The following is a 144,179-nucleotide window of genomic DNA, read 5'->3' as shown; positions in this document are numbered from 1 at the left end:
TCCCCCACTTCTCTGCTTTCCGCAGGGATCACTCCCTACGCGACTCCCTTGTCCATTCGTCCGCCCCATCCCTCCCCACCGACCTCCCTCCTGGCATTTATCCTTGTAAGCTGAACAAGTGCTACGCATGCCCTTACACTTCCTCCCTTACCACCATTCAGGGCCCCAGACAGTCCTTCCAGGTGAGGCGACACTTCACCTGTGAGTCGGCTGGGGTGATATACTGCGTCCGGTGTTCCCGATGTGGCCTTCTATATATTGGCGAGACCTGACGCAGGCTAGGGGATCATTTCACTGAACACCTGCGCTCTGTCCGCCATAGGAAGCAGGATCTCCCAGTGGCTACACATTTTAATTCCACATCCCATTCCCATTCTGATATGTCAATCCATGGCCTCCTCTACTGTCGAGTTGCAGCTACACTCAGGTTGGAGGAACAACACCTTATATTCTGATGGCATGAACATTGATTTCTCTAACTTCCGTTAATGCCCCTCCTCACCCCATCCCTAATTTATAATTTTTTTCCCCTCTCTCTCTTTCCCCCTCACAATAACTCATTGCCTGTTCTCCATCTTCCTCTGGTGCTCCCCTCCCCCTTCCTTTCTTCCAAGGCCTTCCGTCCCATGATCCTCCCCCTTCTCCAGACTTGTATCCCTTTTGCCAATCAACTTCCCAGCTCATGGCTTCATCCTTCCCCCTCCTGTCTCCTCCTATCATTTCGGATCTCCCCCTCCCCCTCTCAAACCTCTTACTATCTCTTTCTTCCGTTAGTCCTGACGAAGGGTCTCAACTCGAAACGTCGACTGTAATTCTTCCTATAGATGCTGCCCGGTCTGCTGCGTTCCACCAGCATTTTGTATGTGTTGATGGAAAGAGGTAAGACTGGTCCACAATTTAAAGCCCTAACTTGGGGTAAAGCAAATTTTGACAGCATAGACAGGAACCTGCAAAGGTTGATGCTGTTAACATGTAAAGGTGCACATGTAAAGGAGGCTTTTACAAATGAATTAGCAAGAGTTCAGGGCCAACATATTCCTGTTAAAGTGAAAGGAAGGGCTGGCAAGATTAAGGAATTGGCAATGCCAGGTATTGAGGTTCAGGTCAGGAAATAGCAGCCATTTGCAGCTGGATTCAAGCAAATCCTTAGCAGAGATTAAGGGATATAAAAGTACGCTTAAGAAGGAACTCAGAAGAGTAAAAAGAGGGCATGACATATCCTTCACCAATGAGCTAAAATAAGAATTTTATGAGCAGAAGAGTAACAAGAGAGAGAAAATGTCCCTTTAAGGATCAATATGGTCATCATATGTGGAATGATAGGAGATGCATGAGGTCTTAAATGAATATTTCTCATCTATATTTACTGTGGAGAACGTCATGGAAGCTCTGGAATTTGGGAAAGGGAACAATAGTGTCCTGACACCTGTCAACATCATGAAAGGGGATGTGCTGATGGTATTGAGGCACATAAATATGGATAAGTCCCTGGAGCCTGACCAGGTCTATTATAGGACATTGTGGGATGCAAGAGAAGAAATTGCTGAAGCTCTGGCAGAGATGTTTGTATCTTCTTCAGCCAAGGATCAGCTACTGGTTGACTGAATCTTACACCTTTATTTAAGAAGAGCTGTAAGGATAAACCAGGGAAAAACAGGCTGACAAACCTCCATCAGTGGCGGGAAAGATACTTGCAGGGATTCTGAGAGAGAGGATTTATTTGGAAAGGCAAGAACTGGTTAGGGCTAATCAGCATGGCTTCACGAAGGAGAGAATGGGGATCCCTTAAGGATACATGCAGTTATCATTTGTGGAACCAGAGGAAATGGGATAGTCAGCATAGGTTTGCAAGATATTATATCGTGAAGAGGTAACCAAGGGAATTGAAGAGGGAAGAGCAGGAGGCATTGGCTCTATGATGGTTAACAAGGCTTTTGGCAAGGTCTTGCATAGTAGGCTAATCTGGAAGATTAAATTACATGGGATCCGGGCTGAGCTAGTCAAGTGGATTCAAAAGCTGGGTGGTGGAAGGAGGAAGGAGTTTGTGGTAGAGGATTGTATTTTAGATTGGAGGTCTGCACACAGTGGTGATGGCTCCACAGATATTTTTCATATATATTAACAATATAGATGAGATATACATGTGTTAAGTGAGGTAATCTCATAAAGAAGGCATGTCAGTGTGCCTCAGACCCATGGATTGCCTATCTTGCATTCCTTAAGAACCTTTTGTACTACCATCCACCTCCACATAAAAGTTACCTTTCTGGTCTCTAATTGGCCTAACTCATTCCTTGATGATCTATGATTTCTACATTATGTGGACTTCTATTCTTGAAGATGCGACTCTGGGCTGAATGGTCTCCTTTCGTTTTGTAAGCATTCTGTGATTCATTGATCCTGAGTCCTGACGAAGGGTCTCGACCTGAAACGTCGACTGTACCTCTTCCTAGAGATGCTGCCTGTCCTGCTGCGTTCACCAGCAACTTTGATGTGTGTTGCAAGTATTTCTATGAGTTCTATTTTCACAGATCAGCAGTTGCTGGATTTAAATCCTGGAACATTCTCCCCAGTCGCACAATGGCAATATAAAGAAGATGGGTTACCACCACCTTCTCAAGAACATACTATAGAGTGATGAGCAATAAATGTCGGACTTGCTAGAGAAGCCTTGATCCCATAAATAAATAAAGTTAATGATTACATCAGCCATGCTCTCTGCTGCTGTAACTCACACTAGTTAAATGATTAGCACATTACTCCCCCCCACACAAAGTATAATCATATCTACATGTATTGTATATAGAATTAATGTAACCGGATCAATCTACAAATGCAATAATATCAAATTGCACAAGACAATAACAATAATTATCACATATCCATAAGGAATAGCTATTCAGACCATCAAACAGCTACTGCAATATGAAACATGAATATCAAAAGTCCACACAGAATAAATAGGGATATTATCCAATATATTAACAGAATAACCACAATTAGCAAATACCATACTGAATGATAAAGAATATCATACTGTATAAAACTAACATGGTTACTAAGCGCAGGCGAATTGACTGAATATATTCTTAACTGGGATATTTATTAAGAATGATGCAACCTGAAACTTGTCTTTCGACAGAAAGCAGCATAAACACAGAGGAAGAAAGTGGAAGGGAGATGATAAGTATAAGTAAATGGTAAAAATAGTACATTATTAACTTGCTTTGCTATTAGCCTGGAGACAGACCTGGAGGAAATGGTGCAAAAGCTGAGTTTATAAGAATACAACTGCAGTTAAAGTATCAGGTGGGGAGATAGTAACTGAAAAAAGGTCAAAATGCCTGATCCTGATGAATTGTTCCTATAGACTTTGGAAAGACAGGGAAGGTAGAAGAGGCACTGTTACACAGTTCCAGATGGGATTTCAGTACAACTCAAAAACAGACTACACATCCCAATCAGTGTAGCATGGTGCTTATGCTTCCCACTCACCTTTCTTATTGATGTACTTCTCCGTTTCCCTCTCCCTCAATAGCAAAATGTCTATTTGCTTCAACTAGTCTTTGTGATGATGAATTCCACATGTGTACTGCTCTTTGGATAAATAAACGTCTTCTGAATTCCCTATTGGATTATTTAGTGACTGTCTTATCCTTCTGCCCTCTAGTAATGTTCTTTGCCATAATGGAAACATACTCTATTAATAAACCCTCATCTACTCCTTCAGGGTAGTAAATCTACCAACCTTACTTTGCTGGCCACCAGAACCGGTAATGGGTTGAGTTACAGCAGCCTCCTTAGTTTAGAGGTAATTATTAATGTACAGTAAGCATTGCCAGTAACATCCACAACTCGTAAATGAATAAGTAAAATCTCTATGCATGTTTTCATAATTTTAAAACTCTATTAGACTCTTACCTTTCAATCTTTTTTTCCCCCGAGGCTGTGCCAATCAGAGCTTGTACTTAATGCATGCTTGATAAAATGTTTAAAATTGGGAGTTTATATGTGTTTGTATTTCCAGAATCCCACAATAAATTGATTGAGATCTGCTAATGCATTCCCCATTCCCCGCACTGCCTCACTGACTACCAGCAGTTAACAGACACAGAACAGTGCACACACAAGGACTGTAAAAGTGGAATTCTCAGTTGGCCTTGTAAGCAACCTATAAGCTGGTGATTTTTTGCCTGGCTGAAGGTACCAGTGCCTACACAGATAATATTCTTACTCAACATTGCAGGCAGTTCTCCTATAGCTTCCGTGCAGAGAACCAATGTACTGTTCAGAATAACACTGCACTCACTATAACTAATACCCGTTATGCTGTCTTTCTTTCTGTTAGCTTTTCATGAAATGCAACCTGTCTGGTGTGAACGTAGCTTGTAATTTCTTTAATAATATTGATGCAAAGAGACATTTAAACACAGGCGCAACAATTCCTTCTTCGTGTAACATAAAGTACCTTATATTATTTGTGTTCATAATTTTGCTTTTCGTATCCTGACCTTAACATAAGCTCCATTAGCAAGTATTTATTAAGAAAAGGAACTTACCATTAGATAACATTTTTCACAGTTTCAGGACACCTCAAAGAAATTGATCACCAATTAATTGCATTTGAAGTGTCATTGTTATATTGAGAATAAGCATGTCAGCTATTTGCACAAAGCAAACTGTCATACACTGTAGAATGATCAATGAAACAAATAAGCTGATTTTATTTGTGAAAGCTGAGGGATGAATATCGGCCAGGAAACTTGAAAATTTCCTTGTCCTTCAAAGAACTGCTGTAAATCTCTTAATGTCCAATCGAGGTGTCCCAAAAAGCCCTTGCTTTTACATTTGAATTCTTATGGAGGTTCCTTTTTGTGCGCCATGCTCTGCCAGAGACTCAGCGACCACTTTTTCCAGTGGTTGTCTTGGAGGAAAGATTCTGTGAGTGGTCCCCCACGTCCTTCTCACAGCACAGTTTTTTTTTTTAATGAGGCCGAGTTGCGAGCTCGACAATCAACCCAGAATGGATGGAAAGCGTGCCCGGGAGCAGCCCGAAGGGATTCGAACTTGTGAACCTTCGCTCCGGAGTCCGGCGCTGATGTCACTGCACCACCAGCCGGGTTGCTGGAGGTACACAATACTATAAGACCATAAGACCAGAAGATATAGAAGCAGAATTAGGCCATTTGGCCCATCGAGTCTGCTCTACCATTTCATCATGGCTGTTCCAATTTTCCTCTCAGACCCAATCTCCTGTCTTCTCCCCATATCTCCTCATGCCCTGACCAGTCAAGAATCTATCAATCTCTGCCTTAAATATACAACAGACTGGGCCTCCACAGCTGCCTGTGGCAAAGAATTCCACAGACTCACCACTCTTTGACTAAAGAAATTTCTCCTCATCTCCATTCAAAAAGATCACCCCTCTATTCTGAGGCTGTGTCCTTTGGTCTTAGATTCTCCCGCCATAGAAAACATCCTCTCCACATCCACTCTATCAAGGTCCTTCACCATTTGAGAGGTTTCAATGAGGTCACCCCTCTTTGCCTCCTGCCCATCAGCCACTGCTTTATCCATGCTAGAATCTTTCCATGGGCTTGTAGCTTGTTGAGCAGCATCATGTGTGGCACCTTGTCAAAGGCCTTCAGAAAATCCAAATACACACCTTCAACCAATTCTCCTTTGTCTATCCTGCTTCTTATTTCTTCAAAGAATTCCAACAGATTTGCCAGGCATGATTTTCCCTTGAGGAAACCATGCTGACTACGGCTTATCTTATCAGGTGCCTCCAAGTACCCTGAGATCTCATCCTTAATAATCGACTCCAGCATCTTCCCAACTACTGAGGTCAGGCTAACTGGCCTATAGTTTCCTTTCTTCTGCATCCCTCCCTTCTTGAAGAGTGGAGTGACATTTGCAATTTTCCAGTCTTTCGAAACCATTCCAGAATCTGATGATTCTTGTAAGATTATTACTTATGTCTCCCCGATTTCTTCAGCCACCTCTTTCAGAACTCTGGGTTGTACACCATCTGGTCCAGGTGACTTATCTACCTTCAGACCTTTCAGTTTCCCAAGAACCTTCTCTGTAGTTAGGGTACCTTCACACACTTCATGATCCCTGACACCTAGAACTTCTACCATGCTTCTAGTGTCTTCCACCGTGAAGACTGATGCAAAATACTTGTTCAATTCAACCGCCATTTCATTGTCCCCTCTTACCAGCTCTCCAGCATTGTTTTCAAATGGTCTGATATCCACTCTCACCTCTCTTATGCACTTTATGTGTCTGAAGAAACTTTTTGTGTCCTCTTTAATGTTATTAGCTAGCTTATTTTGTATTCCATCTTTACCTTCTTAATGACTTTTTAGTTGCCTTAGGTTGGTTTTTAAAAGCTACCCAGTCCTCTAACTTCTAACTAATTTTTGCTCTATTATAGGCCCTCTGTTTGGCTTTTATGTTGGCTCTGACCTCTCTTGTTAGCTACGGTTGTCATGTTTCCTTTAGAACACTGGGTATACGTTAGATACGGTAGATGCATACAGGCATTTTCCCCACAGGTTGGTGGAGACTAGAACTGGAGGTCATCGCTTTTGGGTGAAAGGTGAGATAGTTAAGGGGAACCTGAGGAGAAATGTCTTCACTCAGCGGGTGGTGTGAGTGTAGAACGAACTGCCAGCAGAAGTGGTAGGTGTGAGTTCAATTGTAACAGAAGTTTTGGATAGGTACATTTCACAGAATTTCCTTGGAGAACAGTGTGAAATAAGTAGGACGCCCAACCTCCTTTCACAGCCACACATCTGTGGATAGGACATTTAGTTCTTCCTGCTGGAAGGATTCCCACAATCCATATAACGTAGATAGTACCTTCACTGAGAAGATATGAATATTTCCATTATTGTTAGTTCTTTATTATTTTCATATGTACATTGAAAAGCTTTAGTTTCCATGGTGTCTAGACAGATCATTCCATACGTAGTACATCGAGGTCATAAAAAAGGAGAAAATAAAGGTAGAATCAAGTGTTACAGTTACAGAGAAAGTGCGGTGCAATGAGGAAAATAAAGTGTGAAGACCATTATGAATGAGGTAGATCCTGAGGTCAAGAGTTCACATTTATCATTTAAGAGGACTATCTAAGAGTCTTATACCAGCAGGATAGGAGTTTTATTCAGACTTTTGCACCTTCTGCCCTATGGAAGGATGTAGAAGAGAGAATGATGGTAGTGAGAGGGGCCCTTGATTATGTGAACAACTTTACTGTGACAACAGGGAGCACAGACGAGTTCAATAGAGGGTGCCGGAAGTAGAGCAAAAATCTGCTGCTATTCGTCTCCACAAGTACCCATTAGGGTTGGAGTCCTAAACTTTTTAACTCAGAGGAATATTCTATCAGTACATTTATTGCTCAAGTCTTTTGTATGTTTCTAAAAGATAGTTGCTATGAATGTGCGGTGCATCTGGGAGCATTTCCCATTGGGAATGTGCAGCAGACAATTGATCAAAACTGTTTATGAGGTCCAAAGATCTCCCCACACAATTACATGATAAGATCTCCTAGTGGAGACTCCATGCTGGGCACACAAATTAATAAAATCACAGCATCCTGCTTCAAGAAAGTAATTTATTTGCTCGTGCGTCAGTTTGATACCATGCATCCCTATATCTGTTTGCTAGCACAATGTGGTGGTTTCCTTATATTCTTTCCAGAGCAATCCTGAAAACCTTATCTTTCACATCCCTCTCTTTCAGTAACATCTTTCAGTCACTGTTCTCTTCTCATCCCTTTCAACATCTATACTCTTAACAAAACTGTGGAGAAATAGTACTTAAAATCAAGTTGATATGGTTACAAACATGAGTAAGTAAGAACAAAGGAACAAAAGAAGAATTTTCTTTGATAAGAACTTCCCTTATACTCCTTTCTATTTTTAAATATATCAGCTTGAAGTTAGCTTATTTCTTCTCCTCGATCATCTATTATTAATTGATTCCAACTCTTTTCAAATTAGAACCTTTTCTTTCTGATGTCTCAAAGTTCACAAAGGAAACAATTCCGCTTTTAGAATTTATTTGGCTGCATTTAGTGGCATTGCTATAGCAAGCAAAATGGTCATTGTCTTTCACTCACACTGCAGGCTGATTGTATGCAAATAATTTAAATGTAGCTATTCGCCATTCAGTGCATTATTTTCTGAAGATTTTTTTTTCTAGAATTTGCTGATGTTCCTGTACCGTCTGCAATTTCTGTGTTATGTAAATTTGCATGAAATTGTATAGCTTATTTATGCAGAATTAATGCATAAAATCTATTTTGCACATGTTTGTTCACTCTGCTGATCATTTCCTGGTTAATTAGCAGATCGACTTCCTCTTGAGAGCTGTTGACATTTACCCAGCATCAGCCCTGCATCTCATAATGTTGTATTTGGGCAGCACCCAGTTTCTCCACTGATGACACAAATTGAAGCTATTTGGGGCCTATATGAACTTCACTATTGCCTCACTAAATAAAATACATTACATATGTGAAAGAGACTCGACATAGAAGGGTTGTAAGCACTTCTGAAAGGTTTGAAACCACTTGTATGCAGATTGGGCTTAAAGAAGGGCTGAGAGATATTGATCTTTACATCTGGAGAATAGAACACAATTAATTAAAGTTGTGTTACATTTACAAAGAGTAGAGTCATATTTAGATGAAGTCTAGAGTTCCTCATGAAATTGGGCTACATGGTGACCCAGCTAGAAGAACCATGTCCTCATAGTATCAGAGCCCAGGGTTCAACTCTGACCTTGGATAGTCTGGTTTCCTCCAAGAGGACCACAACCTTGTCGTAGGGTTTGGAGGCTTGCCTGCCTCAATGACCCAGACAGCTATGTTGGCTGGAGTCAGTGCTTTATGCTTCGCCTTTTGGTAGGGTCACCCATGGCAAACAGGTCAAAGGGTAGGACACAGACTAAGAATGGTCCACCGATCCTCCAGGTTCGGGGGTTCAGCACAGGGCTAACAACCCTGACTGGTAGAATAAAATTGTTGCAGAAACAGCAATGAAGAACCCTTCTACACGACTGTGACGGTATTCCTGAATTTCCTCCCAGTACCTGCATGACTGCCAGTGGCAGAAACCAAGAGGAAGCTACTGACATGATGAAGGTTGCCCTGAACGCTGCCAGAGATGGACAACCTTCATTGCTGCCCTTGATGCCAGTGGCATAACAGTCAGTAAGTACAAATGTAGGGTTGATCTGAATAGATGCTCGGTGATCAGTACAGACCTTGGGGATTGACAGGTCAGTTACCATACTGTATCCCTTTGTGAATCTAGATTATTGTATTGCGGTAGGTATATCAGTTTGGGAAAAAAAATGGAAGGGCAATATCGATATACAGTATCTTAATTTTAAAAGGTGACATTCAAGGATGGATTATACGAAGCTGACTATGCTCCCTGGAATTCTGAAGTCACTAGAGATTTACTTAATATTTTCAATGTTGAAAATAACTGACACGGAGGAAAAGTATTTGTGTTAGTTTGTAATGAATGAACATGAGTAGGCTTAAACTCAATGCCTAAAATCTCAAAAATAAATCTAGGGCATACATCTGCACTCAAAATGGTGTAAAAATTTGGAACTCTTTTCCCAAATAGTGATTGATGATGGATCAGTTGATATTTATACATATTTTTCAACAGAGTTAAAAATGGATATGTTAAAAAGACAGGAAAATGAAGTTAGATCACAGATCAGCCACCATGCCATTGACTGGTGGAAATGGTCGAGCGACTAAATAGCCACTTCCTATGTTCTCTTGCTTCTGTTTGACTGACATTCATCAAATCAAAGAATTACAAAAGGTGTCCATTTGTAAATGTTAACACCTCTATGCAAACGAAAGAGAGAGAGAGAGAGAGAGAGAGAGAGAGAGAGAGAGAGAGAGAGAGAGAGAGAGAGAGAGAGAGAGAGAGAGAGAGAGAGAGAGAGAGAAAAAAAAAAAAAAAACCAGAAATCTATACATCTCCATAGATGCTGTCTGGCCTGCTGAGTTCCTCCAGCATTTTGTGTGTGTTGCTTGGATTTCCAGCATCTGCAGATCTATACTTCATTTAGCCTGGATTCTGTCATTGGAAAAAAGGTGAAATTTGTTATGAAGGAAAAAGTATAAAGATATTTAGAAAATCTTAATGTAATCAGGCAGTATCAATATGTTTATGAAAGGGAAACAATGTTTGACAAATTTGCTAGAGTTCTTGAGGAGGAAAATATAATGAATTTGGATTTCCAAAAGGTATTTTATTAGGTATCACACAAAAAGTTACTGCACAAAATGAAAGCATTGGGTTTTGAGGCATTGACATAGAGAAAGGATCAGATAAGAGCCAGGAGACACAGAATCTGGACAGGAGAATCAATTTCAGATTAGAAATCAGTAACTAGTGCGATGCCACAGGGATCAGTACTGAAGCCTCAACTATTTACAATCTGTATTAATGAGGTAGATGAAGGAGTCAAGTGCACTGTGGGCAGACTTGTAAATGGCACAAAAACAGGTGAGTTGAGGGGAGGGCATCAAGATGATAAGGGAACATAAGTGTGTTCAGTAGGCAAGTCCAGTATAAGAAAATGAGTGGTTATTCACTTTGAAAGAAACTGTAGGAAAACAGATTATTGTGATGGAGTGAAATTACAAAGCACTGTTATAAAGGGGTCTGCGAGTCCTCATACATGAAGTACAAAGGGATGGCATATACTTGCATTGGAGGCACTGCAGAAAGAGTTTGGTGGCATGAAGGGGTTAATGGTTCAGATCAAAATTTATGTTACAGTTTTATAAAGCTTTATTTAAGGAATAGCTGGAATCCTAAGTGCAGTTTTCATCACCACACGATTAGCAAAGACATAATTGCACTGGAGACGGTAGTAAGGAGATGCATGAAGATGTTGCCTGGGATGGAGCATTTCACTTATGAAGAGAGAATGGATTTTTCCTGGGAACGGATGAGATTGAACAGGGCAGAGAAAGGAATTCATATTAAGATAAACCAAAACTTTATGGGGCATAGCTATTTTCCTATAGGTATTAAAAATTAGAAAACGTTGGCTGGGAGTAGGGGAGAAGAGGTTTTGAGTGGATCTGAGGGAGAATATTTTTACACAGAGGGTGGTTGCAATCTAAAGCACACTGCCTGAGAGGGTGGTGGAGGCCGATACTCACACAACATTTTAGAACTACAGTATTTGAATTGCCAAGGACTGAAAAGCTACAAACTAGATTGTGATAAACAGAGTTAATGTAGATGGGTAATTGATGATTGGAAAAGACATAGTGGACAGAAAGGCCTGTTTCTATGCTTTGGAAGTTAATTCAATACAGATGTGGCCTGGTTTTAAGTACTACTCAATACCCACAAAGTCAAGCAGAAAAAGACACACTCGTGGGTTTTAATCCAGATATCATTATTGAAGGAGCTTGTTTGGCCTGATAAAGATAGGTCTCCTTCACTTTTCTTTATTCATTCAATTTTCAGGATTTAGGTTTCAGTGAAAAGGGCAGCATTTATTGCCCATCCTTATTTTGCCATGAGATTCCATCTCTTTGAACCATTACTGTTGGTCTGGTGAAGGTGTTCACACAATGCTATTGGATAATGAGTTCCAGACAAGGAAGGAGTGACAAACTATGGCAAAGTCAGGATTGTGTGCAATGGTAAATCCTCCCAGTGGTGGTGTTCACGTGCATACACCACCTTCTCAGTGATAGTAGTTGCAAATTTGGGAATTACTCTTGGAGTGGCCTATACAAGACATTGCATTGCTTGTTGTAAATAATGCACATTATGTGCCAGTGGATGAGTTGGTAAATGTTACGACTTGTGGATGAGTTACCAATCAAGCAGGCTACTTTGATCGTGCTGAGTTTGTGGAGCTCCATTCATCCAGGAGAATATGGTAGCATTGCCATTGCTATTACAACTCAGGACATTTCAGCATTCAGAGTTGAATTCCAGCGCCATTCTGTACGTCCTACCCATGGAACGCATGGGTTTTCTCCAGGCCCTTCAGTTTCCTTCCACAGTCCAAAGACGTATCGGGTAGGTTAATTGGTTATTATAAATGGTCCTGTAATTAGGTTAGGGTTAATTGGGTTTGTCAAGATTTGTTGGGGCTGCATGGCTCGAAAGGCCAGAAGGGCTGTATCATTAAATCAATAAATATTCCAACTTCAGTCTTGCAGATAGTGAAAAGGATTTAGTAGTTCTGGAGGTAAATTATTTGCAGCAGGATACTCAGCCTCTGACTTGTCTTTGTGGGTGCAGCTTTTATATGGCTGATCAAGTCCATTTTCTAGCTCCTGGTGATCCTGGGATATGAATTGTGAGACCAATGATAAATGCCATTAATTGTCAAGGATAGGAAGTTAGACTGACCCTTGCTGGACAATGAGTTTTATTCTTGTGCCTCAAAACTTTCTTGCTGCTTCTCAATTATCCTCAGGAGATTCAAATGGAATTGTGCATTGATCAATCATCAATAAACAACTATACTTATGACCTGTTGATAGAGGAACGCCATGGATGAAACCGCTGAAGATGGTGGTGCCCATGATACGATACTGCCCTGAGGAACTTTTGCAGAGATATCAAAGGCAGTCACTTACACCTCATCTTCTTGGTCCATGTTTGAGCTATGCTTGTGACTGGATCTGGAACTGAGTGGTTCTGGAGAAACTCAAACTGAACATTGGTGACCAGGCTTTTGATGAGTAAGTACTGGTTATAGTTCCTTCCTTCACTTTGTTGATGATAAAAGTCATGGGCCAGATTGGATTTCTCCCTTATTTTGTGGATAGGACCAACTTGGGTAACTTATCACCTTATTTGGTAGTCATCAATGTATGGTTTGGTTTTCTATTTTTGTCACACTTACTAAGATACAGTGAAAAACTTGACTTGCATACTGTTTATACATTACACACTGCATTGAGCTTGAACAAGGTAAAATTACTGCAGAATAGAGAGTAAAAGCTGCTGTAAGAGTGTAGTGTAGATACAGTGCAAGATCATAACGAGGTAGACTATGAGGCCAAGAGTCCATCTTATCGTACAAGAGGTCCGTTCAAGAGTCTGATGACAGTGGGATAGAAGCGGTTCTTGAGCCTGATGGAACATGTTTTCAGGCTTTTGTATCTTCTGCCTGATGGAAGAGGGGAAAGGGGAGAATTCTGGGGTGGGTAGGGCCTTCGATTATGTTGGCAGCTTTACTGAGACTGCAAGTAGTACAGAGTCCATAGAAGGGAGGCTGCTTTCTCTGTTGTGCTGAGCTCTGTTCATAACTCTTCAGTTTCTTGTGGTCCTGTGCAGTCCAGTTGCCACAGCAAGCCATTATGCATCCAGATAGTAGGGTGCATTAATAAAAATTGGTAAGAGTCGGCGGGAACATGCTGAATTTCTTTAGCATCCTGAGGAAGTAGAGACATTGGTGAGCTTTCTTGGATGTGTCATTAACATCAGTAGACCAAGTCAGGCTGTTGGTGATATTGACCAACAGACCACAATCTGTAAGGATAGGCAGCAACTTGAAGCCGTTGATGTAGACAGGAGTATGCGTGCTGGGCCTTTCTGAAGTCAATGACTAGCTCTTCTGTTTTGCTGACATTGAGGAAAAGGTTGCTGTCATAACGCCATGTCACTAGGCTCTCCACCTTCTTCCTGTACTCTGATTCGTCGTTATTTGAGATGAGTCCCACTGCAGTGGTATCGTCTGCAAACTTGTAGATGGATTTGGAGCAGCATCTGGCCATGCAGTCCTGAGTGTACAGGCAGTAGAGTAGGGGGCTGAGGATGGAACCTTGTGGAGCACCTGTGTCAACAGTAATCGTGATGGAGGTGTTGCTGTCTGTCCTTACTGACTGTGGTCTGTTGGTCAGAAGTCAAGGATCCAATCGTAGAGGGAGGTATTGACTCTCAGAGTCTGGAGTTTGGTGATGAATTTGCTTGAATTAATGCAGAGATATCTGTTTTTGTTTAAGTGTTTCCAAGGTCATCACACAACCAACCCTGCAATGTTTTGAGGTAAGCTTGCATTTTTCAGATTTCAAAATGCTCTGGTCACCTAGTCACCAACATTAGCTACCTCCTGACCCAGAATTATTATATATTAATGATTCTCCTCAATTAGTGCTGGTATATATCTTGACAACAATGACTTGTTTTGAAAGGAACATTGCATCAGGCTTCACTTGCATGCTGAAGGGCTTCTTGTTAAAACAGACTGATGTTTCCCTGGCTCACTAGAAATAAAATGGCCTTTCCTGGCCACGTATTTCCCATGGTCACCAGGTTAGTTCATGAAGTGAACACTGCAGGGAATCTGGTACGGCCATAAAACTTTTTGCTTTGTAACTATTGATTTATTTTTAAAGAGGGAACGAAGCATGAAAAGTTACCATCAAAGCTTGACTCATCTCCACTCAACTCTAATAGTGTGTGTAAATGTCAAAGGGAATACTGAACTGTGTTAACTCAGCTATAACTTCCAATTGTCACTCGAAGGCCCTAAGGCTCTAAGGCTAAGCAGGAATGGTGCTGGACAAGTGCATTAATGGCCTCATTTGATCGATTGTGACCGCACAAAGATTAAGCAGGGAGTTAGAATCTTTTTCCCATGATAGGGCCATCAATGCCAACAGGCTTAAGGTGAGAGGAAGGAGTTTAAGGGGAAAGCTTTGTATTTACACAGAGAGTAGATGCTATCAAGAATGCACTGGCAGAGCTGATGGTACACCACTACATTTAAGAGACATTTGGACAAGCACTTGAATAGATAAGGCATCAGAGTATACAGACTTTATACAGATAGATTAGTGATTGGTCCAAAAGATCAACATGGAGGAGGTGGGTCCAAGGAACACTTTCTCTGCTGCACAATTTAATGATGATGATGACAGTTACTTCATTGAGGAAGCTGTTCCTCTGGAGACTTCGGAACCTGTTGTTGGGTGTTCATGAGAAATGAAGTAGAACTGGTTTGCTATTGCAAACTGTGTATCAGCAGGCTGATTGATTAATTTGACAGAGTCTGTAGTGCCTGTCTAGATCCTAGGGTATAAAACTGTGGGTTACACAGTTGCTCACTATGTTAGAGCTGTGTAGAGAATGGTTGGAGATCATCTTGCTGAAATATTCAGGTAGAAACTCTTTCATGAAGCACAATTATAAGAGATATAATTTCTCCAATAAATTTGTGACGGTGATCCACTATTGATAAATGAATAACTGAGTTATCAACACCTGTTTAGTATGGTTGTGATTTTAGTGTAGTACATGTCAAAAATTTTACACCTGGAATATGATAACATTGGTATATTGCTGTCACTTGCCCTCTAAACCTTCCTCCTTGACTAAAATCTGAGCAGGAGAATAGATAAAAAATTGACAAACTGCAAATCCTGAAAATCTTAAATAAAAACTGAAAATTCTGAGAGCACAGGTCAGCCAGCATCTGTGGGAAATGAGGTAAAGTTACCATTTTGGATCTGCATTCTGAAGCATGAACTCGACTTCATTTTGCACAGAGTGGCACAGCAGTGTAGTGGTTAGCACAATGCTTTACAGCACCAGCGACACAGGTTCAATTCCCACCATTACCTGTAAGGAGTTTGTACATTCTCACCATGACCACATGGATTTCCTCCAGGTGCTCCAGTTTCCTCCCACAGTCCAAAGACAGACTGGTTAGTAGGTTAATTGGTCATTGTATATTGTCCCGTGACTAGGCTAGGATTAAATCAGGGGATTGTTGGGTGGCGCAGCTCAAAGGACTGGAAAGCCCATTTCCCCACTTATCTCAATAAATAAATAAGTATCATCCATAATACTCAGTTTTTTTTTCCACTTGCACGGCCTGACCTGGTGAGAATTTGCCACAGCATTTCACTTCACAGACTTTATATTCCTTTGTTTGTATTCTCTCTCTAATCATTCTTATTAACATATTAACCAAATAACATCATCTGCACAGCCATACACCATCAGAGGTGTCCCTTTGCACTATTCATCCCACAATCAGAATGTAAAATATATTGCACTATGTTTATCCTTTTGTATATACATTTATGATAAATAAAGTTCATTTTTGAAATTTAAAACAAATCATTCCACAGGAAAGAATACTGGAAAGAGATCAAAGTTGCAAGCATGGTGTCAGAACAATCCAGCTCTTAATGTCACAGTCTTGTTCTCATCCAGGAATCTGCTGTAGAGATGGTTGACAACTTCAAGTTCGTTGTCAACCATATCCCCAGTAACCCCACCTGGTACCTTCACACTGATGAAGTGATCAAGAAAGTACAGCAGTGTATGTATCTTCTTAGGCAGCTGAGAGAATTTGGCTTATCCAAGAAGATTCTCTCAAACAAGTTTCAAGATTCAAGCTCGTTTATTGTCATTCACAAGTGTAATGGAGAAAGAAATGGTTGTTACTCCAGATCCGATGCAGCATAAAATCACAATGAGCATAAAGAGCACAATACAATAAATATAAATACATAGCTTATATATGTAAGGGGTTTCTTCTTTTATGTTGCTGCTAAGGCTAATGAAAACAGCTTCTTCGTTATGTTAGAATACAATGGCTTCTTTGTTATGTTAACTGCTGAGAAAGTGCTTCTCTTTCGAACTTTGTTTGGGTTATATTATTGATAAGAGTAGGAACGAACCAATTGGGATAGATGCTATTCTTTCTTGTGTGTCTGTAAGCTATTGTTTTTCGCGGGCTTTGGGAGCAGGAGGTGGATGGGGGCAGAGAGAGGAGACGCAATGCTGTAAGCTGGGTGGCGGGACGGACCCCCAGCGGGAGACCAAAGCCCAGGATCTTCGGCGAGGAGAGGAGACAAAGACAGACTCATGTGGAGCACTTGGTCAACCACCATGGTTGATCCCAGGTGGTGGGTCGAGGGGCTCGGAGGGGATCGAATGGTGGAAAGAAGACTCCGTTAATTGAGCTTCAATGGTTGTGCACAAAGTGGTTGAATTTTGATAAGTTTGGTGCCTTTAATTTTCCTTTTATATTTTATCTTTATTAATTACATAGTTGCAGTAAGATGTATAAAGTGTAATCATTTAATCGCATATGATGTATTGTCTGTTATTTGGTGGGGTGGGGTACATCACACAGCATCCACACAAACTTGATTACCCAGTTTGGCGGGGCCGAAGGCTGCTCCCCCTAGACGAAAGGGAGTTGAGGCTTACCAGGGGGCTACATATACATAGACTGGTTGTATGTACATAAAATGATGCTAGATGCAGGAGTGTCTGCACACAAGATGATTCTGACAGGAAATGATAAAGTAGTGGCAATGGGGAGTGTGGTGTCGTAAGCTTCTATAGATCCGTTACAGAAAGTTTTCATACAGGTCGCACCTCATTCTGGTATGGCAATTGCTCTGCTCTAGATCAATGGAACCTGAAGAGAGTGGCAAATATTGCTCAGTTTATCACATGCTCATCATTTCCTTCTTCACTGTGCATTGCATCAGGAGGCATCATCAAGGGTGCCTGCCACCTTAGCCATCCTGTTTCTTTCTCCAGACTTCTGGGTGAAAATAAAGGAACTCGATAGCCCAGATGACCAGGCTTAATGACATCTTCTTCCCTATTCCTATCAGACTTCTGAACCAATCACCTCTTCCACTTCCCCTACCTGATGGTGCTGCCATGTTCTCAGGCTCCTAATTCTACATCTCATAGTAATTTCATTATTGTCACTTCAGCACAATTTTTGCACTACAGTTCTTGCACCGTCCTGCTGCTTTGCACTCATCACTGTATTTATTATTACTGTGCATAGTGATTACTTAATGAGCTTCATGCAAGCAAGGAATTTCACTGCACACTGGGGTATATGGCAATAAACTAATCTGCCATCGGCCATTTCCAACGGCCCTCACTCCTCCATCCTTTCTGCAACTTAAAACCAACATGCTTTCTATCTTTACCACCTCTCACAAAAGGTCTTCAGCCTGAAACAAACTCTATTTCTCTTCCACAGTGGATACTGACCTGTTAAATGTTTCCAGTATCTTCAGAATTTGTTTCAGATTTACAGCTCTTACAGGTTTTCTGCTTTGATTTTCAAAGATGCTTTTCTATCTTAAAAAAATGTGATTCTATTAAAAATGCAGCCTCCATTCCTGGTGGTTACTGATTTACAGCAAGATGCACAGCCTCTATAAACAGACTACTGGGTGGTCAGTATGAGAATTTTCTAAATCCTGTTTATCAAATAACCTGGTTTGTGAAAATCAAATTAAAACTTTAAATTGCATTTCAGCTAATTGAATGTAAAACCACACTCAGACTGCCAGGAATGTTCTTGCAGGTATTAACCCTAGAAGGAATCGAAGACGATCAGTCAACACTTAGTTTCCAACTTGGGTTTGATCCAAGATTTCCTAACTGGGTGTGAGGACGACCTTGGAAAATTAGCCTCCACGGACTTTGGACTTGCCAAATGTCATTTAGCTGGTGCCTCCCTGAGGAATTCGAGAGAGAAAGGTTTTGCTACCACCTCTTTAGTCATATATGTTTCTCTGCTTCTTTTAATCATTTCTGATTTTACAAACATGGAAACATTTTGCTATTTGTGTGATTTTTTTTATGAGCTTCTGGTTACAATTTTGAGTTGAAACTCTTTGGAAATGTACTAACTAAAGTTCCTGTTCAAGTCTGTCATCTTCAAGCCAGTCTTCAGACTTGGAATATATTTATCATCTCTGGAAACCAATAATATAAGCTCAGACAACTGCCATACATCTCTCATAATCAAAATTGGGGATATCCTCAGTCTCAGGAAAATTACCTTGGGATTTTTGCAAGCTGTCTGTAATGTTATATGTTTGTTGCACTTCCGGATTAAGTTGGTGATGGTGAAGCACAGTGACAACCTGCTGGCAGCAAACTAAAATAAAACTAAAAATTACTGTATTAATCACACTTTATCTCAGATGCAATCACTGCCTGTAACTTCCCTGTTGGAGTTGAGCTTTTGAACCGCCTGTATGACCTGGCATTTTTGTAGAGTAAACTGAAGTCTTGAAGGTGCAGGATGGTTGAGGCATGGTGTGTATAGGCAGAATCGAGGAGGCAGAGCGGGGAATCAGCCGATGTTGACCATTGGTGGAGCAGACTTGGAGGCAATTCTATGTAAAGCAAATCCTATCAATATTTACCTTAGAACAGAAAATATACAGCACAGGAAAAGGCCCTTCAGCTCACAATTAAGAGGCATAGTGTCCCAAAGAAACAAAGGAAATCCCAGCTATTTTCTCAATTAGTTTTTGTTCTTTAAACGTTGGCTCAAATAAGCAGCTGCCAATATCCCAATTAACCAGAATCCACTACTTAAATTAATTGCAGCAAGTACAAGTAAAAAAAACAATTGTAATGTATGTTATTCTTTTCTTTCAGTCGCAACATTTCCATTCTGATAATAGGCCACACCAATCAGCAAGATCTGTCAGTATATTTGCTATTATAAATGCCAGTGAATTTCAAATAACTTTGGATTTCATTTCTGGATTTGGTGCAAAATCCAGTAGCAGAGTTTTAGAGATTTTCTCATGCAAATCACATGCTCTGAAAGCTCAAACCTGACGATACTGACCAGTAAGTTCCAGACCAATACCTAAACAGGCAGAAACCATTAAATGCTATTGTGTAGGTATATCTTACTGCATTAGTTCATGAAACACAAATATAGAAGGCAAATGGAAAGGCAAAAACTGGATTGGCCCTTTGTTATGGGGGCACTGGAAGAAAGAAATCTTGCTAGGATTGTATGGGGCTTTGGGAAAAAAAAAATCTCATTCTTTAGTACTGATCCCATTTCATTCTCTGGGGTAGTATAATACAGATCCATTAAACTGATTCCAGGAATGAGGTGCTGATCTATGAAGAAAAACTAACGTGATCAATTGCAACATTAAATATTCTAAGAGGCAAGAATTTTAATATTAGTCATGAAATGCTTATCAAGTCTGGTGACCAAGGAAGTTACAAGAGGTCCAGGTACAATCTCCAGAAAGCCATCTCACAGGCAAGGTGGCAATTCCACACTAAATTTGAACCGATGAAGGACGCTCAATAGTTGTGGCTGGACTTGAATGCAGTCATATCTTCTGAAGTAAAATCAAGCAACATTGATGACAACAGGACTTTGCTTCCAGATGAGCTCAATACCTTCTATGCTTGCTTTGACCATCAAAACATGAAGTGTAACTACACTGGTCCAATGAAATAATGGCCACACATCATAGATGTCCTTGAAGATTTTTTTTAATCTCTCTCTTTCTTCAGCAGACACCGTGAAAACTACAAGAAAATAAAAGGCATAAAAGGTTTAAAGCATACATCTCTCAGTCTTTTAAAGTCTCTCAAGCTAGTGTCCGGCGATAAACAGGCCCAAAACACGTTAGTACAACAGAAGTGTGCTGAAGTCAAATGAAATCACTGAAAATGTATCACACTGTCCATGTAAAGGCACATTAACAACATTATACACAATATAAAACAAATAACAACAATTACCATGTGCACCTTTTGGACCACATGCTGAACAAGGTTATTTTAGGGCCATATTTCTTTCTCCACTTCCATGTTGGTTCTGACCCATAATGCCACAGTCCTGCTCTTATTAAACCTGGTCATGTGACCCATTACACTCCACATTAAATAAAACCTTACATAAAAAGCACAAAATTTTTAATCAAACATTATTTTAAAAACATATAAAATAAACATCTCAATGAAACATCTCTCTGAGACAGTTACACTCCCACCAAATTACTATGATTTATGATAACCTTTATGCAAATATTTGAATAAATCTTGTAATTTCCAGAACCAAATAATTGGTATTTGTAACAAACTGTGAGATCAAGACTGATACTTTAAACTCTCCACAAAGGTAGGTGTTTAGAAATTAATTCTGTTGGCACATTTTAGTTGTTTTCTACAAGTACAACTAACTTATGAATAAGACATTCAAGAATGGATGGTTGTTGACCTTCTTTTCCCAGCTTTTTATTTCCTAATTGTATTGTGGCTCTTCGCACCAGTCCATCTTCATCTTCACAAACATCAAGCACTCTTCCAAGTCTCCATTCACTGCGAGGAATCCTTTCCTCTTTTACAATGACAATATCTCCAATCTTCACATTTCGTCTTGAAGAGTGCCAGCGCTGTCTGAGGGTGATGTTTGCAAGCTATTCCTTCTTCCATCTACTCCAGAATTGCTCTGTCAGATATTGCACTCTGCACCACCTTTTCCTGGCATACAGATCTTCTGCCATAAATTTTCCTGGTGGAGGCAGCGGGACAGAGGTTTTCATGGTAAGTAACTGATTTGGAGTAAGTGGCTTTAGGCCTTTGGGATCATTGATGCTGTCAATGGTGAGTGGGCAGCTGTTTATAATTGACATGGCCTCCTAAAAGAAGGTTCTCAAAGAAGCATCATCTAATCTTCCAGCGCTCTGTAAGAGGACTGAGCTTAGGACGCTCCTAGCTGTCCTGATCTGCCGTTCACAAAAACCTCCCATGTGACTGGCATCAGGTACGTTTATGGTGAAGTCACATTGTCTTTCGGCTTGGTAAGCCGTCAATCTGTCTTTGTCCACTTCCTTTAAGGCTTTTATAAGTTCATTTTTCACCCCAACAAAGTTTGTCCCTTGATCCAATCTGATTTGTCTTACAGCTCCACGGATAGCTATAAAACATCATAAAGCATTTATGATGGCATCAGTTGTTAGATCTTCCAACATTTCTATGTGAATTGCCCTCGAGGACAGACAGGTGAATATGAGACCGTACCTCTTGTACTCTTTACAACCTTGCTTAGTGTGAAATGGTCCAAAACAATCCATCCCACAGTATGAGAATGGTGGCGAGGGATCAACACGGTTAGCAGGAAGATCCACCATCTTCTGTGTTTCCGTTGGCCTGCGAGCTTTCCTACACGTAACACATTGTTTGATGTAGTTCGCCGCAACTTTGCTGCCACCAACAACCCAGTAATCATTTGCTCTCAGTTCATTAAGGGTTTGTCCTCTGCCTTGGTGCTGAGTTTTTCCATGGCAGTAATCTAGGATCAGATGTGTGACCACACCATCTCTTGGTAGGATTACAGGATGCTTCAAGTCAAGAGGTAAAGAAGCCTTCTTTAATCGCCCTCCCACCCTGAGAACACCATCTTGCAATACTGGGTCAAGTTGGAACAGTGGATGGCTGTGTGGCAGTTTGTCATGACTCAGTATTCACATTTCCTCTTTGAAGGCATCCCTTTGTGCCAATTTTACAAGCACAAGACTGCTTTTCTTCTGTCTTCGACATTTATGGGTTTGCTATTTTGGCTCTTTTTGCTAGTTGCTGGATCCGGGCAACCACATTCAATGCTGTGTGCCATTTTGAGAACCGTTAAAGTCTCTCCAAGAAATTGTCCTCTTTTACCACTTTTGTTTGTAGTACTTGTGTCATTTTGACTTCAGGATCACCTACCAGAAGCTCTGGAGTTAACATTGATGTGACAATCTCTGTTTCCCACAGAAACTTGAGTTCAGTGAGCCAATTTGTACCCATCAGCTCTGCCACCTTGAGGCCTCTGGACGCGTGATTCGCCGGATTTTGATCAGTGTCGATATAATACCACTGTGCTGGATCAGTTGCTTCTCTGATTCCTTGGACTCGATTTGCAACGAAAACGTGAAACCTTCGGGCTTCATTATTAATGTAGTCTAAGACTACCTGGGAATCTGTCCAAAAATACTCTTGGTCAATTTTGAGCTCCAGCTCCTCCTTTAGCATACTGCTGACTGCTGAGGAGACCACTGCAGCCGTTAACTCCAGCTTTGGTATGGTTACAAATCTCGTGGGTGCAACCCTTGCGTTACCTATGACTAAGGAGCAATGCCCTTTGTCTTCACTCAGTGCTCGGATATATGAGCACTGACTGTACCCATGGCTACTTGCATCCGAAAAGTGATGCAGTTCAATTCTCTGGACCTTCTCTAGGTTTTCAGGAGCAAAGCATCTTGGAATCTGGATTTTTTGCAGATTCTTTAGATCATTCAGCCAGCTCTCCCATCGTGGCTTTAATACTCCAGGCAGTGGTTCGTCCCATCCAATGCCCCTTTGGCACATTTCCTGTAATACTTTCTTTCCTAGAAGGAGGAAGGGAGCTAGGAAGCCAAATGGGTCAAACACAGAGGCTACAGTCGAGAGGTTTCCCCGCCGTGTTGCTGGTTTCTCATCAAGGGCAACTTTAAAGGAGAAGGTGTCACTGATCACACTCCACTTTACTCCCAACACGGTCTGGACTGGGAGTTCATCATAACTGAGATCCACATTCTGAGCTCCACTAGCTCGTTCACCACCCGGAATTGACTCCAAGACTTCTCTGGTGTTGGAGATGAACTTGTGGAGGGGTAATCTCCCTTTTGCGCACACATTTTGCACTTCTCTCACTAGTTTGATGGCTGTGTCCACAGATTCTACACTGATGAGGCCATCATCGACATAGACATTTTTTTCTGATGAAGTTGGCTGCTGCTGGATACTCCTTTTCATTTTGGCCTGCAAGATACTTCATTCCATCGTTTGCGCAGCCAGGAAAGGATGCTTCTCCAAAAAGATGGACCTTCACACGATATTCTTTTGGCTCTAGATTTGTATCGCCATTTTCCCACTACAGGAACCATAAGTAATCTCTGTCCTCTTGGCTTACATGGAACCTGTGGAACATTTTTTCTACATCACAGATGACTGCAACTGGGTGTTTACGGAATCTGCAGAGCACTCCTGTCAGCCCATTTGTGAGATCAGGGCCAGCTAGTAGTGATCATTCAGAGCTGTGCCATCATACTTAGCAGAGTAGTTGAACACAGCCCTATTTTTTCCTGGCTTTCTAGGGTGATAGACTCCTTGGTGAGGAATCTACAACACATTTCCTGCTTCGGTTTGATCTTCAGATCTCTCCACGTCACCATCCTTGAAGATACCTTCCATAAATTTAATATAATCATCCTTGAATTTGGGATTTTTCTCAAGTTTCCCTTTCAAGTGCTTCAGCCGCACCGGAGCCAGCCACTTATTTTCTGGCAGTTGAGGGCATATCTTAAAGGGGAGGGGCATTTCCAGGTGCCCATCTGCATTCTGGTGTATTCTTTCATTCAGTAATTGCATGAATTGTATGTCACCTTGTGATATGCTCTTTTCCCCGGGGTTTGTATCTCTGAAGTCTAATTCAAGGGCTCTAATGACAGTGGCTGGTGATAGAAGTTCCTTGGCAGATACATGATGGCACAGGCCTGTCACTTCTGTTGACTTTGTGATCCGTGGTGAAGTGCCGACAATGCTCCAACCCAGGTCCGTCTTGATGGCATACGGCTCATCGTCACCTCCTGTGATGACTTGTCATGGTGCCAACGCTCTCCCGCAGTCGTAGCCTATCAGGAGTCCGACCTCGCAATCCATCAGCTCTGGTATTTCCTGTGCTATTCTATTCAGATGTTTCCACCTTTTGGCCGTTTCAGGGGTAGGAATGTGGGAACGTTCAAGTGGGATGACATCTCTTGTATAGGCAGGTGGCAAGTTGATGAAACTTTGCAAGGAAAACCCTCTAACCCTAAGCCCACTAACTCTTCCACTCTGAACAATGGAATCTTTTCCCATCATAGTGGTAAGCTTTAATTTGACTGGCTCTAATCCTGCCCCCATCTTCTCACATACCTCTTGGTCTACAAGAGTGTTGCTACTCTGTGTACCCAGTAGGGCATACACTAAGGTCTCTGTTTTAGGGATGATGATTGAAGAAATCCATACAGGCAATATCATGGATGTACCCCCACCATCGCCTCTGTTTATGCACAAGAAAGGGAAGATGTGTTTTCTTTCGCTTGCATAACATGAGAAGATGTGTCTGCTGCAGCAGAAGGACGGCCTTCATGAAGTAGTGTTGGATGGTGCTTCTTACATATGCCACAAGTAGCTTTGCTGTTACAATCCTTTGAATAGTGTCCTCTCCTAAGACAGTCAAAGCACAGGTTATTGTTCAATATGAACCTTTTCTTGTCCTCCGCAGGCTTATTGGCAAGCTTCTGGCACTTGTGGATGGAGCGGTTTTCCCCACAGCACATGCACGTGACTGGGTTTGAAGATGGAAACGAAGTGTTTACCTTCTTGCATCCGTTTGAATCCTTTGAGCTGTTCTCCACGGCACTGTATGTTTCCACCACTGTGCTTGATTTGTCCCACAGTTTCACGTTTGTAATGAACACGTTAGCCTTTGTGCACTTCATGTCTCTGGATGGCTTTTCTTCAGTAGGCTTCAAGGCATGCAAGGATGTTACAGGATTGCATGCGATTTCTGCTTCTTGTGCCACAAAATCAACAAGCTCCCTGAAATCAGGGAATTCCTCCGTTTGTCACAACTGCTTTGTGACACGACAATTCCAGCGAGAAGTCACCTAGTCAGGGAGTTTTTGGAGTATCTTTTGATTCTCTTCACAGTCATTTAACACCTGAAGCCCTTTGATATATGGGCATGACATTGCTACAGGCTGTCAGAAAATCACTGAATTGTCTCAGTTTAACTGACTCCTTTGAGCCAACCTTTGGCCAGTTATTCAGTTTTTTCTCTAAATGTGCGCTGGATTACTAAGGGGTGGCCATACCGAGCATTCAAAGCCTCCCATGCCTGGTTGTAGGCTTCATCAACCTTTCTGTAGAAGCTTCCTTCCAATACGGATCCTGCCTCACCACTGATGTATTTTCGTAGGTAGAACAACCTGTCAGCTGTGTTTGTGCAACACCGTTCTATCAAAGCCTTAAAACTTGTGCTCCACTCTCAGAACCTAAGTGGGTCCCCCGAGAAGACTGAGGCCTCGGGTGTAGGGAGTCTGGTGAGAACCATTATGTCATGTAAGGCTTGTACTAACGATGCTTCATTGTTAGTACTGTTTGTTTGTTCATTGTTATTGTTCTTACATGTTTGTTCCCCTTTAATTTCTTTATAAGCTATTGGAGGACAATTAGCCGGCTCACTGCTTGCTGTTCTACTTTCCTCCAAGGCCTCACCTGAGTCAGCTTCAGAGTAAGTCTTGAGCTTTGCAGCTACTACTTGAATATCTCTCTGATTTTCCAGTCTTTTAAGTTCTTGCCTTTGTACAGCGATAGCCTCCTCCATCTCCATTTCGGCCTGCTTTGCAGCAAACTGTGCAGCAGACTCTGCTCTTTTTACTGTAATGCTTTGCTGTTCTGATAAACAGCTTGAATGGTGGCTGTGAACAGTGGATTTGGAGATTGTAGTCCCAAATATCGACTGGACATACTTTCTGTCGAGCACCATACAAAGTCTTGCATTTTCTGCCTTAGCATCAAATTCGTCTTGCCCCACTTCACTCATACGTACTTTCATTAGCCCCATTAAATCTGCTGTTACCGCTGTGCAGGAATCCATCTTTCTTCTAATCTCAGTAGAAGGTGCCAATTGAGATCGTATATTTTCATACACATCTCTCACTTGTGCCTCCAGCCCTTCAACAGCATCATCATGTCACATAAGTCTCAGTCAGAGCACTCATCCTTAAGTTTGGTACGTGTAGCTCTAACTTGTTCTTTCCAGCTTTCATATAGCTTGATGAATTTACTCTCCCTCTGAGAAGCCTCTTGTTGCTTAAGCTCCAGCATTTTTGGGGTTAACTTTCTTTCCTGTGAATATTTCCTGGATTTGACTTTCCTTGAAGTGGCTTTGAACATGTTTTAGAAAAAACACTGTATCTATCACCAAGTTATTGCTGAATATGCATATAACCTTTTGCAACTATGTAATTGTCAGTGCAGTCCAAGTACTAATATTTGGCAACTGTCTACTCAATAAACCTCCCAAAACTGCTTTTGATTATGCGTTTGAACTCTCCGATCAAAAACACCATTAGAACATTCGTAACAATGCCACTAGTAAAGCAGGAACAACAATTAGGATATAATGATAAATCAATTACTTTTCTCATCAATAAACCAGTATTTTAAGAAGTATTTTTCAAATTCTATGAATGTCCATAAGGTTGCAAAGGTAGCACAGTCAAACCTGACGCTGTCTGCAGAGCTGCACTTTCCTGCCTGAAGACAGCAAGGGAATGAAACAGACACTGCACTCTGAAGCCTGTAGAGGGGATATCTGCAAAGCTGTAGCCTACGCTGGTAAACGTTGCTCTCTCTTGGTGAAATTGCAGTATTCTCAACCCGACGGTGTCAGGAGCCAACACTCCCGTTTTCTCCAGTGAATTGACAAGCCTTTTCTCCAACGACTTCTCCAGCCACACTCTGCCCCAGCGATCGTGCTTCCTCCTTTCTTCTTCCCGGACACGTGGCGCTTCATCGGAAGGATGTGGAAGCATTGGAAAGGGTACAGAGGAGATTTACCAGGATGCTGCCTGGTTTAGAGAGTATGGATTATGATCAGAGATTAAGGGAGCTAGGGCTTTACTCTTTGGTGAGAAGGAGGGTAAGAGGAGACATGATAGAGGTGTACAAGATATTAAGAGGAATAGATACAGTGGATAGCCAGCACCTCTTCCGCAGGGCACCACTGCTCAATACAAGGGGACATGGCTTTAAGGTAAGGGGTGGGAAGTTCAAGGGGGATAATAGAGGAAGGTTTTTTACTCAGAGAGTGTTTGGTGCGTGGAATGCACTGCCTGAGTCAGTGGTGGAGGCAGATACACTCGTGAAGTTTAAGAGACTACTAGACAGGTATATGGAGGAATTTAAGGTGGGGGGTTATATGGGAGGCGGGGTTTGAGGGTCGGCACAACATTGTGGGCCGAAGGGCCTGTACTGTGCTGTACTGTTCTATATTCTATGTTCTATCTTTGAACTCTCGGCCATGTTGGTGCACACGTTTTCACTGTAACTACACTTGGTCCAATGAAATAATGGCCACGCATCATACAGATGTCCTTGAAGATTTATTTTTATCTCTCTATCTTTCTTCAGCAGACACCGTGAAAACTACAAGAAAATAAAAGGCATAAAAGGTTTGAAGCGTACATCTCTCAGTCTTTTAAAGTCTCTCAAGCTAGTGTCCGGCGATAAACAGGCCCAAAACACGTTAGTACAACAGAAGTGTGCTGAAGTCAAATGAAATCACTGAAAATGTATCACACTGTCCATGTAAAGGCACATTAACAACATTATACACAATATAAAACAAATAAAAACAATTATCATGTGCGCCTATTGGACCACATACAGAATAAGATTATTTTCGGGCCATATGTCTTTCTCTGCTTCCATGTTGGTTCTGACCCATAATGCCACTGTCCTGCTCTTATTAAACTCTGGTCATGTGACTGTTACAATCTGGTCATGTGACCCGTTACACTCTACATTAAATAAAACCTTACATAAAAAGCACAAAAATTTTAATCAAACATTATTTTAAAAACATATAAAATAAACATCTCAATGAAACATGTCTCTGAGACAGTTACATGGAGAAACCATCTCGAATTCCCACAGCCCCCAATGATCCAGTGGCTTTAGTCTCTGAGGCCGATACGCGAACAGTCTTCAGGAGGGTGAATCACCAAAAAACACTCGGCTCAGATGGGGTACCTGGACAAGCACTAAAGGCCTGCACTCATCATCTGGCTGGAGTGTTTACTGATATTTTTAACCTTTCGCTTCAGCAGTCTGAGGTACCCACCTGCTTCAAGCAGGCTTCAATTATACCGGTGCCTAAGAAGAACACAGTAATCTGCCTCAATGATTATTGTCCAGTAGCACGTCCATCCACAGTGACGAAGCGTTTTGAGAGGTTGGTGATGAAACATATCAACTCCTGTCTGAGAAATTACCTGGATCCGCTCCAACTTGCCTGCCAAAGCAACTTGTCCACAGCAATTGCCATCTCATTAACTCTTCACTCAAGCTTGGAATATCTGGATAGCAAAGCTGCACACATCAGGATGCTCTTTATCAACTACAGCTCAGCATTCAATACCATCATTCCCTCAAAACTAATCAATAAGCTTCAAGATCTTGGCCTCAATACCTCAGTTTTTCTACAATGTGCCTACCTAAGATTGTCATAAATATCCCGAATCCACCTGCCTCTACTACCACCGCTGTCAGTGCATTCCACGCACCCACTACTCTGTGTGAAAAAACTAACTCTGACATCCCCCCTATGCTTTCTTCCAATTACCTCAAAATTATGCCCTTTCATATTAGCCATTTCTGCCCTTGGATAAGGGTTTTGGTTGTCCGTTCTATCAATACCTCTTATCATCTTATACACCTTCATCAAGTCACTTCTCATCCTTCTTCACTCCAAAGAGAAAAATGTTAACTTGCTTAAACTTTCCACATAAGACATACTCTGCAATCTAGGCAGCATCCTGGTTAACCTTGGTAAATCTTCCCTGCACTTTCTTTAAAGCTTCCACATCCTTCATATAATGAGGCAAGCAGAAATGTATGCAACAAAATACAATTAGGTTGGAGAGTTTAAAACAATTGTGCATTGTCGCACAATAGGGGATTAATTATTCAGGACTGTGATGAAATGACTTAGTCATTGAATATTCTTAAGGCTGAGGTTGATAGGATTTTAGACACTAAATGAATCTGAGAATATGAAGATGGGATGACAATGTAGATTTGAGGCTGAAGAAAAGCTAAGACTCTATTGAATGATGGAGGAGGCTTGGGAGGGTACTACTGGTTCTTCTTTAGATATCCCTATTAGGTTTCTGCCATGGGATTTTTAACTTTTGAATTTGCAATAAATCTCTACAGTAAATTCCATGCTGTGATGATATCAGTCACAAGTTTTGTGTCACTAGTCCAAGGTAGCCATTGCTATAATTAAACATTTAACATAGGGAAAGATTCTGTACATGTCTGTCTGTATAATCCCAGTAGTTTTAACCTTGGTCCAATTGTTGGCAGCAGGAACTGATAAGATAGCAATTTCACTGCCACACACAGCCATTATTCAAACTCAAGGTCAAATCTAATTCTCAACAGCAGATGAGTACACTTGGAATTAATTCCAAGTTTGGTACTGGCATATTCATGCTCATTTTTTTTGTAACAGTTCACAAACTAAAATTAAAATATCTTCCAAAATCTATTTTCTGCCCTGTTAAAAACATACTGTACATCAGTAGAGTACTGGAACAACTAGGTAGTGCAGTGGATGTCTATGGATACATAAAGGTAGCAGGATAGTTTAAAAAAGGTGGCAATGAAAGCTGATGAGATGAATTATTTTGTTAGAATAAAGAAGAGGATAATAATGCTAGAATGGTTTACAAGGCGGACCACAACTAGAACACAGTTCAGGTCAGAGATTGTACTAGAGGGACCAAAGAACAAGTATGAAGATGTTGTAATAATGGGTTAATCTTAGACTGGAGGAAAATTTGGATAGGCATTTTTTTTTGGAACAGAGGTGGCTAAGTGAGAACTTAACTGAGGTGTGTTGAATAAAACTGTAAGAGGCCTAAATAGTATAAACAGAAAGACAAAAGTAGGGGCCATAGATATAGTTCCTCTTTCTTCAGCAACTGTATTTAGGATTCTTTGCTATTATGAATTCTGTCCAACTTTTCCGCCACTGATTGGAAACCATTTGCACCACTATTCCCTCTAAGCTGCACAGGTGTGTGGCCATGCAGTAACTGAAATGTTCCCATGCACATATCCTTTGTTGTCACGCAACAGGAATTGACCAAGTCCGAGATCTTCTAGCATCTATTATCTCTGAATCGGTACTGCCCCTGTTATTTGATTCATTCAACTTGGGTGTAATCACTTGGATAATAGATTTCCTGACAATGAGTTAGGAGAATGGCAAGCTTTTGACCTTGTTGCTATGCAAATGCAACCAGTTTTGAATCTGGACAAGAGAATGTTGTGCGATAGACAAAAAGATACTCAGCTACTATTACGAACCATGACAAAAGCACTGCCTCAAAAAATTCGCAGCAATACTGTGACTTCAAATTTGTTATTCCTGAGAAAGTTAAAACTGGTTCAATTAAGGCATTCAGTGATAAGTTGAACTATGTGCTTAGAAATGAAGATGGAAGAACTGCCAACTCTTGTTGACATCGTTGAAACATTTCAAGTTTCTAGTGCTGACCGCGAACATTGATTCACTCTTATGAATTCAATCAAATGTAAATCCAGAAACAGACCAGAAGTGGAACATTTGGATGATCTAATGAGGATTAAGGCGTATCTTTCATCTGGATATGAAATTAATCTGGACAGAGTTTATAGAAAATAGAGTTGTAATAAAGAGAGATGAGAAAAAGTTTACAGAACATGAAAGATTTTCTTCGCTGCACTGTATTTCATTACACCCTTCAATTAATAAATAAAATCGAAAGTATGTGAGTTTTCAATGTTCATTCTAAATATTCATAGTACACATAATACAAAAAAAATTCATGCCACGCAGTTTTCAGGCCATGTCAAAATTTTCTGCTCAGAGCGACGGTTGGTTTGGGCAACTGCAAAAAAAAATTAGAGGGAACATTGATTTGCACCCACTTTTAGCCCAAGATAAACTTTTTCCTCTGTGTGAATACATCTGCTTCTTTTGAGCTATAAATTGTGTTGCCAGAACATTTGTGACTAGTAATTTATTTGCCCAAAGCCAATAAAAAGAGTTTTATTGTTGAAAATCACATTAACAGACTCAAATAACTGTGAACATACTTTTGGGTGTCTTAGCACCAGTTGGTAAATTTAGTTGTTCATTTATGGGTGCGATTTTCAAAGTCACTGTTGCTATTTTTCCACCATCAAACTTATCGAAATGATATTGACAGACAACTGGAAGTTTATGCAAAGCAACCTGTCAATTGGGAGTTGGTTTCTTCTCTTTTGTGGTGTTCAGGTTTTGAGTATTGAATACTGTATACTTGATTGGAAGTGGAAGTAAACTGTTGCTTTATTGGGAAAGAATGTTTTGGTTACCCGATTGTTTCAAGTGTAGAGCTGGAAGATGATGGAACTGGGTGAATGGAATATGTCCTTAGATCAGTGGTTCCCAACCTTGGGTCCATGGAACCCCTGCTTAATGGTATTCATGCATTGCATAAAAGAAGGTTGGGACCTCCTGCCTGAGAGGAAGCTGGATGGAAAGAAGTCATGCCAGTAGATGATCTGATTAGTTTTGCATAAAAATTAGATTTAATAGAGACAAGCTTGAGATAAGACAGTTAGGAAAGCACAACAAAGCAAAGTTTACAATGTGTGGTTTGGTGCTGAGTGGTGTGTAGGAACACAGGAAACTTGGAAAGCACGTCTGTGCATGAAAAGTTGTGGAACAGGTCAATAAAATGGATAAAAAGAGACTGTTGAACCACAGAAGAAATAAAAAGGAGGTTATGCTTGATCTGCAGAATGTACTAGTGTTTTCACTCATGTATATGCTACTGCTTGTGCATGGAAAAGACTTGGTTACACAAGAGTGGGTTGGGAATGGGTAGGGATATGTAAGGATATAGGTTATCAGGATTAGAAAATCATCTTTTTTGAGCAGTGCATAATGGCTGCTTTAGAACTACTAAGGCTGATTGGAGGCAATTGAGCACCGTAAAATTCCGGTTCTGTGAAAGTGTAAGCAGAAAGGTCCCTTTCTTGATGAAAAAGACAATTAAAACTAATTGGCAGAAAGATTAGAGGAAAAAGGAGGAAATACTTTTTCATCTTAAGTGCAGTAAATGTCTGGATTCACTGCCTGAAAGTGTGGATAAGGCAGAAACCCTCAAAACATTTAAGTATGACCTGGCTGTGCACTTGAAATGTTAAGGCCTGCAGAGTTACAAGTTCGAAAGGATGAGATTAAGAGAGGTAATTTTATTTCAACTGGCACAGAAGTAATGGGCCAAATAGCCTTGTTCTGTACCAAAATTCTCTGTGCCTTTATGATTCTTATATGGGTAACAATAGCTTTCTCACAACTGAAGAAGTCCAATTGTCATCATTAATCAGCCTTGCAAAAATAAATGAATGCTATTCCTCATTTTACACAGTGCCTTCACTTCTCAAGGCTAACAGCCATTGCATTGCAAATTGATCTTGGAGGCTAAGTGCCTTCATGGCAAGCAGCTCTTCCCATTTATGAACTTTGCAGTGCTCATCAAATATTCCACTTAAGAACACTTGCAGTTAAGTATACAAATGGATATTTGGAATCAGAACACAAACAGGAACACTGATTAGGTCAAAAGGGCTTTAAAAATCTTCTCTTGATTCAATAGGCTGCAGCTGCATACGTTCACCATTTCACTTGATCAAAAGAAACCAGTCAGTACCCTCTTGGTTTCATTTGAAATTGAAGTAAAATCTCTAACAATGAAACCTATTTGGTTTATCAGTCTATTCAATCACAGACTTAAATTCATATTTGACATTTAGATCCTAATACTCACACAGAACTTCTGCTTCAAGCAAAATATTCCTCTTTCTCCTTCTGCTATGCTTCAAATGAGACCTTAAAGTTAAAAAATACTCATACAATAAACTTTCTGAAGCTTGGCATCTATCAGTATAATCATTAATTGGAGATGATCCTCACAATTTCAAGTTCACTTCAGATCACTGGCCTCTACATACGAGGGCTGATTCATAAGTTTGTGGCCTAAAGTCGAAGGAGTCAATTTATTTTTTAACTTAGCACATTTATTTTTCAACATAGTCCCCTCCTACATGTACACACTTAATCCAGCGGTCGTGGAGCATACGGATCCCTTCTTTGTAGAAGTGGTCCACAGTAGGGGGAATTGATAAGTTTGTGGACTAAGGTAGATGGAGATGAGTTATACAGCTCTCGTTACATGCACGTGCAGTTCAACTCTTTGAGTGAAAATGCAGAAAGTTTGAAGTTAATAACTCATCTCCTTCTACCTTAGGCCACAGACTTATCAATCACCCCTGCTGTGGACCACTTCTGGAGGTCCAAAACGCCAATTTCTACAAAGAAGGGATCCGAATGCTCCACGACCGCTGGACTAAGTGTGTAAATGTATGAAAAATAAATGTGCTAGGTTTTCTAAAATTGATTCCTTCTACCTTAGGCCACGAACTTATCAATCACCCCTCGTATAAGATTACATGAGTCGTGATGTCACTTTGTACTGCTGTATAGATTCTATGGAAACTACCTCTATTATGAGCCATTAAACTGTTAGCATGTGGTGACCATTATTGCCACCATGCAGTCATTGATCCCACAGTCAGTGGCACACTGATTGCCAGTGTCCTGAATAATGAAAGCTGAGTGACTCAATGCAGCTTAAACACATGGCATCCTAGACTCATGCCACACAATTAGTCTATCTCTCCTCTGAAGTATCGCATGAAGGTTATCTGAAAAATGGACAAGTATCACCTGAGGAGAAGGGTTTTGTACCCTTGTTACAGAAGAAGATGGGGCTCTGACAAAAGTTTATTAATGTCAAAGAAGAATTTAATACGAGAATAAGACACTTTTTTCAAATTACGTAAAGACCTGCTGAGAATGATTCTGCAATAAAGTGTACAGGTCTTTGCATCCCTATCAAATGAAAGATAAATAGAGTGCAGCAAAGGTTGAGCAGATTGACACTTAAGATGGTGAGAGGTTACATGGACTCTTATCAAACCTCTAGAAAGCTGTCAAAGTAAGCAAATTGATTAGAGTCATAGGATTGTACAGCACAGAAATCAGCCTTTTGTCCACTATGTCGATGCCAATCTACATTAATCGCATTTCCCTGAATTAGGTCTGTATCCTTCTATGCCTTGCCTATTCAAGTGCCTCTCTAAAAATCTCTGGAATGCAGTGATTGCATTTGACTCCACCACTGATTCTTCTAGAAAGTTTCAGATTTATCTCTCTTTATAAAAAAAAAACTTGCCCCTCAAATCATCATTTAGACTCCCTCCGCACACATTAAAATGCAACTATTGCTCATGACAACAGCACGATAGGCTTTCTCACCGGCAACCCACCTGGACTTAGAGTTATCAGAATAGTGGTTGTGGCAGTAACTTCAGTTGTGTTTCATTAGTATTGCCAGCATTTGGCACAGGAGAGCAAAGCACTTCTAAGATAGTAGAGACATCATCCTAGTTCAGTAGCTACTCCAGGTAGAATGTGGAGTATTCTACACTCCACATTCATCCATACTCTCTGTCATCTCCTGGAACCAGTCTGATAGGCTGGACACTTTTGCAACAATTTTAGAGTGCTTATCCAAGATAAATAACTCCCTAAAACTGGCTTAACTATCCCCTGTCTGTCATACTCCTAATTGAATGGTGTTCATGTGACTCTGTCTTGTCTTTACCAGAATTTATTTTTTTTTCTAATTTGTGTAACTCTTTCTCTACCTAGTTCTTCAACATATATGGGATAGGATACAACACATTGGTCTTACTCTGAGCTCGGTACAGTATGGGCATTACCACCTGTAATATTTTTTTTATCTTTAAACACTTTTACATAGTTTCACTATTGTATGTCAGAGTATGATCTTAATCAATCCACGCTGAAAACCTCTCTACAATTATCTTCAACTTTCTGAACCAATCTTTGCTCAGCAATATTACTTGATTGATATGGTCAGAGGCAACCATTGCTATTCTATTCCCTGATCATTGTGATTGATGAAATGTTTTGCCTTCAATATTTCAGCTGAATGTTTTAAACTGCATTGCTGGTGTCACAATTGTAGTCTACTTAACTCCAGTTCCCCAGTTCTCTCACTACCTTCAATAATAAGTTGATTTTCTCTGAGTACCTTTATGCTGTTAAAAAAAAATTCCTAATGAAGAAATCACACAGGTGAAATTGTTTTGGTGAACAACCTTGGTTTTTGATACCTGTGTGGCAGTGTGTCAGTGACAAGGATATCTCAATACTATGTACAAGCAGAATATTCTGGTGGCATCACTATTGGAAGGAAATAATTTCTCTGGAAAGGACGTAAATGGGATTTACCAGACTGTTGTCTGGAATGAAACATTTCAGTTATCGGGATAGATTGGACAGGATGGATTTGGAGTGGAGGGAGCTGAAGAGGGACCTGTTAGATGTATACAAAATGATGAAGGCCGTGGATGTGATAGAGAATGAGAAATGATGCCCTTCACCACTCCATGAGAGTACCTTCCATATTCTAACCACCCTCTGGGTGGAAAAGGAAATCTCCAGGAATTGTTCACTACAGTAGTTGAGATGTTTTGTTGTAATTATATCAGGCTCAAGTGAGATTGTAATTTCAATATTTTTAACACGTTAGCATTCCTATCTAACAAATTATATATTTGCCACTTAGGGAGGACAGGGAAGCTCAACATAATCATTCCTGCAACGCTGGTCATGTTGCACGTGGGGATATGATGCAGTCTGGCCCGATATTCTTGTTATTAGAAGAATGAAAGGTGATTTCATCAAAATGTGAAAGAAATTCTACAGGGTCTGACCAGGTAGATGTGGGGATGACAAACAAGAAAAAATATGCAGATGTTGGAAATCCAAGGCAACATACACAAAATGCTAGAGGAACTCAGCAGGCCAGGCAGCATCTATGGAAAAGAGCGACCAGTCGACGTTTTGGGCTGAGATCCGATGTGGGGATGATGATACCACTGCCCCAGTGTTGCCAGTGCCACAAACTAGAGCAATGAACACCAGCACACTTAGTTCATTCTTGTTGCCAATCTATAACATATATGTGGGTTCTCCGTCAAACTGCATTTATTACCAGTAACAGAATGAATGACTCGGGAATATGGAGAGCTGTTATTCCATTGCACTTACACTGCAGTATAAAATAACCATGTTATGATTTTACATATCAACACAGACAAGAACCTCTCTTCAATCTAATAAACAAGAATTTGCCTGCAAAAATTTGGCAAGACCTAAATTCTTTTAATCACATGAGTAAGGCTAACAGAGATCCTACTATTATTCCCAGGAGCATAATTTGAAAATAATTTTAAAAGCATATTTTTCCATCAGGCAATATTGACTGCTAACACACCATGTGTTTTGCTTGCTGCCATTAACAAGTACATCTATTATTTTTCACAACAAGAATTTTTAACAGGTGTTTTGCGCAAAGATGTTGTGTAATATTCTGATAAGAACAGATTTGATGGCTTATCTCATAAAATGATTGCCCAGAGAAATGTCACTGGCTGTTGTAGCAACAAGAATGTGTTGCATTTTCAACATAATGTATTTCTGAAATGAGCATTCTGAGCTCCAGCTTGCAGAATGTACGATGTTCAATCTGCACTTCATTCTGTCTTAGAAGATAAACATTTTGTAAACCTAAACTGTCTTTTTAGCTTTCAGAGTAACACATACAAAATGCTGGAGGATCTCAGCAGATTAGGCAGCACCTATGGAAATGAATGAACTGTCGACATTTCAGACTGAGGCCATTCATCAAGACTCAACCCGAAACATCGACTGTTCATTCATTTCCATAGATGCTGCCTGACCTGCTGAGCTCCTCCAGCATTTTGTGTGTGTTTCTCTGGATTTCCAGCATCTACAGAATCTTTTGTGTTTATCTTTACCTTTCAGATATGTCTTCATGTAAAATTAGAATGAACAGGTGTGCTGATGTTTTCATTTTTTCTGGAACATGCATGCTGGCAAATTACTGAGGCAGAACAGCAGAGGTGTGATTGGGATTCCAGACAAGCCTTTTTCAGTGTCCAAATGCTGATTGATTCTCTGTTCCTTGGCTAAACTTTGCTCAAATTTCTGCCAGTCTAAATCTTCCTTGCTATTTAAATTTGTGGAAAAATAGTTCATAAAGTTTAGAAGTTCAAAGTAAATTTTATTATCAGAGTACATGTTTGTCACCACATACAACCCTGAGATTCATTTTTCTGCAAGCATATTGGACGTACAACCAGTGTGCAAAGGACAATAAACAGTGTAAATACAAAAAGAAAGAAGAAATAATAATAATAATAATGATAATAAACAAATAAGCAATAAATATCGAGAATATCCAGAAATATAGAGGCATAATATGATTAGGAATAGTCAGCGTGGCTTTGTCAAAGGCAGGTCATGCCTTATGAGCCTGATTGAATTTTTTGAGGATATGACTAAACACATTGATTAAGATAGAGCAGTAGATGTAGTGTATAATGATTTCAGCAAGGCATTTGATAAGGTACCACTTGCAAGGCTTATTGAGAAAGTAAGGAGGCATGCGATCCAAGGGGACATTGCTTTGTGGATCCAGAACTGGCTTGCCCACAGACGGCAAAGAGTGGTTATAGATGTGTCATATTCTGCATGGAGGTCCGTGACCAGTGGTGTGCCTGATCTGTTCTGGGACCCTTACTCTTCGTGATTTTTATAAATGATCTGGATGAGGAAGTGGAGGGATGGGTTAGTAAGTTTGCTGATGACACAAAGGTTGGAGGTGTCGTGGATAGTGTAGAGGGCTGTCAGAGGTTGCAGCGGGATATTGATAGGATGCAAAACTGGGCTGAGAAGTGGCAGATGGAGATCAACCCAGCTAAGTGTGAGGTGGTTAATTTTGGTTGGTCAAATATGATGGCAGAATACAGTATTAATGGTAAGACTCTTGGCAGTGTAGAGGATCAGAGGGATCTTGGGGTCCGAGTCCAGAGGACACTCAAAGCTGCTAAGCAGGTTGACTCTGTGGTTAAGAAGGCATACGGTGCATTGGCCTTCATCAATCGTGGGATTGGGTTTAAGAGCCGAGAGGTAATGTTACAGCTATATAGGATCCTGGTCAGACCCCACTTGGAGTACTGTGCTCAATTCCAGTCACCTCACTACAGGAAGGACGTGGAAACCATAGAAAGGGTGCAGAGTAGTTTTACAAGGATGTTGCCTGGATTGGGGAGCATGCCTTATGAGAATAGGTTGAGTGAACACGGCCTTTTCTCCTTGGAGCGACGGACGATGAAAGGTGACTTGATTGAGGTGTGCAAGATAATGAGAGGCATTGATTATGTGGATAGTCAGAGGCTTTTCCCCAAGGCTGAAATGGCTAGCATGAGAGGGCATAGTCTTAAGGTGCTGGGGAGTAGGTACAGAGGAGATGTCAGGGGTAAGTTTTTTACCCAGGGAGTGGTGAGTGCGTGGAATGGGCTGCCGGCAGCAGTGGTGGAGGTGGAAACGATAGGGTCCTTTATGAGCCTTTTGGATGGCTACATGGACCTTAGAAAAATAGAGGGCTATGGGTAAAGTCTAGGTAGTCCTAAGGTAGGGACATGTTCGGCACAGCTTTGTGGGCCGAAGGGCCTGTATTGTGCTGTAGGTTTTCTATGTTTCTATGTTTCTAATATGAGATGAAGAGTCTTCAAAATTAAATACATAGGTTGTGGGAACGGTCTAGAGATGGGGCAAGTGAAGTTGAATGAAGATATCTCCTTTGGTTTAAAAGCCTGATGGTTGAGTGATCCAAGGAAATCCTTTGACCTGGAGACAGCTCGTGCTTCAGTGAGCACTATTACAGATTGCAGTATTCCAATGATTTGTGATAAGTTTTTTTTTCAAATCTTTCTATTATTATTATATTATTCAAAAATAACACGAGTACATCGAAGTGAACAACACTTATAATGGCACAAGGAAAAAAAACATTATTTTAAGGACTGAAAAATTTTGGTGATAATAAAAAAAACCCTACTAAGCAGAAAAAGTGGGGGGGAAAAAAACCCATTAGTTGTACAACCCGGAGCCATGCGTCATACAAAAAGCTTCTAACGATAAGCATCAAACCGCCAGCAAGAAAAAAGAATGCCAAAAATTTACAATTAGATCGTGGAGGAAATCTATCAATTAACTCAAATGATAATAACGAGCAAATGAACCCCATCTTTTCTCAAAATTAAATAAAGGTTCAAAGGTTCGACTTCTAATTTTCTCCAAACTAAGACATAGCATCACTTGAGAGAACCATTGTGACAAAGTGGGAGCTGGTGTATCCTTCCACTTCAACAAAATGGCCCTCCTAGCTATCAATGTAACAAATGCAATAGCATGTTGGTCAGACACGGAGATACCATGGATATTTTGAGGAATTATTCCAAAAAAAGACAGTTAATTTGTTAGGTTGTAAATTAATTAAGTTAAGATCAATTAAATATGGTTTAACACCAGCACTTGGATGCCAGTTATGAGAATATGCATTTATACATCATTGCTTGTTTTCCTTAGAATGTAGGGAGGTAGGCAGGTGACGGATTTTGCGTCATAGAGTTGTTTACCATTAAAACAGCTCCTTCAGCCCACCGTGTCTTTGCCAGCTACCATGTCTGTCTATACTAATCCAATTTGCCTGAACTAATTCCATTCCCTATGCCTTACTCATTTAATTACCTGTCCAGATGCCTGAAATGCTGTTACTGTCCCTGCCTCTACCACCTCCCCTGGAAGCTCATTCAAGAAACCAGCTACTGTTTGCATGAAAAAATTACCATTCAGATTCCTTTTAAACATCCACCCTCTCACCTTGAAACTGTGTCCTCTAGTTTTAGTCACTCCTGCAATGGGAAAAAGGCTCTGGCAATCTACCCCATTTATGCCTCTCATAATTTCATGTACCTCCCAGCCTCCTTTTCTCCAGGGAACAACCAAATGGTGTATTAAATTGTTTCCATGTGCTGTGATTTGGACAATGGTGTCAATGCCATCGCATACTTACAGTGAGATGGACTGCTGCTATTTAGTAAGTAACAATTCAGATAGTCACTTAGCAGGTAAGACAGCAACACTGGATGGAGAAACATATAGCATTTCAGGTCATCTCTTGCTCTCTCTGCAGATCTGCTGAGTGTTTTCAGCATTTTCCATTTTCAATTCAGATTTCCATCGTTTGTCATTTTTAATATATATATATTCAGCCCAATATTTGCCTTTTGGTTAAGAATCTATTTATGTCCATTAATCTTGGGTGGGGTTTAAGAGTGGTTGCTTTAAAGTCAAGATCCAGAGTAATAAGCTAGTAATGTGGAGGTTCAAAACCATGTCAAATCTCTCTGCCTTGACTGCTGAGATCAGCAAATCTGTAAATAGGGTAGCAGGGGTGTAGCAGTGTTAGTGGAATTTAAAGGATTACTCCATTATCAAATGGCTGTGGTGGGATGGCGTTAAAGATTTAAAAGATATTTGGATAAGCACATGGACTGGAGGGATTTAGAGGGATATGGCCAAATGTGGGCAAATAGGACTAAACTCGTGGTTGACGTGGACCAGATAAGCCAAAAGTCCTGTTTTCATGCAGCATTACTCTATGGCTATCTGGATGTATATGCTGCCGCAGCTGGTAGGTTTCTTATTGCTCAGCTTCAAATATCCTTTGCAATGCAAAAGACCATAAAATGCAGGAGCAAAATTAGGCCATTGAATCTGCTCCAAAATTCAATTATGGCTTTCTTTTTAAAATTTCAACCCTATTTCTCTGCCTTCTCCCTGTAATTCTTAACCACCTTACCATTCAAGAACCTATCAATCTTTGCCTTAAATTGACACCCAATGACTTGAATCCCATAACCTTCTGTGGTAACTAATTCCACAGATTAGACCATAGACCACAAGACACAGAGTAAGAGTAGACATTTGGCCCATTGAGTCTGCTCTACCATTTGATTATGGCTGATTTATTTTCTCTCTCATCCCTATTCTCCTGTGTTCTTCCCATTAGCTTTGACGTCCTTACTAATCAAGGACCTATCAACCTCCACTTTAGATACAACCAATGAGTTAGTCTCCACAGCACTGTGCCAATTAATTCCACAGATTCCTCGCCCTTTGTCTAAAGAAACTCCTCCGTACCTCTGTTCTAAAGGAACGTCCTTCTATTTTGAGACTGTGCCCTTATATCCTTGACTATCCCACAATTGGAAACAACCTGTCCATATCCACTTTATCCACACCTCTCAGGGTCTGTTTAGTTATATGAATAAATAGCTTGATTCAAAGGTCCTTCAATGCAATCTGGCATTCTATCAGATTTCCATAATATATTCACATAGTTCACTGCTTTGGGAGGCTCATGGATACAAATATTCATACAAATATTAAGTCATAAGTAGACGACCAGTTGAAACACTATGGCATTGAAGGCTTTATCACAATTATTCATTTATGCTTGAAAAAGTAAGAGTGTGAAGAGCACAAAATGCTAGAGGAACTCAGCAAGTCAGGCAGCATCTATGGAAATTAATAAACATTCAATGTTTCAGGCCAAGGCCGAGATTCTCTTCAGTAGTGCTTGAAGAGAGTTATCATACCACCTCCTGCTACTTGTTTATGAGCTGGTGTGCAAGTGTGATCCTTGCTTTCATTGTGCAGTTTTTTTTCCATTATCACTGCAAAGAGGAGAAACAAATGAACATAGAATATAGAACCAAGAAAAAAATCTGCAAATTCTGGAAATCCAAGAAGAGGAGGGAGGGAACGTTGACTCAGACCATGAGAGGCCTGCATCGGGCATTTTCATGCCTTCCAAGGTGCAGATTGGAAGTCTGTGTGGGGCGCCACTCCTCGCACAGACACCAGAGCAATGTGTGGTTTAGTGCCTTGCTCAAGGACACAAACACGCTGCCACAGATGAGGCTCGAACTAGTGACCTTCAGATCACTAGACGAACGCCCTAACCACTTGGACACGTGCCCAACAAAAACACACAAGATGCAGGAGGAACTCAGCATCTATGGAAAAGAGTACAGCATCCAGGCAGCATCTATGGAAAAGAGTACAGTCGACATTTTGGGCCAAAACAAGTCCTCTTGTTGTCAAATGTAGTCACTGTTATAATGCAGGAAATGTGCCTGCCATTTAGACAGAACAACATTGATTTACAACTAGAAAGATGCAGAATATGAAAAAGACAATAAGGAAGAACTCTTTCCTCTTCTACAATGATGCAGTGGAATTGTTTATGTCTACCTGAGGATATACTCTAGTTTAACATAAACAAATAAGTACACAAGAAAATAGGAGCAGAAGTAGGTCACTGATGTCATTTCAAGCAGTACTGCCCTCCATCAGCACCATAGTGGAGTGTGACCTTAGGCATTGTGCACAGGATGATGGAGTGGAAGATGAGCTCATAAGCTTCTGGTTGGAAGAATCAAATGTTACACTTGGTAGCAAAAGAGTTGAAGATATCTATGTTCTACTTATTTATTTATTTAGAGATACAACATGGCCCAGCAAACCTCGACAACCCCAATTTAACCGTAACCCCATCACAAGACAATAACCAATTAACCTACTTGGTGTGGGAGGAAACTGGAGCACCCAGGGAAGGCCACGCATTCCACTGTATGGACATACAAATTCCTTACAGAGGACACCGGGATTGAACTTCAAACTCCGACGCCCCAAGCTGTAATAGCGTTGCGCTAACCGCGTTGGCGTTACCATGGCGCCAAAGCCAAAGTCTCCTGAGTATGGAGACAAATTGGGAAAAAAAGATACAAGGAAGGAATGTGGTAAAGCAAGGATTCTGAAATACATAGACTTTTGTTATATTTGTAAGGTTCCTTACTTGAATGATACAGCATCATTCAGCCAGTAATATGCACTACAAAATCTCACGAGGGTATTTCTCCACAAATTACTTTCTGAAATGAGCTCCAACACCTTTTGGGGAGTTGCATGTGCATTGAATTTTGTGTTGATAACTGGCCAGCTGCCCAGAGCAAATAACCTATCTCTGTTGTGTGTGTAGATTATGAATTAAAAATTAACATGCTGATTTAAGCAAATTACACTAAACCAAGAATACAGACTCAATGAAATTCAATCAGAAGGTGTTTCCTTTTGAAGGTCAAACCAAAGGTGGATTCTAAATTATGATGATAATATTTCTGAACAAGCAGATTCAGATCTTGCTTCATTTATTTATCATATGTACATTGAAACATGCAGTGAATTGCATCATTTCTACTTACAACCAACACAACCTTCCAATTTGTTAGGGGCAGCCCCCATACATCACCACACATTCTAGTGCCAACATAACACACACACACACACACACACACACACACACACACACACACACACACACACACACACACACACACACACACACACACCTTCCATTCTCCAGTGGACTCATGGGCTCACAGACATTGGGCCTTTGACTTCCCCACTGGACTCGCAGTCCCACAGACCCAGGGCTTTGGCCTCAACTTTGGGACTTCCAATCAACCTTCAGAATTTGATCTTCAGTCTCGACCCCAGAACTTGCTAATGACAATGAGTAAGGACCCCAAATTCCAAGCCTCAAACTCCAGAATCACCGATGACGGGATCCTGAAAACTGGGGGCTTCAAATCTCAGCCTTGTCAACTCCCATACCTAGGAGGGTCACCAGCCCTCATGCTTCCTGCTTGCATGGAATTCTGATCCCATATTAACATGTTGACACTGGGGTGGGGGCATCAGCCCTCATTTTTGCTGCTCTGTTAGCCTGGCATCAGTCCTTTGTCTCATGTTTATATCACTGGCCTTTGAACACAAAATGCAAAGCAGAGGCCTAGACTCTGGCCTAATCTCTAATCCACCACCCCCACATCCCTGCTGTTATCCCTAACCTGACCCCTAACTCCACTCCACTCTCTGTTCCCAAAACCATCCCTATGAACCTTAAGAGTAGCTAAGTCTGAGCCATGACCTCAACAGAGACCACAGCTTGGCACAACCTTGACCAGAAAGAGCAAATAATACTCAACCAAAAAAGGAAATGATTAATTTTGGAAGGTCAAATACAGTATTAATGGCAAGATTCTTGGCTTGTGGAGTAAGTGAGGGATCTTGGAGTCCATGTTCATAGATTCCCAAAGTTGTCATGCACGTTGATAGGATTATTAAGAAGGTGTTGGCCTTTGTTAGTCGAAGGATTGAGGTCAAGAGCTGTAATATTCCAGCTCTATAAAACCCTGGTTAGACTACACTTGGAATATTGTGTTCACTTCTGGTCACCTCATTATGCTGTAGAAAGGATGTGGAAGCTTTAGAGAGTGTGCAGAGGAGATTACCAAGATGCTGTCTGGACTAGAGAGCATGAAATATGAAGATAGGTTGCGCAAACTAGAGCTTTTTTCTTTGGAGCAAAGGAGGATAAGAGGTGACTTGATACAGGTGATAAGAGACATAGATCGAGTGAATAGCCAGAGACTGTTTCCCAGGGTGGAAATGGCAAATACAAAGAGGGCATAATTTTAAGGTGATTGGAGGAAAGTATAGGGGGATGTCAGAGATAAGTTCTTTACACAGAGAGTGATGGGTGTGTTGAATGTCCTGTCGGGGGTGGTGATAGAGGTAGATACATTAGGGACATTTAAGAAACTCTTACATGGATGATAGAAAAATAGAGACTATGTGGCAGGGAAGTGTTAGGTTGTTATTAGAGAAGGTTGAAAAGTCGGAACAACATGAACTAAAAAGGCCTGTACCGTGGTGTAATGTTCCATATTCTATGAAACATGCTTTGCTGCTCATACGAAGGTGAGACTCAGAACGTGTATGGGACCAAGAGTAAAGAGTAAACAGGAACTGACAAGGCCTGTTAGAGAATAAAGTAGCAGTGAACACACTGCAGTTATGGTGAAGTGCCTTAAAGATGGTAGTAGCCAGCTTCGTGGATGTCCAGCTCCAGGGAGCCTGGCGGCAGATCAAATTTCAAGCTATAGCAATCAGGTGCAGTTGGCTGGAAGGCCAGGTGGTAACAATAGATCATGAATGCAGGCATTCTCAGATGAAGTGTAAGTTAAGGAGTCTCTGCTGCTCTGTAAGGTAGCAATTTAGGAATCTAACTACTCTACTGCAGGCCATATTGATGGATAACTGAGATACTTCGACAGTAACTTTGGAAAATATCAAAGAGGGCCAATACTTTTTTTTAATATAATTTTTATTGAGTTTTCGAAATGATTATATAGAATGATAATATCTACCCTCCCCCCTCCCCTTAACCCTTCCCCCCGACATATACCCCTACCTGAAAAAAAAGAAAAAAAAAGAAAGAAGAAAGAAGAACTGCCTGGATATTGGAAAGTTTCCACATGTTCCATGGGAATCAAAATAAATTTAGTATATTTATTTATTACTTTCCTCAAGGGACCAACATCTTTATCATCGGAGTAACTAAATATGCCATCCTATCTTTTGTAAATATGGACACCAAATATTCAAAAATGTATCATATTTATCTCTTAAATTGTAAGTTTTTTTTTGAGTGGAATACAACTAGAAATTTCATTATTCCAACGATCCATACTTAAATACGAATCTGAAAGAGGGCCAATACCTTAGCAAAACTCAAACCCAAGGATCTGACCTGTTTAACCCCAACCATCCCTTGCAACCTGACTAAGTAACCTAACAAGATAAATGATCTATGTAAATGGAAGGGGGCAACTTTAGAAAAACAGCTTCTATGGTTAATTTACTCTACAGTATATCATGGATCACTTCATTCAAGTAGGCAGTAAAACTCATGGAATTCCTTTATAACCTATCACTGCACAGCAAAAAGTGCTGAATGTTTAAACTGCACAGACTACTTGCCTTATAGCTGTGTGCTACAGAGCATCTTGCGGTGAACAACAGGCATTCCTTAGCAACCTTGCAATTACCAATATGCTGGATATCTGACCAATTACAGTGATCCTCTCACTCATAACCATGACAACAATGACAAAACCAGTGATATTTTATTTTCAAAATGCAAAGAAAATCACCTAAGTCTGAGGCTCATTTTTGTTATAATCTGCTGACTGCTTCTCAAATATATTATTCCTATTTATGTATTTATGTTGTTTTAAATGAAAGAATGTTTGGAAACATTAGGCTATGCTATTTATCCCATGGCACCCAACTGAGACGATAAAATATCTCTTTTCAAAATAGATCTTTCTTTGACCTGCATTTGAAACATTGTGCTGAATGAATAGATCTTGCTCTTCACTTCTGCCTGAAGTGCTACAAAGTGAAGTTAGCTGTTAATAGATCTTTTTTTTTAAAACAGTCACACAGTATATCCAAATGTTAGAAATAAATAGATTGCAACACCTACTATTAATCAGTGACACTGTGTTATCACAACGATTCTAACGGCCTGTATTTACCAAACACCACAGATAGCAGTGAGTCTGGCATTTCCTGTGTATTATGGTCCAAAAGTCAAGTACAGTCTGTGTGCAAATTAAAAATCCAGGAATTGTAAGCAAGTTAAAAGCCTGAATGTAAGACATGCAAATCTCTAACTTCTTCATCAACCAATCCCATGATACAGCACACATTCTTGCATAATAATGGTGGTGCATCCAAATTGCAGGTTGAAGAGATTGTTGTGATTGCAGCCTTCAAATAATCTCAGAATTTCCAGATGAAACAGAAAACATTTCCTGATATGGGGGGAGTGGATTTTTAAAATAGACATGCTCTATTTTTCTCTATTCCGTTGAATGTTATTTTTTGTATTAGCATATGTCACATGAACAACTGAGAGCTTCCTCTGTCTTTAAGTTGTTATGGGTCCTAGCTATGCCTGCCTTTTTTGTTGGCTTAGTGGAACAATCCATGTTTCAAGCCTATACTGGTATCTGTCCCCCACTTTTCCTTCGCTACATCGACGACTGCATTGGCGCTGCTTCCTGCATGCATGCTGAGCTCGTTGACTTCATTAACTTTGCCTCCAACTTTCACCCTGCTCTCAAGTTTACCTGGTCCATTTCCGACACCTCCCTCCCCTTTCCTGATCTTTCTGTCTCTATCTCTGGAGACTGCTTATCTACTGATGTCTACTATAAGCCTACAGACTCTCACAGCTATCTCGACTATTCCTCTTCCCACCCTGTCTCTTGCAAAAGTTCCACCCCCTTCTTGCAATTCCTCTGTCTCGGCCGCATCTGCTCTCAGGATGAGGGTTTTCATTCTAGGACGAGGGAGATGTCCTCCTTTTTTAAAGAAAGGGGCTTCCCTTCCTCCACCATCAACTCTGCTCTTAAATGCATCTCTCCCATTTTACGCACATCTGCTCTCACTCCATCCTCCTGCCACCCCACTAGGAATAGGGTTCCCCTGGTCCTCACCTACCACCCCACCAGCCTCCGGGTCCAACATATAATTCTCCGTAACTTCCGCCACCTCCAATGGGATCCCACCACTAAGCAAATCTTTCCCTCCTCTCTCTGCTTTCCGCAGGGATCGCTCCCTACGTGACACCCTTGTCCATTCGTTTCCCCCCCGCATCCCTTCCCACCGAACTCCCTCCTGGCACTTATTCTTGTAAGTGGAACAAGTGCCACACATGCCCTTACATTTCCTCCCTCACCACCACTCAGGGCCCCAAACAGTCCTTCCAGGTGTGGTGACACTTCACCTGTGAGTCGGCTGGGGTGATATACTGCGTCCGGTGCTCCCAATGCTGCCTTCTATATATTGGTGAGACCTGATGCTGACTGGGAGACCATTTCGCTGAACACCTATGCTCTGTCCGCCAGAGAAACCAGGATCTTCCAGTGGCCACACATTTTAATTCCACGTCCCATTCCCATTCTGATATGTCTATCCACGGCCTCCTCTACTGTCAAGATGAAGCCACACTCAGGTTGGAGGAACAACACCTTATATTCCATCTGGGTAGCCTCCAACCTGATGGCATGAACATTGACTTCTCTAACTTCCGTTAATGCCCCACCTCCCCCTCGTACCCCATCCGTTATTTATATACACACATTCTTTCTCTCTCTCTCCTTTTTCTCCCTCTGTCCCTCTCACTATACTCCTTGCCCATCCTCTGGGCTTCCCCTGTCCCCCTTTCTTTCTCCCAAGGCCTCCCGTGCAAATGATCCTCTCCCTTCACCAGCCTCGTATCCCTTTTGCCAATCACCTGTCCAGCTCTTGGCTCCATCCCTCCCCCTCCTGTCTTCTCCTATCATTTTGGATCTCCCCCTCCCCTCCCACTTTCAAATGTCTTACTAACTCTTCCTTCAGTTAGTCCTGACAAAGGATCTTGGCCCGAAACATCGACTGTACCTCTTCCTATAGATGTTGCCTGGCCTGCTGCGTTCACCAGCATTTTTTATGTGTGTTGCTTAAGTTGTTATATCTCATTTGTCAAAGCTCTGATGTGAAGGGCTAAGTTTAATCCTTACTGAATGAACTAACATATTATGAGCAACACACACAGAATGCTGGAAGAACTCAGCAGGTCAGGCAGCATCTATGGAAAAGAGTAAACACTTGACGTTTCAGGCCGACACCCTTCTTCAGGACCCTTCTTGAGTCCTGAATAAGGGTCTTGGCCTGAAGCATCGATTGTTTAATATAGATGCCACCTGACCTGCTGAGTTCCTCCAGCCTTCTGTGTGTGTTGCTTTAGATTTCCAGCATCTGTAGACTTTCTTGTGCTTGTACTAATAAATTATGTTTCAGGACTTTCCTTGTACTTAAACTGTTTGCATTGATTTACACTTATTCTGTATTCATTTTAGCTGTAATGAGCTTAGCAATAAATGTGTGTCTAATGACATTGCTGGAATGAGGTATGTTATGTACTATATTATGTATTATACATGTATTTTGAGTAATGATCAGCAACGAGTTTCTTTTTGTGGGGATGGGTCAGTATTTTGACTTCGCCAGCCAAGTCTTGAATCCAGAGTATGACTCTATCTACTGTAACTCATTTAAAGAAGCACCATAATCATTAGACCAGAAGAAAACAGCTCCAGCCAAATTTAACAGATCTGCAATGTAGAACAATAAAACTTAGCTCTTATCAATTGGCTCAACGTTGCCATGTAATGTTGTAATACCTTGGACAATTGACTCAATATCATATGCTACAGATGACAACTTGAATAAACCTGGCATGATCCAAAAAAATCTTGTTTGACTGAGATTGACGTGGAATCGGAATTTATAATCTAAAGTGAAGGAAATGGTTCATTGTTCATTCAGGATGTACCATCTCAGATCATTTTGCATCAAGTATACAAGAGCAGATGGAGATACATGGTGGACAAGTTGAGCTACCGTTTGAAAGTGGCGTCGACTAAGTTTTTTTGAGAGCCTTAATTTTGACTATAATTTAAACTTAGCCGGTAATTATTTTGTATGATCTTCCTGTTCCGATAAACACTATACAGTATACCAATCATCACCGTCATTATGTGCTGCGTCATATGACATAGGCCATCATGGTCTCATGACCATGATTGTTCTTGGCAAATTTTTCTACAGAAGTGGTTCCATTGCGTTCTTCTGGGCAGTGTCATTACATAATTGGTGACCCCAGCCGTTATTAATACTTTTCAGAGATTGTCTTGCCTGCTGTCAGTGGTCACATAACCAGGACTTGTGATATGCACCAGCTGCTCATACGACCATCCACCACCTGCTCCCATAACTTCACATGACCCTGATCAGAGGGGGGAGGCTAAGCAGGTGCTACATCTTGCCCAAGGGTGAACTGCAGGCTAGCGGAGGGAAGGAGTGCCTCGTGCTTCTTTTGGTAGAGATGTTATCTCCACCCTTCCACCCATATATACCAATAATATTCACACTATACCCTGGTGCACCTCTCTGTCACTGGTAGAAACAATTTATGTACCTCTGAGCCCTTGATTACAAACATCATTCCAGTCAATGTTCATTTACAGCAGTTCAGACTGCAGACAAGTCCTTATATACAGTGTATTTCCTGCACAGGTAGGCTTGCATATGATGGATCCTTCCACTAGCCCTAAAACAGATCATGGCGAACCTCAATCTGATTATATGCAAATAAAAATTTACCAAATTTGCCATTCCTTTTTTTTAGGAAATAAATGAATCTAAATTGATACAGTTTCTCACTTTAGTTGAAACCTTTCTGCATAAAGCAATGCAGCAAGATACCTAGGTTGGAATAATTCCTCATTTATAATAAATTAAATGCAATCTGTAAATCAGGTCTAAATGGCAAATAAAAATATATAGGTCTCATTGGCAGCTGAAAAACTTCCAATAATTTGCTTCACTACATCACCCTCAAGCACTGACAAAACTCCACTTCATTCACTGTTAATTGTAATGAATTCCAGCATTGTGAATAGGCTTCATTTGTTTTCATTATGTAGTCTAAATGCCAAAGCGTTGTATCTATTGGCTTTAAATAGGTTGCTGCTGAGGAAAGTCTAATACTATATCATTGGAGAGCTTTCAATCTTTTCAATGTAGCTTTATGTTTGGGAATAATGCATACAAATTCTGCTGCTCAAGCCCATAAATTTCAGTTAAATGGATTGTTCTGATTCTCCTCTCCTCCCAATTCATACTCCTGCATTTGTACAGTGCATCACTTGACACTGAATTGGTTTTAATGGGCAATTCTCTCTCTTGCCCTTTCGCTTTCCATTTCACTTACCCAGTCACTAGTGCTTCCCACAATGGTTGTGTGCAATCACATACATTAGCATAGAGTAAAGTAACTAACACTTGATTTAATTTTCACCCACTTGGGGAGACACTTATAACTTGTATTAATGACTGATGTAATTCTAGAGGTTGAGGTTATATGGTAACTAGATTTATTGCAGCAAGTTAGAATGATTTCAGCAAAAACACCTTGCATTTGTAAGTTGCTTTAAAAGTAGGAAAATATTCCAGGGTACATAACAGAGACAACAGATGCTGGAATCTGCGGCAACGAAGAATCTGCTAGAGAAATTTAATGGGCTGAGCAGCATCTGTGGAGAGATATGAATTGTCAAGGTTTTGGGTCAATCGTTACTCAGGTAGGTCTTAAAGCACAGTTTCAACCTGAGATATCAACAATTCCTCTGCCCACACAGATGCTGGTTAACATGTCCAGCTAGTATTACAAAAGTATATGTTTGCAATATACAGAGGTTCTGGTATAATGAAAATGTCGCCGTGCACAGTCACAGAATCCTCTTCGGGTCCAACTACGGGTGTAATTGTTCAGCCTTTACATCTTTTTTTAATCGCAGGACACTGCTGGACATTAAGAACGTCGAGTACTGCAGGTATACCTCAGAAGCGAGCTGTTGGATAGTGATGGATCTGCATACCGTTACTGTGTTGTTGCCTGGACTTGTTGCGCGCTATTGTTGTGCGGAGGTGACGCGTGGTCCAACAAACGATGCAAATGATCATTTTGGATGTCATTATTGTGGCTACAAGACGCTGGTGGACATTGGTACTGTAGAATACTGCAAGTCAGGTTCACTGGTTCAATGGGGAGACCGATGTCAGGGGCTTTGGTAGCTTTGGTTGCCCCGCGCATCAGTGTCACCTGTTGCCTGCTGCCGCAGTGTCTCCTGCTGCAGCTGCCAAGGAAAGGAAACACCGAGGCAGTGTGGGAGAGGTCAAGTCCTCTGTGGACTTGTTGGAGTCCATACTGGTTTGAAGGGCTGGCCCCTACTCTCCGAGCTACCCATCAGTGTTCACTGAGTAGAAGACAAGCTGGGCCAGGGCACCATGCCATGCACCATCAATCTATAGGACATGCCACGCATGGACTTGGGCTATATATATTTTTTTACTGTATGCTTTTTTGCTATCGTAACACTGTGTGCTTTATGTGCTATATGCTGTGTGGTGTCTGCAGTTGGAACTGTGTTTTTCATCTTTTCCCCAGAGTAATGCTGTATGAATGTGTGGTTAAATGGTGATTAAGCTTCAGCTTGAACTTGGTAACAACTGGAAGAAAAAAACAGCAAAAGGAACAGTATAATTACACACTGACAATAAGATAACACAGGTGACTCACAGCTCCAGCAACATCGGTTCAATCCTGACATCAATGTGATGTGGACTTTGAGCTTTCTCCCCATGATCACATGGATTTATGATTATGAGGACACACAGTCCCCTTTTATTGTCATTTAGTAATGCATGCATTAAGAAATGATAAAATGTTTTTCCAGAATGATATCACAAAAACATATGACAGACTGACTTAAAAACTAACAAAAACCACATAATTATAACATATAGTTACAACAGTGCAAAGTAATACCGTAATTTGATAAGAACAGACAATGGGCACAGTAAAAGTCTCAAAGTCTCTTGGAAGTCCCATCATCTCATGCAGATGGTAAACCTCCAGCGCCGCAAACTTGCCGGTGCAACATACTGGAAGCATCTGACCACAGTCCAACTCCGAGTCCGTCCAAAAAACTCCGAGCCTCCGAGCCTCCGACCCACCTCTTCGACACCGAGCACCGAGCACCATCTCTGCCGAGCGCTTCGACCCCGGCCCCGGCGACAGGCGATAGGCAAAGCCGAAGATTTGGGGCCTTCGTCTCCGGAGATTCTCAATCGCACAGTAGCAGCAGCAGCGAAGCAGGCATTTCAGAAGTTTCTCCAGATGTTCCTCTGCGCTTCTCACAGCTGTCTCCATCAAATCCGGATTCTGCACAGCCCCCTAGTTAACACATATCAATATAAATTCGGAACGGCCGCGCGCGCTGCGTCGCGCCGCCATCTTCTCCTCCCTCCTTATTTACCTCACATACTCTAGTATCCTCCAGCATCTCAGAGATGTGCTGGATAGTGGATAAATTACCCCAAATGTAGGTAGGTGGTAGGAGAATTCAAGGTGGAGATGATGGGCATGTTGGAGCAAATAAATTATGGTGTCGAAAGAAGGGTAGAGGGATTGGTAGGATTGCTCTCTGAAAATTGGAAAAATCTTCATGAGCTGAATGGTCTCCTTTAACTTCGTGAGAAAACTGAATATGCATTAATGCTAGAAAGAAATGTTTTCCCATTATATTCAAAATTACACATGTTCCTTTCTTTCCATTTCAATTCAGAACATAACCTTTCTCCCATTAGCGTCTTTATAATTCACGCCAGCAGTTCACAGCTGTGCTATACTGCTGAAGAAACTGAGCAATTGATCATTTTATCCCATGATCCACGAACAGGTCTGTTCCGGCAGGCTGATCACCACTTCAAACTGCTTTATACCTCATGCAGCTCGTGAAGGGACCAAGTGAATTAAGCGCAGGAATATGCTATTTTTATTAGAACGTCGAACACTGCAGTACTGGACAGGCCATTCTGCCCACAATTTTGTGCAGATCCTGATGTTAATCTATACTAAATGTCCTTCTGCTGTATACCATCAATATCCCTCTATTTTCTTCATATTCATGTGTCTATCTAAAAACCTCCAAAATGCCACTAAACTACCTGCTTTCACAACTACCCTGGTAACCTACTCCAGGCATCCCTGCTGAACTTGCCCCTCACACTGTCTTTAAACTTCCCCCATCTAATCTTACAAGCATGTCCTTTGATGTTTGGCATTTCTACCCTGGGAAATGATTCTGACTGTCTATCTTATCTTTGCCTTTCAAAATTTAAAAATATCTTTATCAGGTTTCCCTTCATCCTCTGATGCTCTGTAGAAAACAACCCAAGTTTATCCAACCTCTCCTTATAGCTCATAGCCTCTAATCTATGCAGTATCATGGTAAGCATCTTCTGCAGCCTCTCCAAAATCTTTCTTATAGTGAGGCAACCAAAACTGCATGCAATACTCCAGACGTGGTTTGACTAAAGAGTTATGTAACTGAAGCATGATTTCCTCACTCGTATACTCAGGCAAGCTTTCCACACACATTCTTAATACCTAATCCACTTGGTAGCCACGTTCGGCGAACAGTGATCCTGTACTCCAAGATCCCTCCATATCTTACTGCTATTTAGGAAGCTTCCATTAACTATGTACCTTTTCCTTTCATTTGACCCCCAAAAGTGCAGACCCCTCATAGTTCCCTGGATTAACGTCCATCTGCCACTTCTCTGCCCATTTCTGTAACTGTTATATCCCACAGTATTTTTTGATAGTCCATTATATTGTCCACACCTTCACCAATCCCAGTGTCATCTACAGACTTGCTAAACCACCAAACCAATATTTTCATCCAAATCACTGATATACATTACAAACAACAGAGGTCCCAGCATCGATCCTTGTGAAACACCACTAGTCATGGATTTCCAGCCAGAATAACAGCCCTCCACCTCTACCCTCTGTCTTCTGTGGATAAGCCAGTTCTGAGTTCAAACTTGCAATTCACTCTGGACACCATGCATCGTTATTTTCCGAATCAACTTATCAAATTCCTTTGAGTTCAAAAGAGGTTCTGTTGCAACTTTATAAAGCTCTAGCTAGGCCAAATCCAGAGTATTGCATACAGTTCTGTTTGCTCCATTATAGGAAGGATGCTGAGGCTTTGGAGAGGGTGCGGAAGAGGCTCACCAAGATGCTGCCTGGATTAGAGGGCATGTGCTATCATGAGAGCATTGTTTTCTTTGGAGCAGGAGAGGCTGAGGGAAGATCTGATAGATGTTTATAAGATTATGAAAGGCATAGATAGAGTAGACAGGGACAAGGTAGAAATGTACAATACCAGAGAGCGTGCATTGAGGATGAGAGGGGCTATATTCAAAGGAGATGTGAGCGATAAGTTTTTTACTCAGAGAGAGGTGGATATCTGGAATGCACTTCCTGGTAAGGTGGCAGAGACAAATACTTTAGAGGCTTTTAAGCACATGAATGTGAGAGGGATAGAGGGATATGAACATTGCGTAGATAGGAGAGATTTGTTTTTGAGAGTTTTTTTATTTACTTTTTAGCTGGTTCAGCACAGCATTGTGGGCCAAAGGGCCTGTTTTGGTGCTGTACTGTTCTATGTTCAACATTCCATGTTGTTACTGAAGTCCATGCAGATAACACTCATCACCCTCCTTTATAACCTCCTCAAATAACTCAATCAAGTTTGTAAGGCATGACCTGCCCTGTAAAGCCATGCTGACTGACCCTAAGCAAGCCATGCCTCTCTAAATGTGTACAAATCCTATCTCTCAGTCCTGTCTCCTATAGCTTCCCTACCACTGAAGTGAGCCTCACTGGCCTACAGTTAACTGAATTATCTCTATTTCTTATCTTGAATAAAGGCCCAACATTTCCTGCTCTCCAGTCCACTGTAACCTCACCTGTTGCTAGTGAGGACTCAAGGATCAAAATCCTGGTAATCTTACTTGTGTCCTTCAATATTCTAGGAAATATTCCATCAGGCCCTGGGTGCTTATCCACTTTGATGCTTCCCAGAAGATCCAACACTTCTGTCTCCTTGATCTTTAAATGTCCTGGTATAAGTGCATGCCTACTCTGTTTTCACTATCATCCCAATCCTCCTTTTCAGTCAGTACCGATGCAAAATGTTCAATTAGTACTTTGTATCTGGTTCCAAGCAGAAAATCCCTCCTTTATCTTTGAGTGGAACTATCCTCTCCTTAGTTATCCTCTCTTTCTTAATATAAGGATAAAATACCTTGGGATTCTTCTTGGTCCTGCTTGCCAAGAATATTTCATGACATATTTTGGCTGTCGTAATAACCATTGCTATCATTATAGTCAACAAGGACCCAGTATGATTTTAGCTTTTTTTATCTATTGTTTTCTCTTCCTGACAGAGATTTTCTGGGAGTATTGTATTCTGCAGCTACATATGTACTTTAATCTGGGCTGACTTTGTGTTTTGAGACTACCCTAGGCTTTGTTCAAATAGCCATCTTTATTTCCCAGAACTCCCTCTCCCTCTATCCTTCAAGCCTGTTTCATCATGGCTGATCTGACAGTGACCTCAGTTCTGCATTTTCATTCACTCACAGTAACCATTTACCCTTTTTCTTATCAAATAGTTATGAAAGTTAGCCTAAACAACATTCAAACATTCTACCATTAACATTGGTTGAGCAGAGTTCCAGAAATTACCATCTTGCAAAAAAAAACCTTCCTTTTAAATACTGTAGATGACAATGTTTTCTTTCAACAGTAACTCCTAGTTTTTTTTTAAAGCTTCTTTTAAAGGTTTTAAAAGTTTTTTTTAGTTCTAGGTTCTTCATAAAATGAAACTTCCTCTCCACATCCACCTTGTCAAGACCCCTCAGGTATTATACTGTATGATTCAATTAAGTCAATTCTCAGTCTTCCAACAAGCCTAAACTTTTCATGCACACAAGGGATTCTGCAGACGCTGGAAATCCAAGGCAATACACAGAAAATGCTGGAGAAACTCAGCAAGTCAGGCAGAATCTATGGAAATAACTTAACAGTCAATGTTTCAGGCTGAGACCCTTCATCAGGTCCTGAAGAAGGGTCTCGGCCCAAAACATTGACTGGTCCTTACTTTTCTATTCATTTTCCCTTACAATAAGCAATATTCTGTCAACTTTCCTATTTACTTTCTTCTTTCTTTGAAAGAAATAGTATTTCTTCTTTCTTTGATGAGTCTCTTAGCATCAATATCTCCAATGACAACAGTCTGGATTGCAAAGCTGAACAGAATATGCTGTTGTTAAAATTGGTTGTGGTTTGTTTAATGATTTTAATTGTTTGATTGTTCACTTTTCATGATAAATTATTTTAAATGTTTCTGAATTACAAAGGCATTCAGAAGCATTTTTAAGCCCTGGAAGATCTGACAGCTGGCAAAGCTGAAGATGGGGCTTTGCAGCCTATCAACATTGTGGGGGAAGTTGCAATACTCAGGACCCAATTATTCATAACGAAGATCATCATTGAACTATGGGACACTTTGGGTCAACAAGATCATCAATCTACATTTGAACTTGTTAAGTGTGGGAGAATTGTGATTATGAGCAGTGAATGCAAGCAAATGGAGTGTAATAGCACAATCCATGCATTTACCCTATTTCTTACACTGCAAACACTGCCTGACCTGTTGAATATTTCTAGAACCTTTGCATGTTTTTAGCATCCTCTGATTTTATTTTCACATTTTATATAAAGAAATTGCAAACACCATTTTCTTGAATTTCCTTTGCTATCAAGAACTGACAGTAATGTTTAGTGATCCACTAACAAAGAACCTTCTTCCCAGAGAAAGTTATCAGTTCAAATCAAATAGTTTAATTTATAAGGGTTTCTTCAAAATGATGATTGCATTTACCAATTCTATTTTGTCTATGGCATTAATTGACTAATCCATCAAGGCCTCAGCACTGAATCACAAGCATCTTTGCTGAAAAAGATTGGTAAAGTATTCACGTTGCTGAATGGCTGCCCTACATAATCTCCAGAACCAAAACACTACAGAGATGGAAATCAGATATGAAAACAGCGAGCAAGAAAAATCTTCAACAGCATGGATAGGATTATATCATCTTAACTTTTGGCACTCAATGTTACAAATGATAATGCGTTACAGAAGTAGCTACACATAAAAAAGAGATTTGTTTTTTTTAGCTGTAATGCACATTAAGACACCCGATGTTATGAATGACTCTCCATAAATTAAGAGGGTTTCTTTCCAACAAGGTAAAAAATGTGTTTCCATAATTGAACTGCTAGACTTTCCCTTTTTCCCCAGTCAAAGGTCAGAACCTCTGGATTTTCACTCGCTCACTCGTCAACTTGTTTAGGTAGAATTCACAAAAATAACTCACACACATTGAGGTTGTTTGGACTTAGATGTCCTGCTGGCTGAAAATGAACTTAAATTCCACTTTCCAGAACTTGCTGCAATTCACAGCACTTTTTATATTCCCTAAAGGCATAGAACATGTTTCAGCATATACAGCCTCTCAGAACAAACCCATCAGAGCCAATTCCCACCTACTTCTCTGCTACACATTTTCTCTTTCACATTGAGAGAAAACCTTTTGTTTTGCTTTAGTCTGCCTTGTACGTTCATCTATGGCAGGGGCTCCCAATCTTTTTCTTCGCCTTGGACCAATATCATTAAGCAAGAGGTCCATGGACCCCAGGTTGGGAACCCCTGATCTACAGCTATGATGTTGGGAGTTGAGAGCTTCTCTTCTGTTTAAATTGAAAAAAAAGTTTGTTGTAAATGTACTCCTGCAATGCCTACACAGATTCACGACACCTGCAAAATTGCTGTTGCCCATTCCAAACGCAACCATTTCTCCCAACACACATCAAAGTTGCTGGTGAACGCAGCAGGCCAGGCAGCATCTCTAGGAAGAAGTACAGTCAACGTTTCAGGCCGAGACCCTTCGTCAGGACTAAATGAAGGAAGAGTGAGTAAGGGATTTGAAAGTTGGAGGGGGAGGGGGAGATCCAAAATGATAGGAGAAGACAGGAGGGGGAGGGATGGAGCCAAGAGCTGGACAGGTGATAGGCAAAAGGGATATGAGAGGATCATGGGACAGGAGGTCCGGGGAGAAAGACAAAGGAGGGGGGGAGCCAGAGGATGGGCAAGGGGTATAGTCAGAGGGACAGAGGGAGAAAAAGGAGAATGAGAGAAAGAATGTCTGTATAAAAATAAATAACCGATGGGGTACGAGGGGGAGGTGGGGCATTAGCGGAAGTTAGAGAAGTCAATGTTCATGCCATCAGGTTGGAGGCTTCCCAGACGGAATATAAGGTGTTCTCCCAATCTATTTTAGGCCTTTTCCATATCTGTGTTAAATTATGATCAATGTCCATAATATGCTCTCCAACTGCCACTGTTTCTCACTTACCCAGCATCATTTTTCCAAATTAAGCTTACTGCATATTAATTAAAAGATTCTTGATTGCACTCAGCTCCTTCTACTCCTTCTATATCCTTTGCTATGTTAATGTCAACTATTAACACCTTCTGGTTTATATATTTCCAAGAAATTTGTCTTTCACCACTAGGGTCCTGAGACTACATATCCACCAATGAGAGTGCCCCTTAATTTGTCATAAAGGAACAAGTGTTCATCAAAATGCAAATAGTACCTATTCATTAAAGCCTGCAGGTCTAGTAATACAATACATATGTACAGGTCAATCCCTTCTATCTGGAATGCCATTCACTATGATCAAAGTTAATTACCCAGCAAGCTATTGCTCACACAAACAGGTAACCTGCAGGTCAAAACCTTTATGTCATTAACACATGAGAGTTCTTATTGGAATAATATATCCACTTTTCAGCCATCTTTTAAGATGCTGGAAAATACAATGAAATAACCAGCAAGGTTCCAATCTAAAAATGACACTCTCCATGCTTAGCTGAAGGTTTAAAACAAGCCACACAGAGAAGTATTTTATTACTGAAGTGGTTTATCCAGTCACATTGCAGTTTGCAGAACTGGGCTAATTTCAAGGTGGAAAAATGTTCTTGACATTAGAGTGCTCAATAGGCTGCAGAAACACTTCTGATCATCACTTTAAAGGTGTTAAAAGGGAAGTTTTTCTTCTTCTTTTATGATGGGCTAGAAAGCATGGGGCTACACCCTGAATAGAAAGCATTGTGTGTGCAACAAGATGCAAAATCTCAAGGAGGCTAAGTTCCAGGTTATCCTGAAATAAAATAGAAAAAGTTGAAACAGTCCCCAGTTCAGATAGCATTTATAAAAAAAAACATTAGAGTTCCAAGCCTGAGACCCTTTTTCAGAATGTTAATTATTTTTCCCTTTTCACTGAGTGCTTCCTGTATTTTTTGTTTTCATTTCAGATTGCCAACATCTGCAGTTTTTATTTTAACTTTCTTTATTTCAGATCGTCAAGAGCATCAAGGATAAGTTTTGCATTGAGCTCTGGCTGTTTTTTAACAAATTTTTAACACAGTGAGAAATGTTTTAGGCTTGTTATTAGCATCATTATTTAGAAACTAAAACTTGTCAGAGGAGATCATTTTCAAGGAGCTAAATAAAGCCAAGCGGTATCATATTTGAAAGTCACAGATACTCGCTGACCGATTACAATATTAAAGTTTTGAACACTTTCCAGACCATTCATTGCATGAATTAGATCAGCACAGTAACAATACAAGCAGTGCCATAAAAAATTAGTTAATTTATCATACTAATTAGAACAATTAATTCATTTGTTGCTTAAAAATCCAAACGCTCTTCTGTTTTCCAACATTCTTGCTTACAAACAGACTTCCATCAATATTAATTTCCTATTCCTTTTAGAAATACATTAAGAAATTAAACCTGTCTACAGTCAGTTAGTCACTCATAGGGCTGCAAGCTGTGCCAGGTATTTCTGAATCAAGCATTTCTTAATTCAGCCAGCAGGCATATTGTAGTACCAGGGTCCATTCAATTATCACATAATTAATCATGAATAGTAAGTTATACGACCAATCTCAGAGAGGCCAACCCTCATTAATCTTTTTTTCTGATTACTGCAAATCACTTACCACCCCCTCACATTCAAAATCTTTCAGGGCTTTTCTCATCAAAATAGCATAATTTTGGTGGATGTATGGTAAGAGATGGAATGATTTCACAACCCCAGAATCTACATTTACATATATATAAATAACAGCCTCTATTTATCTCATCAAGGTCTATTTCCAGTGGCAGCTAAATTGGTATGCAACAATTAGTTTGATCTCCTTCATTGCTTTACAACAAGATTTATAGCACATGATATTCCATGATCATTAATAACTTCTTACAGAGTTAGAGTTTCTTTCAATAATGAAGCTCGGCATATCCGGAAAATGGACCAGGGTACTATGGAATATTGGACAGATGACAATAGGTCTTGACTAAAGATGTTTTAAGTATCTTAAAAGAGAGCTACACAACCAGAAAACATAAATGAATGAGTTCCAGAGCCCACGTAGGTTAGGTAGTGATTAAATTTAAGGGATTTTAAAGCACCTGAAATGGACAGAGATTCCAAAAGGACATTGGGCTGAAAGTGAATACTAAGGGCTGAGATGATAAAAAGGTTTAAACTGGAAGATGAAAATTCTTAAATCGAGGTATTGTTTGACTGAGAATGAATGTAAGTCAATGATTAAAAGGTTGGTGTTATAACGCGTTGAGTTAAGAGAAGAGTTAGACCCATTTTGAACAATAATACAGACATATAATCAAAAAAAGGTTTGAGAGTCTAGTAATATTAAATATGGTTTATGGGTTTTTTGAAATCGTTTGCTGTCTTAGTATTGGATCTTTGTCCATTCCAGAGGATAGTGATCACATGATATTCCCTCAGTCCTCAATTTGTAATCTCAAGGACAGATATACATATTGAACCATTAACCTTCTAATCTAGAACTGAAAGTGCAAATAACTAAACTAACTTGATGGATGACAGCATGTATAGATAATCAGATATCTAACTTCTTCTTACGTCAGCATTAGATTTCTTGATGTAACCGTGGACTAGAACATTCTGCCAGCAAAGAAGTCCCCATGTCTTGTAGGTGACCTATGTGGCAAGAATGAACTTTCCCCTCCGGTTCTGCCACCTTTGACTTGCTGCCCGAGATGTCTCAGCACTAAATAAGTAAGCTAGCTCTCTGTAACTAGAGACATCCGGTAAAGGCAGAGAGGTGGCAATGCCTGTGAAGTCCTGTCCTCAGAATACCCTATCTGTCTCTGAAAGCACTTAATTGCTTTGTAACTAAGATAGTTATTTTTTTTTAAATAACTTAGTCATCCATGTTGAATTGACTTTATTACTTACATCCTTCATATACATAAGGAGTAAAAATCTTTACGTTATGTCTCCATCTAAATGTGCAATGTGCAATTTATAGTAATTTGTAATAAATATTATGTACAACAGGGTAGTCAATATAACATAGAAATACAGTTGTGTCAGCATGAATTAAGCAGTCTGATGGCCTGGTGGAAGAAGCTGTCCCGGAGCCTGTTGGTCCTGGCTTTATGCTGCTGTACCGTTTCCCAGATGGTAGCAGCTGGAACAGTTTGTGGTTGGGGGTGACTCAGGTCCCCAGTGATTCTTCAGGCCCTTTTTTACACACCGGTCTTTGTAAATGTCCTGAATAGTGGGAAGTTCACATCTACAGATGTGCTGGGTTGTCCGCACCACTCTCTGCAGAGTCCTGCAATTAAGGGAGGTACAGTTCCCGTACCAGGCAGTAATGCAGCCAGTCAGGATGCTCTCATTTGTGCCCCTATAGAAAGTTCTTAGGATTTGGGGCCCATACCAAACTTCCTCAACCGTCTGAGGTGAAAGAGGTGCTGTTGTGCCTTTTTCACCACCCAGCCGGTATGTACAAACCACGTGAGATCCTTGGTAATGTTTATGCTGAGGAAGTTAAAGCTGTTCACTCTCTCAACCCCAGATCCATTAATGTCAATAGGGGCTAACCTGTCTCCATTTCTCCTGATGTCCACAACCAGCTCCTTTGTTTTTTGTGACATTGAGAGAGAGATTGTTTTCTTGACACCACTGTGTCAGGGTGATGACTGCTCTGTAGGATGCCTCATTATTATTTGAGATTAGGCAAATCAATGCAGTGTCTTTGGCAAATTTAATTAGCAGATTGGAGCTGTGGGTGGCGACACAGTCATGGGTATACAGAGAGTAAAGGAGGGGGCTTAGTACACAGCCCTGAGGGAACCTGTGCTACTCAAATAAAGTTAAATAGGCTTTAGAAACAAAAATTGGTCAGATGTTTTAAAAATGTGAAAAAAACTACTACTCTATGATTAAAGGAGAGTAAAATTAATAAAGCATTAACTAACGTTACTTCTTTTCATAGGATCCTTTCATTTGCCAGTTCATCATTGTACATCAGATTGTATATCAGTCCATCAGATTCAAAATGTATCAAAACACCTCCTTCAAGAGTTACTGCATTGCCACTGGACTCTTTGGTGAATCTAACTATGACAAGTATAATGTCCTGGTTAAGAATGTTACCGCATTGCTGTGAGGTAGTTTATATTAGCAGTTTTCTGTAAAAGCAGTGTGTCCTGCTGGTAGAATGTTTGTCTTTGGCTAAAGATAAGAAGCTCTGATGTTCAATTTAGGAATATAGTGTCAGCCCATTCGGACGGTGGGATCTGTAGAAAGTTCTAGAGACACCGAGCCGGAGAGAGTTTTGTGATGGACGGTAGTCAGTCTGGGATCTTTTGGTGGGAGCTGTGAAGTGGGACAGAAGAGAAGATGCCACAGAATGCCATTAGAACAAGAGTCTCCATTGAAAGAAGCGCTTTGTGCAGGTGAATGGCTCCAAGGAGGAAGAAAAATACTCCTGAGAGAGAGAGCCATTTTGCTCAAGATGGTCTTTGAGGGGGGTTTAAAAATGTGGCAGATGTTTTCACTTAGCCTGTGGGTCCAGCACGTGAGTAAGAGATACGATAGGGTCCTTTAAGAGACTTTTGAAAAGGTACATGGAGCTTAGAAAAATAGAGGGCTATGGGTAATCCTAGTAATTTCTAAGGTAGGGATATGTTTGGCACAACTTTTTGGGCCAAAGGGCATGTATTGTGCTGTAGGTTTTCTATGTTTCTTTGTTACCCAGATTTGGAAGAGACAAGCTCCAATGGTTATGTGCACATTGGACTGGTTTAACTGTAGTGAGCCCTTTATTTTCTTTTTATTTTCTTTTTTCTAATTACTGATAAAGGTGAAATTAATAATTATAATTTTATGTGGTGTACGATCTGTTATTTCTTGCCGACCGATAACTGTGTATGGGCAGTATTTACACAGCATTTGCTCAAATTGATGTTTCTTTAGTTGGAACGTCATGATGTTCCTGTTTGGTTGAACCCCAAATCATACCGACCCTAGACATATGTTGTTTATGAAAGGTGACCTTCTCACCACTGAGTCACATGGCTGTTAGCAGAGTCTGGTGAGAGGTTTACATGTGAATAGCTGGTTGTACTGATATCTTGCTTTGAAAATCCTTCAGACTTCTGTGTTTGGTTGCACATCTGTATTAGCCCAAGCCTTTCTGAGGCATTAATCATTAGTAGCTCCCCATAGTCTTTGCAATATGAGCAACTGATTATATAGGCCATGCTCTTTTACCACATCTTTCTAAAGCAGGGGTTTCCAACCTGTCATATGCCATGGAGCCTTACCATTAACTGAGAGATCTGTGGACTCCAGGTTGGGAACCCCTGTTCTACAGAGTATTTGCTATTTTAATGCTGTTATGATCACATTCATCACAAAAGTGTTCCTTTTGAGGTAGTTGCAGAAATAAAACTGAAAATCTAGAAGCTTCTTTCTTTGACAATGTGTCAGAAAAATATTTTCATGATTTATCAGCAGGATATAAACTAAAGGACACTCAAGCTTGTTCTTAATACCCTATCACAAACAAGAGAAAATCTGCAGATGCTGGAAAACCAAGCAACATACACACAAAATACTGTAGGAACTCAGCAGTTCAGACAGCATCTATGGAAAAGAATGCCCTCTACCACATTCTTAACTTCAGGCTTCTATAAACTCAGGAACAAAGAACAAAGAGCAAAAAGTCAGTAATATGTGCATACAAATAGTAAAATCCTGAAATCAAGCCTTCCCTGAATAATTTTCCTCATGCTTGCCCGTAGTTGTTTCTTTTCTCCATCCAGACATTAGGTTAGGGAGGCAGAGCAAAGTTAGCTCATGAGCTTTATAAGGAACTTCAGGTCCAAGTGAACTATTTGTGACACACATGAAACTACAGAAGGAACTTGGAGCAATGAGCAAACTTCTGGAGGAACTCCATGGTTCAAACAACATCTATGGGGAGAAAGGAATCGTTCTGATGTCCTGATGTTGGGTGTTGACATGAACTATTGACGATTCCTTTTCCCCTTCCATATCCTGCTCAACCCACTGAATTCCTACAGCGAATTGATTGTTGATGTGTGATCTCACTGATGCTCTGGCAACAGATAGTATTACATATTTTGATGGGGCCTGGCATATGGCTAGTTACCATTGACAAACCTAGAAAAAGGATTCCATATGCAATATCCCTTGTAACTTTCCACCATAATTTATTTGTGATCAATCTAAATTATTTCCTTTATTAACGCTGATCTTTCACATATGCAATGGATCCTTCTGCTACTAATCACAAGTTTTGATGCTCAGATCACTGTACTTAGTCGATCAACAGGATAGGATTATTTATCGATCTCCTTGATAACTTTTTGCCAGAATACATTATACTTTCATTCGTGTGAAGTTCTCATGCTCCATAAATGGGTCATGAGTTAGATGTCTTGCTGAGTTACAAACAAGAGAAAATTGGCAGATGCCGGAAATGCAAGCAACACACAAAACGCTGGAGGAACTCAACAATCACAAAAAGTCTCATTCCCTGCAATTTGTCCATTTCCTTCTCAACCTTTCCTGCCCAACTGTTGTAATTGTACCCTCCTCTACCACTTTCTATGGTAGCTTATTCATATATAGTGCTGTGCAAAAGTCTTAGGCACACATATATATTTAAGGTGCCAAAGACTTTTTGCACAGTACTGTATTTGTCGATGTGGAGCGGAGATCGAGTTTGTAAATCTGGCGGGAGCAAAGTATGTTGGGAATGGTGAAGATAGAGGGTCACAGGAGAGGTATGGGACAGGTGACAGAGAATAAGAGCCAGGGGTGGGGGAGGGGGGGTAGCACAGGTGCAGACACTCCCAGACCTGAGACACCAGGCAAGGTCATCTGATTCCAAAAAATTGGTTTATTAATCATTACAGAATACCTCTCTGGTGCTTCCTGCTTCCTTCCTTCTCCCCTTCCCCCTTTTCCCAACCATGATTCTCCTCTGCCTGCCCCCTTCCTACTCTCAGTCCACAATAGAGATCCATGTTAGAATCAGGTTTATCATCACTCATATATATCATGAAATTTGTTTGTGTGTGTGTGGCAGCAGTACAGTGCAATAGATAAAATTACTACACTACTCTGAAAAGTTTTAGGCACTTGAGCTATATGTATGTACCTAAGATTTTTGCACAGTACTGTACACATTACCTCTGTGTGATAAACTGTTCACTCAGGCCCCTTTAAATCTTTCCCCTCAACACTAAACCTATATCCTCTTATTTTAGGCTCCCCTACTGAGAAAGGACTGTGACCATTCACCTTAAAAATCAATTGCAATTTTTACATTTTCAGTTTACCTGGTTTTGGGGGTGAGCAATCCATAATTTCACTTGCATTTGTATGAGACAGTGCTTTCTCATACCAACTCTGAATGACAAGACTAAATTTGTTACAACTTCATCCAATGCTGCTTCAACCTCTCCCCTCCTCCACCAGGCACCTTTGCATCTTCCATGAGGAAGAAACATTCTCCATAACTACTGATCAAATCCTTTGATCCTCTGAAATTCATTGTCTCTTGGCTATGAGTGAAAAATGTTCTTTTTTTTCACCTCCATCATTATTTTTAAATTTTATGACTAATGAGCAAGAGTATTCAAAGAAAACGAGAAATTGAAATAATTTATTTTATTATGCTATTGGGATTTTGCGCCTGACTAATTTGCCTGGTATCCAGAAGATTAAGCTTTATTTCCTGGAGTCCTCAAGGCTAGACCCAGAGATCTGACAAACCCAAATTATTGATGCACAGGGAGTTTCTACTTTATACTTCTTTGGAAATGAATCTTTATTCCATTCTAAGGATCTAATTGTCTCAGGGGCCAAAATACCCTAAATAAAATCACAGCTTAATGAAGATTAGCAGCTTTACAATGAGTGCAGCTTCCTGGAAAGTGAGATACATCAGAAACTTCAGAACCATGCTGCTGTCCATTGGAGAATATATTAAGTCATCTTTTTATTGTGAAACACTCTTCAGTAACAAACTGTGTGAATAATGCATACATTATTACAGGTACAAATGGAAAAGGATTATCAAAGAGGTTTATATTTTCTGTGAACATTTTACCCTAAGTACATTTTATTCCAGTGACTGAGGTCAAACAATGCACTACATTCTATTCACTTAAAGTTTCATCCCAGACCTATGTACAAGAAGTAATATTTGAGTGCATTTTTTTATATTTTAAGTTGATTTTATTTTGAGTTAATCAAATCATTCCTGAAGTGGAGAATTGGGCAGCAAATTGAACTAAAATGTCAGTGTTCTCTTCTGGTACATCACATTGAAATTTTGGTCCAGAATGATGATATAGGTTTTAATTATAGAACAGAAACAGGCTCCTCAGCCCACTATGTCTGCACTAATGATTAGGTAAGCATCTATATGGATGCTAATTAGTCCGTAGCCTTCTATACCTAAATATTTTAAATTGTGTGAGATGTTCTATTTTATGGCTATAATAGTCATGACATGAACTTAACGGGCTCAACTCAGCTCATTGGGAGCTGCTTTTTTCATCCTTGTGTTCAAATTCCTCGTGCAATAAATGTCAACAGACGGCTTGCCTTCCTAAGGACAAAATCAGAATGACGACTGCACTTTTGGCTCTGAAGTACCTTTTTTCCAAGCATTGAATATTTTAATATAGAACTTCATTCCAAAATTTGAGAACAAAAATATATTTTCCAAACCAAGTATCAGGAGTAACGTGATGATATTGTTCATTGTGTTATCATTCCCATAGTGTATATATTTCTTAGCTTGTACAAGCAAGAAAAAAAAGTATCAAAGATTTCCATGTTTTCTAGTTATACTTTTGTGAGAATATATTGTGATTGGTGCATGGACTTCCACAGCATTGTTTACAGAGTTTACACATATAAAGTTATGATTATCTATGACGTACACTGATTGAATAGTGAAATTTCTCCTTTATTATAAATTGTACTGGAATCATTATTTGGGCTTTATTCGTTCTTAGTGGCCTTATTTTTGGCCTTTGTGCTCAAATATCTTTCACCAATTTCAAACATAAAATACTGAGTAACCAGGTAACCGAGAGATATTTCTCTGGCATCAATTTCTTGACGCAGAGAATCGTTCAAGATGGTGAATTCTGAGGTTTTACAGCACTTCAAGGGAAGAAATTTTTCCTCAGTCTAGCATTTGTTAATAGTGACACATTTCGGATTCATGCTTCTCTCAAATGAATTTGCCACTTCTACCCTGTCTGGAATTCAACCCTTTAGTCTAGTTGATCAGATTTAGTCAGTATCCACTATGGTATAAAATCATTCCCTCTCTGAATAGTCCAGAGCCCAGTTTGATGTTAATGGCACTTCCAGTGAAGGATTACATTGTTTTCCCATCCTGGGAATCCTTTGCATTGTAAAATGCAGAACGCACCCCCACCCCCACCCCACAAAGACTGCAGAACCACTGGTTGCTTCCTCTATACCATTTGTAAGAACAAAAGCAGAATGCTGCAGGCAGAAGCAAAAAACATTTATAATATATAATACGGAATATCAGTTTCTTTTAAAATCCCATTTCGATATAACACTTCAGGGAACATCTATCCTCCAGTTGCACATCATTAAAATTCCTGTAAACAATGAGAAATTGATTTTTATGAAACCAGTGAGTCATAATATAGTTTTCAGCATACTAAAAATTGTCTTACTGGTAGTTTACATATGTAAAATACTTGCTATTCAATTTTTGCAACAACAAATAATAGTGTGTGAAATTGTTCTTTGTGTCTAACATTCATGATAATAGGAATACATTGAGTTTTCTTGCTCTCCTCTCTAAAGTTGACTCAAAATAAATCCATTGTTCACAACAATCCAGATAGGAAGCCCCATTTGTCTCCGTACATTGTTACTGTCATTCCTGTGGAGACTGTAATCTCATTCTGATGTCTGTTGTCATTCTCTCTGCCAGACATCATTTGGAATTCATCCACAGAGAGTTGAAAGCAGCGATCTTCATCATTCCACAGAGGGATGAAATGTTCAGGCCTGCCCCATTTCACAACTGGATTAGAGTAAGAGCTTCAGTGCCTGAAACACTGAAATAACCCCAGGAACACTCTCAATCTAAACACAGCTCTTGAGTTATAATCATGCTTTTTAAGAGGGAGCTCAGTACAAGGATGACTCCCACCACTCTCACCAATTTTCTTCTTATTCTTCTGAGGTAGTCACTTGGGGTTGAGGATGATATGCTTCCATTTTCAAAGTGACTGACAAGGTGATTGTCGGGGCAGAAGATGGCTGACGTGGAGGACTGGAAGGTAACTTGTGTATTGCTTCTGTTGTGACTGTGAACGTAGTCACCAGAGAGGCACTGAAGCTGGTAATATAAAAGTCTTTATTCAGCACAACAAGCAAGCACCATCCTAGAGACACTCTTTGTAGAGGCTCACAAACCCAAAGGTACATCCCACTTTTATACCCTTAAGATCAAAGGGTAGCTGATACAATACAATTTTAATAGTTACAATGACATTGTTTACTTCAATACGGTTTCTTTGATACACATAGTGGAAGGATACCTGTGAAGGTTCCAACACCTTTGAGAGAAATTAATTAACATGAATATTCTTAAACCTTTTGATGACAGAGAGCCAGACACCTAAAACTAATGTTCTCAGGGCTGTCTCTGAGTATATAAATATGAAAGGTACACAAAAATTATTGATTGCCTATGCCTGTGACCACGTTTGATATGCTGAGTGAAAACATCCATCTGGTCTGCCAGCTTGCACTCAAGTTACAATGGTACAAATAATTTAGCCATGTTGCCTGGTTTGATACAAGCCAGTTAACACAAACCCTTTGTCTTAACATTTGGTTCTTGCATATGCAGTCTCTTCAGTCTGTGAAGCAGCCTTTGCTTTTAACTTCAATTTAGTACTCACAATCACCAAAAAACTGAAGGCTAATTGCAAGCTTCTTGAACACATTTACATTTAAAATAAGAAATGAAGCTGGGTTCTTGTTTGAATTAATATCTGCTGTATTCACATAACTCCAGAATGCTCTAGAACAGCTTCCATTGCATATGCAGGGAGATTCGTGGCTTCAAGGTTCTCGGTACAATTTTATAATGTTCTTCCTCCACTTTGAATCATCATGGGTCAGACCCTCCTGCAGTGAGGGAAGGAAAAGGGTATTTCTTCAAAGGCACTTTGAAGTCATGTGTGGCATGTGGCCAAGTGGTTAGGGCGTTGGGCTCACGATCTGAAGGTTGTGGGTCCGAGTCTCGGCCAAGGCAGCGTGTTGTGTCTTTGAGCAAGGCACTTAACCACACACTGCTCCAGTCCACCCAGCTGAAAATGCTGGGGGTTAACCTCATGATAGACTGGCGTCCTAAACAGGGGGGAGTCTCGTACTCTCAGTTGCTTCACGCCACAGAAACCGGCATAAGCACCAGCCCGATGGGCCACAAGGCTCGGGACAGACTTTGACTTTGAAGTCATTTCATCGCATTTCCTCTATAAGAAAACAATCTCTTTAATTTATCTATTTCTGTTTAAGGGTGTGGTTTTAATGTTGTCTATAAATAGGATCTGTCTGCAATTTCTCAACAAACTCAGTGAACTGAATCAAAAGAGCTGTAATGACGAGTCTTATTCTTTAGCTAAGTTGCTTTTCAGCATGAAATATTGTCTTGCCTTTGAATCCATTTTGTGGCTTGTCTCCATGATATATTTAGTATATCCTCTGCAAAAAAAACTATGCTGCTGGTGATGGGTGCTATCTGCTAAGGACAATGAAATGTTGATAGACTTTGTTATATTCACAGTTCCTGGCCATTCTTTTTCCAGAAGTATATGATCACAAAGCTGTCAAAATATCTTTTCAAAGAGACTATGTAATCAGATCTTTCCTCAGAATTAAATGGTAAGTCATTAAACCTGCCACCATGACAAGTGCAGATGGAATCTCACACATTTTCAAAGTGATTCACTTGAATTCATATATAAGTATCAAACTAGAATGTGAGATTGCATTAACACTGAGTGAATGATGGAACAGGCTGATAAAAACTGGCCAGGGCACTGTGCTTAGATCTTGGCAAGTTGACAATTTTTCTTCCTGATAAATGGGGAGTGATAATAGAGAAGAGAATAAGTATAGAGGTGGTAAGCAATGATCAACGTGCAATCTTCGGTATATGACCTCACTGTAAATCTTTTGAAAAAAATTTAAAATGCTCCTTGTTAAGGTCAACATAGATTGAACAGGAATTCATGAGCCGTAGTAAGAACTTGCAACATCAAGTTACCAAATACAATCTTGACCAGATTGCAAATGGTGCATGTCTTGAAAAATGAATTGTACAACATCTGATTCTGAAATCCTAAGATAAATAACACTATAAGTACAGCATGGGAACTTTGTATTATGATAAATGTTTTAAAGAAGTGCTGTTCTTTTTGATAATCTTTACATGTCAATTAAAACTCAGCTACTGATTGGTTACATTCAGTGTCAGTATCCATGGGTGAGCCAGTGGGTGACAGGGGTGTAGCCCTAATCTTTAGTTGAACTATCTTTGAGTGTATTTTTTATCAGCCTAGTTGACCAGTCTGTAAAACTGATATTGAAGTAGCAACTGTGAAATTATGTTGACACTGTATGAAAACAACCTTTTTGGTCTGGACCAACTGACGTAAAATTCAACAGAACATAAAAGTTGCTGGTGAACGCAGCAGGCCAGGCAGCGTCTATAGGAAGAGGTACAGTCGACGTTTCGGGCCAAGACCCTTCGTCAGGACTAACTTAAAGAAGAGCTAGTAAGAGATTTGAAAGTGGGAGGGGGAGGGGAATATCCAAAATGACAGGAGAAGACAGGAGGGGGAGGGATGGAGTTAAGAGCTGGAAAGTTGATTGGCAAAAGTGATATGAGAGGATCATGGGACGGGAGGTCTAGGGAGAAAGAAAGGGGGAGGGGGGAAGCCCAGAGGATGGGCAAGGAGTATGGTGAGAGGGACAGAGGGAGAAAAAGGAGAGAGAGAGGGAAAAAAACATGAATAATAATAAATAAATAAATAACAGATGGGGTACGAAGGGGAGGTGGGGCATTAACGGAAGTTAGAGAAGTCAATGTTCATGCCATCAGGTTGGAGGCTACCCAGATCAAGTATAAGGTGTTGTTCCTCCAACCTGAGTGTGGCTTCATCTTGACAGTAGAGGAGGCCATGGATAGACATATCAGAATGGGAATGGGATGTGGAATTAAAATGTGTGGCCACTGGGAGATCCTGCTTTCTCTGGCGGACACAGCATAGGTGTTCAGTGAAACGGTCCCCGGTCTGCGTCGGGTCTCGCCAATATATAGAAGGCCACATCGGGAGCACTGGACGCAGTATATCACCCCAGCCAACTCACAGGTGAAGTGTCGCCTCACCTGGAAGGACTGTCTGGGGCCCTGAATGGTAGTGAGGGAGGAAGTGTAAGGGCATGTGTAGCACTTGTTCTACTTACAAGGATAAGTGCCGGGTTCCACCTCCAACTGGATCCAATCACTAAGCACATCTTTCCCTCCCCCCCCGCCCGCTTTCTGCAGGGATTTCTCCCTACGTGACTCCCTTGTCCATTCGTCCCCCCCCCATCCCTCCCCACTGATCTCCCTCCTGGCACTTATCCTTGTAAGCGGAACAAGTGCTTACACACGCCCTTACACTTCCTCCCTCACCACCATTCAGGGCCCCAGACTGTCCTGGCCTGCTGCATTCACCAGCATTTTTTATGTGTGTTACTTGAAATTTCAGCATCTGCAGATTTCCTTATGTTTGCGGTTTTAAAATTCAACAGAACCTGTGCCATTATTTTCAGGTAGCACTGAACCAACGTTGCACCTTCGCACTGTGAAGCTCCCAGTGATCCTAAGGTATCAGGGAGGGAAGATGGGTGATAGATGGAGGATGGTTACTCCACTGAAACTTGAGGAAGATGGTAAGAGGAAGGGACGGTTGTGGGACAGCAGTCAGGATCAAGGCAGGAGAACTTCCTGTGATCAGGAATAGGAATAGGGCAATAGTATGTGATCAGGACTGGGGAATCAGGAATGGGAGAAGTTGCATGTTTAGGATTGGGGATGGGGGAAGATCAGTGATCAGAATCACAGTCAGAAGAATGAGCCACTGGATCATTGAAGAGTGGTGAAGATAGAGAGAAGCTCAGATGCGGTGATGTGGGGTATGGGTGTTGGTGTAATGGCTGAGAGGGTGGAGAAAATTGAATCGGTTTATTATTGTCACATGTACTGAGATAGAGTGATCAATTCATTACATGGTGCATTGAGGTAGAACAAGGAAAAACAATATCAAAGCAGAATGAAGTGTAGCAGCTACAGAGAAAGTGCATTGCAAGTGAACGATAAGATGCAAGACCATAATGAGATTGATTGTGAGGTCAAGATGTGAATGATGCTAAATTCAGTACATGTGAAGGGAAGGCAGTACCAGAAGATAAGGGGCTGAAAAACTAAAGGTAAGTATGGAACTTAACTTACTTACTCCATGAAAGTGCAATTTATCCCATGAATGACCAATAATATGCATTCACAATGCAACGTGAACTCAATTCCTTGGCAACATTTGGAGCAGCATATGGGGAATGGTAAATTCTGAAGGGGCATTCTGTGAATCTTGCTCAGACACCTGTTCAATTCATTCCAAGATGGCTGCAGGATTCCTGAAGTGACACTCATTGTCCCTGCAAATGGTTATACTGAATTTCACCCCAAGTGTAATCATGCAGTCCTGATATAAATAGTACTGCACAACTGAATATCTGGAATGTCTTAAGGCTTAAGTTTAGACCAAAATTTATCTGCAACAAATATCCATTGAAATCCAGTGGTTAAAATAAGATATGATTCTGGTGCAATAGAAGTTATTTCCCCAAATATTCCTTCTTCATATGATTGGAATTTGGAGTATTATGTGCAGCTTGTGTTTGCATTGGAGAGGGTCCAGAGGAGGTTTATGAGAGTGATCACAGGAAAGAAAAGATTAACGTTTGAGGAACATTTAATGGCTCTGGGCTTGTACCCATTTGAGTTTGGAAGGATGAGTGTGACTCTCATTGAAACCTACTGAATTTAGAAAAACCTAGAAAGACTGAATGTGGAGAGGATGTTTCCAGTAGTGGTGGAGTCTAGGACCAAAGGACACAACCTCAGAATAGAAACATGTCCCTTTAGAACAGAGATAAGGAGGACTTTTTTAATAGCAAGAGGGTGGTGAATCTGTAGAATTGACAGATTCTGGGGAGCCCAAGTCACGGGATACATTTAAAGCAGGAATTGATAGGTTCATGATTAGTAAGGGTGTCAAAGTTTATGAGGAGAAGGCAGGAGACTGGGGTTGAGAGTGAAGTAAATCAGCCATGATGAAATGGGGAGTGGACTCGATGGGCTGACTGGCCTAATTCTTATGGTTTTATAATCTTATGGAATTGAAATAGGAATTGGTTTATTATTGTCACATGTACTGCAATACATACTGTAAAAAGCTAGTCTTGCATGTTGTTCATACAGATCCAATTAGTATGCAGTGCACTGAAATAAAACAAGGTAAAACAAGGGCAACACAGAATAAAGTGTAACAGCTACAGAGAAAGTGTAGTGCAGGTAAACAATTAAGATAAAGGGTCATAACAAGTTAGACTGTATGGTCAAAAGACCAATTTATCGTTCTACGAAACTATTTAAAAACTTTATAGCAGCAGGAGGAGACTTTTATATCTTCTGCCTGGTGGAAGAGGGGAGAAGAGAGAATGTCCAGTGGGTGGGGGAGGTATTTTTTTATGCTGGTTGCTTTACTGATGCAGTGAGTCCAGTGAGAGGAGGCTGGTTTCCATGATGTACTGAGCTGTGTCCATAATTATCTGCAGTTTCTTGAAGTCACAAGGATTGGGAAGTAATTCAGTGTGAGGTGTGATGTAATGGTATAGTCTTGTAGGAGCAGGTTTTGGAGGTGATGTTCACTGAAGGATGTGAATGGACAGCATTCTCAACTCCTGTTGACCACTACAGCAACACCAACCACATTACCTTTGTGCCAGCAAGTCTGAGGGCCAGGAATACAATATCACTCCTTCCTAGCATCAGGGGGTATTTCTTGTTCCTGGTTCTTACAGTTCCCACCAATACCTTCAGGGAGGGGTCTAGATAATAAACTACACACGTTATTCAATTTACCTGTTTGTCATGTCTAATTCAATGCTGAAGTCCAGATTTTACTTTGTAGGTTACATTACTGCCGACGATTGGATAAAACAAACCGGGGGAAATCACTAATGAGATGACTGAGGAGGCTTCTTTGAAGCATTGTGGTTCTGGACAGCAATGATGATGAGTCCTCTTTGGAGTTGTTTTATTTTCAGAGAAAGCCCAATCACAGGGCTAATGCATATCATGTATTCTGCATTACGGAGTGAAACTTGTCAGAAAGGCATCCTGTTTATCACTGTGACTCATACTTCACAAAAGCAGGACACAATCCTGCTGAATGCTTCCTGAATACTCCAGAATGAATAGTAGTGCCAATAGTGCCCCAAGTCCACTCTTATTTTTTAAAGCTAAATAGATTGCATAGATAGATACCTTATTGATCCCAAAGGAAATTACAGTGTCACAGTAGCATTACAAGTGCACAGATATACAAATATTAGAAGAGAAGTAAGAAAGAATAAAAAATAAGTTACCTCAAACAATCTAACAGGAGGGGGTTCATCACTTTCCCAGCTACAGGTTGACTCATGATAGAGCGTAATGGTCGAGGGTAAGAAACATATAGCGTTCTTTGGAGCAGCGCAGTTGTCTTAGTCTATTATTTAAAGTGCTCCTCTGTTCAGCCAAGGTGGCATACATTGTCCAGAATTGCCAGGATCTTCTGTAGAGTCCTTTGTTCTACCACAGCCTCCAGTGTGTCTAGTTTGACTCCTACAACAGAGCCAGCATTTCTAATCAGTTTATTGAGCCTGTTGGCATCAGCCTTGTTGATGCCATTGCCCCAGCACATCACCGCATAGAAGATTGTACTGGCGACAACAGACTGGTAGAACATGTGAAGGAGAGGCCTGCATACTCCAAAGGACCATAAAAATTCAGTCTACTCACCCTCCTTTTAAAGAAAATCTGGCATCCCCAGAAGCAGTTAAGTAAATCTTCATTGTACTCCCTCTTATGACATTCATGTCCTCTTATCAGGTAAGGAGAACAAAGCTGTACACAGCAACACAGAAGTGATTCACAAGGGCCCTAAATAATTACATTTGGGCTTGGGTAGAGAAGACTGAAACCGCTGCCACCCTTTCCACTTCCTATCTCACTCACCCATACTCCCACCTGACTCCAGCTAATACCTGGCTCCATACCCACTGTGAGCCACCACATACCTGCCTCATGTACTCAGACACCAACCCCAACTGTGCTCAGTTACCAAACGAAAACGTCCTCAGGTCTTTAAATTCCTCAGTATTATCCTTTCAGAGGATCTGGCCTGGGCCTAGCACGTAAGTGCCATTACAAAGAAAGCACGACAGCACCTCTACTTTCTTAGAAGTTTGAGAAGATTCGCCATCTCAAATTCGACAAACTTCTATAGATGTGCAGTGGAGAGTATACTGACTGCTTGCATCACAGCCTAGTATGAAAAAGCCCAGTCCATTACAGGTAAGGCCCTCCCCACCGTTCAGCACATCTACAAGGGGCTCTGAAACAGGAAAGCAGCATCCAACATCAAGGACCCCCTCCATCCAGGCCCTGCTCTCTTCTCACTGCTGCCATCAGAAAGGAGATACTGGAGTCTTAGATCCAACACCACCAGGTTCAGGAAGTTATTACCCCTCAACATCAGGCTTTTGAACCAAAGTGGATAATTTCACTCACCCCAACATTGAACTGATACCAGAATCTATGGACTCACTTTCAGGGACTCTACAACTCATGCTCTCAATATTTATTATTTATTTATTATTACCTTTTAGTTTGTTTTCTTTTTTGCATTTTTACAATTTATTGTATTTTGTTGTGTGCAATCTTACATTGATTCCAACGTGTTTCTTTGTATTTATTGTGAATGCCCACAAGAAAATCAATCTCAGGATAGTATATGGTGACATATATATTTACTTTGATCTTTGAATTTTGAATACGATTAAATTTAATTTTCTGTCGATTTCAATTATTCTATCTGTAACAGCTGCAACACAACCTACGTCCTTCATCCTTGCTCTACGCACTGGAAGAATATCTCTAGGGTGAAGCCACTATAAATACATCTCATTATAGGTCAAAGCTTATGGAATACATGGCAGCAGTGATCCCTGCCCTCCTACTAGTTTGAGATCTGACTTATTTACTGCAGACACCTCAAGGCACTGAAAGGTACAACCAACATCATCTCAGCAAAACTCTTCAAATCTATTGGAAAAGTAGATGAATCAACATTAGTGCTCTTTCCCAGAACAACATCCAAGGCTTTGGTGGCCTAATTATTCTCAATCAGTTTCATATGGCCTGTCAGGTCCTGTTCAGATTCCTGAAACAGGCATTCATTTCCAGATGTTGTCACAGACAGAGATTATGATGTGGACAAAGGGAAAAAAAAATCAAGCATGTGCTCAAAGCCTTCTTAAAAAGATATGATATTTTCCTTGACTCCTGGGAATCCCTGGCCCTTGAGCATTCAAAGTGGAAAGGGAGCATTGACGATGGTTGTAGAAGGAGTGCACCAGCTCGCTATCTCCACCACCTCTCCCATCTGTAGAAATGGGAGAGGTGGTGTCCAAGTTGCTTCCCAAATTATCCTTATCAGTCAGCTCAGGGACCATGATGCTGAAATGAACACAAGTCGTCCTCGATTCCCAGGAACCTCCCAAGAAAAAGAAAATGTAATTTTAGGAAATCATCCATACACTTGTACTCAAATCCTCTCATAATTAAAGCTAAACTTGCACTGAAAGACTTATGAAAGTATTCTCCAAGCTAAATACTGCAAATGTTGGAAACCTGAAATAAAAATCATAAACAGTTGCAAATACATGGCAAGTCAAGCCACATTTTTGGAGTGAGGACTGGGGAAAGATAGAAAAAGGAAGTTTAAGGCAAAGATGGTAAGGGAAGAAAGCAGATATAAATATTACTTTTTCCTCACAATTTCATAGCGTTTTTACTTTGCTTTTATTGCAAAGTTTAAGGATAAAAACACATGAAAATGCCATTATATTGAAAATGATTTGAAATATTCCGGCTAAGTGTTTAACATCACACATCAAAGTTGCTGGTGAACGCAGCAAGCCAGGCAGCATCTCTAGGAAGAGGTGCAGTCGACGTTTCAGGCCAAGACCCTTCGTCAGGACTAACTGAAGGAAGAGTGAGTAAGGGATTTGAAAGTTGGAGAGGGAGGAGGAGATCCAAAATGATAGGAGAAGACAGGAGGGGGAGGGATGGAGCCAAGAGCTGGACAGGTGATTGGCAAAAGGGGATACGAGAGGATCATGGGACAGGAGGTCCGGGAAGAAAGGCAAGGGGGGGGGGGAACCAGAGGATGGGCAAGAGGTATATTCAGAGGGACAGAGGGAGAAAAAGGAGAGTGAGAGGAAAGAATGTGTGTATAAAAACGAGTAACAGATGGGGTACGAGAGGGAGGTGGGGCCTAGCGGAAGTTAGAGAAGTCGATGTTCATGCCATCAGGTTGGAGGCTACCCAGACGGAATATAAGGTGTTGTTCCTCCAACCTGAGTGTGGCTTCATCTTTACAGTAGAGGAGGCAGTGGATAGACATGTCAGAATGGGAATGGGATGTGGAATTAAAATGTGTGGCCACTGGGAGATCCTGCTTTCTCTGGCGGACAGAGCGTAGATGTTCAGCAAAGCGGTCTCCCAGTCTGCGTCGGGTCTCGCCAATATATAAAAGGCCACATCGGAAGCACTGGACGCAGTATATCACCCCAGTCGACCCACAGGTGAAGTGTTGCCTCACCTGGAAGGACTGTTTGGGGCCCTGAATGGTGGTAAGGGAGGAAGTGTAAGGGCATGTGACTGAGGTGATATACTGCGTCCGGTGCTCTCGATGTGGCCTTTTATATATTGGCGAGACCCGACGCAGACTGGGAGACCGCTTTGCTGAACATCTACGCTCTGTCCGCCAGAGAAAGCAGGATCTCCCAGTGGCCACACATTTTAATTCCACATCCCATTCCTATTCTGACATGTCTATCCACGGCCTCCTCTACTGTAAAGATGAACCCACACTCAGGTTGGAGGAACAACACCTTATATTCCGTCTGGGTAGCCTCCAACCTGATGGCATGAACATCGACTTCTCTAACTTCCGCTAGGCCCCACCTCCCCCTCGTACCCCATCTGTTACTTATTTTTATGCACACATTCTTTCTCTCACTCTCCTTTTTCTCCCTCTGTCCCTCTGAATATACCACTTGCCCATCCTCTGGGTTCCCCCCCCACCTTGTCTTTCTTCCTGGACCTCCTGTCCCATGATCCTCTCATATCCCTTTTGCCTATCACCTGTCCAGCTCTTGGCTCCATCCCTCCCCCTCCTGTCTTCTCCTATCATTTTGGATCTCCCCCTCCCCCTCCAACTTTCAAATCCCTTACTCACTCTTCCTTCAGTTAGTCCTGACGAAGGGTCTCGGCCTGAAACGTCGACTGCACCTCTTCCTAGAGATGCTGCCTGGCCTGCTGCGTTCACCAGCAACTTTGATGTGTGTTGCTTGAATTTCCAGCATCTGCAGAATTCCTGTTGTAAGTGTTTAACATGCCCAGATTAGTATTTTTCTTTCATCAGATGGGTTGTTCACAACCCCTCTCATGTTCCAAAGCCCAGAATCTGGCAGGTTGGAACCAATTGCCTGTGGCCCGATACCCTGACATTTGGTCAGTATGCTCTGTGTTGGAAACGTGGGTTATGACTAAAGAAAAAATGGCTGGATTGCTTAGCACTTTAGTGCAAGGGTGTGTATTGGATGCATCAAAAATCAAACTTACAAAAATTCGTGAAAATTAGTGAAAATAGTGGGAAAAAAAGCCAAAATTTATAAGAAAACACAACAATAGCTCTATGCTTATTCTTGGCCAGTGTGAACTCCTGGCAGGATCCTATCTCTCTCTCATACTCAGGGCTGTGAACTCCTTTTGTTAAGCACTAGGACAAGTCATTTTTAATAACCAATGAAGTTAACTTAAGACTACACATGAATTGAATATGATGCATCCCACAAGGTAGTTACAATTATATTACGAAATAAACAGAATCAGAATCAGAATCAGGTTTATTATCACTGGCATGAGACGTGGAATTTGGTAACTTAGCAGCAGCAGTTCAATGCAATACATAATCTAGCAAAGAGAGAAAAATAATAATAATAATAATAAATAAACAAGTAAATCAATTACATATATTGAATAGATTTTAAAAAACGTGCAAAAACAGAAATACTGTATATTTTTTAAAAAGTGAGTTAGTGTCCAAAGATTCAATGTCCATTTAGGAATCGGATGGCAGAGGGGGAAAAGCTGTTCCTGAATGTGTGCCTTCAGGCTCCTGTACCCCCTACCTGATGGTAACAGTGAGAAAAGGGCATGCCCTGGGTACTGGAGGTCCTTAATAATGGACGCTGCCTTTCTGAGACACCGCTCCCTAAAGATGTCCTGGGTACTTTGTAGGCTAGATTTACAAACTTCTGCAGCTTCTTTCGGTCCTGTGCGGTAGCCTCTCCATACCAGATAGTGATGCAGCCTGTCAGAATGCTCTCCACGGTACAACTATAGAAGTTTTTGAGTGTATTTGTTGACATGCCAAATCTCTTCAAACTCCTAATAAAGTATAGCCGCTGTCTTGCATTATTTATAACTACATCGACATGTTGGGACCAGGTTAGATCCTCTGAGATCTTGACGCCCAAGAACTTGAAGCTGCTCACTCTCTCCACTTCTGATCCCTCTATTAGGATTGGTCTGTGTTCCTTCGTCTTACCCTTCCTGAAGTCCACAATCAGCTCTTTTGTCTTACTGACGTTGAGTGCCAGATTGGTGCTACAGCACCACTCCACTAGTTGGCATATCTCACTCCTGTACGCCCTCTCGTCACCACCTGAGATTCTACCAACAATGGATGTATCATCAGCAAATTTATAGATGGTATTTGTGCTATGCCTAGTGATACAGTCATGTGTATGCAGAGAGTAGAGAGCAGAACAGACGTATCTATATTAAGTACAGTATACAAACAACATACACATTTACATATCCCCATACTAAAGAAATGGAATATTCTGCTGTGTATGGTGGGAAAGGCACCATAAAGCCAAACTGAGTGCATTAGCTCAGCTTAGGACCCAGCGGATGCCACAGAACTGCCGGAAGATGACAGCATGAAACAACAGAACTCTCGGCACAATCGCACACTTACAGTTCATTACGAATAAAGAGTGAAATTAAACTAAACTTTGGTGTCAGACCCTGAATGTATGAAGCAATGTGGCAGAAAAACAATGGGCTAATTATGAGAATATACTGGGGAAGACAATGAACTGTGTACAGTCACTGCAACGATGGCAGAATGACAAGGCAATGTTTGTGTGTGAGTGAACATGCATGTGGAAGGAGTTCATTTACCACTTACCAAGTGCTTTCCATCACACTCTCATACCCACATCATTAGGTTCCTGGGAGTTCAGCACTGAACCTGAAAAATAAGTTAAATATGAAGCCCTCAGTTTCAATGTTGAAATGGACTCAATAGACCTCAAAATGGTAGGTTGAATTCCTCTGGAACAAATAGGTGAAACTCAACAATCAAAAAAAAAACATAAATTATCTGGAATCTTTCAAGCCAACCTTTTTATTTAAATTTCATTTTTATCAAAAAATCATACAGCATAGAAGCAGGCTATTCAGGTCAACTCACCCATGCTGATCAGTGGACACCCTTGCGTGTTCTATCACCCAGCACATGGCCCATTGCTCATGATGCCAATGTGATTCAAGTGCTCGGATGCTGTCAGAGTTCTACCTTAACCATTTTCTGGAGTGACTGAAGTTAGCATTTCAGAACTTAACACTCTCTGAGTAACAAACGCTTTCTTCACATCCCCTCCAAATTTCTTCCCCCCTTATTCTAAATCTTTGTCCCTGCGTTTTATTTACCTCTGATATGGAGAAGAACCCCTGCTATTCATTTTTGTCTTGATTATCTTGAATCAGTGATTCTTGGTTCTTGACCTCCCAGCCAATGAAAACGTAATTCTGGCATCCACTCTATCAGTCTCCGCTATATTTCAGACATTAGGTAGTGTGTTCATTCCATTTAATACCAAGTTAAAATTCTTAATTACCTTTGCTGCATGTCTGCATAATTTTTTCATTCTAACATTTCACCACTTCACAATCCAGAGATCTGTATGAAATTTCAACTATGATTTTACTTATTTTATATCTCTACACAAAGCTACACAAAATGTTGTCACAGGAAAGCAGCATCCATCATCAGGGACCTCCACCACCCAGAATATGCTCTCTTCTTGCTGCTGCCACCAGGAAGAAGATATAGGAGCCTTAGGACTCACACCACCAGATTCAGGAACAGTTGTTACCCCTCAACCATCGTACCCTTGAACCAAAGGGAATAACTTCACTTAACTTTGCTTGCCCGACACCGAATTGTTCCCACAACATATGGATTCACTTTCAAGGACTCTTCATCTCATGTTCTCAATATTTATTGCAAATTGATTTATTATTATTATTTCTTCCTTTTTATATTTGCACAGTTTGTTGTCTTTTGCACACTGGTTGAACACCCAGGTTAGTGCAGTCTCTCATTGATTCTAGTATGGTTGTTATTCTATTATGGATTTACTGCAAATACCCACAGAAAAAATGAATCACAGGGTTGCACATGGTGACATATATGTACTTTGATAATAAGTTTACTTTGAACTTTGAGCTTATGTCTACTAATAGATTCTGCATTGCCTGCAGAATCATTATTATCTTATATTTTAACTGGGGTCATGAAGTTGCTGAGGAATCAATGTCCAAGGAAGTTGTTACAGATGAAGACTGCAACATTTATATGATTTGAAAGTTGCATATCTTTCATTCTCGAAGGTTATAATATAAAAGGTCATCCAGCATTTGAGATTAGCCTGTTTCTTCAGCGTTTTTGTAGGATTCCATTTTATTGTTATTGACCACAAAATAACTTTTAATGTCCGTGTATTATGAAAGAACAACAGCCATGTTGGCAGTGTGAGTGAATAATAATAACAAAATCAAACAAGTATCAGAAGATTTCAAACATTCACTATTGTCTGGAGGCAGAACCATGAAGAGCATTTGAAATCTTCTGATTAAGTAAATGTAGTCACTGAGTATTCCAGACAAGGGTTGATAAATTTTATGATGTAGTAGGTTCCAGTTAATTGGGCCATTGGTTAATCAGGACAGCTGCTTATTTAGGATAACTCTTAAAGAACAAAAACTAATCAAGAAAATTGCCGGGATTTTCTTTGTTTATTTGGGAAACTATGCTGCTTAGTTGGGGCAGGAATCTTTTGCCAAGCAGGCTGTAGCTAGTGTCAGTCGCGCGTACTTGCATGACTGTTAAGTTCTATACTGTGCTTAGAGTGAACAGTTTTTAAATAGTGTCAGTTGTGTGTGTTTCAAAAAGCAGCAATTTTTGTCATCGATAGTTGGTGAGTAACAAACAGTAAGGCAATTCAGAACTGTTTTGTTCACTGCGGTTTTAAGCATTCAGGCTTGGAGATGCCAGAAGTGGCCGGAGTGAAAGTGAAATGACTTCTCTACTTCATCTGGTTAGGAACTATGAAGAATTTGAAGGTAATGACAATCATCTTGAGTATCATATTTATTGTATTCAGGTAGGTGTTCTAGCAGACTCTCCACTCTCGATGCTGTGGAACTGCTGAGCGACGCTACCACATAGTAAAATTTGGTATTGTCCTCAGTGATTTATCACTGAACAAATTGGGCTTTGGCTAACCCTAACCTTAATGCTCCAAAAATTCCATCAGTTTCAAGGCAACTGCATTGGCTGACATATTCAGTAACTCTGGAATCGTCCTACATCAAGATCACCAATGTAGGTTTTTGCAAAATAAATGGCGTGAGGTGTTTTATGCTTAAGAAAAAGTGTAACAACTCACTTATTGTAATCCAAGCACTGAACACAAAGTGCAGTAAAAATACTTCACATAACTACAACATCACGTCAGACTAGCCTCTTAAGGTAAACCCCAACCTGATGTGGATGGTTGTGAATTATGTACATTTCCACCAATTACGTTACCCGACAAAAGCAACATTTAAGAGGCATTTGTCAGGCACATGAACAGGCAGAGATATTAAATAAAAGTCATGTTTAATAAGCTTCAATATTTTCAAATTACTTAACTGTTTAATATTTAGTTAATATGGAAATCCAATGACGTGTTTCTATATTTTGTTGCAGAACTTATAACTACAATCCAACTAATACTGTATGTTGTCAATAACTGGTACACTATCAGACTAATCCAGATTTACGCAGGATGACATTTTCTTTCAGAAAGTTACTCGCCCAATTGAGAGACACCAGTTCAAGGAATGGAAGAATTTATCCTTTAATATTCTCAAGCTGTTTTGTGTTAATCAGGAGTTGAGCCAGAGAAAGAGTATGCCTGGACTCCATACATTTCAATACAATACCTGACTCTAATCTCAGAGAAGTATTTACCTTCACAAGTGGTACATTTCCAATTTCCATGTGATCAATTCTATAATTTTATTTAAATATGCCAACGTAAGCTGAATTATCATGTTCTGCTGTACATTGTGACTTATCTAATTTAATAAATACTAATTAAGGGAAAAGATCTCAGTTCATGCAGAAAGATCATAAAAGACAATGGTTTCAGCAAATAAATCCTCACTTCATCTGTTTTAAATTAACAGGAATTGAAATGTGAGAGGATATAGAAAAGATACTTCCATTATTAAAATTAGAGCCAGATCATTAAGGAACTAATTGATGAAGCAGCTTTTCACACAAAAGTTAATGGGAATGGAATCATCAAGTTCATGTCGACCATCAAGCACCAACTTACATTAAAACTATTCTAATTCCATTTTTAACCCACCAACTCGCACATCTTTGAGTTAGTATTGGGGGGAAATCCAAGCAGTTACAAGGAGAATATGCGAGCTCCACACAAATAGTAAAGATTGAAGCATTGCAACTGGATCTGGAGGGCAACAACCATGGTGCTCCACAAGATATGGAGTTGTCTATTTCCTACACCAGTTGTTGCTCGGTTAACTTCATGGGTCAAAGTCAAAAATTGACAAATATTTATCAACTAGTCTTGGCAAAGTGGGGCCAAGGCAGGTAAGTGCACAGATCAACCAAAAGACAGTCATAGTGACATGCATCTGAAGTCAGATACAGATTGTATTGACTATGCACTGTATCCTTCCATCCACCAAAAGAAAACCTAGGGAGTGTCAGGAAGAAAATGCCAGTGTTTCCTCTTCAAGGTGGATGACAAATTTAGGTCAAATCAATCAGCAACAGAGCACAAACTTATTGCAATTCCTTTGCTCTTTCCAAGTGAATCAAAGTCAGCATAAAAGCCAAAGAGAGGGAATATAAACAAAATGCTGGAGGAACTCAGCAGGCCAGGCAGCATCTATAGAAAAGAGTATAGTCGACGTTTCATAGATGCTGCCTGCCTGGCCTGCTGAGTTCCTCCAGCATTTTGTGTGTGTTGCTTGGATTTCCAGCATCTGCAGATTTTCTCTTGTTTGTGATATAATATAGCAAAAATTGGTGGGAAGTTAGAGGATTGGGAAGCTTTTAAAAAACCAATAGAAGGCAACTAAAACAGCCATAAGGAGAGAAAAGATAAAATATGAAGGTAATATAGTTAACAATATAAAAGAGGATACCAAAAATTTTTTTCAGACATATAAAAAGTAAAAGAAAGTAAGAGTGGATATTGGACCACTGGGAAATTATGATGGTTGGGTAGTAGTGGGGGAACAATGAATTTAATAAGTATTTTCTGTCAGTTAAAACTGTGGAAGACACTAGCACTATCCAGAGTGTAAGGCGGCAGAGAATGGGTGGTGGAGCAGAGATTTGTCTCTACCAAAGGACGTGTAAGTCACTTCTTCCCTCCACTACCCTGCAGGTCACCCTTGGGCAATGTATAGAACCTGCTTTGCCGCGCCTCCCCCCCCCCACCCCCGATCAGGGTTACATGAAGTTTTGGGAGCAGGTGGTGGATGGTTGTATGAGCAGCTTGTGCATATCACAAGTCCTAGTTGTGAGACCAGGCAGACAATCTCTGAAGAGTATTAATCATGGCTGGGGTCACCCATCTTGTAAAGACAGTGCCCAGAAGAAGGCAATAGAAAACAACTTCTGTAGAAAAATTTGACAAGAACTATATTGATCATGGAAAAACCATGATCGCCTACATCATATGACATGGCACATGATGACAATGATGAAAGGGGCAGAAGTGACTGTAGTCACTCTTACTAAGGAGAAGGTGCTTAGGAAGCTGGAAGGTCTGATGGTCAATAAGTCACCTGGGCCAGTTTACTACACCCCAGGGTTCTGAAAGCGGTGGCTGAAGAGATTGTGGAGACATTAGTAGTGATTTTTCAAGAATCACTACATTCTGGAATGGTTTTGGAGGACTGGAAAATTTCAAAAGTCACTACACTCTTTAAGAAGGAAGGAAAACAGAAGAAAGAAAATTATAGGCCAGTTAACCTAACTTCGGTGGTTGGGAAAGTCAAAGGAACACACCAATATCCTTTTAGCAAGTCAATTTTTGTGAGGTACTTAGCCTTTCCCACTTTATCAATACAGTCATCCACTCTCAGGATAGGATAAGCATCTGTCTTGGTTATTGCATTAATTTTCTTGTAGTCAGTACAGAATCTCATGCTACCGTCTAGTTTAGGCACAAGAATGCAGGGCGACGCACAGTCTGAGGTAGATGGCCTAATGATACCAGTTGCTAACATGTAGCCAATTTCTTTTTCAACCCCTTTGCTTTTCCCGAAGTTCATTCTGTAAGGATGCTGTTTAATGGGCTGGGCTGAAGTTGCAATGACGTCATGCACTGTAGTTGTGCATCGTCTTGGAATGTCAGGAAATAAGTCTTCATGCTTGCTAATTAGTTCTTGCAATTGTTTTCTCTGTGCAGGCTCTAGATGACAGACTTTATCAGTAAGGTCTTTCAAATCAGTGGAATTCTCAAGTCTTGTTGATACAATATTCAGTTTGTTAAAATGATCTTGCACCTCATTATCAAATTCCACAACCCCATTTGTTTTCACAACAGTACTTGTTGGTACCGTCTCAGAGTGATAATAAGGCTTCAGTATGCTTACGTGCACTAATTGGGTCACCTTCCTTCTGTTGGGAGTTTCGATAACATAATTCAAAGAATCAATTTTCTTAATTATGTGGTATGGTCCATGAAATTGTGCTTGGAGGGGGTCGGTCACAAGGGGGAACAGCACCAGCACTTCATCTCCAACCTCGAACACCTGCTCCCTCATTCTCTTATCAAACCAATTTTTCATTTTAATTTGGGAGTTTTGCAAATTCTTCTTGGCAAGGTCACAAGCTTTGTTAAGTCTTCTGCGGAATTTCAAAACATAATCTAACATGCTGACACACACTTTTGGGTTAGACCATTGCTCTCTGAGCAAGGTCAAAGGTCCTTTGGGCCTATGACCGAAAATTAGCTCAAATGAGCTAAACCCCAGGGACTCTTGAGTGGTGTCTCTCACGGCAAAAAGTAATAAATGTACCCCTTCATCCCAGTCCGCGTCATTCTCATAGCAGTAGGTTTTAATCATGGTCTTTAAAGTGGAATGAAACTATTTGCTGGAATGTTCATGAAGTAAAGTTCCTACCCAGGTCAAATTGAATTTCTTTAGGTAGACCTACCAGTGCAAAAAACTTGCTGAGTGCCTTTACCACAGTCTTGGCCTGGATGTTTCTGAGAGGCACGGCTTCAGGGAACCTAGACACAGCACACATAATTGTTAACAAGTACTGATGACCAGCTGCAGTCTTTGGCAGTGGGCCTACACAATCCGCTGTGACCCTGGAAAATAGTTCACCAAAAGCAGGTATCAGCCTAAGTGGTGCTTTTGGGATGGCCTGATTAGGTTTTCCCACCACCTGGCACGTATGACACCCTCTGCAGTAATTGACAATATCTTTCCTCACGTTAGGCCAATAAAATTCCCTCATAATCCTGTGCACTGTCTTCTTTACTCCAAAATGTCCACCTAAAGGCATCTTGTGGGCCAGGTTTAAAATTTCAGCCCTGTAAACCTTTGGAACCACTACCTGATGCACAATAGCCCAATCCTCACTTGCAGGCACAGTGGCTGGTCTCCACTTCCTCATTAACACCCCATCTTTAAGGTAATATCCCACCGACTCATTCTGAATTTCATCCTCAGAGAGAGCTGTTTCTTTTAAAGCCACAATTTCAGGATCTTTATTTTGTTCCTCTATAAATTCCTTCCTCGATAAGGACAAGTCTTTCTCATCCTCCTTACTCTCCTCAGCCTTAAAGGCATCTGTTAGTCTTGCGAGACCATGGATCTGTGCCTGGAAAGTCTTCACTCTCCAGGGCACAGGCCTGGACAAGGTTGTATGGAAGACCAGCAGTTGCCCATGCTACAAGTCTCCCCTCTCCCCGACACCAATGTTGTCCAAGGGAAGGGCATTAGGACCCATACAGCTTGGCACCAGTGTCGTCGCAGAGCAATGTGTGATTAAGTGCCTTGCTCAAGGACACAACACGTTCCCTCGGCTGGGGTTTGAACTCACGACCTTCAGGTAGCTAGTCCAATGCCTTAACCACTTGGCCACATCCTCAGCCTTACTATCCTCTAAATCCTGTTGAAATAGGGATGGTAGGAAAGTCTCGGATAAATCAACATTAGCATCAGCAGCCTTTTTCGACATGCTTCTGGTTACTGCACAGGCAGGATACACATCAGCATCTATGGGCGGGTCCTCAATAGCAGCAGACTTACTCGTTAACTGAACTGCTGAATAAACATCCCCACCTGCAAGGTCATTACCGAGTAAGACGTCAACGTTGTCTATCGGTAATTCAGATCGTACCCCTATTGTGACTGGTTTGGATACCAAGTCATATTTCAAAATTATCTTATGCAAGGCACGGCCTCAGTCCACTTACCAATACCTTTGATAATATTCATTTCACCAGTCTCCATCTCAGCACCAAATTCCAAAACACTCTTTAACATCAGTGACTGAAAAGCTCCAGTGTCTCTCCAGATTCTCACTGGAACTGGGGTTGACCCCTCCTTCACAGACACAAACCCATTTGAAGTAAATCTCTCAAGTCCCTCTTGAACTCGGTCAGACCCCTCCTTCTTCAGCGACGTTTTAACCGTCTGAACGCAGGCATTTGGGGTTTTCTCTTTCTCTTTTCCTTTTTCCCTTTTCATAGCAAAACAACTGGACGCCACGTGACCAGGTTTTCCACAAAAGTAACACTTGAAACTGGGAAATTTTCCCCCTGGTTGCTTTCCTTCCTCCTTACTTTTGTCACTAGTCCCTGGCTTACTTTCTCATTTAGCCGGTGGATTATCTCTACTACCCTTTTGGTAACTTCATTTCAGAAAACAACAAACCTTGTGAGTTAAGCCATACTCGTCTGCTAACCTAGCAGACTCTGACAGTGCTGTTGCCTCTTTCTCATCTAAGTACGCCCTTATACCATCAGGGACGCAACCTTTAAACTGTTCAATCAATATCAACTCTTCCAGGTTGTCAATATTGTCACTTGCCCCTTTCGAGGTACACCAGCGATCAAAGTACATCTGCATCTCACGGGCAAACTCTAAATACATGCGGTCCCAAGGCTTCTTCAAATTTTGGAACCGTTGCCTGTATGCCTCCGGGACCAACTCTCAAGTCCCTCTTGGACTTGGTCAGACCCCTCCTTCTTCAGTGGTGTTTTAACCATCTGAACGCAGGCATTTGGGGTTTTCTCTTTCTCTTTTCCTTTTTCCCTTTTCATAGCAAAACAATTAAGTACAGCACCTTTAAGTACAGCATCTTTCACTACATCATAATCAGTTGCGTCTGCAACAGACAACGCTGAATACGCTCGTTGGGCCTTCCCCTTAATCACACTGTGTAACAGAACAGCCCACTGATCTCTCGGCCAGTTCCGATTTATGGCCACTTTTTCAAGATATAGGAAATACCTATCGACTTCAGTTTCCTCAAATGGAGGTACCAACTTAATTTCTTGGCTAATATTAAACGGTACAACCAGCTCCCTACTACGGCTTGGCACTGCAACTCCTTGCCACACCATCTCCCTCTCAGACTGTCTCTGTCTTTCCGTCTCTTTTCTCTGTTTTTCTGCCTCTTCTCTCTGTTTGTCTGCCTCTCTAGCCTCATGGATCATCTGCTTTTCTGCTTCATCAGCCTCAAGCTGTTTTAATTGCAATTGCAACTGAACCTCAGCCTCAGTAAGTACCTTACCTTCAGCGAATAACTCTAACGCCTCCTCATCAAACTTTCCCTTAGCTACATAATGCTGGGCTATTAGCGTCTGCATCTGAGCTTTCCTCATTTTAGTGGTCACCTTTAGTCTTAACTTTTGAGCAATTGCCAACAGCACATTTCTCGTAGCATCATCCAACGCCTCAGGGTTGGTTCTGCCACAAACTTATTAACCTCAAACTCCATTTCTGTTGATATTCCACACAACCAAATCCAAAGGGATTTTCCCCAATCAATTCAAACAAGCCCCCCACACATTTTTTAGAATGGCTCCCACCAATTTGTTCATTTCCCGGACACAGACCCCAATTTTGTCACGTACCCTGTGACGGGTTAAAGATCCAGCAGAAATGGAAAACACTTTGGAGTCCAGTATTGCTATTAACTAATGGTATTAATTAGTAACTATGCAATACAGTAATATAAATGCAGATATATCAAACAGGTTAGCAATGATTACATATATATAAGTGTGGAAATATATGAAAACCAAGCTTCTTCAAGTCTAGGGGTAAATAGATAGTCTTACGAGGATGAGTAAAGTCCAGTTCAGTTCGTGGTATTGAGTTGAGTAGTAATGGAGAGAGAGAGAGAGAGATTTGAGTCTTCAAGGTGAGCTGATGCCATCAATCTTCCCGTTGTCCTCCAAAATCCTTCAGAAGTTACCGACTGTGACCACAACAAAGGGGATGGTTCTTCTGTGGTGGAATTATCGACCCAGGCGAGGGTCGGACACACGAATAACTCCTCACCAGTCATACCCTTTTCACACTGCGAGAGCCACTGATTGATCCGCCTGATCGATCCTCCAAAACCCATCTTTTCTTTGGGCACAACAAAGCTCATTCAGTGTCCAAAACCATGTGTCTGTAGGTCTAACAGCTAACAGCTCACAGCTCACCGTGCTGAACACCAGCTGTCCAACAAGCAGCTCCTCCCTTCTCTCTCTGTAAGAACTTGGAAGCTGCCAGTGTCCTTGCAAAGTGTAAGCATGCTGCAGAGAAACCATAACACCATCTCCAAGCAGTCTTTGCATCTCTCTTTCTTAATAACAAGTTGACTGGTGTTGAACAACTCTCTCTCTCTCTTTTCAAAAGCACGATACATAAGTGTAATTCAGGACCCCGTCACAGTAGTGAATCTGTGGAATTCTTTGCCATGGATGGCTGTGGAGACCAAGTGATTGGGTATATTTAAAGTAGACATTTATAGGTTCTTGATTAGTCAGGGCACCAAAGGTTACGGGGAGAAAACAGGAGAATGGGTTTGAGAGAGATAATCAATCAGCCATGATGGAATGGAAGAGCAGACTCGATGGGCCTAATAGCCTAATTCTGCTCCTATGTCTTATGGTCTCATGGAATCTCCCAATGATGGCCAACCAGACTTCAGCTGCATTTTCCTGATATAGAACAATGGTGAACTGAATCAATGCTACTTGGTTTTATTTCTTTCCAGGCTGATTGAAACAAATGACAGTGTTGCTGTTAGCCTTTATTTTAAGGAGTTATTGTGCAGTCAGAGTAGTTTTCAGCTTACACTGAACTACAGATATTAGAAGCAGCTCAGAAGATTGTGTTAGAAAGATATCATATAGTGTATTATTGCCATCCAGAATGGCCTGTTGCAGTTCTCCTGATATTTCAGCAGTGCAGGATTGCTGATTGGTCTCTTGTAGGAGAGATTTCTAGAGTTGGGAGTTTCAGACTTAGACTATGAAAATCAATTTCTATAATTAAAATGTAGCATGCATCTGAAGATAAGCTGGAGTTAGTCCTTTTAAAGCCTTACATTTTCAAATTGGTCTTCCACAAAATAATGATCTTAGAAATTCAACTCAGTTCATAATGCTAAATGCATTGTTTGGTATCATGGAATCCTCATTTGAACTCAGACACAATGGGAAGTAAGATGCAATGCCAACAGCAATAATGGATGAATATCTAAGCAACAATACAGTCACTCACTTGCACAGATAGCACACATAGTCATGCAGATGAACATAGAATACACACACACACACACACACCATACAGGTGTGTGTATCTCAAAGACAGACAGACAGACAGACAGACAGACAGACACACACACACACACACACACACTTGTACACAGAAAATATGGATTCACAAAGCATAAAGAAGGAAAGATAACAGCACAGGAATAGCCCCTTTGGCCACAAAGTCTGCCTCAAACATAATGCTGAATTAAACTAAGTCATTTCAGCTTGCACATGAGTACATGACCCATATCCCTCAATTCCATAAGACCATACGATATAGGAGCAGAAGTGTGCCATTCAGCCCATCGAGTCTGCTCCGCCATTCAATTATGGGCTGATCCATTTCTTCCAGTCATTCACACTCCTCTGCCTTCTCCCCATACCCTTTGATGCCCTGGCTAATCAAAAACCTATCTGTCTCTGCCTTTAATGCACCCAATGACTCGGCCTCCACAGCCGCTCATGGCAACAAATTCCACAAATTTACCACCCTCTGACTAAAGTAATTTCTCCGCATCTCTGTCCTAAATGGACGTCCTTCAATCCTGAAGTCATGCCCTCTTGTCCCAGACTCCTCTACCATGGGAAATAACTTGGCCATGTCTAATCTGTTCAGGCCTTTTAACATTTGGAATATTTCTATGAGATCCTCCCTCATTCCCCTGAACTCCAGGGAATAGAGCCTAAGAGCTGCCAGACGTTCCTCATACAGTAATCTTTTCATTCCTGGAATCATTCTCGTGAATCTTCTCTGAACCCTCTCCAATGTCAATATATCCTTTCTAAAATCTAAAATCCAAAATTCTAAAATCCTTTCTAAAAAAAAAGAGTTCACTGCCAAGAAGGCCCACCAGCGCCTTTACTTCCTGAGGAAACTAAAGAAATTTGGCCTGTCCCATAAAACCCTCACTAATTTTTATAGATGCACCGTAGAAAGTATTCATCTAGGGTGCATCACAACCTGGTATGGAAGTTGTCCTGTCCAAGACCGGAAGAAGCTGCAGAAGATCGTGAACACGGCGCAGCACATCACACAGACCAATCTTCCGTCCATGGACTCACTTTACACCGCACGCTGTCGGAGCAGTGCTGCCAGGATAATGAAGGACACTACCCACCCAGCCAACAGACCTTTTGTCCCTCTTCCCTCCGGGAGAAAGTTCAGGAGCTTGGAGACTCGTACAGCCAGATTTGGGAACAGCTTCTTTCCAAATGTGATAAGTCTGCTGAACGGATCCTGACCCGGATCTGGGCCGTACCCTCCAAATATCCAGACTTGCCTCTCAGTTTTTTTTCACTACCTTACTTTCCATTTTTCTATTTTCTATTTATGATTTAAATTTTTAATATTTACTAATTTTAACTATTTCTACTATCTTTAATATTTAATATTTGTAATCCAGGGAGTGTGAAGCACAGAATCAAATATCGCTGTGATGATTATACGTTCTAGTACCAATTGTTTGGTGACAATAAAGTATAAAGTATAAATAAGGGGCCCAAAACTACACACAATAATCCAAATGTGGTCTCACGAGTGCCTTATAGAGCCTCAACATCACATCCTTGCTCTTATATTATACCTCTAGAGATGAATGCCAACATTGCATTCACTTTCTTCCAATCACCACTGAGTTAACTTGAAGGTTAACCTTTAGGGTATCCTGCACAAGGACTCCCAAGTCCCTTTGCATCTCTGCATTTTGAAATCTCTCCCCACCTAAATAATAGTCTGTCTGTTTATTTCTTCCACCAAAGTGCATGACCATACACTTTCCAACATTGAATTTTATTTGCCACTTCTTTGCCCATTCCCCTAAACTATCTATGTCTCTCTGCAGGCTTTCTGTTTCCTCAACACTATCCACTCCTCCACCTATCTTTGAATCATTGGCAAATTTAGCCACAAATCCATTAATCCCATAGTCCAAATCATTGACATACGTCGTAAAAAGCAGCGGTCCCAACACCAACCTCTGTGGAACTCCACTGGTAACCGGCATCCAACCAGATTAGGATCCCTCTCTTCCTACTCTCTGCTTTCTGTCAATCAGCCAATGCTCCACCCATGCTAGTAACTTCCTTGCAATTCCATGGGCTCTTATCTTGCTAAGCAGCCTTATGTGTAGCACCTTGTCAAAGTCCTCCTGAAAATCCAAGTACAGCACGTCTACTACATCTCCTTTGTCTACTCTGCTTGTAAATTCCTCAAAAAATTTCAGTAGGCTGGTCAGGCAGGATTTTCCTTTCAGGAAACCATGCTGGCTTTGGCCTATCTTGTCATGTACCTCCAGGTTTTCTGTAATCTCATCCCTAGCAATCGATTCCAACAACTTCCCAACCACCGATGTCACACTAACAGGTCTATAGTTTCCTTTCTGCTGCCTCCCACCCTTCTTAAATAGCGGAGTAACATTTGCAATTTCCAGACATCCAGTACAATGCCAGAATCTATCGATTCTTGAAAGATCATTAATGCCTCTACAATCTCTCCAGCTACTTCCTTCAGAACCCGAGGGTGCATTCCATCAGGTATAGGAGATTTATCCACCCTCAGACCATTAAGCTTCCTGAGCATCTTCTCAGTCGTAATTTTCACTGCACATACTTCACTTCCCTGACACTTTTGAATGTCTGGTATACTACAGATGTCTTCCACTGTGAAGACTGATGCAAAATACGCATTCAGTTCCTCTGCCATCTCTGTGTCTCTCATTACTATATCTCCAGCATCATTTTTTATTGGTCCTATATCTACCCACAACTCTCTTTTACCCTTTATATACTTAGAAAAGCTTTTAGTATCTTCTTTGATATTAGTCACCAACTTCCTTTCATAATTCATCTTTTCCTTCCTAATGACCTTCTTAGTTTCCTTCTGCAAGTTCTTAAAAGCTTCCCAATCCTCTATCTTCCCACTAGCTTTGGCTTCCTTGTATGCTCTCTCTTTTTCGTTTACTTTGGCTCTGACTTCACTTGTCAGCCATGGTAGTATCGTGCTTCCATTCAAAAATTTCTTCTTATATATCTGTCTTGCACTTCCCTCATTTTTCACAGGAACTCCAGCCATTGCTGCTCTGCTGTCCTTCCCGCTAGTGTCCCTTTTCAGTCAACCCTGGCCAGTTCCCGGCTCACGCCATTGTAATTTCCTTTATTCCACTGAAATACCGACACATTGGAATTTAGTTTCTCCTTCTCAAATTTCAAAGTGAACTCGATCATATTGAGATCACTGCTCCCTAAGGGCTCCATAACCTTAAGCTCTCTTATCACCTCTGGATCACTGCACAACACCCTATCCAGCACAACTGATCCCCTAGTGGACTCAACAACAAGCTGTTCTAAAAAGCCATCCCTTAGACATTCTACAAATTCTCTCTCTTGAGGTCCAGTACTGTCCTGGTTTTCCCAATCCACTTTCATGTTAAACACCCCAATGATTATCATGACGTTGCCCTTCTGACACGCCTTTTCCATCTCCTGCTGTAATTTGTAATCCACATCCCAGCTGTTGTTTGGAGGCCTGTGTACAACTGCCATTTGGGTCCTTTTAACCTTGCCATTTCTTAACTCAACCCATAGAGACTCTACACCTTCTGAACCTATGTCATCCCTTTCTAATGATTTAATATTATATCTTATACACAGGGCCACACCACCCCTTCTGCCTACTAACCTATCTTTCTAATACACCATATATCCTCGGACATTCAATTCCCAAACGCAGCCATCCTTTAGCCAAGTTTCAGAGATGGCCACAACGTCATAATTGCCAATCCGTAGCTGAATTTCAAGATCGTCCATTTTATTTCTTGTGCTGCGTGCATTCAGTGCACATACAACACTTTCAGTCCCCATTCCCTGCAGATACATGTAGCTACCCAACAGCTTCCTAACATCATTATCATTTCTGCTTCCACCACTACCCCAGGCAGCATGTTCCAAACACCTACCAGCTTCTGTATAAACATTACGTTCTGCACATCTCCTTTAAACTTGCTCCTCTCACCTTAAGTTCATGCCCTGACCACTTGAAATTTCTACTCAGGGACAAAAATTATGACTGTCTATCCTATGTACGCCTCTCATAATTTTATAAAGGTCTGTCAGGCTCCCCATCAGATTCGGACATTCCAGAGAAAGCAGCCCAAGTATATCCACTCTCTCCTTCTAAATCGTACCCACGAAGCAAGGCAGCATCCTGGTAAATCTCTTCTGCACTTTTCCAATACCTTCGCATCTTTCCTGTAATTGTAACTGGGGTTATACTCCATTTAGTTGCATCGTGACTTTCATACTCTTATACTGAATGACCTGACAAAAGAATGCAAGCATATTATACACCTTCTTTACTGCCCGATCTATTTTTGTGGCCAGTGTCACTGCACCAAGATTCCTCCATACATCAGTGACGTGAAGGGTTCTGTCATCAATTGTATTCATTTCTCTTGCATTGGACTTCCCAAAGTGAAACACTTCATACTTGCTCAATTAAACTCAATCTGCAATGTATCCTCCCATATCTAAATCCTTTTACAACCCTCTACACTGTCCACAACTCCAACAATCTTTGTGTTATCTTCAAACTTACTAACTCACCCATCTACATTTTCATCCACATAATACGAATACATAATCAAAAAGAAAACAGATATACTGAGACACACACGCGCGCACACACACACACACACACACACGCACGCACACACACTATAATTAATGTGTTCAGGGCTGTCATTCCTCGAAGCTAATGTTTACCAGTATTTGTTACTGACCAATCTAGCCACACAGACATGAAATATCAAGCCCTGCACAATATCTGGCATGGTGATGTAGATTGTATGTGTGTTTTGGCATATGTGTCTTTCTTTGTTTCTGTATAGGCATGTGAACTTATGTACATTTGTGTGTGTGGGTGTCCATTTGAGAATATGCCTATATATCAGCACATGTACGTGTGTCTATGTGTTTATCATTGCACTTGTGCCTCAGTGCTTTCAACGGCTGATAATGGCACATATCAGAAACTCCATTCTTGTCACACTGGACACTCACCAATATGCCTCCTGACAGAACCACTCTATAGCAGATGCCATAGCATCTGTCATTCACCTGGCCCTGACACACCTTGAAAGCAAGGACACTTATGTCTGAATGCTGCGTCTGGTTTTCAGTTCGGCATTCAACACTGCTGTCCCACAGACCTTGGTGAGAAAACTCCTACTCCTTGGTCTAAATATACCACTGTGCAACTGGGTGTTGGACTTCCAGATAGTCAGGATGCACAACCACTCCTCTGTCCCCATCATCCTTAACACAGGTGCCGGGAGGGCTGTGTGCTGAGCTTATTGCTGTACACTCTGCTCACACATGACGGCACAACCAAATACCCAAGTAGTCACCTTGTCAAGTTTGCTGATGGCACAACAGTGGTGGGGCTCATCAACAACAACGATGAGATGGCCTACAGAGAGGAAATGGAAGAGCTCCAGGCCTGGTGCCAAGCAAATATACTCTTCCTTATTGTCAGTAAGACAAAGGAGATCGTTATCAACCCCGGGGGTACTCGTACCACTCAAACTGCTCTTTACATCAGTACCACAGGATGGAAACTGCAAGCAGTTTCAAACTCCTGGCAATTCACATCACACAAAACCTCTCTTGGTCCCAGAGCACATCCTACACAGTGAAGAAGGCTTACCAATGCCTCTGCATTCTGAGGAGGGTGAAGAGAGCTGGACTAAGTGCACCTGTACTAATATCATTCTACAGATGTGCATTAGAGAGCATCCTAACAAACTGCATCACTGCTTGGTACAGAAACTGCACTGCGGTAGACAGGAAGACTCTACAATAGATAGTCCATACTGCCGCTTTTTGTCATGGATAGAGCGAAGGTTCTCAGTGAAGCAGTCTCCCAATCTACGTTGCTTCTCACCGATATACAGGAAGCCACACTGGGAGCACCAGATACAATAGATAACCCCAACAGATGACACCCATTTCAATAAGTGGGATCTCCTGGTGGCCACCCATTTCAATTCTACTTTCCATCCCATTCCTACATGTCAGTCCATGGCCTCCTCTACTGCCACAATGAGGCCACAATCAGGTTGGAGGAGCAACACCTTATATACCATCCAGGTAGCCTCCAACCTGATGGCATGAACATCATTTTCTTGAACTTCTGGCAATTGCCCCCCACCCTCTCCTTCACCATTCCTCCTTTCCCATTTCTCTCTCACACCTTCTCATTTTACCTGCCCATCACTTCCCTTTCTTCCATAGTCTTCTGTCCTCTCTTATCAGATTCCCCCTTCTCCAGCCCTTTATCTCTTTCACAAAACAAGCTTCTCAGCTCTTTATTTCACCCCCTCCCCCTCTCCCAGTTTTACCTATCACCTGCAACCATGTACTTGTTCCTTCCCTCCTGCCACCTTCTTTCACTGCTTCTACTTTCTCCCTTTCCTTTCCATTCCTGATGAAGGGTCTCGGCCCGAAACGCTGACTGTTTACTCTTTTCCATAGATGCTGACTGACCTGCTGAGTTCCTCCAGCATTTTGTGTGTGTTGCTTGGATTTCCATCATTGTACACTTTTTCGTGATTATGTATGTAAGCTATCCTATGTATTTATATGTATTGTGTTTTTTTCTATAATTATTGTGTTGTTATCTTTTGTGTTTTTTTATCTGCAAAAGTACAAAATCAAGTAAACGGAGTTACAATTATTTTGTACTCTCTACACTTGTGTACAGGAAATGACATTAAGCAATCTTTTGTCTTAAATCTTGAACAAGTCTCTGTGAGGATGATAACTGGGTGAGCCGGGCTGGCCACAGACAACCTTGACATGTTCTTAAATCCTTTAATGGATTTTCCCTCTATTTCAAGGTAGGCAAGTAGGTTTAACTCCAAATATGATTTTTAAAACACTCAGTTTTTCATTTACCCTTTTGCTGCTTTGCAGGAAAATAGCCAAGAGGACACTTAGCATCTACGTGAGTGATGGCTGGTTAAATTAATATTAATGCATTTCCCTCATTAAATGTTGTTTCATGGCATCGCAAGAAAAAAATAGCCTGGCTGCTGACTGTAGGTGGTTCCTAAGTGACTGAAAGATTTTTTCAGTCAATGCCAGAGATGCTCCTTTGCCCTTTCTTAATCTCAATGCACAGATTTAACATGGAGATGAAACCCCACTGTTTCCCCTCCTGTCCCCTCCTAATCTTCAAGTAAAATTAAGCAGCAGACTCCCATTTTTTAAATTGATTTTTGGTGTGTAACCTTTTGAGTAGCAATTTAAAATTCTAGTCAGGTAAATTAGATTCAAGGGAAGAAGTGAGGAAAATGTTTCAATCCTTGTTTTTTTTTGTAAAAGCAAACCCAGTATGCTTTGTCTCAGATTGATATAATTATTTGGGTATAAGGAAATGAATTGTTTCTGTTTCATGGCTGCATTGAAAACCTCTTCAAATTTCTCAGACAATTTCGCTTCAGTGTCTTGCAAAAATATACATGTTTATTTTCAAAGGCCTGCCCTCTCCCACAGGAGATAGCACTAGCTCTGTGAAACTCTTCCTCAAGTCGACACAATTCAACTCTGTATGGTGAAATGGGGTGGAAATTAACAAGCAATTATCGGAGGTGGGGCAAGATTTCAAAACAGTAATTTTATCTTTGAAATACAAGTTACATTTGTCTTCACATAAATGTTATGTAAGCTTCAACTTCACAGCAGGTTGGACAGCACCATGATGAACCAAATCACTCATAATTAGAGAAACTCTGTTGAATCTAGAGGAAGAAAATTATTTCGGCTCCATGAATGTCTATATATTGCTCTCAGAAATAATATCCATTATCTCTTATAGTTCCATTCAGTGATTTGTAAAATTTGAACATTCAAATGCACTCTAAAAGCATTACTGTTAATACTGATTGTTAAATGACTTTGCTCAACTCTGTGTGTGTATTTGTGTGTGTGTGTGTGTGTGTGTGTGTGCGCAGTGTTTCCATGTATCTTCATGTCTGTGTGTTTGTTGTGTAATTCTGTATCTCAGTGTGTCTGTATGAACTTGTGTAAGTGAGTGTGCATGTGTGCTTATGTGTCTGTGTACATATGTGTGAAAACTGATCTGAATTTTTAATATTTTGTTCACATTCTACAATATACAATACCATGGTTGCAAAGATAACAGTGTACTCTGTTGATGGTTTTAATCTTGCTCCAAAGCAGAAGAGTTCCATGTTCCATTCTGTATCATTATATGTCCAGCAAAAAAACATTTAAGATGACAATGTTGCTGCCCTAATGTTTGACCACAGAGGGAAGGTCCTCAAACTCAGTCATGACACTGTGGATTTAGTCAACAGCACCAAAAATGCCTGCAGCAAGATAACTGAGAATGAAACTGCCTCTTCTGTCACCTCTCACAATTGAATCATCATGGATCAATAATGTACATTACAAACCTCACAAGCCTGACTCAAGAGGCAGCCCGTCTCAGTTTTATTTGTCACAACATTGTTGCAATATTGAACCAACAAAGTATTATCAGAAATATTACCACAAAAAAAGGTTTTCTCTTTATCAAAAACATTGTGACCGCTTCTTCATTCATATCACGCTTCGGGTCAAGGACAAGGCATGAAGCAAAGAATCACTCAGTGCCTATTCTCAGGTCAAGCAGAATGATATTTATTTTTATCCATCTTTTATCTTCAGGAATGAAAGGGGCCCAATCACTGAGTGAGTGTGGACCGCAGACCCTCGCTGACTGTAAAAAAGCATGGCACTCTTAAACACACTTGAGATAAGGTATAGGTTCTTCACCCTTTGTACAGACAATCAGTTATCAGCTCTAAATTAATCAGAAACAGATAAACATATGATTGGGCATTTTTAACATTATTAACCTACATGACCAACTCCCCTGAAGCCCTCATTATTTGGCCTCACAATTAAGTGAAAGGTAGTCTGTTCCTTCAGCCAAGTAATTACATGAAACTAGCCATATTAAGTTGTGGGCTTTCTATGTTGGCACCAGAAGCATGGCAACACTTGTGGGCTGCCCAGTGCAATCCTCGCTGATTTGATATGACACAAATAACACATTCCACTGTATGTTTTGATATCTTGATGTACACATGCCAAATAAAGTTAACCTTTAGGATCTTTAATCTCTACAAAAACAAGAAAAAGTCTGCAGGTAATGGAAATCCAGGCAACACACACAAAATGCTGGAGGAACTCAGCAATCTTGCCGAAGGGTTGCGGCCCGAAACATCGACAATACTCTTTTCCATAGATGCTGCCTGGCCTGATGAGATCCTCCAGCATTTTGTATGTTATCTTTAATCTCTATCTCTCTTTCTATCCATTAACATAGGAGCTGTTGAGTCCTGTATCTCCTGGTACTGTCAAGATTGTCTCTAGCAAAGATCATTCCAATGAGTTACAGTACTTGGCTGCCTGCTACCTTTCCCCTGCTGTTTTATGTACCTTACCTCATGCCTGAAGTTTTTGGTGAGCTAGGTATTATGAAACCTGATACAAAAGAAGTACATTATCATAGAAACATAGAAACATAGAAAATAGGTGCAGGAGTAGGCCATTCGGCCCTTTGAGCCTGCACCGCCATTTATTATGATCATTGCTGATCATCCAACTCAGAACCCCGCCCCAGCCTTCCCTCCATACCCCCTGCTCCCCGTAGCCACAAGGGCCATATCTAACTCCCTCTTAAATATAGCCAATGAACTGGCCTCAACTGTTTCCTGTGGCAGAGAATTCCACAGATTCACCACTCTCTGTGTGAAGAAGTTTTTCCTAATTTCGGTCCTAAAAGGCTTCCCCTTTATCCTCAAACTGTGACCCCTTGTTCTGGACTTCCCCAACATCGGGAACAATCTTCCTGCATCTAGCCTGTCCAATCCCCTTAGGATTTTATACGTTTCAATCAGATCCCCCCTCAATCTTCTAAATTCCAACGAGTACAAGCCCAGTTCATCCAGTCTTTCTTCATATGAAAGTCCTGCCATCCCAGGAATCAATCTGGTGAACCTTCTTTGTACTCCCTCTATGGCAAGGATATCTTTCCTCAGATTAGGGGACCAAAACTGCACACAATACTCCAGGCGTGGTCTCACCAAGGCCTTGTACAACTGCAGTAGTACCTCCCTGCTCCTGTACCCGAATCCTCTCGCTATAAATGCCAGCATACCATTCGTCTTTTTCACCGCCTGCTGTACCTGCATGCCCACTTTCAATGACTGGTGTATAATGACACCCAGGTCTCGTTGCACCTCCCCTTTTCCTAATCGGCCACCATTCAGATAATAATCTGTTTTCCTATTTTTGCCACCAAAGTGGATAACTTCACATTTATCCACATTAAATTGCATCTGCCATGAATTTGCCCACTCACCCAACCTATTCAAGTCACTCTGCGTCCTCTTAGCATCCTCCTCACAGCTAACACTGCCACCCAGCTTCGTGTCATCCACAAACTTGGAGATGCTGCATTTAATTCCCTCATCCAAGTCATTAATATATATTGTAAACAACTGGGGTCCCAGCACTGAGCCTTGCAGTACCCCACTAGTCACCGCCTGCCATTCTGAAAAGGTCCAGTTTATTCCCACTCTTTGCTTCCTGTCTGCTAACCAATTCTCCATCCACATCAATACCTTACCCCCAATACCGTGTGCTTTAAGTTTGCACACTAATCTCCTGTGTGGGACCTTGTCAAAAGCCTTTTGAAAATCCAAATATACCACATCCACTGGTTCTCCCCTATCCACTCTACTAGTTACATCCTCAAAAAATTCTATGAGATTCGTCAGACATGATTTTCCTTTCACAAATCCATGCTGACTTTGTCCGATGATTTTACCGCTTTCCAAATGTGCTGTTATCACATCTTTGATAACTGACTCCAGCAGTTTCCCCACCACCGACGTTAGGCTAACCGGTCTATAATTCCCTGGTTTCTCTCTCCCTCCTTTTTTAAAAAGTGGGGTTACATTAGCCACTCTCCAATCCTCAGGAACTAGTCCAGAATCTAACGAGTTTTGAAAAATTATCATTAATGCATCCACTATTTCTTGGGCTACTTCCTTAAGCACTCTAGGATGCAGACCATCTGGCCCTGGGGATTTATCTGCCTTCAATCCCTTCAATTTACCTAACACCACTTCCCTACTAACATGTATTTATCCTAAAGAAGCTTTCACTTCCACCCTGTCAATTAGCCTCTTCATCTCACAGTTCAGGTTTTCTTCAATTGCTTTAGTCCTGGCTGTTGTCCTCTTATCTGGTGCTGCATTCCTGTGTAGAGATGGAATTTCTTACACCAATCAACCTGGTGCCAGCAGACATTACTCAAGGGAGTTATGAATATATGCACATATTTCCTTATTCTGTACCAGTAAATATGTTACCTGTAGTCAATGCAGAAAGCTTAACTGGTAAGTACAAAGTCCACCATCCCTTCATGATTACGTCGATACAGTGAGTATACTCAGTTGTCTCCTCAATTGATGCCTTGTGCTGTTGGCCGTCTTGCCTCTTTAGGATGTCAACTGATGTAGCAGAAAAAAAATATAAGAAATATAGTTGAATAACACACAGTCTTTATCAATGCTGAAATCAGTCAAAGGAAACAGGTGCTTAATTAATCTATATGCTCTTTGGATTGAAGTCACTATTCTAGCTTAAATCTCACAGCTTGGACCTGGATACCACAGCAAGATGAACTGGCTAGGTTCACTTTAGTGGCTGCATCTTCTCCAAGTTTCAAACTCAGAGTCCTCCTTCCACGATGGTGTTTCTGCGTTGTCACTACTCATGTGCTTGATGCTCCTTCATTTATACAAGGTTTTGAACATGAGTGGCGTAGTCGCTTTGTACATAGCATGTATTTATCTTCTGACAAACTTATAGACCTGTCAACACTAATTTTTTACAGTGGACATAAAAAAGCCATGCACATTTTTGTATTTTTTAAATGAACGAAGTTTATTTTTTTAAATTTAGAAAAGTTCCTTCTCTTGATTATCCAGTCTGTTCACTTCCCTCATGTGTCAATTAAGCCAATCAAAAACGAGAGACGGTTACTTCCAAAATTGGAATGATTTGCCCTGTTGGTTTCTCACCACTCTTCTCATCTCAGGATGGCTTACAGGGTCATTATCTCTTAGAGCTTCACAGAATCATATGATATGGAAAGAGGCCCTTCAGCCCATCAAATCTGTGCCCACAAATAAAGGTCACTTTACCCTAATACTACATTTATTCACTTTATTCTCCCCTCACTCCCAGTAGCTCTTCTATTTCTACCACTCAATTACACCAGCATAATTTACAGTGGCCAGTCAACAAAGCATCCTGCACCATTTTGGTATGTGACAGGACACCAGAACATCACTGAAGTTGTGAGGTAACAGCTCCACTAGCTGTGCCACTGTGCGGCCGAAAAATATACTATTTATCTTTGTCTCAAGCTCAAGGCACCCCATGATGTTTCCCTCTATACTTGGTTACCCAAATCCCCCAACACCAGGCTCCAGGCTCTGAGATCATTTATCCAAGGGTCGGGCCGGCAGGACGCATTTATTCCATTTATTTTTAACCCTTCCTTAAATTAATCACTGCACCCATACTGTGCTGTACTGTTCTATCTTCTGTTTAGGAAGGAAGCGTCAGGTTGATCATGGAGCAGGTTTATATTTTGGCACTATGTTGTTGACCAAAGGACCAATAATGTGGTGTACTATTCTATCTTCTGTGGAGGGTTATGGGCTGGGTAGGAAGAAAGGGTTAGGTTGATCATGGAGTAAATTTATATAATTCAGCACAACATAATGGGCCGAAGGGCCCATATACTGTTCCATGTTCTATGATGAAAGTCGCCTTTGTGACCACAATAATTTATTATCCCTTGTGGCCTGATCGTTTGGTTATCTAGTTCACTCAACTCTCAATGTCCGTCAACTTCTTTACCCATCATGGAGACACAAGAGAATGCAATCTGGAGCAACAAATAATCTGCTGGAGGAACAGTAGATCATGAAGCATCTGTGTATAGAAAGGAATGGTTGACATTTTTACCTGAAATATTGACAATTCCACCACACATGCGGCTCAATTTGTTGAGTTCCCCCAGCAGATTATTGCTCTTTTCCCATCATGTGCTGCAGAAGTTAAACCACTGTGCTACTATGTTACTATGCTAATTGCCTCTATAGTTCAACCTCCATTTTTCTCATTTAACTCCTGAGACCAGTGGTATCTGAATTTTGAAATATTTCATCTTACAAGATTTTAGGGAAATAGCCTAAATTTGTATTAACCAGTGGATAATGTATGCTGAGAATGCACCAGCCTCACACAGAAAATAATCACAAAGCAAGATCATAATTTAAACCAACTTAATTTGGCACAATCTTAACTGAAGAAGAAGATGAGTCAAATGTAGTTCCCCCTTACAGTGCAGTGAGCTATGACCTAATGTAGTCTCTTTTATGCACTAAATGGAATTAATTTTGCTACTTAGTAAATATCAGTTGGCAAACTAAAATCATTGCACACTGGATTTCTGATTTGCATTAATGACATTAAAGTGTTCTTGGCAGTCGTACAAGTTACCTCCTTACAATTTGTGAGTTCTACACAGGGAGGAAAGGAAGGTAATATTCACAATGTGAAAGCACAACCTGCAGAAGTGGAAATTATAAGTAGCCCCTGTTCGAACATTTTGGAGCTTGCTTACCTTGTTTTGTACGCCCAAAATGATCTACCTTGAAAGTGCTACAGGTAGTTCATGCATAAAATGTGAAGTGCGGCAAGAAGTTAAATTCAACTTTACATAGTTGAGTTTGTGCGTTCGGAGGATGCCATTGGATACATCATTTTGTGTGATCATCTGAAACCACCTGCAATGCAGTCTGGAGAAAGCCAACTCAGTTAAGGTGTCTAACAGACTGAGACCAGCTTTAATATTGACAACTGTTGCCTATAAATGTATGTAGGGACAGAGAGAGAAAGGGAGAATATTTCAACTCCAATGAGCAGGATAGATCTCAGCAATCTTCTGAAATGATATATGTGCTGTGTGTACAGCTCTCCTATTAGTCCTGAATATAAAGGTTACAGCCAAAGCTCATGCAAAGACTGGCCTTCCATGAGCAGTAATGAGCATATTTTATTTTCTTGACTGACAAGCAATCTAAATATATACCTAGCTGGTTTGACTCAAGTTCCCAATTGGGAATTTAAAATAATTGGTCAATGACCTTACAATTTGTAAAAAAAAAAGGCTCTAAGGAACGTTTGAAACCTGAAGGATTGACAGAGAAAAGAGCAGTGTTTGATATAACAATTGATGTTTGTAAAGTGGTGAACAGTTAGTGGAATTGCACAAAGCTTGATGGATGTGTAGACTAGCCATGGAGATAAGAAAGACTGTGTTAGCAGGACAAAGGTTCCTAGATATATATTGTATAGAAAAATAGATCACAGGATGTGTATGGGGAATAAAAGTATTTCTTGAACATTGGTGTGATCAAATAGGAGGGAATTCCATCAGGTCTTTACACTGCAACTGAATCCATATAAACGATTGGATGTGTTCAGTCCAAAGATGTTTCTTATACTTTAGGAGATGGTACTATTCTCAATCAGCCTTCATGTCCTGTATCAGCAAATCCAGAGAGGTGTATTGTGAAAAGGAACATTACCTGCTCAGCATTCCTTCATTCATCTCATTGAAAGCAATGAGGGCATGCAGCCTCAGGGATGTAGTAGTGATTAAATGGGAAGATCACTTCGAAAGCTTTGATTGTGAGAGTCTTTATGATGTCTTGTAATGTGAAGAGTATGGTCTGAAAGCAAGTCCATTCATTCAGTCAAACAAATCAAACCTCGTATTACTTTCACTAACTGCAAGGGATAGAAGGGAGGTGGATATAAAGTGTTTGTTGCAGACAGGCAACGAGCACAATCCACCATCCTAGCAGCAGTTTTAAAGGGAGGCAGGCTATAGCAGGGTGGCTATTTTGAAGTAGCCTAAATCCACCAGTTTACTAAGGAGACCATAATGTCAATCAGAAGCAGATCTGGGAGATCAGGGAGCAGTCCGGTTTCCCTGACAACCAGGTCTGCAGGAAGTGTGTCCAGCTGCAACTCCACTCGAGCCACGTGGATCAGCTGGAAGGATAGCTGGACTCATTGAGCAGCACAAAGGAGGGAAACTGTCAGGGAGATGGTCAAGTGAAAGCTTATTGTTATTTGCACACACGTGTGATTGCACAGTTGCAATAATGAATTGACTTACACAGAGGCAAGAAAGTAGTGCAGGAATCTCCTGCCTGTGGCGAATGCCCTCTCAAATAAGTGTATCAGTTTCAATGCCATTGGGATAGCTTCTCTGGGGAATCTGTTCCTCTCTCTCACTCCCCAGTACAGTGTGTGGATAGCCTCTGAGGAAAATGTCAGTTGCACCATGACTGGCTCTGTTATGAAACAGAGTAGGGCAAAGTCCGGGACAGTAATAGTGATAGGGAGCTCTTTAGTCTGGGGCACAGAAGAGCATTTCTAAGATGATGTGTTGTCTCCATGGTGCCAGGATCAAGGATATTCTTAAGCAGGCACAGGACATTTTGAAATGGGAGGGTGAGCAGCCAGAGGTCATGGCCAATATTGGTACCAGTGACAAAGGCAAAAAAAGAGAATGTAAGGAGTTAGGTTGTCAGTTATAAAGCATGACCTCTAGAGTAGTTATCTCAGGATTATGCTCTATGCCACAAGCTAGCAAGACAAGAAGTAGGAAGATAATATAGCTCTAGGCGTGGCTAAAGAGATGGTCTGGTGGGAGAGCTTTATATTAATGGATCATTGCGGTCTCTTCCAAGACATTTGGAACCTGTAAAAGAGAGATGTGATGCATCTGAACCAGAGGACAGCTAATATCCTGGTGGGGAATTGTGCTGGTGCTACCTGGAAGGCTTTTAACTAGTCTGGCAGGCAAGTGGGATCAAAGCAGTTGACGAGAAGATAGTTCAAATGTTCATTTATTATCAAGGCATACAAGTCTGAAATTCTTCTTCTCCGGATAGCCGTGAAAACAAGAAAGAAAAAGAATGGAAGCACAGTCATCAACCCCCAAATCCTCCCTTCCCCCATACAAAAAAACATACTAAAATGGAACAGGCACATCAGTCCCCAAATTCTTACCCCTGCACACAAAAAAAATTAGAAAGGTCAGGAGAAAAATGCAGAATACAAAAAAACCATAAAACTGGGGAAAAGAAAATCTATAGTTCAAGTTCACATGCAAAGTGCAGAAAACCTGGACAATATTCTCCGAGCACACCGGCAGGCTCGCCCCATCAGGTGGCAGAGCAATTCCCAGCTATCAAAAGATGGGAAAGTTGAGGTTAATATAAATGTTAAAGTGGGCAAATTCAGTAGACAGGTCAGAAAGGGATATGGAGTGAAAAAGGAATGATAGATTAAACTGCATTTATTTTAATGCAAGAAGCCTGACAGATAGGGGCATAGAATGGTACATGGGACATGGATATTATGGCTGAGTGAGGGGCAGGACTGGCAGCCCAATGTTTGGGGGTACAGATGTTACAGGAATGATAGAGGTGGGAGTAAGAGAGAAGGGTGAATTGTGTTTTTGATGAGGGAGAACACTATGATTTTGGGGATTATCAATGAAACCGAATAGGTGGAATTTGGAAATAAGAATGGAACAATCACTTGGATAGAATTGTTTTATAGACCCCCAAATAGTCCACAGAAATTAAAGGACTGGGTATATAGGGAGGTCACAGAGAGGTAGAAGAGTAAAATGGCTGTAATAGTAGATGATTTTAACTTCCCTCATATTGCCTGTGACAGTTATATGACAAAGAACTTGGATGAGGCTGACTCTGTGAAGCAAAGTTTTTTTCAAATAATATGCAACTGACCCTACTAGAGGAGGAATGTGACATTGGATCCTGAGAAATGAGGCAGTGAAGTGACTGAGGAGTAAGTGGGGGGGGGGGGGAACTTTTGGGACCAGTAACTAATATTCTATTCGTTTTAAAATACTTACGGAAAAAGATAGAACTGGTCTATCTGGATTGAACTGACATAGAGGTTGAGGGTGTCATGGATAGTCTGGAGGGTTGTCAGAGGTTACAACAGGACATCGATAGGATGCAGAAGTGGGCTGAGAAGTGGCAGACGGACTTCACTCCAGATAAGTGTGAAGTGGTTCATTTTGGTAGGTCCAATCTAAAGACAGAATATAATATAAATAGTAAGACTCTTGGCAGATCTTGGGGTCCATGTTGATAGGACACTCAAAGCTGCTGTGCAGGTTAACAGTGTTGTTAAGAAGGCATACTATGTGTTGGCATTCATCAACCGTGGGACTGAGTTCAAGAGCTGTGAGGTAATGTTACAGCTATATAAGACCTTAGTCAGACCCCACTTGGAGTACTGTGTTCAGTTCTGGTCACCTCACTTCAGGAAGGATGTGGATACTATAGAGAGAGTGCAGAGGAGGTTTACAAGGATGTTACCTAGATTGCAGGGTGTACCTTATGAGAATAGGTTGCGTGTACTTGGCCTTTTTTCCTTGGACTGACAGAGTATAAGAGGTGGCCTGATCGAGGTGTATAAGATGATGAGAGGCATTGATTGTGTGGATAGCCAGAGGCTTTTTCCCAGGGTTGAAATGGCTGACACAAGAGGGTGTTGTTTTAAGGTGCGTGGAAATAGGTACTGAGGGGACATCAGTAGTAAGTTTTTTTATACTGAGAGTGGCGGGTGTGTGGAATGCACTGCCAGCGGCGGTAGTGTAAGCAGATACAATAGGGTCTTTTAAGAGTACACAGAGCTTAGAAAAATAGAGGGCTATACGCTATGGAAATTCTTGGCAGTCTCTAGAATAAGTTATATGGTCAGCACAACATTGTGGGCCGAAGGGCCTGTAATGTGCTGTAAATTTCTATGTTCTATGTTCTATGGTCAATACATTAAAGTCCTAGATTGGAACTAGGCTAATTTTTAAGGCATTAAATAGGAATTTGCAAGTACACCTAAGAAGTAAATCAGGAGAGCAAAAAGAGGACGTGAGCTAGCTCTGTTAGATAAGGAAAAAGACAATCCTAAGATTGTATGATAACAGCAAAAGTAAAGAATAGTAAAGAACAGGTTCCCATGAGAATCATTGTGGACGTTTATGTGTGGAGCCATAGGAGAAGCAAGGCTTCTATCCCTGCGTGACAGAAATGCTATACTGGCCCATTCACCTCCTACCTTACTTCCATTCAGGGCCCCAAGCATTCCTTCCAGGTGAGGCAACACTTCGCCTGCGAATCTGTTGGGGTCATCTATTGAATCCACTGTTCCCTATGCTGCCTCCTCTACATTGGTGAGACCCGACGTAAATCAGGGGACTGCTTTGTCGAGCATCTCTGTTCCATCTGCAAAAAGTTGGATTTTCCAGTGGCCAAACCATATTGATTCCTATCCCATTCCAATATGTCAGACCATGGCCTCCTCTTGCGTGATGAGGCCACTCTCTAGGTGGAGGAGCAACACCTCATATTCCATTCAGGTAGCCTCCAACTTGATGGCATGGAACATTGATTTCTCCTTCCAGTCCCTTTTTTTTCATTCTCCTCTCCTTCTTCTTCTCTTCCCCACTCTGGCCTCTTCATTTTCCTCCTCACCTACCTATCACTTCTCACTGGTGCCCCTGCTTCTTCACTTTCTCCCATGATCCAGTCTCCTCTCCTATCAGATCCCTTCTTCTCCAACCCTTTATCTTTCCCAACCTCCTGGCTTCACCTATCACTTTCTGATAAGTCCTCCTTCCCCTACCCCCACCACCTTTTTATTCTGATATCGTCTCCTTTCCTTTCCAGTCCTGATGAAGGGTCTCGGCCCGAAACATCGACCGTTTATTCACTTCCATTGATGCTGCTCGACCTGCTGGGTTCCCCCAGTATTTTGTGTGTGTTGCTGAGCTATTAAATTTACATTTCATAAGACCATAAACCATTGGAGCAGAAGGCGGCCATTCAGCCCACCAAGTCAGCTCTACCATTTCATCATGGCTGATCCATTTTCCCTCTCAACCCCAATCTCCTGCCTTCTTTTCTGTATTCTAAATGGACGTCCCTTTATTCTGAGGCTGTGACCTCTGGTCCTAGACTCCCCCAATATGTGAAACATCCTCTCCACATCCACTCTATCTAGGCCTTTCAACATTCGATAGTTTGCACTGAGATCCCCATCATTCTTTTAAAATCAAGCGAGTACAGATCCAGAGCCATCAAATGCTCCTCATGCAATAATTCTTTCATTTCTAGGATCATTCTCATGAACCTCTTCTGAAGCTCTCCAATGTGAAGACATCCTTTCTTAGATAAGGAGCCCAAACTGCTTATAATTCTCCAAGCGCAGTCTGACTAATGCCTCAGCATTACATCATTGCTTTTACTATATATTCTAATCCTCACAAAATGAATGCTAACATTGCATTTATCTTTCTCAACATGGACTCCAGCGGCAAGTTAGCCTTAAGGAAATCCTGCACAATGACACCCAAGTCCCACTGCACCTATGATTTTTGAGCTTTCTCCACGGTTAGAAAATAGTCTACACTTTTATTCCTTCTATCAAAGCGCATTACCATAAACAATTTACCATGTCATTTCTTGGCCCATTTTCCTAATCTGTCTAAGTCCATCTAAAGCCTCCCTGCTTCCTCAAGGCTACCTGCCCCTCCACCTATCTTCCTACTGCCCGCAAACTTGGCCACAAAACCATCAATTCTGTCATCCAAATCATCGAGGTATATCACCGACCCCTGTGGAACACGATTAGTCACTGGAGGCCAACCAGTAAAAGCTTCCTTTATTCTTACTCTTTGCCTCCTGCTAATCAGCCAATCTTCTATCCATGCTAGTATCTTTCGTGTAATATCATGGGCTCTTATCTCGTTGAGCAGCCTCATGTGCAGCACTTTCTGAAAGGCCTTCTGAAAATCCTAGTACACAACATCCACCAAGTCTCCTTTATCTATCCTGCTTATTAATTCTTCAAAGAATTTCAACAGATTTGTCAGACAAGATTTTCCCTGAAGGAAACCATGCTGACCTTGGCCTATTTTATCATGTACCTCCAACTACGCAGAGACCTCATCCATAACAATCAATTCTGACCACCTCAGTTTTCCCAACCACTGATGTCAGGCTAACTGGCCTATAATTTCCTTTCTTCTGCTCCCCTCCCTTCTTGTGGAGTGGACCAACATTTGCAATTTTCCAGTCCTCCAGAAACATGCCAGGATCTAGTAATTCTTGGAAGATCATTACTAATGCCTTCACAATCTTTTCAACTACCTCTTTCTGAGCCCTAGGGTGCAGTCCATCTGGTCCAGGTGACTTATCTACCTTCAAATCTTTCTTCTTCCTAAGCACCCTTTCCCTGGTAATAGCAACTGCACTTACTTTAGCCCCTCGACATCCACGAACTTCCAGCATACTGCTTGTGTCTTCCACAGTGAAAACTGATGCAAAATACCTATTACATCTGCCTGCATTTCTTTGTCCCCCATTACTATCTCTCCAGTGTCATTTCCAGTGGTCCGATATCCACTTTCACCTCTCTTTTGCCTTTCATATATCTGAAAAAATCTTTGGTGTCGTATCTAATATTATTGGCTAGCTTACCTGCATATTTCATCTTTTTGCTCCTTATGACATTTTAGTTGCCTTCTGTTAGTTTTTTAAGAATTCCCAATCCTTTAACTTCCCACTAATTTTTACTCTATTATATGCCCTCTCTTTTGCTTTTATGTTAGCTTTGACTTGCCTTGTCAGCCACAGTTGCATCAACCTGCCTTTAGTATACTACTACTTCTTTGGGATGGACATATCCTGCACCTTTCGAATTGCTCCCATAAACTCCAACCATTGCTGTTATGCCATCTTCCCTGCTAATGCCAACTTCCAATAATCTTTGGCCAGCTCCTCTCTCATGCTTTTATAATTCTCTTTACTCCATTGTAATACTGATGGATTTGATTTTATCTTCTCCTTCTCAAATTGCTGGGTGAATTCTATCATATTATGATCACTGTCTCCTAAGGCAGGGGTCTCCAACCTTTTTTGCGCTGTGGACCGGTTTAATATTAACAATATTCTTGCGGACCAGCCGACCCGGGGGGGGGGGGGCGGCGGGGAGGGTTGCCAACGGACAAGTGTGGCAGTCAAGTAAGACTACAATGACCATGAAGCCTTGCGCGGGCACCAGTACGCATGTGTGTACTTGCCGATATTATTCTCTGCAAAGCGTTTTTGGCGATTCTGTTCGGGGTGGGTGGGGGGGTGTTCATCACGACCGGAATATTGGTAATAAGGGGCTAATACACTCAACTTCGCTTCTAAAAGGGTTTATCTAACGAATTTAGTATTAAACACACAGCGTATATTTTCCTCGCATGAATATAGTGATAAGTCAATCATCAGGGGAGGAGGGGGAGCTTGAAGTATGTGTTGAAAGAACTTCCAGTAGAAGTGGTAGAGGCAGGTTCGATATTATGTAAAGAAAAAATGGATAGGTATATGGACAGGAAAGGAATGGAGGGGTATGGGCTGAGTGCAGGTCGGTGGGACTAGGTGAGAGTAGCGTTCGGCACGGACTAGAAGGGCCGAGATCGCCTATTTCCGTGCTGTAATTGTTATATGGTTATATAAGTCACTTATCAGTCAATAGCATCATAACATTTTAAGTAACGTTTGGATATTAAACACACAGCACATATTTTCCCCGTATGAACATATAAAATCATTGCAACACACCAATATCGCTGAATCAGTGGGAGCCCTGGGCTTGTTTCCCTGCAACAAGACGGTCCCATCGAGGGGTGATGGGAGACAGCGATACTCGAAGGGGGTTCTTTATATCCAGTCTATTTAGTTTTCATCGCATTCATTGCAGAGATATGTTGGAAATGGAAGCAACGTTTTCAGTTCTTTCGTGGCTATCTCAGGATATTCAGCCTTGACTTTGATCCAGAATGCCTGCAGAGATGTTATGTCAAACATACTTTTCAGCCCGCCATCATTTGCAAGCTCGAGGAGTTGATCTCCTTCCCGCTCTGACATAGACGACGCGTGCGTAATGACCTCGTGTGCGTTCAAGCTCAACAGTGGGCATAACAGGGAATGAGGAAAGGTGCAGCTGACTCATATCGCCAAATCATTTCGTTTCCTCGCAGCCTGGTAGCAAATACTCTGCGGCCCGGTGGTTGGGGACCGCTGTCCTAAGGGTTCATTTACCTCAAGCTCCCTAATCAAATCCGGATCATTATACAACGTCCAATCCAGAATAGCTTTTTCCCAAGTGGGCTCAACTACAAGCTGCTCTAAAAAGATATTTTGTAGCCATTCCACAAATTCTCCCTCTTGGAATACAGCAACAAACAGATTTTCCCAATCTACATGAATATTGAAATCCCCCATGAATATCATAACATTGCCCTTTTTACATGCTATTTTTTAATCTCCCATTGCAATTTATAGCCAACATCATGGGTACTGTCTGGAGGCCTGCATATAAGTCCCATTAGGGTCTTTTTACCCTTTTAGTTTCTTCACTCTACCCACAAAGATTCTACATCTTCTGACCCTATGTCACCTCATTCTAAGGATTTGATTTCATGTTTTTTACCAAAAGAGCCATGTCACCCCATCAGCCAACCTGCCTTTTCTTTCGGTACAGTGTGTATTTTGGATGTTAAGCTCCCAATTATAATGTTCTTTCAGACACAACTCAGTGATGCCCACAAGGTCATATCTTCCGATCTCTAACTGTGCTACAAGATCATCTACCTTTTTCAGTATACTGCCTTCAGTCCCGTATTAATCACCCTTTTCGGTTTTGCCCCATGTTACACTGCAGCTCAACCCACTGACTGCAATTTTTCCCTATCATCTGTCTGTCCTTCCTCACAGTCTCACTACACATTGTACCTATTTGTATATCAACTGCCCCATCCTCAGCCCTATCACTTCAGTCCCCATCCCCTGCCAAATTAGTTTAATTTCTCCCCAACAGCTCTAGCAAACCTGCCTGAAAGGGTATTGATCACACTTGGGGTCAGATGTAAATGATCTAGAAATGAGCTCCAGGATCCAGAAATCTGAAGAAACACCCCCTACACCAGATCTTCAGCCACATATTTCTATTCTTGTCCTCACTGGTGCAGGGCATAGGCAGAAAACTAGAGATTACTACTCTGGAGGTTCTGCTTTTCAGCTTTCTATTTAAGTCCCTAAATTCTCTCTTCAGGACTTCCTCACCTTTCCTACCTATATCATTGGTGCCATTATTAACCTAGATTTCTGGCTGTGCACCCACCCTCTTTAGAATGTCATGGACTCAATCTGAGACGTCCCTGACTCTGGCACCTGGGAGGCAACATACCATCTGGCTGTCTCTTTCACATCCACAGAATCACGTGTCTACACCTTGAACTGTGGACTCCCCCAATCACTACTGCACTCATCTTCTCCCCGCTTCCCTTCTGAGCACCAACACTCAACTCAGACACCAAACACGTGCTTCCCCTGATAGGTCATCCCCCTCTACAGTCTCCAAAATGATATACTTATTATTGAGGGGGACGGCCATTAGGGGGACTGCACTGGCTTCCCATTTGCTTTCCCTCTCCTGACAGTCACCCAGGTATCTGCCTTCTGCAATCTAGTGGTGATTACCTCCCTGTAGCTCCTATCTACCACTTCCTCACTTTCCTGTCTGAGCTGAAGATCATCAAGCTGCTGCTCCAGTTCTTCAACACATCCTCTGAGGAGCTACAGCTCGGTGCACCTGGTGCAGATGTGGTTATCCGGGAGACTGGAGGTTTCCCGGAATTCCCACATCTCCCACTGCCACTGGAGCCATTCTCACACACTAACTATGCACTAACAGACAAAGAATAAAGAAGAAACTTACCATGCCCAAACCCGTTGAGCCAAAGCCTTCCCACTCTAACACTGGTCCACTCACACAATGGCTACTCCACTTGCCCCTACCTTATTTTTACTTGTGCTTGCTAATGAATCATGATTCGATTGGGCCGCTGGAAAAAGCTAAAGGCCCATGTGTACTCCTTTTTAAATTGCTCACCCCGACCTATTGATTCAACTGGGCCACTGGAAAAAAATTCTCATTTGTACTTACAATGAAGTATGTCATGGAAGCTAAGGAATTAAGGGAAATGAAGCATGCTGTCTTGGAACATACAGTATCTGCATTACAAAAGAGGAGGTGTTGGTATTCTTAAAGAATATCAAGGTTAATAAATCCCCATGGTCTGACTAAGTGTATCCAAGGATGAACCAGGGAAATACATCCTGGAGAATCTAACATGAGCAGTAGGAATGTTACAGGATGGAACGCTGACAGGTAGGATCTACCCACATTTGGAAAGACTGATTAGGAATATTCAACATGGCTTGGTTTATGAGGGAAATCATATTCCACACATTTGACCTGCTTTTTTTTTTTGAAGAGGTGACAAAGAGCATTCATGAGGCCAGGGCAGTGAACCCAGATTTTCGCAAGGTCCTGTGTGGTAGGCTAGTCCAGAAGATTAGATCACATAGGATCCAGTTTGAACTAGCCAGATGTACACAAAATTTGATGGTAGAAGGAGTCATAGGCTTGTAACAAAGGCTTATTTCTTAGATTGGAGCCCTGTGGTTAGTGTTATGCCACAGGGATTGGTAATGGGTCCATTGTTGTTTGTCATCTTCATTAATGAACTTGGATGAGAATGTAGTTGGCACGGTTAGTAAGTTTTTTGGTGACACCTTAATTGGTGGTATAATGGATAGTGAAGAGGGTTATCTGATATTACAACAGGCTCTAGGTCAACTGGGGAAGTGGATCGAAGAATGACAGATGAAATTTAATTTGGACGAGCATGAAGCGTTTCATCTTGGGATGTTAAACCAGGGCTGAATTTGCATAGAAAATGGGAGGGACCTGGAGAGCGATTCAGAATAGAGAATAGTCCTAGGTGTATAGTTTCCAGAGAATGGAGATGTAGGTAGGCAGTGAATGAGGCATTTAGCAGGTTTTTTACTCATCAGTCAGGGCACTGAATACAGGAATTGGGACATCATATTACAAGTTATGGTGAAACCATGGTTGGAATACTGTGTGCAGTACTGTTCATCCAGCTAATGTCATTATGTCATTAAGCCGGAAAGAGCGCAGAACAACTTCACAAGGACGCTGCCAGAACTGAATGCCTAGAGTTCTAAAGGAGAGGCTAGATAGGTTGAGAGCTTTTTATTTCTGAGGAGCAGAGGAGGCTGAGAGGTGACCTTATAAAGGAATAAAAAATCATCCGGGGCATAAATAAGATGGATGGTCACAGTCTTTTTTTCTGAGGGTAGGGAAGTCTATAACTAGAGACCATATGTTTAAGTTGAGAAGGGAAAAATTCAAAAGGACCAACTTTTTCCCACAGAGGTGGAAGGGAATATGGAATGAGCTGCAAGAGGAAGCTGTAGAGATGGACACAATTACAATGTTCAAAATACATCTTGACAGGTACATGAATAGGAAAAGATTAAGCGGATATGGGTCAAACATAACGGAACACAAATGGAACAAGACCAAGTAAGCAACTTAGTCAGAACCAATAAGTTGGGTTGACTAGCCTGTTTCCATCCTGTATAACCATGACTCTATGCTTCTTTAAAGTAGGAGTCTAACAAGGCAACTGACTTCCTTAATCCTTTTACCATGAATATCTTATTCTGAAAGCCTGAAGTGTTTTCTTAGATTAGCATGATTGGCAGGCTTCAAGATATGTTTGCTTCTAGATATTTCCCAAAGTGTACAGACCATTGGCAATGTATCTTCTGCCAGCTTCTGCCATCCCTGTAAAACTGAGAACTTAATTAAGCTCTATTTTATGTTTGCACTATTTATTTAACTATGAAATTACATACAGTATATATATCTACTGTAATTTACAGTTTTTATTATTATGGCATAATAATAAAATAATAGTGCCGCATAACAACAAATTTATTAAACCTGGTTCTGATGCTGAAGCATATAAAATAGAATCGTCATTGTCCTGACTCCTTCCAACATTCTCCTCTGCAGTACTCTGTTCTTCAGTTGTATTTTTCAGCCCTGTTTTGCTCAATGGTGTCTGCAGTATGTAGCTGCCTTACAATTGCAGAGCACCAATTACTATCAGCATGATTAATTCAGTTACATCATTGAATGACTATGTGGGTTTTTAAGCACAAGGATCATTAATTTCCTCCTGTGACATCTTTAAATGACTGCGTAGGTTTTTAAACACAAATGTTGATTTTTTTTTCCTGCAATGAATGGTCAGCAGTGAGTTCCTTCCAGGTTATATCTTCAGCAATATATATGAAAACCTACCCCATATGTTTTGATGCACCCATGGGAAATTATAAAACAATACATGAATAAACCAACTCAATATCACTGAGTTGCACTGACTTAATCTATTTACAGCATACAGCTGTAATTTCAAGGTTTAATTGTCAATAATAGGCAGTTTAATATAGACTTAAGACCAAAAGGATAGCAAGGAACAAATCTGGTCCTCTGGAAGATCAGAGTGGTAATCTATGTGTGGAGTCAAAAGAGATAGGGGAGATCTTCAATGGATTTTTTGCATCTGTATTTACTCAGGAGGCAGATACAGGATCTACAAGTGTGAGGCAATATAGCAGCACAGACATAGACCCCATACAGCTTATGGGGGGGGGGGGGGTGTTTGCTGTCTTGAGGCAAATTAGGGTGGATAATTAGGGCCAGACAAAGTGTTCCCTTGGACCTGTGGGAAGCTTGTGCAGAAATTATAGGGGCCCTAGCAGGGATATTTAAAACATACTTAGCCATATGTGAGATGATGTTGTTTAAGAAAGGCTCTAAGAATAAGCTGAAATATTATAGTCCAGGTAGCCTGACATCAGTAATGGGAAAATTATTGGAAAGTATTCTAAGAGACTGGATATAGAAGTATTTGGATAGATAGGGACTGACTAGGGATAGTCAATGTCGTTTTGTGCATGGTAGGTCATACCTAACCAATCTTATAGAGCTTTTTGAGTTACCAGGAAAGTTGATGAAGGCAAGGCAGTAGGTGTTGTCTATGTGGAATTTAGCAAGGTCTTTGACAAAGTCCCCCACAGAAGGTTGGTCCAGAAAGCTCAGTCGCTGGGCGTTCAAGATGAGGTCATAAATTGGAATAGACATTGGCTTCACAGGAGAAGCCAGAGAGGGGTTGTAGATGGTTGACTTTCTGACTGAAAGCCTGTGACTGGCAGCATGCTGCAGGGATCGGTGTTGGGTCCATTGTTGTTTGTCATCTATATCAACAGTCTGGATAATAATATGGTAAACTGGATCAGCAAATTTGTGCATAGCATCAAGATTAGAGGTGTAGTTGACAGTGACAAAGACTATCTAAGCTTGCAGTGGGATCTGGACCGGCTGGAAAAATGGGCTGAAAAATGGCAGTTGGAATTTAATGCAGACAAGTATGAGGTGTTGCACTTTGGGAAGATCACCCAGGGTTGGTCTTATACAATGAACGGTAGGGCACTGAGGAGCGCAGCAGAACAGAAGCATCTTGGAATACAGATCCATAGTTCCTTGAAAACCGTGTCATGGGAAAATAGGGGCATAAAGAAAGCTTTTGACACATTGGCCTTCATTAACCAATGTATTGAGTACAGGAGTTGGGATGTCATGTTGAAATTGTATACGACATTGGTGAGGCCTAATTTAGAGTATCAGCCACTTACCTACAGGAAAGATGTAAACAATATTGAAAGAGTGCAGAAAAAATTTATGAGGATGTTGCCAGGATTGAGCACCTGAGTTATAGGGAGAGGTTGAATAGGTTCAGACTTTATTCCCTCGAACGCAGAAGATTGAAGGGAGATTTGATAGAGGTGTACAAAATTATGAGGGAAATAGATAGTTTAAATGCAAGCAGGCTTTTTCCACTGAGGTTGGATGAGAGTACAACTAGAGGTCATGGGTTAAGAGTGAAAGGTGAAATGTTTAAGGGGAACATGAGGGGAAACTTCTTCACTCAGAGGGCGGTGAGACTGTGGAATGAGCTGCCTGTGCAAGTGGTAGATGTGGGGTTGATTTCAACACTTAAGCGAAATTTGAATAGGAGGAGTATGGAGGGCTATGGTCCGGGTGCAGTCAGTGGGACTAGGCAGGTTGATGATTGGGCACAGACCAGATGGGCTGAGGGGCCTGCTTTTGTGCTGTAGTGTTCTATGATTTTATGACTTGGCCAAAACCTAGAAAACATCCCATCAGAACACTTAAAAATATTAACTTGGGCAGTAATTTTGAACAGTTCCCCTGAGCAATAAATTCCAAATCATTTTGTTTCATTTGGTTATTTATTAGGCAAAAATAGTACCTTCTTTAATTTTCAAGTTTTTTTTAATAAAAAGGGCAACATGCAGATTTCCCTATGCAATTTAGAAATTAATTTTCCGTTACCGACAATGCTTCAGTAGGCAGTAGTTAGAGCTCCCGGTGCAGATCTAATTTAAGTAGTGTGTTATGAGCTGTTTTCTTGTCCTACTATGGGAAGTGTCCAAGTCCTCAGGAAAGCAGCCCAAAGTTGAGTAGAATGTCAAAGAAAAAATATTTTAAGAAATTGGGAAGATTTTATTTGTAGAAAAAGAGGAAATAAAATTGTAAACATATTAAGTGAAATAGGTGCCATTCAATTAGCATTAATTTCATATCCCTTGGTTAGTAATAAAAAAAATCATAGCAAGAGATATAAAATTCAGTAAATTATCCATTGAGTTTGAGTACAGAGAGGAAATTAAGAACCTGTTGGCATGGTGCGAAGACAATAACCTATCCCTCAACGTCAGCAAGACGAAGGAATTGGTTGTTGACTTCAGAAGGAGTAGCGGACCGCACGGCCCAATTTACATCGGTGGTGCGCAAGTGGAACAGGTCAAAAGCTTTAAGTTCCTTGGGGTCAATATCACAAATGACCTGACTTGGACCAACCAAGCAGAGTCCACTGCCAAGAAGGCCCACCAGCGCCTTTACTTCCTGAGAAAACTAAAGAAATTTGGCCTGTCCCATAAAACCCTCACTAATTTTTATAGATGCACCGTAGAAAGCATTCATCTAGGGTGCATCACAACCTGGTATGGAAGTTGTCCTGTCCAAGACCGGAAGAAGCTGCAGAAGATCGTGAACACGGCACAGCACATCACACAAACCAATCTTCCATCCTTGGACTCACTTTACACCGCACGCTGTCGGAGCAGTGCTGCCAGGATAATCAAGGACACGACCCACCCAGCCAACACACTTTTTGTTCCTCTTCCCTCGGGAGAAGGCTCAGGAGCTTGAAGACTCATACGGCCAGATTTGGGAACAGCTTCTTTCCAACTGTGATAAGACTGCTGAACGGATCCTAACCCGGATCTGGGCCGTACCCTCCAAATATCCGGACCTGCCACTCGGTTTTTTTCCACTACCTCACTTTCAATTTTCTACTTTCTATTTATGATTTATAATTTAAATTTTTTATATTTAATATCGATTTGTACTCCAGGGAGCAGGAAGCGCAGAATCAAATATCACTGTGATGATTGTACGTTCTAGTATCAATTGTTTGGTGACAATGCAGTATAAAAGTATATACACAATTAGACCATCCAGCCTCCCTCTTGCGAACTCTGAGCTTTGCAGAATGCTGGCATAAAACTGGAAAAAAGGTCTATTGAAATCAACTTCAGCAGTGATAAAACATGGGAATTTTATTTTTAATCAGCTGACATAACCAGAAAAAAATGAAATATTAACACCTTAGGAGGACGTTGAAAAAGCTATCAAACAATTGAAACAAATAAGAAATGCTAGTCGTAATTGAAAACATGTATGACACAATATATAAATTACCCCTTAAGACTATTGAAGACTTTCAACAATGTTAAGAAAGATGAGATGTACCTTCACAAACCTGAGCATTCAATATTCATCAAATTAAGTCTTTGTAACATTTACACAATAGCATCCTCAAAGACTGTACCCTGTTATTTCTATTTACAAAGGAAATTTGAATTATGTTAAGTAACATATTGGAGCAATTGAATGTTTAGATGCCTAGATTTCCAAAACAATATATTTCTCTATTCTAAGGCCAATAATTTAATAGTTTGATAAGATGTATATTTTAGGATGAGAATCATTGTTATATAGTAATGTTGTAAATCAATAAAGGATACATTACGTTTTAGCTCACACAACATTAAAAGGAGACAAAGATCACCTTGGTACAATTGCAAACACTTGTGTTGGGTATCACACATTGTAAATTAGCTCCCAAAATGAAGTGCAAATGGTAGATTTTAGTTTCAATTAAGGAATTTACTGGATAGATGTATACATTTATTCATGGTTGGGTACTCCCGTTACTAAAACAATTCCCAATTTAATAACTGAATAAATCTGAATAATCCTGGCATGCATGTTTCTGACAGATTAAAGAGATCAAAACCAGTTTCTAACAAAATAATTCCCCAAATAACAGGTAATAAGCCTCGTGCTTATTTTCCCTCAGGCTAAGTTATCACTAGGCAGATGAAAGGTATCAACCCAAGGCATGAATTGTCTATTTCCTCCTTAGATGTTGCCTGACCCATGGAGTTTCTCCAGATTTTCTCTATTGCTCCAGATTCCAGCATCTGTGGTCTCTGTGTCTCCAATAAATGTCTGTTGTTTGGTTGAACACAAATTATCGTCCTGTTTGGGTGAGAGTTTCTCAGGACAATTACTTCTTTTAGATGTCTTACTCTTGATATGGATTGACATGGCATTGTATTTATTGGGCACCATTGGTTCATAAAATGTACAGTCTTCTATCGGCTATTGACAATACACCCACTGTCCAATAAAAAAATGAGAAAGGAATAACTGTATGTTCTGGTATTCATTTGGTTGTGGTAGTGGTCTTCTCCCAGAGCTTGAACTGTTTTGTGCATTGGCAACAGTTGCACATAATTGGCTGGAGAAGCATCAAGCCAAATGTTGTTCTTGTCCTATTTTTTTCTTGACCAGGAATGAGGATGAACCAGTGTGCAATATCGGCAGGAAAGAGTGACCAACTGCACTTACATTAGTAGGGCTGGACAGGCATAAGTAAGAGCTAGAGAATACTTCACAATACCAGGCATTGATCAAAAGTGTAGTTCACTATTGTACTCTGAGAGAAACTGGTTCTATGAAGGTTTGCAGTAGAGACAGAGACAGAGAGGGATGTGTTTGACTTCCTGTGGTTTTGATTATTGATGGTACTGCAACGTTCACAATACTGTCGTAATGTAGAGGCTCAGTGTCAGAGTTTTATTCCAGAGATCAGTTACAAGTAGTAACATGCAGGAATTGCTGTTTACATATAGAATTTCAGATCAATAGGGAATTAATTTGGCTCAACATCAGAAGAGTAGCTGCTAAGTTGCCATTCATTATTGGTTACTATTGAATTGATAACTATATTCATTGCCTACTTGTATAAGGTGGGGAAAAGGTAGAGGGCAAGTAGATGTGGAGACAAAGTGAAATTCTTACTGCGAAAGAAAATCTGGGTTATTCATGTCTTTGTCCATTTGAAAATGATGGTGGAATAATTGGGATATTTAGCAAAATCTAGCATTTCATAATATCTCAGAAACAAGGCAGTAGGTGTCTGGGTCCAAGTTTTGGAGCGTTAACATCCCATTGACCAAGGCCAGAAACACTACAATCAAAATATTTATGATGTGCACAAAGTTGGGAACAAAATATTACAGGTTATTGTCTGCATTTTCTCCCTACACTAAATTTTCACTTGGCTTTTCAATAGGTTCAACAGGTACATTTAATTTCAGAGAAAGTGTAGATAATATACATCCTGAAATTCTTTTTCTTTGCAAACATCCACAAAAACGGAGGAGTGCCCCAAAGTCTGAATGACAGTTAAACATTAGAACCCCAAAGCCCCTCCCCACAGCTCCCTCCCACACACACAAGCAACTGCAAGGCAACGACACCCCCACCCCCACCAGCAAAAAAACATCAGTGCCCTCCACCAAGCACTCAAGCATGCAGCAAAGCATCAATAAAGACACAAACCTGCAGTCCCCCAAAGACTACTTGTTCACCTGGTAATTTGACATACCACAGGCTCTCTCCCTCCCTAATAAGGGAAAAGGAGATGTCCCTGTTTCACAGCGAGAGGGGAGACATAACAAAGACTACCATTCAGGGCCCCAGACAGTTCTTCCAAGTGAGGCGACACTTCACCTGTGAGTCGGCTGGGGTGATATACTGTGTTCGGTGCTCCCAGTGTGGCTTTCTATATATTGGTGAGACCCGACACAGATTGGGAGACAGCTTCGCTGAACACCTATGCTCTGTCCGCCAGAGGAAGCAGGATCTCCCAGTGGCCACACATTTTATTTCCACATCCCATTCCCATTCTGATATGTCAATCCATGGCCTCCTCTACTGTCGAGATGAAGCCACACTCAGGTTGGAGGAACAACAACTTATATTCCATCTGGGTAGCCTCCAACCTGATGGCATGGACATTGATTTCTCTAACTTCCGTTAATGCCCCTCCTCCCTTTCTTAACCCTTCCCTATTTATTTATTTATTTATTTATTTATTTTCTCTCTCTCTCTCTCTCTCTCTCTCTCTCTCTATCTCTCACCCCCTCCCCCTCCCCCTCCCTCTCCCTCTCCCTCTCACAATAACTCCTTGCCTGTTCTCTATCTTCCTCTGGTGCTCCCCTTCCCCTTTCTTTCTTCCAAGGCCTTCCGTCCCATGATACTCTCCCTTCTCCAGCCTTGTATCCCTTTTGCCAATCACTTGTCCAGCTCTTGGCTCCATCCCTCCCCCTCCTGTCTTCTCCTATCATTTTGGGTCTCCCCCTCCCCCTCTCAAATCTCTTACTATCTCTTCTTTCAGTTAGTCCTGATGAAGGGTCTTGGCCCGAAACGTCGACTGTACTTCTTCCTATAGATGCTGCCTGGCCTGCTGCGTTCCACCAGCATTTTGTGTGTGTCGCTTGAATTTCCAGCACCTGCAGATTTTCTCTTGTTTGCAATAACAAACAGCTCATTGATTTTCGATGTTAGAAGTCTGTCGTATCACTTTTTCTGAGCTCTGCACCCAGAGAGTTGGCCCCAGAAAGGCACAGCCCTCTGGACAGCTCATCCGCTGCTCCTGATGTTTCATATTCTCCTGCAACGCTTCAGCAAGGCATTTGATAAGGTACCCCATACAAGGCTTATCGAGAAAGTAAGGAGGCATGGGAGCGAAGGGGACATTGCTTTGTGGATCCAGAACTGGCTTGCCCACAGAAGGCAAAGACTGGATGTAGACGGGTTATATTCTGCATGGAGGTCAGTGATCAGTGGTGTGCCTCAGGGATCTGTTCTGGGACCCTTGCTCTTCGTGATTTTTATAAACGACCTGGATGAGGAAGTGGAGGGATGGGTCAGTAAATTTGCTGATGACACAAATGTTGGAAGTGTTGTGGATAGTATGGAGGGCTGTCAGAGGTTACAGTGGGACATTGATAGGATGCAAAACTGGGCTGAGAAATGGCAGACGGAGTTCAACCCAGATAAGTGTGAAGTGGTTCATTTTGGTTGGTCAAATATGATGGCAGAATATAGTATTAATGGTAAGGCTCTTGGCAGCGTGAAGGATCGGAGGGATCTTGGGGTCCGAGTCCACAGGACACTCAAAGCTGCTGCACAGGTTGACTCTGTGGTTAAGAAGGCATACGGTGTATTGACCTTCATCGATCATGGAATTGAATTTAGGAGCCGAGAGGTAAAGTTGCAGCTATATAGGACCCTGGTCAGACCCCACTTGGAGTACTGTGTTCAGTTCTGGTCGCCTCACTACAGGAAGGATGCGGAAACCATAGAAAGGATGCAGGGGATATTTACAAGGATGTTGCCTGGATTGGGGAGCATGCCTTATGAAAACAGGTTGAGTGAACTCGGCCTTTTCTCCTTGGAGCGATGGAGGATGAGAGGTGACCTGATAGAGGTGTATAAGATGATGAGAGGCATTTATTGTGTGGATAGTCAGAGGCTTTTTCCCAAGCCTGAAATGGTTGCCACAAGAGGGCACAGGTTTAAGGTGCTTGGGAGTAGGTACAGAGGAGATATCAGGGGTAAGTTTTTTATGCAGAGAGTGGTGAGTGCGTGGAATGGGTTGCCGGCAACAATGGTGGAGGTGTATACAATAGGGTCTTTTAAGAGACTTTTAGATAGGTACATGGAGCTTCGAAAAATAGAGGGCTATAGGTAACCCTAGTAATTTCTAAGGTAGAGACATGTTCGGCACAACTTTGTGGGCTGAAGGGCCTGTATTGTGCTGTAGGTTTTCTATGTTTCAGTCAGGGGCATTGGCCAAGAATCAGCACGTCTCTAGAGCCAGGAAATTCCAGCATTCTGAAGGTGCGCTAGTCTTCCAGGCCGCACCCTTGGAATATCAAAAGGCAGATGGACTTGAGGCCCTGAGAGCGGGTCCCATTCCTGCAAAGAACCAAATTCAGAGTGTAATTCCAGGTCAGGACCTTCCAAAGGACCATGAAAAGGGAAAAAAAGAGACATCAAAGATAGAAATAAAGCTGTTTCCAAAGATGCAAGCAAAGGAGTTGCCGTTAAATGCAATCATAACTTCGCTCCAGGGCTACTGTATGCTCCAGATTACTCACTTAGCCCAAGGCATTCTACCCATTCTCACTCTGTGCTTCTAGTCAGCAGTGAAAGATGAACAATATTATCCTGTACTGAAAGATGTACATAAAATTGAGTAGCTCTTTATTCAAACTGTCAGATCAGCAGAAAAGTTCATTGGCACTGCGGAACTTGTGTCGAACAAAGTAGCAGGCAGGAAATAATCATTGCAGACGCTATCTATCCAGCAGACTTCTTTTTCCAGCTCCCTTCTGGAAAGGCCTATTAAAACAAACAAAAAAAATTGTTATCTTGAAAGTTTCTTCTACCAGGCAGTTCATCTGATCAACCATTCTAGTTACCACCCCTTCCCCACTCCTCTATCTATTATGCTAGTCATTGCACTGTAAACACTCTAAACTTCTTTCTGCTGTTTACATTGTGAATACAATGTATTTATGTATGTATGCACATATAGGTACCTGAACCTCAAACTGTATTTTATGTAATTCTTTATAATTGTTGAATGTTGTTGTGTTTTGTTGCATGTTGCACCAACACACCACAGCAAATTCCTAATATGTGTAAATATATAGTATATGGCAAATAAAGTTGATCCTTAATCTGCTGAAAGAACTTTAAAAGATAAATCCCCTGGTTATTTATCATGCTGTACTCTTAACAGTGCCTCTTGTTTTTTTTTCACAAATGGAAATCCAGCTACTTTATTTTACCTCACAAACTGAGGAGACTTCTTGTTGGAATGAAGCGCAGCACATGCAAATTTTAAACGTCTAATAAATCCTGTGGAATTAGTACAAATATTCCTAAAACTATCATGCAGCAACATCAGAATACATTGGTAAATCATTAATGGTACATGGTGTAAATGAATAGACTTTACATCATTTGTGTAAACTTAAGCTATTGAAAGAATAGGTCACACATGCATCTACTAAATACTTGGAGATAATTGCTGCATTGAGCCACTAATGACCACTGTGCCGACAAACACCACTCTTGTGTAATGCTGCTGCTGCTTTAATTGAATGTCTGTATTGATTTAGCACAGTTACTAGGTTCATAAAAAGGGTGGCCTGAGCTGTGGATGTCGCTCAGTTTCAGGCTTAAACAACATGGCCCATTAAGGTAACAAATTACTTTGGAGCCATTCATCGTGTTGCAAATGGAGCTCATCAACTGCAGTTCTTTCATCACAAGCAGTCGTTGAAAGAAGTACCAGCACGTCTGGATGGACGCCCTTGGAGAGATCAGCAAGTTACTCTTCAGTTGACAGCACTGGTTCAGAATTGTAAGGAACATAGTACATATAACAGGTTTGGGCCCTTCAACCCTCAATGTTGTTCCCAACTAATTAAACTAATGACACCTATTCCTGCTGCCTGAATGTGGTCTATATCCCTCTGTTCTCTGCACATTTATGTGTCTATCCAAGAGCCTTTTGAATGCCTCTATCTCACCTGCCTCTACTACACCATTGGCAGTGTATTCTAGTTACCCAAAACCCTGTGTAAAGAACTTACTCCACATATCTCCTTTGAAAATACCCTCTCTCAACTGAAATTCGTGCCCTCCAGTATTAGACATTCATTGGAAAAAAATACCTGCAGTCTTCTCTTTCTATGCCTCTCATAATGTTATCACCTTTTTTCAGATCTCCCCTCAGCTTCTGCTGCTCCTGAGCAAACAACCCTAGTCTGTCCAACGTCTCCTTGCAGCACCTGCCCTCTAATCCAGGTAAACCTCTTCTAAACCCTCCCCATTGAACATCCTTCCCATCATGATGCAACCAGAAATGAATACAACAAGTTACCAAAGAAGCAAGAAGCCAAAAGAGAAAAAAAGGAAACATACAAATACTTAAAGCACATACTCATGTGCACAGATTTATGCACGAGGGTGCATGCAAACACAGTCACTTGTACACGTACATGGAGGAGATGCATGTATACAAATACGCAATCATGGACATTAAAATAGTAAAAATCATATCCTATTGACCCAGAGAAAGATATGCACATAACCATGTAAAACTGCATGCTCACATTTACACACATACCTAATCATGTACTTATTCACACTAATGTCTAGTCATCTACTGTTTATTTGCATTAGGCTCTCCCTCAAGATCAAAGATGACTTGCTTCCGGCCAAGTTTCAAGGGTTCTGAGATGCCTGATGGGGCAGATGGATTGATAGATAGTTTGAGATGTGGGATACTCTTCCTGATTATTATGAATATATAAATGCTTGAACTTACATGCAGAGATTCAAAATCATGCACAATGGGATACTTAGATGGAAAATGGTAAATGACTGGCAATCAATGGGATATACTTCCATCAGCCTGAAGGGGAGGAGAGAAGTGCAAAATATAAGAAATGTCATTAACAGAGAATCCCACCATAAATGATTCTTGTGTTAGCACTTGCTCTAAAATATAATGGCGCTTAAGTGCCTGTACAAGTGGATGCAATTAATACAAATCACCAATATTGCAGCACAAATCTTTGGATTATTGCTTCTCTGGAAGCTATAAAGTAATTTCTTGCAGTGTTGCAATCTTACAGGTATTATATGTTTCAGGTTGTAGTGATTTGATGTGGGCGTGAATTAAAACCTCAAAATTTTCAATTCCAAAACTAGGACATTCCCGACCACAGGACGTACAAAAGTTAATAACGTAAAACAACATGAAGAGACTGGTTGCCAATAAAGAACTGTTTAACAAACTTATACAGATGTAATACTGCAGCAAACGATGTGCTAGCTTTGTTTAATCACTGAGGAATATCCAGTTCATTATCTCAGTCATTACCATGCTTCATTTTTCATCTGAGACTATATATCCTCTGTGATACATTAAAGGCACAATAAATCAAGTGGAAAAGTTGTTCATCTATGGAGAAGTTAAAGATGGGATTAGATCAACATAGAGGTTTTATAATGTTGCCAAGAAAATGCAGCAAAATTGAGGATAGGGAAAATTGCAGAAAAGTACAACCGATTTTTTAACAATAGTTGGGGAAGATGAATATGAGAGCAATCCAATATGAAGCATAAAGACTTCAGAAGCTTTCAAAGGCCTGTTGAAAGGGAAAGGTTTGCACAAGTGTATTGTAAAAGACTATTCTTTCTGCTTGTCAAAAATCTCACCACCACTGTGGCCTTGAATGTAACAAGGAGCTTTGACTACTACACACAAGAGATCCTAAAAATGCAGAAGCTCCAGAGCAACACACACAAAATGCTGGAGGAATTTCCACAACATCAATGGAAATGAATAATCAGTCAACATTTTGGGCAGGGACCCTTCATCAGGACTGGAAAGGACAGGGGAAATGCCAGAATAAGAAGGTGGTGGAAGGGGCCAAAGAGCAAATTAGAAAGTGACAGGTAAAGCCAGGTGGGTGGGGGAGGGGGGTATGATGTAACAAACTGGGAGGTGATAAGCGGAAAAGGCAAAGGGCTGGAAAAGAAAGAATCTGATAGAAGAGAAGAGAAGAGTGGATCATGGCAGAAAAGGAAGGAGGAGGGGCACCAGAGGGATGTGATAGGCAGATGAGTACAAGAGATAAGACGCCAGAGTGTAGGAGTGAAGGAGAGGAAAGGGGAGGGGAAATATTACTGGAAGTTGGAGAAATTGATGTTCGTGCCATCAGGTTTGAGGCCACCTAGATGGAATATGGGGTGTTGCTCCTCCAACCTGAGAGAGGCCTCTTCATTACCTCCTCTTCTGCCATAGACCGTTGCTTTGATTGCTGCTATGGGAATACAACCATGAGAATGCAATCCTGAAGAACATGAAAGATAGATTAACACGGGGTGAGACTCATGAAGCATGGTGACACGTGATGATTAGTTCTAAGTTGGTGGTTTGAGCTGGTGCTAGGTACTTGTCCATTAACTACAGCCTTTCATATCAGTGAAAAGGGTATAAAAGTAGAGTGGTTGGGGAGCTTGTGAGTAATTCTTGAAGGCCTCACTAGTTGTGAACAGCAGCACGAATCAAGTGGGAAGTGTGCTGCAGTGAGAATGGCCCACATACACCTAGTTAAGTGTTTTAATGCTTGCTATTCTCTCCTAATATATGATGCTTTAAACAATTGAAGAAGCATATCTGGCTCCTCACAGTGGCTGTCCCAGATGTAGTGACCATTGTAGAAGACATAGGGGTAGGGAGAGGAAGCATTGGTGTGCTGCAGTGAATCTGACCAACACTTTCTTTTCCATTCCAATGAGCTCCAAGTCCTAAGACAAACTTGCTTTTATATGGGAAGGCAGACAGTGTTCTTTGTTGTTTGTTGTTTGCAGTGTATCTTTTGCTGTCTTCAACAGGGATACAGGCACAGGCCAGCCTTGTGCCATGGCATTATAGCTCGTTTACTTGTAAAAGGTTGTGTATAATTTAATGTATGTTTTTCTTGTATTTGCTGCTTGTATGATGTTCGTGGAGGTACATGAAGTCTTTCCATTTATCTGTGCACCTATGTGCTAGTGCATATGACAATAAACTAAACTTTGACCTCGCAATTATTAACTCCTAACTTTGATGTTTTCTTCTGAGCACTTGACCACCTTTTGTTCTACAAATCAAAGGCTTTATATTCACACTTTCTTTGCCTCTTGTAAAATGGCAGCAAATTAGTTGCAATTTCTGTAGTCACTTATACACACTCTAGTTGATGCTGCTCCGAATCACTCAGTTCATTTGCTCTACTTATCTGTTACACAACATGCACATGACACCATACACTTCCTCTAAACATTAATTGAGTTTGACTGTTTCTTCTTTTTCACCCATGTCCAATGAACAGCATTTAAATCTTATCTTTAATTGTCTCTGTTGTTATGTTCTTACATTTCCATATCAACATAAACTTGTTTACAAAATGAAAGTTTTCCTATTTAAATATTGTGACATTAAATGGCCATATAGGCAGCCCTCACTCTTATAAGGTTTCTTTTTAACAAAAGCATGACCCAAGAAGTACAACATTCTGTCCACCTTCATATCCAAAATGCTTAGGAGAACGATGGCTCCTAACAGCGATTCCTTTGCTTGCATCTTTGGAAGCAGCTCTATATCTATCTTTGATATCTCTCTTTTTCCCTTTCAGGGTTCTGTTGAAGACCCTGACCTGGAGTTACACGCTGACTTTAGCTCTTTGCGGGAATGAGATCTGCTCTCAGGGTCTCATGGGGACACGGCCTAGAAGACTACCGCACCTTCGGGGTTCCGGGATTTCGTGGCTCCAGAGGCGGGCGGACTCGAGGTGAGTGCCGTTGCAGGAAAATGGTGTGTCGTGGGAGATGGAAGATTGGAAGCAGCAAGCTGGCTGCTGGCTGTGTGCCCAGAGATCCGAGTTCTTTGGGCACAGAGCTCGGAAGAAGAGACGCAATAGACTTTTAACATCGTAAATCAGCAAGTTGTTTATTATGTCTCCCCTCTTGCTGTGAAACGGGGACACCTCTCTTTCCCTTTTCAGGGAGAGGGAGAGCCTGTGGTATGTCGAATTACCAGGCGAATGAGTCGTCTTTGGAGTACTGCAAGTCTGTGCCTTTATTGATGCTTTGCTGCACACTTGAGTGCTCGGTGGGGGGTGCCAATGCTTTTTTGCTGGTGGGGGGGATTGTTGCTTTGCTGCTGATTACGCGTGGGAGGAGGGAGCTGGGGGGGTTGGGGTTCTAACATTTAATGGTTATTCATTCTTTGGGGCACTCCTCTGTTTTCATGGATGTTTGTGAAGGAAAAGAATTTCAGGATGTATATTGTATACATTTCTCTGACATTATATGTATTTTGAACCTTTGTAATGTAAATAATAAATGAAGCAGGTCAAGCAGCATCTGTGGAGAAAGAAGTAGTTCATGTTTCTGATTGATAAACTTTCATCAGACCTAGGTAAAGCTGGAAAGCAAACATGCTTCAAGTTGCAATAGGAGGGATGAAGAGAGCAAAAGGAATATCTGTGATAGTGTGAAGATCAAGAAAGGCTGGACACAGCCAAGAGACAGCAAATAGTAATGAATAGGAATAAGTAGTGGTGAAGATATCAGTCAGAGGTGGTGAAAATAGGAGACGACTGAGATCAGAGGAAAAGAAAACAAAATCAAACAATGACACAACTGTGAGATATAGAACTCCAATGTGACTCCGATCAAATGATTGATAATGAAGCAGGCAAAATCTCACAGGTGAGACCAGTGACCAATCAGATAATCTACCTTGAGCAATATTTGTGAATTGGTCCTGGTTATTTTCAAAATGATCCCAAAGCTGCCTCGAGTATCGAAACAAATCAGAAAGATACCACTTTATCCTCTGAATATTCAGAATATGTTTGATTTTCTTTCAAAGCAGTTTACTTTCAGCCGCAAAACAACAAATTTTGCATCTGTAAGACCAGTGATAATAAAACTGATTCTGATTCTAATTTGCGCAATACTTCTGAGGACCTGGAACAGACATGTCCCAACACAATATTGATTAATACTGTAAGCTAATAAATTGCTTGAAGTTTACAATCTTTGAAGAATAATGAGTTCAATACCCCAATCATTAACAATCTTCACTTTCCATCCATGGCATATCTCTCTCTCTCTCTCAAATTGTATGATTATTGTTTGCTTCAAGAAGAATTGCTAACAAAGGAACACAATGCTTTTCCAAATTAACTGAAGAAAATACTCTCAAAAACAGCAGCTTTCCTATTCTCTTATCAGAGGTTTTATGAGAAAAATTGCAAAAAAAAAATCAATGGAAGTATTCAACAAGTGAATTACATTAACAGACATAGTTACCCTAGTAAGATTCTGCTGCCCTAGTGAGCCACCATGATTACCAATAATCACTCAATATTGTTCATAATTATATGGTAAAATGGCCCCAGTATGAAAATCTGTTCTATATACAGCCCTGATGCTTCATGTTGAGGTTCTGCATGTCTTCTCTGAAGCAGTGAATGGAGAAGATCCAGAATAAACTTGGATCACTGGCTAAAGTACATCTCGTGACTGGAAATACAGTCAACAGCTCTGCTATTCAGAAATATTTTGGAAAGACAAGAGACTGCAGATACTGGAATATGGTGCAGCAAAATATTTGAAGCAACTGTAATAGATATGCACTCTCTGGGCCAGGTGGACCTCCTTTTGCCAAGCTCAGCTTTCTAAACACAGCAGCTGACACTTCTAGGGATCAAACAGTTGCTTTTGAATAAGATAAACTGTTAACTAATATTCTTTGCTGAGCTTATTGTCATAAGCAGGAGCCAGTCTTCAGTTTCTAATATAAATGGCAAGCAGTAATCAGTTTGAAGTTAAAAGTAGAGCTTTGCAAACAAATGCACTGTCTATCAAATACAGGATGTTGAGTCACAGCACCTCGGCTGACTTCAAGAGTTGCAGTATAAGACAATGGAATATTTAGTTGGGCTTGTTCCAAGCCAGACAAGCTGGCCAAGTTATTTAGTTCAAGGAAGTTTTCAGACCAGATGGATAATATCACTTAGCATATCAAATGGTTGATCTTTTAATAATTGGGAAGTTTGTATGCTCAAAGACTCAGCCTCATAGCATGAATAGTAAGAGTCTGGAAACTGTGTGCCAAGAAGCTTTTAGATTGTTTGTGTAAAAAAGGTATCTGACAAAAATATCATTTATGTGTGAAGTCACCAGAGTGGCAGAAAAATGGGATAAATGTAGACAGCAGTTCAGGTTTCTTAGGAATGTTAAAGAACATCAAGAAGAATATGGCAGAAAGACTGGGTGACTGGAATCCATATTCTCTGCCTTCAACTTTTGTGAAGGACAACTCAGTCATCTGCATCATTAGTGTGTCTTTTCAGCTTATAGCAATTATACTTTTGGAAATCAATTTTTTCAAGAATTGTTATGATATGGGAGGAAACCAGAGCAGCTGAGGGAAAGCCAATGCTGTACCAGTGTGTACCCAGACAGCGTTCAAGTTAGAGAGAAATATTTAAATAGACTCAAGTAATGCAAGAGGTTTGACTGCCGACAGATCACAGTGGAAGAAAGTGGTCGCCGAGCCTCTGGCAAAGTACGGCACATGATGATGATGAAAGTATTTAAAAGCAAGTGAAACTAATCAATGCTGACCATAAATTCTTTGCAGCAACTACCCACCTCCATCAATTAAACCCAACTAAAAGTAAATCTGGGTGCTTATAAACAAAATCTAGGCTAACAGACTGCAAAAACCCTCTGCACTATGGATTTAAATTGACATCCAGCGCCCTCCAAAGTGGGCAACAAAAAACTCATGCTACTATACTAAATAAGAGCTCAGGAGTTCTGAGTACCATAGCCAATTTTGTTAATCCTCTAAACTATAAACATATTATCAGAGCATTGTCAACTGGCTTGCAATAACTCATTATGTATCAATTGGCTGCTTTGTTTCCTGACTTCCGAGGAGTGAATCAAAAGCATTTTCAGAAGCTTTGAGACTGTAAAATTTGCTGTAGAAATGCAAATATCAACAATTTTGGAGATTTCAGGCAAGTGCGTGCGATTTTAAAGACACTATTTAGCCAAAATTCCAATGGCAGTGGGATATTGTGAAAATTGCAGATAAAATTCATTGACAACTGTTAGATCAGTAATTTTCCTGAAAGAAAATTCTGCAAAAGGAAAATGTGAATTAATACGGAATTTATAGGTTTCATTTTAAATAAAGCTGATGGAATACAAATAAGTCAACAAATAAATCAAAATCTGGATTAATATTGGATATTGATAAAATCTGAGTAAAATCAGAGGTGATGAATTGGATGCACTTTATCATTTATATTATTGTGGTAAAATTGAATCATGTATTAGATTGGTGGTACATGATACATGGGAAGGCTTAAAGAAATTTGTCTGTTCTTGTTGGAACTGATAGGATGAATAGATACAAGTCTAAGACATGAGGTCAAACTGCATGGAAATAGGCCTCACTGACCATCAAGCTCCCATTTATACCAATCCTACACCAATTCCATTTTCTTCTCTCCACATTCCCATCAATCGCATTTCTCCCAACTCTCTTCAGATTCTGCTGTTACTCAGTTACACCAGAGAGGCATATTACAGTGGACAATTAACTTGCCAATCTACATGTCTTTGAGGCATGGGAGGAAACCAGAGCACCTGGAGGAAAGTGACATGATCTCACAGAATTAAGTGCAAGCTCCACACAGAGTGCCAAGCAGGTCATTATTTGAATGTGAGTCTCTGAAACTGTGAGGCAGCAGCTTCCATTAAACCACTACAAGGGGATATAGGTGCAAGTTGATGAGATGAGGTCAAGAGCCCTTTCCACCATGGTAAGTGGGAAGCCATATTTCAAGAAGCAGGTTGACATTTCAGTGACGTGTATATGGAATGTCTCATAATCAGAGCAAATGGTACTGGCAGATCATTGTCACATGTGTAGGGTAATGTAAATGATGGAAATGTACATAATTCACAGCCGCCAACATTGAGTTGGGGTTCACTTCTAGAGGTTGGTCTGACGTGATGACGTAATTACAGTAAGTAGGGGTACAATAAATAAGTTGTTACTTAAACATAAAATGCCTCCGCCATATTTATTTGCAAAAACCTACACATTTACTGAGATAGAGTGAAAAGCCTTTCTTTTGTGTTCCTTCCTGAAAGATCTTACCTTACATAATTACATCAGGGTAGTAAAAATAAAACAGAATGCAGAATCTAGTCTTGCAGTTACAGAGAACATACAGTGCAGACAGAAATATAAAGGGTCTTGATGAGGAAAATTGTAAGGTCAAGAGCTCATCTTCGAGTGTATAGGAGGTCCACTCAAGGGGCTGATAACAGTGGGATAGAAACCATCTCGAGTCTGGTGGTGTGAACAGAACTGGAGAAACTGACAGTCCTTTATGGGAGCAGAGTGGAAAGAAGTTTAACGAAAGTAGTTATGTGACTCTGTGGGTTAGTCATGTGATCAGTGGTTGCTGCTGGCTAGCACTGAGATGAAGATAGAGAGAATCAGAAAGGGAAAAGAAGAGTCATGTAAGGGGAGAGAACGGTGGAAATTGTCAATATAAGTAGTGAACTATTTAGGTTTCATCATCAAGTCAGTTGTCAATGCACTGAAAAGATTTGGGGGTGGGGGTTTTGGGGATGGACCTGGTTCAAAAGGAAAAAACCAGAAAAATTCATGGGCCTCGGCCCATACATGTGCCCACAGATATACCTTTAATCTGGAGAATACAAGTGGACTTGGAAAAGTTGCTTGTTGTTAAAACTAGTTCAGTCATTCAATGACTGTGTTGACAGAGGGGAACTGGTTGAGCCTCAAATCCAGCAAAAGCAGAAAGGCCCCAGAAACCACTTTCTTCCCCACTGTAGTGAAGCTGAACACATTGGGAACAAAGAAATGGAAACTGAAATTGGTGGAGGGCATCTGACATGCTTTAGGTGTAATAGAGAATAGATTGAACCAGGGAGGAAGGATGGAGTGAAATAAATCAGAAGTGGCTGTGAATTTGATGTTATCGCCACCCGCTAGGCTTGCAATTACAAAGGCAAGCTACTGAAATATTGCTACTGACCACAAAGCATCAATACAAGTCACTGCCTTCGGAAAGGAGAAAAAGTACAAAGAATAAACTAGATCACAAGAAGGTGAAAAAAAGCATCAAACATTTTTCCCCAAATTACGAAGATGGGGAAATCAACTATAATTGAAGAAAAATAGGATGCTTGCTGTGATTTTGAAATACAGGATAATTGAGTATTGTCACTCAATTTCCCATTGATTATTTGTCAAGTGTTTCCTGATAAATGCCATCTAATACACATCGACTCAGGCTGATCATGAGCAAGTAACTCAGCTAGAAGTCCATCAGTGCTGGTGGCTTTACCCCTAGGTATGACTATAATCGTTGCCCAATCACACCACATTCAGTCTTTCAATAATGCATCCCCTTCCTTTATTTCAAACAAGAGAGAAATGCTCCAGCAAAAAACATTCAATTCATTCCCCATCAAGAAACATTCATACATGAAGTTTTGAACTGAACAACTTAATTTCAGTTGGATATCTAGAGCTAATGTAACCTTACAATATTTTTTACTCTTTCAAGCAGTACAGAAACTCAATCTTTGCATATTGCTATTAACATTATAACAGGCCTGTGTACTAGCAATAAACTTCTACTAGTCTGAATCCAACTCACTTATTGATATTTACATATGAATTCTGCAATTGTTAGATTAGATCAGAATAGTCAGTCATCTCTGCACTCTAAACTTAGTCATAGTCATTGTCATACTTTATTGATCCCAGGGGAAATTGGTTTTCGTTACAGTTGCACCATGAATAATAAATAGTAATAGAACCATAAATAGTTAAATAGTAATATGTAAATTATGCCAGTAAATAATGAAATAAGTCCAGGACCAGTCTATTGGCTCCGGGTGTCTGACCCTCCAAGGGAGGAGTTGTAAAGTTTGATGGCCACAGGCAGGAATGACTTCCTATGATGCTCTGTGCTGCATCTCGGTGGAATGAGTCTCTGGCTGAATGCACTCCTGTGCCCAGCCAGTACATTATGTAGTGGAAGGGAGACATTGACCAAGATGGCATGCAACTTAGACAGCATCCTCTTTTCAGACACCACTGTGAGAGAGTCCAGTTCCATCCCCACAACATCACTGGCCTTACGAGTGAGTTTGTTGATTCTGTTGGTGTCTGCTACCCTCAGCCTGCTGCCCCAGCACACAACAGCAAACATGATCACGCTGGCCACCACAGACTCATAGAACATCCTCAGCATCGTCCGGCAGATGTTAAAGGACCTCAGTCTCCTCAGGAAATAGAGACGGCTCTGACCCTTCTTGTAGATAGCCTCAGTGTCTCAAACTTCTCAATCTTTCTCCATTTTCTGATATGCAATCCTTAGACTATATTAAAAACACATTACTTATCAACTCATATTTAAGCCAACACATGTGATTTGCCCCTAACAGACATTGATGAATATGCAAGGATTTGATGAGGGAGCTTTTTTCTCCCTCACACAACTTTGAGCATTGGGTTCTTTCCTCACTGTTTCAGAGTTAGAATTTGTCTCAGATTCTTTCCTATACTTGGCTCTATTTTACATATTAATGAAATCAGGAAATCATTCACCAAATGGCAGCCCAAAGCGTCCAGGTGGCAAAATTAAGCTGACAACCAATTATCAAAAACTGTTGCTACTGACGCTCTGTGTCTCAGCACCACAGGAAGACATTACCCTCCATGGATGTGACATCTCCTACCCGCCCTGCTACACAACACTGCCCAGTTTCCCTCACAACAGTCAAGATCTGTGATGTGATCATGATTGACCTCCCTTTCTAAGGAACTACCTCTACTACCTCTCAAGGAAGATGGATGTTGGTGATGAAATTCTCCAGTCCTCCAGTGTACCAGCACAGCACAGACTTTAGCTGGTTGGGATATGAGATAATGAGACCAGGATCTTCAATACAGGCACTGCATTCATGGCCTATTGAGCAACGGAGATCACCATGGTTTCAAGACGTGAACAAACTATAGCAGGCAGTTCAAGCTAATAAATAGGTACCACAAAGCTACCTCTATGAATTCCTGAAAATGAATTGCCTGCATAAGTGAACTAATGTCAATATCCTGCTCCAGATCAACACTCCCTAATTCAAGATTTAAGTTTATTTACCACATGAATATCGAAACATACAGTAAAATGCGTTGTCTGCAGCTCTAATGTGAGCACACTCAAACTGTTCCAGTCGGTAGGCTACGAGTCTGACTCTGTAGTCCAAGAAAAGGCACTCCATCCCAAAGTCCATCATGGAAAAAAAGATTACAAGGCTTAATGGAAAAAAAACATAATCCAATCTTTTGCATCAATTTATAGGAATCCATGACTTAAGACTATTCTAACAGAGTAAGAGACTGAGTACCTTGAATATCTATAATGGAAGCACATAGAGGCTATTCTAATACAGAGGAAGAAGCACACACATCTCAAATACACAAATACCTGCTGTGTAAAATTTCTTCCATTATTTGTGACACGACTTCTTGATTGCTATTTAAGATTTTTCAGCCATCTCAGTGGAAACCAGTCATCCTCAGTCATAAGGAAGTGCCGAAGAAGGAGGTCCCGTACAGTGTTTAATAAAGCGTTGAAGGAAATCTGCCTGTGATAGTCCAAAAGTAAATAGCTCTCTCAGCTACACCCCCATGCAGGCTTTCTCTGAAAGCTTAGACTTGTTTCAATTCTAACATTATTCACTGTGGGTAAAAAATCACCAGCCCGAAACATTATTTTAATGTTAGAATTATAATTAGAATTTATTTAAATCTTACATCCATCCCACAATGTAAGGGAGTAAAAATCTTTGCGTTATGACTCCATTTCAATGTACAGATATGTGAATTTAGAAGTCTAATGGTTTGTAGAAAGAAGCCGTCCCATAGCCTGTTGGTTCTGGCCTTTATGCTGTGGTAGTGTTTGCCAGATGGAAGCAGCTGAAACAGTGTATGGTTAGGGTGACTGGTGTCCCCAATGATCTTTCTGCCCCTGCTGCTGTAAATGCCCTCAATGGAGGGTAAGTTCACACCCACAGAGGCGCTGGGCTGTCCGTACCACTCTCTGCAGTGCCCAGCGATCAAGTTTGGTGCAGTTCCCATACCAGGTGGTGATACAGCCAGTCAGGATGCTCTCAGTGGTGCCCCTGTGGAAGGGCTTGAGGATTTAGGGGCCCATGCTGAACTTCTTCAGTCGCCTGAGGTGGAAGAGACGTTGTTGTGCTTTTTTGCCACACAGCCGGTGTGTACAGTCTAAGCAAGATCATCGGTGATGTGTATATTGAGGAACTTGAAACTACTCATCCTCTCAGTTGCAGACCCATTGATGTTGATCGGGACAAGTCTGTCTCCATTCCTCCTGTAATCCACAATCACCCCTTTTTGTTTTTTGGACATTGTGGGAGAGGTTGTTATCTTGGCACCACTGTGTCGGGATGTCAACCTCTCCTCTGTAGGCTATCTCATTACCACTAGAAATAAGGCTGATCAGAGTCATGTCATCTGTGAATTTGATCAGCAGATTGGAGTTGTGTGTGGCAGTACAGTCATGGGTGTAAAGGGAGAACAGAAGGGGACTCAGAGAGGGGGCACCTGTGTTGAGGGTCAGAGCCGTAGAGGTGAGGGGTCCCATACTTACCATCTGTTGGCAATCAAATAGGTTGTTTAGGATCCAGCTGCATAAGGTGGGGTGCAGGCCGAGGTCTCTGAGCTTCCTGTCAAGTCTGGTGGGAATTATGGTGTTGAATGCTGAACTGTAGCCCAGGAACAGCATTCCAATGTATGCATCCCTCTTCTCCAGGAGAGTGAGGACAGTGTGTAGTGCTGTGGCTATGGCGTCATCGGTAGACCGGTTTCACCAGTAGGCAAATTGTAGGGGTTCCAGTGTGGGCGGTAGCATGCTGCAGATGTTGTCTTTAACCAGCCTCTCAAAGCATTTGCTTATCATTGAGGTGAGCGCGAGAGGATGCCAATCATTCAGGCATGCTACCTTGCTGTTCTTAGGTACAGGGACAATGATGGATCACTTGAAACAGGAGGACACTACACACCAGGAGCAGGAGAGATTAAAAATGTCTATAAACACACCAGCCAGCTTCTCAGCACACACTTTGGGAACGCACACTGGGATGCTGTCCGGCCCCACTGCCTTGTGGCTGTTGACACGTTGGAATGTTCTGTGTACCTCAACCTCGGAGGTGGCCAAGGTGCAGATCTCGTTGGCGGCTCTCCTCGGGGGTTCAGTCCTATCAACCTCGAATCGAGCGTAAAAAAAAAATGAGCTCTTCCAGGGGCAAGGTGGCAATGTTGGCTCTAACGCTGAATTTCCTCTTGAAGTCCGAGATGGTGTGCAGTCCTTGCCAGATGCTGCATGTTTCATTGTCGCACAGTTTCAAAGTTTACAGTGTTCAAGAACAGCTACTTCTCTTCAACCTTTTAGTTCTTGATCCAACTAACACAACCCTAATCATTACAGTTTAGGAACACTATGAATGCTGCACTACAATGGACTTTGTTCTGTTTGAATTCTGTTTACTCTTGTAAAAGTTGTGTTGATTTTTTCCCCCTTGCAAATGCTGTTTCCATGCTGCTATCTGCCTGTGATGCTCTTACAAGTTTTCCATTGCAGCTGTGCAAATATACTGTATAGTTGTGTATGCAGCAATAAACTTGACTTTGTACATTGTCTGTTTCTTGTCACATAGATGCTGCCAGACCTTTTGAACATTTCCAGCATTCTCTGCCTGCATTTCTTATAATTATACACATCAATTAAATATCTTTGCTAACTGCTTTTCTGAAGGTCACACATAAATTTAATGGTAGATTTTGTTTTTTTTTATTTTATCAGAACGGTACCTCATTATTGCCTACTGAATTATTAAAGATGTATTTTATCTAACAAATTGCAATTTCAGTTAATTTGAACAAAACTTCAAGCTGAAGCACAGGCAAATAAGAAAACTATACATTCTTAGACATCCATAATTTGACATCTAGACATAAAGGTTCCCAAATGCAAATGTGATACTGATCAGAATTTTAACATGCAATAGGTATTATTGCTTTTTTTTTGTTGATGAACTGTACAGCCAGGTTGCCTCAGTCTCAGCGGACCACCAAGTAACCTGCATATTATTGGCAAAGTTTTCATTAACTATTTAAAATTACAGCACGAGCACAATTGGTCCTGAGCCCATCTTTCAGCTTGGTAGAGGATAAAATTATCATTACCACCAGTCACCTCATTTTCATTGAACCACTGTGGTAGATCCTGTAGCTTTAAACAAATATAAGGTTACCATACTCTGCAATCACAGAGATTGCAAATTGAAGGCTTTGTAATTGCCCAGTGTATATCACCAGATGCAATGCATTAGGCAGTTCCACATCATGCAGATTTACTTG

This window comes from Mobula birostris, chromosome 20, assembly GCF_030028105.1.
Source record: "Mobula birostris isolate sMobBir1 chromosome 20, sMobBir1.hap1, whole genome shotgun sequence".
Classification (NCBI taxonomy): domain Eukaryota; kingdom Metazoa; phylum Chordata; class Chondrichthyes; order Myliobatiformes; family Myliobatidae; genus Mobula; species Mobula birostris.
The sequence above is the reverse complement of the archived record's forward strand: the minus strand, read 5'-3'. Positions refer to the sequence as shown.